Source organism: Juglans regia, chromosome 3, assembly GCF_001411555.2.
Source record: "Juglans regia cultivar Chandler chromosome 3, Walnut 2.0, whole genome shotgun sequence".
Lineage (NCBI taxonomy): Eukaryota > Viridiplantae > Streptophyta > Magnoliopsida > Fagales > Juglandaceae > Juglans > Juglans regia.
This window is the reverse complement of record NC_049903.1, coordinates 23,650,594-23,794,772: the sequence shown is the minus strand read 5'-3', so window position 1 is coordinate 23,794,772 and position 144,179 is coordinate 23,650,594. Positions and strand designations below refer to the sequence as shown.

At 37.5% G+C, this 144,179-nt stretch overlaps 3 protein-coding genes across 3 annotated transcripts in view; all 3 read right to left on the bottom strand.

Annotated features, from left to right (window-relative positions):
• The window catches only part of LOC109000861 (replication factor C subunit 3), a 20,516-nt gene extending 13,002 nt beyond the window's left edge, over positions 1-7,514 (bottom strand). Inside the window, exons 1-5 of the mRNA XM_018977875.2 lie at positions 7,292-7,514; positions 7,078-7,188; positions 6,822-6,854; positions 5,749-5,917; positions 4,655-4,836 (exon numbers count right to left, since the gene is read on the bottom strand). Of these exons, the coding sequence (XP_018833420.1) occupies positions 4,655-4,836; positions 5,749-5,917; positions 6,822-6,854; positions 7,078-7,188; positions 7,292-7,375 (579 nt within the window). The 5' untranslated portion in view covers positions 7,376-7,514. The remainder of the gene's footprint in view (positions 1-4,654; positions 4,837-5,748; positions 5,918-6,821; positions 6,855-7,077; positions 7,189-7,291) is intronic.
• A 53,135-nt stretch (positions 7,515-60,649) lies between these two features.
• LOC109000860 (polyribonucleotide nucleotidyltransferase 1, chloroplastic) lies at positions 60,650-138,634 on the bottom strand. Its single transcript, XM_018977874.2, has 25 exons — positions 138,229-138,634; positions 134,707-134,775; positions 131,578-131,684; positions 131,439-131,481; positions 111,509-111,592; positions 100,711-100,775; positions 100,466-100,622; positions 91,045-91,101; positions 90,502-90,615; positions 80,994-81,257; positions 78,477-78,551; positions 77,933-78,046; positions 75,601-75,693; positions 74,517-74,695; positions 74,111-74,294; positions 73,897-73,944; positions 72,859-72,931; positions 64,098-64,171; positions 63,889-63,996; positions 63,685-63,779; positions 63,316-63,379; positions 62,862-62,915; positions 62,740-62,781; positions 61,662-62,177; positions 60,650-61,106 (listed from the first exon to the last, which is right to left on the bottom strand). Exons 1-24 carry the CDS (start codon positions 138,508-138,510, stop codon positions 61,761-61,763), a joined length of 2,862 nt encoding a protein of 953 aa, XP_018833419.1. The 5' UTR covers positions 138,511-138,634; the 3' UTR covers positions 60,650-61,106; positions 61,662-61,760.
• Positions 87,787-89,916, bottom strand: LOC118347921. Its single transcript, XM_035688243.1, has 2 exons — positions 88,798-89,916; positions 87,787-88,475 (listed from the first exon to the last, which is right to left on the bottom strand). Exons 1-2 carry the CDS (start codon positions 89,852-89,854, stop codon positions 88,441-88,443), a joined length of 1,092 nt encoding a protein of 363 aa, XP_035544136.1. The 5' UTR covers positions 89,855-89,916; the 3' UTR covers positions 87,787-88,440.
• Positions 138,635-144,179: the final 5,545 nt, after the last annotated feature.

The following is a 144,179-nucleotide window of genomic DNA, read 5'->3' as shown; positions in this document are numbered from 1 at the left end:
ATTACATGTGGGACCCACAACCTTTTTCAAGTTCCCATAAAAAGTACTAAACTCATTTTAAAATTCAAACACATTTTAAACTCAATTTAGATGGGCCCCACATAACTCACTCCACTACTCAACTCACTACTATTCATAAAGAGCTGATCTCAGCTCAACATCCAAACGCAGCCTAAATGTTCTAGCCCTAGTTGAAAACCCTTGGATTGACTTAGTCCAAGTCAAGAACCCTAGCACTAGCCAAAAACCCTAGGATGACAAAGACACCAAGCATGTTTCAGATTCCCCCAAGGCAAAACACTAGAAGTCTTATCTCACTTGGACTTGCGTCCCACATACTCTATATATAGACCCTAAACTTGGCGCACGCACACACACACTTCGCCCCTTGCTCTCTCTACAATTCAAGCCACACCCTATTCACTTCACAAACCACACATTCGGCAACCACCATCAAGCCTACCCACGCCGTGCATCACCCCACTCCATAGGTAATAAGTTTCTCTTGTATTTTCTCACACCATCACACACACATGCATGTCACGGGTTAGCAACCCCTACCCGAACACGTACACACATATGTTTAGATTAGTCACCATATACCCGAGCACTCACAAACACAAGTCACGGGTTTAACCACACCATAGCCGAGCACACCACCATCCAAAACTACACCACCCTCACGGCATCATGACCCTCAACCACACATTCATTGTATGTCCCAACCATCAAGGCATGTTAGAGTACCCTAGGCCAACCACAAGCCAAGGAGAATTAGGGTTTTGCAACCCCAAGCCTCTCGGCCTCCCCATCCATGTTAGGTCTCAATTTGCCCTAGGTAAACTCCCACTCCACTAGATGCATTAAAACCCTAAGCATGTTATGATATATTAGTGTAAGTAGAGAAAGAAAGAGAGAGTCACATAGTACACGACCTAGACCAAGCAAGCATGGCTCGGCTAAGTCCCAAACTAAGAATGCTTTAAGCCCCAAATAGAGAATGATACAAGCCCTCAAAACCGAGCATATCATGAGCCCTAGACCCAAGTATGTCACAAGACCTAAGCCAAGCATGTCACAAGTTATAAGCCCTAAGTAAGTATGGTATAAGCATGAAACTGAGCATGCCATAGCATAGCATTGAGTAGACATAGCGATAGGGAAGGAATAGAGACAACTGCGAGATCCATGCATAGATCCATACATGAAGCATAATGCATATAATGATTTAGAAAGTCTACATGATTCCTTAAATTATTATAGGTTCGATTGAAATATTAGGAGAAACAAAAGATTAGCTTAAATTGCATAAGGATTGAGGTAAGTGACTATGATCATGTTCTTCTACAAAAGTATAGTAAACTGTAAGAGTTCTTTTGCAAAAGTGTATATATATATATGTAGTACATGTTTTCAAAAGTATATATGTATTTATAAGCCCTTCTTTAAGAGCCCCTTCTTATGAACCCAATGTATTATGATGATAGATGCTCTATGATTTTAGAACTACATGACTGATGTATGACTGAATACTATATCGCATGACTGTTTAGGAAAGATAAGGTGAAGGTTAAGGTAAAAGTTAATGTAAAGAGAAGAGAAAGAAGGTATGAATGCATGTGTTTGATGAGGTTAACAAATTGGCCATATAAGGTTAGGGATAGTACCATGAGATTGGGACGGATGGCAACGTCAGAATGTATCACTGGCAGTGTGCACCTAGTGATGACCTATTCCCGAGATTCGATTCTTAAGCCGGTCGCTCCAGGAAGAACCATTGATCGTGAGGGTTGCCAACCCTAACACATGGGGGTTAACAATGTAACGGCCATAATGATGAGGTTAAGGTAACGAATGATTAATGATGTTAAGGAAGATTGATTTTTTTTTTTATAAGTAAACTATTATATTAATATTAATATGAATAGGCATAACCCAAGTACACAAGGGGGTATACAAAAGGTAACACCTATTTAGGAAGAAGAAATAGAAGCAAGGAAATCATGAAAAGCGAGGCCATTGAAATCTTCAGCTTTGGCCCAAGAAAACAAAGTTCTAACAAAAAGTAATCTAATCTCCTCCCATGAACGCTCCCTATCTTCGAACATCTTGCATTTCGTTCTTGTCAGATGCACCAAAGAATACATATAGGAATCATCTTACACACAGCTGAGATTTGTGGAATACCATGTAGGTTCGTCCAACATGTTAGAAGTTTGACCACTGTTGTAGGCATAACCCAAGCAAGCTCTACCCATTTGAATACATCGTCCCATAACAGTCTAGCAACCTCACAAGTATTAGGAAAGATTAATACTTATGCTTGAAGATGAGGTAAAAGAAAGTTTCTTGAATGCTTTATGATATTTATGTTTGATTTATGCTTGAAGTTGAGTTTTTCTAAAGAACAATGTTATAAATGAAAACCCCATGAAGGTGAGGAAGAATTAGAGGATGCTGCAGGCGAGGATGTTGTCTAGGGAGTTGACATTGACAATGAGGCTTGAGGCGTTGAGAGAGGATTTAGATTTTACCTTTACCATTAAATGATTTATGCTTGTGCAATGCCTATCACAAATTAGTCTATCATATTTAAATAAGTGTTATTGAATAAGATGTTTATTTTTTAGACATTTCTTTTATTAAAATATTTAGTGAAGACTTTATTTATGGGATCTTTTATACCTGGTGCAAAGAATGAATGTTTTAGTGTTAGTAGCATCAGACTCTAACTCAACGAGACTTAGAGGGATAGGGTGTTACATAATTAGAAAGATCCCTTTGTTAGTTTTTTCATCCATCAACATTAATCAAAAAACATATAACAAATTCACAAATTGCCCCATTTCAACTTTAACTTTTCTAAAAATTTAGTTTTTTTTTTAAATAATAATAAATAAACTTTTAATAGTAAAATCATTTTTTATTTAAATATCAAAATTAGAAGGAAAAGAAAATCAGAATGCCCTCCATGGGAGTGGCCCCAACCACATGGTGGGCAAACTTTACTTCTTTTTTTTTTTTATCAGTAAATAGGAATTTTATTAAAATTAGGTGAAGCCAAGTACACGGGGGACATAAACAAGAACCACACCTATGCATGACTATCTAAAGATACAAGAAAATCATGTACGTTCATGCCATTAAAGTCTATTACAATAGACCAATGGAAAACTTTACTTAAAGATAACGTATTATTTTTTTTTTTTTTGACATTTCAAAAGATAACGTATTATATAATTTTCTTGTGCTTTATTTGGGTTATTATTTCAAGTTCAAGGCATATGCATCACAATGACATTATGTGGAGCTATGGTATGTAAATGATCTTCAATTTCATCTGAGTACTCGAGAATATTTGTTTACATCATTTTCTGGGCCTTAAAATGATGTTTTATATATATATATATATATATACACACACATACACACAAACACATATATTTTTAAATTATAGAAGCACAGTTTTTTTGAGCATAAGCTCACACAAAAAGTCCCAAAACACAGTTTATATTTGTAAATGTGATTCACTTTTTATAAGCGAAGAGCTTTGGCATTGGTGCTCTGCACTTAAGCGTGCTTTTAACAACACTGACACCACCATAATACAGGAGAACAGCATGTCAAGAGAATAAAACAAAAAAGCAAGGATCAGGAATAAATTAGCAATCAGTATCTGCTATAAATAGTATATTATGGTGCCATCCTCACCATCTAAACTATAAAGATAATAAATGCTGAAATCATTAAGATTCCAGTATACTATTTGTATATCGGTTAGGGGGAAAGCTTTTGGTTCCCCTTAAGCACCAGCTTTTGTAATGCTCTATAGATCACAGATAACTTCCCATCTCATGGCTAGCGAGTTCATGTTGGTTCTCAGTCATAACATGTAATTGAATTGCATTCTTCCATAAAATTGAATTGCATGAAATATGACTGCTAAACATTCTCAGCATCAATGGTTGTTTATTGTACTAGAGTAACCACTCCCACCACAAATTTTTTAAAGCACTTGCTTGACGCCTAGGACATCATTGATGCATAATGTTTGGTGTTGTATACGCTTTTCAAATATCATGAATTAGAAATTTTGGTACGTAATGTATACGATTTTCAAACATTATTGATGCATAATGTTCAGTAACAATTTTGTAGTTGACAGAGAAAAAGATTCACAAGTGATTTTCATAAAGCTAATATTGCTCATTATAATAATATAATTTAATGTGGCACAGCATAGCACAAGAACTTCTTTGGGGTAGCTGGTGATTCAAAACTAGATAGCAACTTGCATAAAATTCCCCTACCACAATGCTATCTTGATCTGTAATAACTTTTTCCAAGAAAGTTAAATACTTGGAATGTACAAACTTTAAAACTTTGAAAGAAATGATTTAACCATGCAAAAAATAGTAGCTAACATTTGTTAAAGGTCCTTGTCAAGGTACTAATGAACCATGAAAAAACATAAAGAAATTTCCTAAACCCAATTCCACCCAATCATAAATGGAATGCATTTGTGTCTGTGTTGACAATGTAAAATAACCTAACGTTTTATTTCTATTGAAATGTACAGTCAGTTCCAATGCACATTACTGATCCAGAATAATTATTCATTCAGAAATAATTAGGCAGAAAAAAAATCTTTAACCTCTTCTTCTGTTGGTGCATTTATTTGAACATTCAAGCAGCGGGATCGGATTGCTTCAGTAACCTTTGATGAACTGTTGCAGCATAGTATCAGCCGGCAATAAGAACTATATTTCTCCATAGTTCTTCTGAGTGAATGTTGAGCTTCTCTTGAAAGTTTGTCTACCTCATTCAGCACTAATACTGACAATACACAAGAAGAGATGTCATAAGAAATAAAAGTTACAAAGAGAGTTGTGAGAAGGGAACGCAAGCATCTTTTCACTGCTATCTTAATTTCATTGTTAATCTTAACAAGCTTCATCATTTCAAACCACTCAACCAAAAGGGGAAAAGAAACTGGAAGGACAGGAAAATAGGAGAAAAAAGCTTGCCTGTTAGGCATTATCATAAAAAAAAATTGACTAGTTATATAAATAACCTTGAGGTGAACAATCAATTTTTAAGATTGGGAGTAGAAAAAAAGTTTTCTTTATTTTTTATATTTTGTACGGTGTTTGTTTCCTGTGGACTTGAGGTATGCCACCTTTCTTGCCTTTTTTTCCCCTAATACATCTTATTACTTTTCAAGAAGAAAGGATTGAGAGGATATACCAAATTATTTTCTTATCTTGTGGACATTGACTTGACTTCTTTGACTTGCTTATAGATTGTACCAATTGCAGACAAAAATTAAAAAGGCATCCAATAGCAAGATTTTTTATTAAAGCATGAAATGTATGCGCAATGAGTGCTACTGACAGGTATCATACTTTTGAATTTCTTTCAACTAAAGAATTTCTATCATCTAGAACAATCAGGATATTTATAGAAGAAAAAACAAAGGGCAATGCTTCTGGCAGAAAAATGCTCTGGGTTGGTGTAACTGCTCATTGGTCAAATCAATCATAGTTACGAATTGATCCATTTGATGCATTTGCCATTAAACACTAGGCTACATGTTAATTGCTTTCAACCTTCACAATAGAGAATCAAAATGAAATAATTTTTAATTTCTCAAGATGTCAGAAACGAAATCTGATGTTGAAAGATGTATGTACAAAGTAGCAATCAGCATATGTCAAATAATGAAAAATAAAATTCATCTTGATTCACCTTTGAAGCCTTTCTTTCCTTTTGTGTCAATAGGTCTATTTTTTGCTATTTCTTTGATTATTTCCTGAACTATATATCTGTCTTGAAACCCCGCATCACTGGGATTCAGCTCCACATGGTTGGTGCTTGACAATGTAGTAAGCTCTATATCAAGAGTTCTACTTCCAGCCTGAAACAAGATCATTGAAAGATCTATTAATATTAACCCTTCACCATTTGGCCAAAAATGCAGAGGATTGAATCAACCATCAACTATTTGCACCACAAATGCCGAAACCTCTGTATCAGTAATTGCAAGTTGAGTGAAGGCAATAGCAGAGACTACAATGGACCTTATAAAGAACATAAAGAAATTCAGGACTGATTCCTTTGGGTAAAAGGCATAGAATCTACAAAATACTGAGTTCTTGTCATTTTACTCAAAAAAGAACTAAGAAATTTGTGCTCTAAAATGCAATTAAAAGACTAGAGAAATTTATTCTGATCGATATTCTTTCCAAAAATCTGTCCCTAGAGTGAAAAATATAAACACAATAGGAAATGAAAGAAACTAACTACAAAGAAATAACAAGCTTATCCACTCTATGTAAAAATTGATTTATCTAGAAATGTATGGTGCCATATGCTCCATTAAAATGATGAAAAGCGAAAAAACAAAAAAAAAGAAACAAACAAACAAACCATCGCCACAGAATTTTTTTTTTTTTTTTTTTTTTTTTAAATACAAACCACTCTATCACAATTTTTTTTTTTGATGGGCGATCACAACTTTTTGTTATATACAAACCACACCATCACAATTTTATACAAACCATTCCAGCAGAACTAGAAATAATATTCCATATTCCAAACAAAGCATGAGAGAAAGGGAAAACAAAGCATTCCAGATAGTGCAACTATTCAATAAAGTATGAGTGTCATGTTTCAGCATGTTGTATGACTTTACCGTTTTTAAAAAGGGGTAATTCACAAAAGCATAAATTATAAATAATCTCATTAATTTCACCAAGATGAGTAGTTTTCCGTGCTCCAAATAAGTATCAAGTATATTAACTAGGATAGGAAAAGCTTACATCAACTTTCCATGTCTTATTCTCCACCTTCACCTGCAACCCAAACGAAGATAAATTTTAAAAAATCTAGCACAAGTTACCAAGTCAACAAAAAAGAGCCTCAGAAAAGAGAAAAATTCTGCTTTATAATTTTTTCCCACATTTTCTCGGCAACCAAACGAAGTAAACCCGATTGGAAAATTTTTATAACCCAACCAACGTAAGACCCAAAACAAAAACAACAATTCAAAACGGAATAAGATAGGACAGACGGAACCTTCTCAGCGCCAGGGCCGAACATCTGACGAAGAAGGGCCATGATTAGGGTTTTTTTGCCGGAGCCGGGTGGGCCATAGAAGAGCAAATGCGGGCAGTCCTGCTCCGTGACCTGTTGTGTTCATTGACATGTATTTTACGGAAGAAATTTACAAAATTCACAGCTTAGGGAACAAATTGAAACCATAAAAAAGAAGAGAAATTGATGGGCGTACCAGTTTCTTGAGGTTTTGGGCAATGACTTGGTGGACCATGACCTGGTCTAAGGTCTTGGGTCTGTACTTGTCCACCCACAACATCTTTCTATTCAGAACTGCGGCTTCGAGGAGTAGAGTAGGGGAAGGGAGATACTTGACAGTGTATGGAGATATAATGGGAAGGGTGACTTGGAAAAAAAAATATTGGGAAGTGGCAAAAGTGGCGGGAAAGGTTGGAAGGGTTGAGCTTGAGCTCCATCTTTTTTTTTTTCCTTTTTTTTTTTTTTTTTCAAAAAGCCCCATCCACTTTTAAATGGACTGCCACTAAACCAATTACTAGACTTGTCGTTTATTTAGTCCTCATGACGCGGCACTGTCACGTATTTTATTAAGAAAAATATAAAATAATTATATTTATATTAAGAGAAAAGCTTAGAATCGGTTGGGCATTTACTTATTTTTATACCGACCAATAGGAACTCAACACATATGAGATTTATTTCACTTAAATGAATCTAGCTTATTGAATAAGTTGTATTCCTTTCACTCTCATCTCCCCTGTAGACTTCTAGTCACCATCTATTTCCAATCTGGTTGTTTTGGTTTATTTTTTCATTGGGAATCCAAGACTAAAGGAAGGATAGATAAAAAAAAGTTAAAAAGAAAGAGAGAAATTGTATAAGAAAAAGAAGAATCCACACACAGAACATAACTTTAACAAGTGAAAGATTTGGGATCTCTTGTTTTGGTGATTATTTTTTTGTTACCCCAAGATAAATCTGATATCACGAAGTCTATTTGATTCTCCTGCATGCTTTTATCTCATTGTAAAACTTACTCTTCATCAGTTGGCTTATTCGGTTTCTTTGTTGTAGTCATAATTCTTGAGGTCAGAGACCATTTCCTTCAACTTGCAATTTGATTGTTTTTTTTTTATCATTGGGAGTCTGGGACTAAAGGAATAGAGACGGGGTAGGAGGCCGATAGGAGTGAGGGGACAGTTGTAATGGACCCAACTTGACTAGTTCGAGAAGTCACTCTCCAGAATTAGGTTAAGAAAGGAGAATAGAAGAAGGAGAAGAAGAAGCAAGTCTGTTAATTGCATGAATTGTTTGTTGGGAACTTTCCCCCCAATTCCTTCTATTTATAGTATTTGTTTGAACAAAACGGCAGTGTTTAACAACACTTATTGTAAAAGAAAACGACTACGTTTACAACTATTGAAAAGAAGGGGTATTTAAACGACAACGTTCTATTTAAAGGAATGAAACTAATTATGCATCACACAACACCGTTCTCAGCTTTACGTATGCAACTAACTGTCACCAACCACCTTTCTATTCCTGGCTTATGAACACAACACAAAAGCTTCCATCCTCATCACACCTTGCCCCCTAGTTGCACCCTTAAGCAGACTGCAAGCCTTCCACTCCAGCACTTCCTCAATCCATAACACACTTTTCCCCTTTAAAGCACCTTGCCCACAAGGTGAGGGAATTGCTGCCGAAGCTGCCAATAAGGTTCCCATGTACAAGCTTCCACTCCAGCACCTTCCCATTGAATCAAGACTTCCACGAATGCCCTATTGTCCTTCTTGATAGTTCGTCTTTCCAAAATTTTCTCAGGTTGAGGCCTTAACTCCCCTTGCAAATCAACTGGAGGTAAAGTAGAAGTAGGTGTAAACTGATCTCCAAGCTTTTTCTTCAAGACAGAAACATGAAAAACTGGATGTATGAGTGAATCTGAAGGTAGGCATAAACGATATGCAACCTTGCCAATTCTATGAGTGATCTGAAATGGCCCAAAATATCGAGGTGAAAGTTTAAGGTTCCTTCTGGCTGCTACAGACTGCTGTCTATAGGATTGAAGTTTAAGATAAACCCAATCCCCCACAGAAAACTCCCTATCAGTTCTATGTTTGTCATAATAAAACTGCATTCTGTCTTGAGCCAAGGATAAATTGGATTTGAGTGTAAGAAGAATCTATTCCCAAGTCAGCAAGAGCTGGTCCACTGCCTGATTGGAAGTCAAACTAGGAATATAAGCCTGAAGTTTAATTGGAGGAACCCCATACATAGCTTCAAATGGAGTTAACTTTATGGAAGTGTGAAATGTGGAATTATACCACCATTCAGCCAATGAAAGCCAATCCACCCACAACTTTGGTTTGTCACCAGAAAATGACCTCAGAAAATGTTCAAGACATTTGTTGACAGCTTCTGTTTGACCATCACTTTGAGGGTGATAAGCTGATGAATAAGAAAGATTAACTCCCTGCAATTTGAAAAGTTCTCTCCAAAAAGAACTAGTAAATGTTGAACCACGATCAGAAACAATGGTTTTAGGCAAACCATGTAACTTAAAAACATTACTGAAGAACAGTGAAGCCACTTGAGCAGCTGTAAATGGATGTTTCAAAGGCATGAAATGAGCATATTTTGATAATCTGTCCACTTCTACCATAATGACAGAATACCCTCTGGAAATAGGCAATCCTTCAACAAAATCCATTAAAAGATCAGTCCATATTTGCTCAGGAATAGGTAAGGGCTGTAAAAACCTAGCTGGAAGGACATTTTGGATCTTATTTCTTTGACAGGTATCACATTCTCGAATGAACTGCTTAACATCATGTTTGAGACCAGGCCAATAGAATTCTAATCTTGCTCTATGCAGACACTTATGAAACCTAGAATGGCCAGCAGCAGGACTAGAGTGCAAATAATTCAAAATCTGTTGTTTCAAGGGAAGAGAATCAGGAACATAAATTCTGTCTTTTTTGAACAAAATGCCATGCCTCAATTTGAATGAAGAATTAGAAGTAGGATCAAGTTGTAATGCAGTGATTAATTTTTGTGTACCCTGATCTGCAGCATAAGCTATTTTTAAATCTGAGAGCCATGTTGGTGTAGGATATGATAAAGCTGCCAATTCCCCAATCCCATCAACTTGATCTTTGCGGGACAAGGCATCAGCCACCTTGTTCTCAACACCTTTCTTATACTTAATGGTAAACTCATAGCCAAGGAGTTTAGAAAGCCACCTCTATTGTGCAACAGTGCCAATCTTCTGCTCAAGTAAATATTTAAGGGTATGGTGGTCAGTTCTGACCACAAAAGGACTTCCCAAAAGCTATGGCCTCCATTTCTTAACAGCCAACACCAAGGCCAAAAACTCTTTTTCATAAGTATAAAGAACTAAATTCTTGCCTTTCAAAGCTTGACTCATAAAGGCTAATGGTCTTTGATCTTGCATCAAAACTGCTCCCACACCAGTTGCACAAGCATCACACTCAATGACAAATCTCTTTGTGAAATCAGGTAAATCCAGAATAGGAGGGCTTGTGACAGCAACTTTCAAGGCATCAAAAGATTTAGTAGCAAAATCTGTCCAAGCAAAAGCATATTTTTTTAACAAAGATGTCAAAGGGGCAGCAATTTGACCATAGCCCTTAATAAATTTTCTATAGTAACCTGTCAATCCTAAAAAACCTCTTAATGACTTCAGGTTTTTAGGTATTGGCCAAGTGACCATAGACTCCAACTTCCTAGGATCTGCCTTCACTCCCTCATTTGAAATCAAATGCCCCAAATATTCTACTTCTTGGCATGCAAATCTACACTTCGACTGTTTAGCATAAAGCTGATGATGCTGTAAGGTTTGCAACACAGTAGCTAGATGAGCTAAATGAGAAGGCATATCCTTGCTATAAACCAGTATGTCATAAAAAAAACAATGACAAACTGTCTAAGGAATGGTCGGAAAACTTCATTCATAAGGCCTTGAAAAGTTGAAGGGGCATTAGTAAGACCAAAAGGCATTACAAGAAACTCATAATGCCCTTCATGAGTCCTGAAAGCAGTCTTATGAACATCCTCATCCCTCATGCGTATTTGATGATACCCTGCTCTCAGATCCAATTTCGAGAAAAATGCAGAACCTGAAAGTTCATCCAAGAGCTCATCCACAACAGGAATGGGATATTTGTCTTTAATAGTGACTTCATTTAAAGCCCTATAATCAATACACATTCTCCAAGTGCTGTCAGACTTCCTGACTAGCAAAACAGGAGAGGAGAAGGGTGATTGACTAGGCCTTATAACACCAGAAGTCAAGAGCTCCTTAACAATTTTTTCAATTTCTGTCTTCTGAAAAAATGGATATCGATAGGGCCTCACAGTGATAGCAGAAGTGCCTGCCTTCAACTTAATCTTATGATCATGTGATCTATTGGGTGGCAATCCAGTAGGTTCCTAAAAAACATCCCTATATTGTTGCAAGAGTTGATGCACTTGTTCATATTGCAAAGCTGGAGACTCAATGCAGTTACCAGCAATTAATTGCAGAAAAAATCCTTTGCTGCCACAACCAAAGGTCTTGAAAGACTCATCATCATCAATAAGATCAGACTGAGGTACTGTCAATCCTTTCAAGGAAACTGTCTGACCAGCATACTAAAATTGCATGTTCATATTCACAAAATCCCAGAGAATAGGACTTAATGTAAATAGCCACTGAATGCCAATAACTGCATCACATCCTCCCAAAGGAAGAGTAAAAAAATCCACTACAAATGACATACCCTGGATTAACAAGGAAACAGCAGTACACTTGCCAGTACTGTTAATAAGCTGGCCATTAGCCACCTTAACAGGAATAGTTTCGGTTAATTGCACAAGCAACTTACATCGGGTAGCCACTGCCATATCCACAAAATTATGTGTACTGCCAGTGTCAATTAAAATGACCAATTTTTTCTTGCCAATATAAGCAATAAGCCTCATTGTCTTAGGTCCTCCAACTCCAACAATAGACTGAAATGAGATAGAAGCTATTTCAGCTTCAACTTCCACAGGCTCAACAGCCACTTCCCCACTAGCATTAACATCCAGTTCACAAATGGAATCATCAAATTCCATACCTTCTAACAGAAATAATTTTGGCTTTGCACACTTATGCCCCGGCTGCCACTTGTCATCACAGAAATAACAGAGGCCTTTTTTACACCTCTCCATCATTTGAGATTCAGAGACCTTCTGATAAGGAAGCTTGACTAGGGGTGAAACTCTTGGCGTGCCTAGAATTGAAGGAGATTGTCCAGACTTCAACATACTTGACTTTGGACTAAACTTACTTGAATCAGTAAGTGAACTTCTCCAAGGCTTCCTTGTACATACTACATATTGTTCTTGAATTTTGGCTAAGCCAAACGCATCGTTCAAAGATAAAGGATTCAACATCCTCACAGGTAACCTAATCTCATCATGTAAGCCACTCAAGAAACAACTCAACTTATTCTTTTTTGACAAGCCTTTAATACGATTGGAAAGAATCTCAAATTCAGCTTTGTAATCACTTACTGTACTAACCTGCTTGATTCGAGTAATTGACTCCATTGGATCATCATATGGAGTAGATTCAAATCGAATCTGAACAGCTTTGATGAATTCCTCCCAAGAGTGAAATGTTCCTGCCTCACTAGCATCCTGGAACCAAACCAATGCCTCATCATTCATATGGAATGAAGCAATGAAGATACGTTGACCAGGGGGAACCTGATGATACAAAAAATACTGATTCGTGCAATAAATCCATGGTGATGGATTACCACCACGAAAGCGAGGAAAGTCTAGCTTAATTCCTCTTACAAAACCTCTATCCACAAGCTCTCTGTTACGCATTCCTTCCATGTGTTCCTCCATATCTTCATTTCTGTGTAGCGTTTGTTGCTCTTGATTATCTCGTCGTGAGTTACCAGGATCTTCAGAATCATTACATGAAATCTTCGAGATTTGTTGTAAAATCTCCTGAAACTTCTTATCCTGTGTTTCTCTCTCGGATCTTGCAGCCTCCTGCTGCTGAAACAATAAACCAAGCACATCCTCAATTTGTTTTTGTTGCCGATCTTGTTGTTGCCGTAAGTGATTCATAGAATCCACGATCTGAGTATACGAACGCGTTCCTTCTGCCATGGCTGATACCAACTGTAATGGACCCAACTTGACTAGTTCAAGAAGTCACTCTCCAGAATTAGGATAAGAAAGGAGAATAGAAGAAGGAGAAGAAGAAGCAAGTCTGTTAATTGCATGAATTGTTCGTTGGGAACTTTCCCCCCAATTCCTTCTATTTATAGTATTTGTTTGAACAAAACGGCAGTGTTTAACAACACTTATTGTAAAAGAAAACGACTGCGTTTACAACTATTGAAAAGCAGGGGTATTTAAACGACAACGTTCTATTTAAAGGAATGAAACTAATTATGCATCACACGACACCGTTCTCAGCTTCACGTATGCAACTAACTGTCACCAACCACCTTTCTATTCCTGGCTTACGAACTCAACACAGAAGCTTCCATCCTCATCACACCTTGCCCCCTAGCTGCACCCTTAAGCAAACTGCAAGCCTTCCACTCCAGCACTTCCTCAATCCATAACAACAGTGTTTTGAAGGAACTTTTTTTTCACATATAGAGAGAGAGAGAGAGAGAGAGAGGGAAGAGGCTGACGGGGGTAGGGGAGGAGAAGAGAGAGATCTCGGGCACACAGAGGGGAATACAAAAAGAAAAATGTAATCTGCTGCATGTGGGTCTATTCTCCATGTTGTTGAAATCCAGACGTAGTAGGTGCTCATTCACTGGTGTAAAAATGAGTATGACACCCGACCAGTTCCAAGCATCAAAAATTTGAAACTCTACATTCCCTCTAATCCTTTTGTGCTTTAGTTTTTAATTTTTTTTTAATTCTTTTATTAAACCACTCGGCATAACATAATGGTGCCATGTCAAGATGTCAATTTGAATGGTAAATTTAATATAGTCAAGTAGCATTACTTTTTAAACCTCTTAGGGGAGGTTTGGATAGTGAGTTGAGACTAGATGAGTTGAGATAAAAGTTAAATAAAATATTGTTAGAATATTATTTTTAATATTAGTTTTATTTTGAAATTTAAAAAAGTTGAATTATTTATTATATTTTGTTTGGGAATTTAAGAAATTTATAATAATTAGATGAGATGAGATGAGTTAAGATGATTTGGGTATTCAAACCTCCCCTTACTCTGTGTACATGGATTGGTTTGGAAACTTAGCCCTTGTTTGGGAACACAATTAATCTCATTTTATCTTATTTCAAAATTTTTCATAATTTCCTTCCCAAATATCACTTAAATACAAACATTTTTAATTTCAAAATTTTAACTTTTTATCTAATCATTATAACTTTCCCAAACTTCCAAACAAAACACAAAAAATAATACAACTTTTTCATATTTCAAAACAAAAATTATATTCAAACAATTTTTTAACTTTATAATATTTTTTCAACTTTTAACTTTATAATGTTTTATTCAACCTTTATAATATATGTGAATAGTAGTGAAATGATTTGATTTAAGATATTTTATTAGATTTTAGAAAATGAAAGAAAAAAAGTTGAATAAAAATATTATAAAATTATAAAATTGTTTGAATATTGTTTTTATTTTGAGATTTAAAAAAGTTGTATTATTTTTTGTGTTTTGTTTGTAAAAGTTGCATTGGATTTTGTGTTTGGGTAATGATTAGGTAATACTTAGATAAAAAAAAAAAATGAAGATTTGAAATTGAAAAATTATTTTGTATTTAAGTGATATTTGAGAATGAAATATTTGAGAATGTCTGAGAATATCTTAGAATACCTAAAGATACCTCAGTGTCCAAATTATGAAAACTTCTGACATGAATCCCACATGCCAGTGCTGTTTTCGATCCAGTCCATTTTTGCCTCAATCTTACAATGTTTCTTAGTGAAAGTGCACAATCAACTCCCACAAATGAGTTTAGTAAAATCTCCACTCTAAATGCTTTGGTCAATAGGTCCATCTCTTCCAAGAATCATGTTTTAACTCATAAGGTGTAATGGATCTTCTGAAGCAAGAACACTACAGTCACAATGACCTCCAACACACAGATCCCTCACAGAAGAAACAGATACTCGTACACGAATGTAAGATCAAATGCCAGATTCCATTCGTGAATCTTGACAGGGAATTTTCGAGGAATTCCCAACCTCCAATTTGTATTGAATTCCGATGAACACTCAATGAATGATTACAAGGGGTTTGCTCTGGTTTTATACCCGCAAAGCAAGAAGATGGCCTTAAACGACCATGACTAACTCATAAAACGCGCACTACACCCCTTAAGGCAAAACTCACCGTTTCACTTAAGGCTCAAAACACACAATCATGCCATACAAAACGACACTACACAATTAAACCAAAGCGCACCGTTTCACTTAAGTAACTAACTTTCTACTTTTATTCAAAATGTCGTTATATCAGCAACCCGCTCCAAGCCTTCCTTCTCCCGCATTCTGAGATACTCCTCCTTCAACAGCAACCGACCTTCACTTCCTTCCTCTTCAAGACCTAGCCCCCCAAGCACCCGTGACATAAGGAGACAATGGCCCCCACAAATCATTCATACGACTGGCATTCACTTGTATTTTAATACCAATATATTTTCTCCTTGACTATGGGATTTTGGTTTGCTTACACTTGTATAAATCAATAGTCACGCGTTAGTTGTTAAATTTATTAGAATCAATATACAGTTTCGTCCTTTTCACTTTATGGTATCCAGAGCCAATCTTGACTAACATCACTTGTATATGAGCTAAGAGCCAAACCGTAGACTTTGATGCATAATGATGGAAGGAAGAATGAGATATTAATATTTTTATTAAACCAATGAGTATTTCTACACTTTTCTGGTACTACTAGATTAGTCTCCACTAATCCCTTTTACTTATTCTGTTGTGATTTTTATTACATATGTATACTTGAAATATGGGCACACAAGTCTGATGCGATAGTAAGGATATAGTTGACCGAGTCACATCTCGACCATTACAATTCCTTGACGAAGAATTATCGAGGGACCGAGGACACCATAGCTTGGTATTAGAGCTTTCACAACTCTGGTTAAATCTATAATGTCATTTAGTTGTAGTAACAGTCATAAAAGATGATCTTTAACTTGATAGACTTGAATCTTTAAGTATCATAGGCTTAATTATAGTAAATGAGTTGGGGTCAAATGTGAGAATGACTTGGGTTTGTGTGGTAGGATTACAATATAATATGACCGAAAGCTCCACGTAATGGACAACCTAGGGGCAATCACGTAGAGGATCAACCTTGTACCAATGGAAACCACACCATGGCCCGAGCGATTGATAGTACAACGGACATGTTGTAGTGACAACATGAGCTTTTCTAATAGCAATTAGAAATATAGCAAGTTAACCACACACAAGTCAAACAACGAGGATGTACATACGTACAATTTTTGGTCTATCAGTATCTGGGGTTCTTCGAGAATAAAGGGCCGACAAAAGTGGAAAGGTGGATTATGAATATTGAAAGGACTTTTGAAGTGTGTGGTTTCACAGGGGATCAAAAAATACCATATGCTAGTTATTTATTTCAAAGATAAGCGGCGGTTTGGTGGAATGCTAAAAGGCAGCTGCTTATGATGGAGCTAAGATCTATGGAAGGCATTTATTGGGAAAGGTACAAGAATGAATTAGATGATCGATATTTCCATGCCATAGTGAAGCAATAGACGTTGAAGGATTTTGCCAATTTGGTTGAAGGTGCCATGATGATCAAGCAATATGCCGCTAAGTTTATGGAGTTGAGAAAGTTTGCCCCCAAATCTTTTTACCATAGAAAAAATGCTTACAGAGGGTTTCCAAGACTGGGTTATAGTCATGATTACTAACTCAAGTTTGCTTGTTGATACAAGGCTTCCAAAGGTTAGTAAATGTAGACATAATGGTTGAACGAGAGTATCAGTTTGGCGGTCACGACAATGGGCCAGAAACAGAGGAGGTACATTGAGGAAAAAGCAGTTCTAGTCACCCCAAAAGTTTGTGTCCAGATTTGGAGTGCATCAATAGATTACTTCGGGAATATGCATTGGAGGTAGAGCACCAATGTGCGGCCATTGTAATAGATCCCACGATAGACAATGTCGCCAACTCACACTCTCATGCTACTGATGTAATCACGTTGGACACTGTGCCAAGGAGTGCCCAAAGGCGGTTTAGGGAGGAATAGCTAGCCTTATGGGAGGAAGAGGTGGCCAAAGACAGGTGGCGGTACAGACAAGGATATATGCATTGACACTAGGGAAGGTTGATGAAAACACCTCAGAGATCGAGGAAGCTGACGTTATTATAGGTATGAATCTCCTAGGTCTCGAGTAAACATGTATTGATCATTAGAATGTTATTATAAGAATCGTGAGGTTTGATTTCAACGGGGGTGAGTAAAGGTATTTGGGTACTATGCATGTACCTTATTTGAATCAAGAGCATCCCAATCATTTGTATTTGCCACACTTGCTAGGATATGTAGTTTATGGATAGAATCGATGCAATAGAACTTTGTAGTAGCATTACTGACTAGAGAGATAGTGGTTTGTATCAGGGTAGCGTCGAGTTTTCTGCTTGAGATTGGGGAAAAGGTGTTAGGCGTAGACTTGATAGTGTTTAATCTACTCAAATTTGACATCATGCTAGATTGGTTGTTCCTACACTACGTGAGCATTGATTGTCGGAGGCGAATTGTTAGCTTTCAACCGACAGAGATGAGTGGATGGTGTTCAAAGGTAGTAGACTAAGGATGATGCCTAGGATAATCTCGGCATTACAAGCCAAAAGGGATTTGGCTGGGGGATTAGAAGCTAATTTAGTGCCAGTGACACTTAAACCAAGGGAGCATAAGGAAATGTTAGGAATACCTATAGTGGAGGAATTCCCAGAGGTGTTTGCTAATGATCTTTCAAGACTACCCCTTATTGAGAGTTGAGTTCTCGATTGAATTGGAGCCGGAAGCATCTCCAATGCACAAGGCACCTTATAGGAATTAAAAGTTTAGTTATAAGAGTTGAGGGCTAAGGGATTCATTAGACCCAGTTCGTCACCTTGGGGAGCTCCTGTAATATGTGCGAAAAATAAAGATGGAACTTTTAGGATGTGTATCGACTACTAGGAGTTGAACAAGGTGACAATAAAGAAAAGTATCCCTTGTTCATGATGGATGACTTGTTTGACCAATTACAGGGAGTATTAGTATTTTCAAGAATTGATCTTAGATCTAAGGTATAACTAATTGAGGATTAACAAGAGTGATGTAATAGCTCGCTAGAAATTTAAGGGTGGAATTTCTTTAGGCTTTAGGAACCTAGAGTTTTCATGAATTAACCAATCGTGTAAGTTTTAGTTTGTCCACATAGTCAGTGTTGCTACTCACTATGATGCAAGAAGCACAAATTTATTTATTTAAGATATTTAGAAGTGTCAAGATGCGATATGATCTACGCCACTAGACTCAATTGGTTATTTAGGTTTTTATGCCGCAATAATCTCATTTTCAATTTTCAAACGAAACACTTGTTCGAAAATGCGTTTTGATTATTTAGAGGCACTTCGGGTGAATTTCGATAAACGAGTTTCACAGTTAGTTTAGTATGTATATTTAGGATTTTTCGCGCAAAATTTATTCTACACTTTCTCGGAATGTAGTAATTTCAATAGTAGCACCTAATGCAGTGTTTTAAGAATCATAATGTGGAATGTCCAAATTAGGTTGGAGAAATTTTATTTGAACACTTGGTAAGATCTTAACCACACTCGATAAATAGTATTGGACACTTGTCACCAAGAAGAACCATGCGATGGATTATGAAGGAAATTAAGGTGTGAAATCAAGCCACCTAAGTTAAAACCCTAATTGATCCAATGTTTAGTATTGTGTTTAATCACTTGATTATGTCACTTCCACATGTTATTAATTCCTCAAATTCATGTTATGACATTATTATCCACCCTTTTAAATCTCAGAGATTTGATTGGGTCAAGAAAAATTAGATATGAGCTTGATAGCATCTCAAACCCTAAACAAATACTCTCTAAACCCCAAATGAGGCCCATTAGTTTAAGACCCATTAAGGCACACGAATTTAGGCCACTTGGCAAAGCTTCTTGAGTAAGTTTTCCCTCCCCCATGGTAGACCACCCTCTACCCAAAGCATGCCCCAAAGTCAAGCTTGATGTGAAGCCAAATGCTACCTCACCACCACCCTATTCTTAGATATTTCTTTGGCTGAAAACCATTCACTATTCTTGCCTTTTTGTGACATAGCCACCATACCTAAAGGTGTCATACAAGGCCATACCTTCACTCTTCATAATATGTAAGAGGCGTGCATGCCATTTCCACATTCAATTCACCACTTTCCACTCACATTCTTGCAAAGAAACCCTTAGGATCTCTCTTAGGCAGATTTCTGTGGCTTTTTACATACCATTTTTGGAACCCTTGTAAGTTTTGTCTCACAATAATTCCTTCATAAAAGTTATTTTTCTTTGAGTCTAGTTTCCTTGGATATTTTGTTTGTTTGACTTCATAGTCGTTTGGTTAGTCAAAAGTTATTTTAACCTTGTAAAGGTCAATCAGGGTAACAATCTGGATAGTATGTTGTGTTTTGGAGTTTTGACCAAGCTAATAGACAAGTTTTGATCCAAAATTTTTATGAAGTGTTGTTAAAATGTATATATGAATGTTTTTTTGAGATTAGTTGCATGATTAAAGCTTTTGTTCAAAGATTTTCTCATATTTAGAAACTTAGAAACTAGAAGAGGAACAAAAAAACAGTTTATGTTTTAAGAAAGTTTGAGTCTTTTGTGCTTTAATCTTGTTCCAAAGGCTTTTATATTTTTATTTGATGATCCTAAGCCTTTTATCCACATGTTAGGATGTTAGTTTAAAACTTTTGACGTTGGTTTCAAAGATGTGAATTTTTATTCAAGAGATCATATGGTTGACTTAAACGTTTAATGTTTTTAGTTAGATGCATGTTTTGAGTTATTTTAGTCATATGATTTTATGTTTAATGGTTGGATCTACTTTAGGGATACATGTTTAAACCATGTGATGTTTTGGTTTGAAGATCTCACCATAGAATGCCTTAGATCAAGTGTTTGTTCAAAACTAGTTGGGAAAGAAATTATGTTTTTGGCTAAGTATGGAGCCGAGTGCTTCAAGTGATGTTTGGTAATTTTTGATGGCTTTTATGTGTTGATTCAAAGCATATTAATTCTTAAGAACGTGTTATGAACATGTTAGAAGAAAGTTTTGGATTTTTGGAGTTTTTAGAAATGCTTTGAAATAAGTCAAACCTTGAGATTCAAGAGTTGGTATTTTAGTTAAAAAGTTTGGATCTTTTTACAAAAGAGTTTTGTGATTATGTAAAGTATAATTTTGTAGGATGTTTTAAGCATGTTTTTAAACTTAGGATATGAGGATTTTTGTTGCAATATTTCGGTTTAATCATAAGTTTTGGAGTTGGATAAAATTGCAACAAAAATCAAAGAGAAATGACCTATGATAGTTTCTGCCCTATGGTGTTTCTTATAGTTGTGTTTGGTTTTAAATTTTTCTAAATTTATATTTGAGTTTATGACAAAATTTACATGAGGAATGTAAACTTTGGTATTTTTAGAGTTGGGTTATAAAATCCTTAAATTAGAGGTAAAATTGACATTTTTCCACATATAAAGGGTAAAATAGTAATTTTAATCTAAGTTAGCATTTTTTATGTTTATATTTGTTAGTGATTAAGTTTCTAACATTTAAAACTCCTATTTACGATTTCTTGTATTTCGTGCTTTATCTCGTAAAACGCGACGATTACTATAACTTAACTTTTAACTTACTATCATATTACTGTGTATGTGTGACGGTTAATAGAACTACAGTCTATGTATGTATGTTATCATAAATGCCATACTATGCCATGTAACTTCATGATTATCTGTTACATAATTTATTCTATCATGTATTTCTATTTGTTACAAGTATATCATGTTACGTAATTCTATCTATTACACATATGTCATGTTACAAAATATTGTACGTTACATGTTATGCTATGTTACAAAATATTGTCTATTACATGTTATGTCATGTTACAAAATATTTTCTGTTACATGCTATGAAATGTTTTGTCTAATTGTACGTTATGTATTTCGCCTCACGTTTATGTCATATTATGTTACGTTATGTTAGGGCTTCTGACCGTTCATTTCTTATCACGTTTCGTCTTGAGTACAATTTGTATATCCAGGGAACAATCTTTCAAGTTATGTCAAGTTTGTTTACGTCTATCATGACCCTAAGTGTTAGGATGAGATAATATCATAGTGAAACTCATTTGTTCATGCTGGAGTATCTAAATTAGTGTGAAATTCACTGTACTTTGTTGTGAATGGAGTCTAAGTAACTGGTCACCGAAGCGCACCAGACACTAACGCATCTTAACACTTAGAGTCATGATAGACGTAAACAGACTTGACATAACTTGAAAGGTTGTTCCTTGGATACACAAATTGTACTCAAGACAAAATGTGATAAGAAATGAATGGTCAGAAGCCCTAACGTAACGTAACGTAACATAACATGACATAAACGTGAGGCTTAAGTAACTGGTCACCGAAGCGCACTAGACACTAACGCTGATGGAGGTACATTTCATTTCATATTATGCGTACTCGTGGGGGTGCAGATACCTGATACGGGATACATAAAATACATGTGCTCACAACATTTGTGGCACATACAATATGTGTATTCACAACAATTGTGGCACATATAATATTTGTGTCCACAATAATTGTGGCACATACAATATGTGTGACTACAACAATTGTGGCACATACAATATGTGTGCCCACAACAATTGTGGCATATATGTTAATGCATTCATAGTTGGTGCAAATACTTGTGTTGTGATGCGGTAATCGGCAGGAACACATAACTCAAGGGGAACAGTGTGCACCCACATGGTCACTTTAATCAAGTTATTGAACAAGATTCCAAATTCATGTAGTTCACGTTCATGCTATGATCAAGTTCATGTTCAGTCATCTTTCAAGTTCACGTTCATGATATGTTTCAATTTCATGTTCATGCTATGTTTAAGTTCATGTTTAGTCATGCTTCAAGTTCACGTTCATGTTTAGGTCAACATTCAAGTCATATCAGTTTATGCTATGTTATATGTCAAGTTATTTTATGCTTGCTTATGACTTTGATTATGCATTCATGCCTTTACTACTATGCATGCATCATTAACCTATGTGAAAATTCTCTGTTAACTTGCTGAGATTTGTATTCAAATCTTACCGTGGTAGTCCCAACTACCATTCATCCCGAATGGTAGGAGATATGTCAGGTCAAGGAGAGGGAGCAGAGCCTGGCCAACTAGAGGAGGTTGACTGGATGGCATCGACGTGATGCTGAGCTTGTGGTTTCCGTAGTTAGATTTTTGGATAGTGTTATGGTATCGTTGGCCGAGTTACGCAAGTTACTCAACGAACTAGCCCGGTAGTTATTATTTTGATGATGTAATTATGGAGCTCTGTCTCCCATGTTTTTGAGATTACAATCTTCTGAGACCTGTACTGTAATCATGGATGTTTATCATTTCCGTATGTATGGATCATGTTTTAAGTAATTGAGATATTATTAGTTTGGTGCACAGTGTTGCTCAAAGAAAACAAATTATCCGCTGTGAATATTACATACTATTAAATGTATGTTAGGAATATTACATCTTTATCTATCATGAACTAGGGCAAGTAACATTGTGTTGTATGTCTCAACACTTTAGATGTCTGTCCGATCCCAAGCAGAATTTGGGGGCGTCACAGGGTGGTATCAGATCAATACGTCTCTGGGTTATAAATCCACATGTCCTTAGGAAATGCACAAATATTAGGCTTGAAAGTTTAGTCTTCATTTGGCTTGAATTTCTTGAAGTATAAGAAATAGTACATGGTTGTAATACGTGTACTCGTGTGATTCAGGAAGTGACACATGCTCGTAGTAGGATACCTTGGAACCTTGAAGTAAATATCAATCAGGAGAATCAAAATTCCCCGATGGATGGATGATTAGTCAAAGTTGTACATCTACTGATTGACGTGCTTAAACATCAGCAACAACAGTTAGTGTAAGTAACCAGACCCAAAGTTAGGGGTTGTTCGTATGAGAAGTTCCTCATCTGCCATTACTCAAATTTTTTTGGTAATGAAGGACCGCTGAGAGTGAGAAGTAGATTATTGATCTCGAAAGGACATACAAGATATGTGGATGCACTGAACACCAGAAGGTATTGTATGCTAGGTATCTTTTTCATGGAGAAGAAGGAATATGGTGGGATACCCGAAGGTAGCTTATAGTTGGGGAACTAGGAAGTCTCGCTGTACTGACATGGGAAAGATTTAAGGAAGAGTTTGACAATAGATGCTTCCCAGATTCTGTCAAATAGTTGAAGGAGTTGGAGTTCACGTCTTTGACTTAAGACAGTTCGACCGTGGAACAGTATGATGCCAAGTTTATGGCACTAGGAAGGTTTGCACCACACCTGATCTCTACCCAGAGGATGCAGGTGTAGAAGTTTCAAATAGGACTTCAGCCTAGCATCCGTAGTCAAATAGCTTGCCTCAGAATATAGACTTACCAAGAGTTGGTACATGTGGCCGCGATAGCAGAATCTGAGTAGAGAGGTCTGGTGATCTAGATAAATTCTGAGCGCAAGAGGACCATGTCGTTTGCTGCAAGCAGTAGTGCCGAAAAGAAGAGGTATTTTCCCAGCCCGGCTAAAGGTAAGGGAATAGTGATGGGAGGGCATACGCTGTCTTTTTATCCGTCATGCCCAAAGTGTGGAAAGTGTTATCCTAGAGAATGCCGCCACGGATATGGAGTCTGTTACCGATATGGGAGGCCTGGACATTTGATCAGAGATTGTCCCAACGCCGCACAAGGTAGTGGAGCTTATGATAACAAGCCAAGGCCCCACATCCCAGCCCGCATATATGCTGTAACTCTAGGAGATATCGATGCTGACGCATCAGAGGCTAAGGAAGCTGGTGTCATCACTGGTATTTTTCTTATAGTTTCTGTGCTTTAGTTGATAGCATGAATGTTAAAAATAATATTATTAATAGTATCGCATTATATTATTATTAGGAAACTTCAACCTATTAAGGTTCATGGCTTGTGCGTTATTCGATTTGGGCGCGTTGCAATCCTTTGTGTCTGTAGCGTTTGCATGGATTTGTAATTTGCAAAGTGAGCTATTACCTCAATGGGTTGTAGTGTTAATTCTTTATGGGAATATGGTAGCTTGTACTTGTTTAGTTAAGGATTGTACTGTAGAACTGGAAGAAAGGACATTGAAGGCTGACTTGCTGGTATTCAGTCAAATGGAGTTCAACCTAATCTTGGAGATGGACTGACTATTCAAACACCAAGCTAAGATAGACTGTTGGAAACGAAAAGTTGTGTTTGAACCCTCAAATGAAGACAAGATGAGTTATGCAGGAGCGTCAGTTTAGGCCACCCCTTTAGTGACCGAGAAAAGATATTTGCAACTATGAATTTTGTAACTGCCGCGTAATCGTTTTGAAAAAAGTGAATAAAATATGAGACTCACATGAAAAAAATTAATTTTTTAATAGTAGACCCCACTCTTTTTCAAAGTGATTACGCGGCGTTTATGCACTTCACGATTATATGTAGAATTACTGCTAGTGACTTCGGCTTTACAAGCCAGGAAACGCATCGAGGATGGAGCCTCCACTTTTCTATTGATGACTGTGGAGAAGACAGTCGGGAGTGAAGAAATCCATGGGGTACCCATAGTTGAAGACTTTCCTAAATTTTTCATCGATGAGTTACCTGGTTTAGCATCGGATAGAGAAACAAAGTTCGAGATAGAGTTGGAACCTGCGATAGCTTCGACTCACAAGGCGTCGTATCATATGGGCCTTGCCAAATTGAAGGAGCTCAAGGTGTAGTTGGAGGAACTATTAGAGAAGGGTTTATCCGCCCTAGTTCTTTGCCGTGGGGAGCAGCTGTGCTATTCGGGAAGAAGAAATATGGGTCTATAAGGATAAGCATAGACTATAGAGAGCTGAACAAAGTGGCAATCAAGAACAAGTATCCTTTACCCAGGATCGACGATTTGCTGGATCAACTGCAAGGAGCAGCAGTGTTTTCGAAGATCGACCTACGATCCGTATATCATCAACTGAAGGTTAAGGAACATGATGTGTCGAAAATTGCCTTCAAAGCAAGGTATGACCACTACAAGTTTTTGGTGATGCCTTTTGGGTTAACCAATGCTCCAGCCGCGTTCATGGATATGATGAACATGATATTCAGATCCTATTTGGATAGTTTTGGTGTTATATTCATTGATGACATCCGAATATGCTCGAAGAGCGAGGAGGAACACATAAATCATCTAAGTATGGCTCTGACTATACTTAAGGACCAAAAGTTGTACGCCAAACTCAGTAAGTGAGAGTTTTGGCTTGACAAAGTGAAGTTTTTAGGTCACGTGATCTATAGTGGAGGAGTAGTAGAAGACCCGAGCACGATTTAAGTAGTAATGAACTAGCAGAAATTGACCAGTGTGCATGAGACCCAAAGTTTCTTAGGACTGGCTGGTTATTATAGGAGGTTTGTGGAAGGATTCTCCAATTTGTCTGGACCACTCACCGCCTTGAGTAAGAAGAATGTGAAGTTTGTTTGGAGTGATAAGTGCAAAGCAAGTTTTCTCGAGTTGAAGAAAAGACTTGCGACCACACCAGTACTTACACCGCCATAGCCTCTTAAGCCTTTCGTGGTGTATAGCGATGCATCTTGATATGAACCCGCGGGAATGGAATCCCTTGAACCCACAGTCAATTTGAATACTGCCCAAGAAAGCCAAAATCAAGTCATTGGATGGAGAACCTAGACCCAATGAGAACTCGTTTCAAGAACCTAAATTATATTAAAATCTAGACCTGTTGAAGAACCCGTCTCAAGAACCCAGATTACAAAGGAGGAACGCCACAAAGGTTGTGATTTACCTTTGATAAGTTCAAAAGTTCAATTAAGAACAAGAGGAGTAAAACTCAACTCACAATGAATAAATTCATCAAATTTCATAAATTTCATAAGCTGATTAGAATGAGGCTACATAGAGTATTTAAAGCAAAACCTAATGAAACCCTAGCCAAAATAAACCCCCATCTTCCAAAAGTGCCCCTGGATGAACAGTGCCCCGTCTACAGTACGGCGCTACAGTAATTTGGCTACAGTAACCTCTTGAAACCCTAGTTCCTAAAAAGTAACTTTCCAAATAAGCCATTGGCCAAAATAAAAGGCCTTCCCAAAAACCCTAATTCAAAAAAAATAATAACTTTCCCAACTTGCCCCCTTAAGTCTTTCTCATAATAAATATAATTATTCTAAACAAATAAAATATGTCCTTTAAATGAAGTAAACAAGTTGGGCTCTTGCTCGAGTTGTCCCAAGTGGATTGTATCGCCTCATTGATCCTCTTGGCTCTTGATCTTGTGATTGACCCATATGGAACTTGCAAAGATCTTTAAGACTAGACCCACTTTGGTTCCCATCATTCCCCATCTCCTCAAAAGGATTCGACCTCGAATCTTCATCTGGATCAAAGGGAAAAGTGTTAGTAACATTGAAAATAACTGAAACATGATACATACATGGAAGATCCATTTTATATGCATTTTCATTAATTTTCTCAAGAATTTGAAAATGTTGATTCAAGCTACGCCTATCATTAACAAGCAAAAGCATCAAAATTAAAGAAGTAAGTGGATTAAAACCATAAACAATTTCAAACGGAGAATAAGAAATAGTAGTATAGATGATTTTATATGCACACTCAAATAAGGGCAAATGATACTCCCGGAAACATCCATGTAACGATTCAATGAATGGCAAATGATATTCCCACAAAGGTAAATGAAACAAATCTAAATCTTTCCTCACACCAAAATTACGACTCCAATTATATCCAAACTCAATGAATGGCAAGTAATACTTCCACAAATGTTCATGCAATACGTTAATAAATGACAAATGATGCTTCCACAAACGTTCATGCGATACGTCAATGAATGGCAAGCAATAGTCCCACAAACGTTCATGCAACATGTTCATGAATGACAAATGATACTTCCACAAACGTTCATGTAACACTTCAATGAAAGGCAAATGATACTCCCACAAACGTTCATGCAACACATTAATGAATGAAAAATGATACTTCCACAAACGTCCATACAACACGTCATTGAATGGCAAATGATATTCCAAAAAACATTTGTGCAACATAACAAAAGTTTTCCTTACACCAAGGTTACCCAACAAATCACCATGTCCATCACACACAAGCAACTTACGCATAAAACTAGTAGGCACACAAAATCTATTCTTTCTAAACAAGTACCAATCTAGTTTATAGAACTTACCAAATAATGCTTTCTCACATATTCCATACACACTAGCAAAGTCATCATCATTAGCATGCAATTCCTTATCATATTCAAGTCTTAACAATTTTGCATCTAAAATGAAGACAAGGACATACCTTCTTGCTGAATCATCAACCACAAAATTTTCTATACCTTGTGTGTACTTAAATACATGAGGAAAACTCTCAATGCAATCCTCTCGCTTAGCACGCATTCTAGTCAACAACTTACCTTGTCCCTTTAAGTGTGTCAAGGACTCATGTTCTTCAAAGAAAGGTCGGGTAGGGAATGTCGCACCTGACACAAAATCAATGCAGTGCTCTATCTCCCTAATAGGTGGCAATCTACTAAACACACTGCTAGGAATCACGTCCTCATATCCCTGCAACAAAGAAACAACACTAGGCAAAGAGTCGTTAAATTAGTTATTATAAAAGCTTGCCTTAGCATAAAAACTCACTTTTGTCTTTCTATTTCTCTCTGCAATCTCTCTTTCTTTTTCCTCTTGTGGCTCAACTCTTTTTTCTTGACTCTCAACTACCTCTCTATTTTCTTTTTCATTTTATCTTTCTTTTGATATTTTGGCCTCATTCTCTTTTTTCCTCTCCTTCTCTTTGCTCTTTTCACTCTCTCTTTTTCTTTCACTCTTCTCCTCTTGTTTTGAACTCTCGGTCTCACAATTGTTTTTCAACTCATTCTCTTTTTTTCTTGAGGTTTCAGCATCACCCAAATCTTTTCTCTTAGGTGGTCCGGTCTTCCCCATTGTAACAACTTGATCATTTTTGTCCCACTTTGGTTTCCAAGGAGTACTAGAAACCGAAGTATACCTTGATGTACCCTTTCCTTTTAGCCGCCTCTCCACCTTCATAGCCATGTGCACCATATCCTCTACCTCCTTATAATGTTGCAACCCAACTACATTGGCTATCTCTCTATTCAACCGACTCAAAAATCTTGTCATCGTGGCCTCCCGATCCTCCACTACATTAGCCCGAATCATAGCCACCTCCATCTCCTTATGGTAATCATCTACACTCCTAGACCCCTGTGTAAGATTTTGTAGTTTTTGGTAGAGGTCTCTATAGTAGTGGCTAGGTACAAATCTCCGCCTCATGACAGCTTTCAACTCTCTCCATGTTTCTACAAGCCTCTCAAGATTCCTCCTTCTATTGGTCACTAATTGATCCCACCAAATAATCGCATAATCAGTGAACTCAATTACAACCAACTTCACCTTCTTCTTGTCAGAGTAATTATGACAATCAAACACCAACTCTATTCTTTTCTCCCACTCTAAATAAACTTTAGTGTCAGTTCTACCTTGGAATGATGGTATTTTCATTCTGATGCTCCCAAGGTTCTTATCTACTCTATCTCGACCCCCTGGGTTTGCCCTAAGGCCTCTTCCATGCCTAACTCTTTTATGTCCACCCAATCCAACATCAGATATTAAGCCTTCCTCATCCTCACCAAACTCTCCATTCTTATACCCATTCTCAATTCTAGGCTCACATCGCCTCCTATCTCTCTCACCTTGCAGATTTCTAATCACTGCTTCTTGATTATCCATATTATCCCTCACTTCACCCAACACCAAGTTTAACCGCTCAAACTGTTGTTGCATGGCTTGCAACACAAAGGATGAGTTATCTGCCACACCCTTTGGTGATAAGTCACTTCTATGAGACATCAGAATATGCTGCACAAAAACAATGTTAGTGGAAAACCTCACACACTCCCTTACGTGTTTACACTCGAATAATGGCACTCCACTCGTGTTTCACTCTTAATGGCTTTTTTCCCGATAATAGTCTCACACCCTCTTGCCTTTTACCTCAATAGTTTTCCCGCTCAAGTTCTTTAAGAACTAGTTGAACTAAATCAAGACAATACAACCTTGTATTATTCCAACCAGTAATATAGATCAAAGAAACAATGAATGAATAAAATGACACGAGACTCAATGAATTTATACGAGGGAAAGAGTAATTATAAATCAAGATACCAACTAGAAACATGTAATCAGCTCCTATGATTATAAAAGCTCAATCAATAAATACTTTCTTTCTCTTTGTTGTAACTATCTAGTAACTTTGAATATGCCACCTTCTCTTTTCTTCTTCTTTTTTTTTTTTTTTTTCGAATTTTCTTTTCTTTTCTTTTCCTTTCCTTTCTTTTCTTTTCCTTTCTTTTCTTTCCTTTTTTTTTCGCTAATTCAATCATAAATAGCAATATTCAATTGTGAAAATCAAGCAATTGAATTCAAGCACGACAATAAAGTAGAAGAGAATCAATGGAATGACACTCCAAGCAACGGATAAACTTAGAGATGCAGGAAACCCTAGAATTTTGAAACCCTAGGTAATGCAAATTTCAGCCATACCCAAAATCCTAAGAATTTCGGCAGCCTACTTTTTGTTTCGATTTTTTTTTTTGGCAACCCTAGAACAGTGAAGCCCTAGAATTAAATTAAAGGATGCTATAATTAAAAGATAGAATCAGACCTAATTGGAAACCTTGCTCTGATACCAAATGATATGAACCCGCGGGAATGGAATCCCTTAAACCCATAGTCAATTTGAAAACTGCCCAAGAAAGCCAAAATCAAGTCATTGGATGGAGAACCTAGACCCGATGAGAACTCGTTTCAAGAACCTACATTATATTAAAATCTAGACCCGTTTCAAGAACCCAGATTACAAAGGAGGAACGCCACAAAGGTTGTGATTTACCTTTGATAAGTTTAAAAGTTCAATTAAGAACAAGAGGAGTAAAACTCAACTCACAATGAATAAATTCATCAAATTTCATAAACTTCATAAGCTGATTAGAATGAGGCTACATAGAGTATTTAAAACAAAACCTAATGAAATCCTAACCAAAATAAACCCCCATCTTCCAAAAGTGCCCCTAGATGAACAGTGCCGTATCTACAGTACGGCGCTACAATAATCTCTTGAAACCCTAGTTCCTAAAAAGTAACTTTCCAAATAAGCCCTTGGCCAAAATACAAGGCCTTCCCAAAAATCCTAGTTCAAAAGAAATAATAACTTTCCCAACTTGCCCCCTTAAGTCTTTCTCATAATAAATATAATTATTCTAAACAAATAAAATATGTCCTTTAAATGAAGTAAACAAGTTGGGCTCTTGCTCGAGTCATCCCAAGTGGATTGTATCACCTCATTGATCCTCTTGGCTCTTGATCTTGTGATTGACCCATATAGAACTTGCAAAAGATCTTTAAGACTAGACCCACTTTGGTTCCCATCACATCTAAAGTAGGACTCGAATGTGTGCTGATGCAAGAAGGGCAAGTAGTTGCTTATGCTTCATATCAACTGAAGGATCATGAGCAGAATTATCCTACTCATGATTTAGAGTTAGTTGCAGTGGTTTTTGCTCTGAAAATTTGGAGACACTACTTGTATGGCGAAAAGTGTGAAGTCTTCATAGATCATAAAAGGCTCAAGTATCTATTTGAGTAGAAGAACCTTAATATGAGGCAGAAAATATGGTTGGAATTGATTAGTGACTATCAGTGCGACATCAATTACCACCTCGGAAAGGCCAACATGGTTGCTGATGCTATGAGTCGCAAGAGCAGATCAGAACATACGACTGTTCCATCGTCAAAAGTAAGTTCCCTTTTATGTAGTATGAGGAAATTGTTGATCAGGAACCGTAGTCAAGAAGTCATTCTAACTGCAGTTCAAGAGTTCATTCCATTGGATTGGGAAGAACTGAAAGATCATCAGAAGAAAGACAGTAAGCTTGTGGAAGTCATTAAGAAAATCAAGTAGTCGAAAGGGTCAAAGGACTTCAGTATCAGAGAAGATGGGACTCTGTACTATAAGAATCGAAGCGTCATCCCAGTAGATCAAGAGTTAAAAAGGAAAATGTGTTGAATGGAGCTCATAACGCACCTTAAGCTACTCATCCCAGTAGTACGAAGATGTACTAGGATCTAAAGCAACATTTCTGGTGGGAAGGAATGAAGAAAGACGTAGTAGAATTCGTGAACAAGTGTTCTGTTTACAGATTAATTAAAGCAGAACACTAAAAGCTTGCAGGTGAATTGCAGTCACTGCTAATCCCGGAATGGAAGTGGGAGCATATCTCGATGGATTTTGTAGTGGGTTTTCGAATGACCTCAGCTGGAAATAATACTATTTGGGTGATAGTTGATCGTCTGATGAAAAGTGCTCACTTCATACCCATCAAGAATACAGATTCTCTGGAGAGATTGACAAGAATTTATATAGCAAAGATTGTCAGATTGTATGGAGTGCCTAAGACGATTGTGTCAGATAGAGACCCTCGTTTTACGTCACGATTTTGGCAAAGTTTGCATAATTTGATGGGCACTAGTTTGAAGTTCAGTAATGCATACCATCCACAAACAGATGGACAAGCGATTCAAACTTTGGAAGATATGCTAAGAGCTTGTGTATTGGAACATGAAGGGAATTGGGAGAAGCAACTACCTCTGGTAGAATTTTCTTACAACAATAGTCTCCAAACCTCCGTTCAAATGGCACCATACGAAGTCTTGTATGGTAGGAAGTGTAGATCCTCATTGTATTGGAACGTCGTAGGAGGCGACTTGTCGAGTTGAATTGGGAGTTATTGGCAGAAGATGGAGTGCCAAGAGCACCATCACACACATATTAGATATCGATAGTAACGGCATGGGATACGAGAGGAGAGTGTTACCTCACGAAAAGCATTACCCACATTTACACCCGACTACGTGGTTAGACCGGGACAGTTTAAGGCTCGGATGGAATAGGACCAAGCTGAGTCTAGCGAAGCCACAAAGGAGCACACTGTGGTCGCCAATGCTGAGCCCATAACATCAAGCTCATTTATGTCGTCAACTCACCGTGGACATTTGCTGGTAGAAGGTCAAGTGTTAGATAGTGATGACGATGAATAGGTCGAGTAACACCTCGGCCCAGCGCATAACATGGCGTATGATCCAGACGACATCGTATTATACTACTTACCCCAGCATGCCATAAGACGCACCACCACCTACATCGACCAGTGATGATGTGTCCAGTGATGGACAGTAGGTTTGGGTGAGCATCATCTTCTCCTTAGTATTTTTTTTATTGTTAGTACTTACGTCAGTTTTGAGGATGAAATCTTTTTTTAGGAAGGCAGGATGTAACAGTCCGCTAGAAATTCAATGGTAGAATTTCTTTAGGTCTTAGGAACTTCGTGAAAACTCCCTAAGTTTTCATGAATTAACCAATCAAGTAGGTTTTATCTGTCCGCATAGTCAGTGTTGCCACTCACTATGGTGCCATAAGCGTGATTTTATTTATTTGAGATAGTTAGAATGTCAGAATGTGATATGGTTTGCGCCATTAGATTCAGTTGGTTATTTAGGATTTTATAGCACAATAATCACATTTTCAATTTTCAGACGAAATGCTTGTTCGAAAACGTGTTTTGATTATTTTGAGGGACTTTGGAGTGAATTTCAATAAATGAATTTCATGATTAGTTTAGTATGTATATTTAGGATTTTACAGTGCAAGATTTATTCTACAGTTTCACAGAGTGAATAGTAATCTCAATAGTAGCACCAAGCGTAGTGTTTTCAGAATCACAGTGTGGAATGTCCAAATTAGGTTAGAGAAGTTTTATTTGGATAGTTGGCAAGATCTTAATCACTTGGTGAATAGTATTAGACACTTGTCACCAAGAGGAACCATGAGATGGATTATGAAGAAAATCAATGTGTGAGATCAAGCCACCTAACCTAAGCCAAAACCCTAATTGATCCGATTTCTAGCATTGTGTTTAATCACTTGATTAAATCACTTTTACATATTATTAATTCCTCAAATTTATGTTATAAAATCATTATCCACCATTTTAAACCTCAGAAATTTGATTGAACCAAGAAAAATTGGATATGAGCTTGATAACATTTCAAATCCCAACCAAACCCTCTCTAAATTCTAAATGGGGCCTATTAGTTTAAGGCCCATGAATTTTGGCCACTTGGCAAAGCTTATTGAGTAAGTTTTTCCTCTGCCATGGCAAACCACTCTCTGCCCAAAGTATGCTCCAAAGTCAAGCTTGATGTGAAGCTAAAGGCCACCTCACCACCACCCTTCTCTTAGATATTTCTTTGGCTAAAACCACTCACTATTCTTGTCTTTTTGTGACATAGCCACCCTACCTAAAGGTGTCATACAAGGCCATACCTTCACTCTTCATAATGTGTAAGAGGCGTGTAGGCCATTTCCACATTCACTTCACTAACTTCCACTCACATTCTTGCAAAGAAACCCTTAGGACCTCTCTCGGGTAGATTTTTGTGCGCCATTTTCAGAAATCTTGTATGTTTCTCACAATGATTCCTTCATGAAAGTTGTTCATATTTAAGTTTAGTTTCTGTTGGTATTTTGTTTAGTTGATTTCATAGTCATTTGATGGGTCAAAAGTTGTTTTAACCATGTAAATGTCAATCTGGGTGACAATCTAGATAGTGTGTTGTGTTTTGGAGTTTTTGACCCAGCTAATGGACAAGTCTTGGTTTGAAAGTTTTATGGAGTGGTGTTAACAGGTATATATGAATTTTTTTTGGAGATTCGTTGCATGATTAAAGTTTTTGATGAAACATTTTCTCAAATCTAGAAACTTAGAACCTGGAAGAGGAAAAAAACCAGTTTCTGTTTTAAGAAAGTCTGAGTCTTTTGTGGTTTAATTCTTACCCCAAAGGCTTTGATATTTTTATTTAATGGTCCTTCCTTTTATCTATATGTTTGGATGTTAGTTTGAAGATTTTTGACACTAGTTTCAAATATGTGAATTTTTATACTAGAGATCATACGAGTGGGTCAAAAGTTTGATGTCTTTAGTTAGATCCATGCTTTGAGTTATTTTAGTCATGTGATTTTAAGTTTAATACTTGGATCTACTTTAGGATACATTTTTAAACTATGTGATGTTTTGGTTTGAAGATCTCACCATAGAATGTCTTAGACCAAGTGTTTGTTCAAATTAGTTGGGAAAAAAATTCTGTTTTTGGCAAGTATGGAGCCAAGTGCTTCAAGTGATGTTTTGTAATTTTTGATGACTTTTATGTGTTGATTCAAAGTATGTTAGTTCTTAGGAATGTGTTATGAACATGTTAGAATTTTTTTTTTTTAATTTTTGGAGTTTTTGGAAATGCTTTGGAATAAGTCAAATATTAAGATTCAAGAGTTGTATTTTAGTTAAAAAGTTTTGATCTTTTCACTAAAGAGTTTTGTGATTATGTGAAGTATAGTTTTGTTAGATGTTTTAAGCATGTTTTTAAACTTAGGATACGAGGATCTTTGTTGCAATATTTCAATTTGATCATGAGTTTTGGAGTTGGATAAAATTGCAACAAAAATCAAAGAGAAATTACCGATGATAGTTTCCGCCCTATGGTGTTTCTCATAGTGTTTGGTTTTAAATTTTTCTAACTTTATATTTCAATTTAGGAAAAAATTTACATTTGTAAAATCCTTAAGTTAGGAGTAAAATGGTAATTTTTTCACTTATAGAGAGGGTAAAATGATCATTTTACTCTAAGTAAGCATTTCTTCATGTTTCTATTTGTTAGTGATAAAATTTCTAACATTTAGAACTCCTACTTATAGTTTCTAGTATTTTGTATTTTACCTTGTAAATCACGATAATCACTGTAAATTAGCTCTTAACTTACTATCAGATTATTGCTACATGTGACGGGTAATGGAACTACAGTCTATGTATGCATGTTATCATATATGCCATACTATGCCATGTCACTTCATGATTATCTGTTATACAATTTATTCTGTTATGTTTTTCTATCTGTTACATGTATATTATGTTATGTAATGCTATATGTTACATGTATGTCATGTTATGAAATGTTGTATGTTATATATTATGCCATGTTACAAAATATTGTACGTTACATGTTATGCCATGTTACAAAATGTTGTTTTTTACATGTTATGTCTTGTTACAAAATGTTGTTTTTTACATGTTATGTCATATTACAAAATGTTGTCTGTTACATGTTATGAACTTTTTTCTGCCTCATTGCATGTCATGTATTTTGCCTCACGTTTATGTCATGTTATGTTACTTTAGGGCTTCTATCCTTTTGTTTCATGTCACGTTTTATCTCGAGTACAATTTGTGTATCTTGGCAACAACCTTTCAAATTATGTCAAGTCTGTTTACGTTTATCATGACTCTAAGTGCTAGGATGAAGTAATATTCTAGTAAAACTCCTTTATTTTTACTGGAGTGTCTAAATTAGTGTGAAATTCTATGGTTTGACAAAGTACAGTCAACCGGTTGTGAATAGAGCCTAAGTAATTGGTCACTAGAGCGCACCAGGCACTAACGCCAATGGAACCATAATGTGGACTTGGGTGTGTTCTGATGCAAGAAGGAAGTGAAGTGGCCTTTGCCTCACGACAATCAAAGGATCATGAGAAAAACTACCATACCCATGCTTTGGAATTAGCGACAGTGGTCTTAGCAAGATATGGTGACATTATCTTTACGGCGAGGCTTGTGAGATGTACATGGGCCGCAAAGTTTGAGACACTTCTTCACCAAGAAGAAACTCAATATGACGCAAAGAAGATGCTGGAGATCATAAGCAACTATCGCTGCAAGATTAAGTACCATCCAGGGAAAACCGATTTGGTCGCCAATGATCTATGTCAGAAGTTGGATTCTCTTCTCAATGGAATGAGGAAGCTCTTGTTGGAAAGTTCAATAATAGGAAAAAGTCCTTGAATCAATGCAGGAGATAAGGGTGATGGGCTAAGATGGATTAAAGGAGCAGGAAAGAGAAAATAAAAAATTACTATGAATTCGACGAATGGTCATAAAGGCAAAGGAACCTATGCATTTTAGTCTTCGTAGGGATGACACCCTACCATATAAGAACTGAAGGGTGATCCCGACGAATTCAAAGATTAAATAAAGAGTACTTATAGAGGCTCATTCATCATTAGAGGTGTAATTAGTTTGGTTGGTCCAATTTTGGACATATTTTATAACCAAACGGGTCTAACTCAGTTTTAAAATTTTGAAAATTGATAGACCAATTCATCCAGGAAATTGAAACTCCTAATTTTTTTGGTTTTGGTCCAATTCGATTCAGTTTTATAGGTGTGATTTATTTTTGGATTTTTTTTGTTGGGCTTGTTGATTTTTCTAACCCAAATGAAAAAATTATAAAAAAATTGTGTAAAAATGTACATATAAAAATGTAATTTTCTTACACACACACACACACACACACACATACCAAAAGTGTACTCTTATGCTTAGAGCATTAGTATTGGTCTATGCATATGCATGTGCAAAATCACCTCTTTTACACAATCACTTTGTCATTAAAGCAAAATTTTCACATTAATTTATGCATATTTGAGACAAAATAATAATAAAATATTATTTTATTATTATTAATTTTTTGCAAAAATCAATTTTTTCAATTAGAATCCATTACATATATTTGACATTAATAATACAAATGCAATAATAAAAAATATAGTTTTTTTATATATTATATTAAAAATATAATAAAATGAAAAAAATATATAATATATTATAATAAAATGAATGTACATGTGAAGGTTTGTTGTGTTGTTGAAAGAGGAAGAAAAGGAAAGAATTGTGTGTGAGAGAGAAATAATGATTAAAATATGTTTTGTGGAGTGAATAGTAGTTATCCAAATTTAAATAAGTACTGTTCATAGCTAGCTAAATATTTAGATATGCATAAGTCAATGTAAAGGATTTTAGGGTCATATTATGCAAATATGACTTTACATATACATATGGATAAACCAATATAGATGCTCTTATAAGATATTATATATGTAAGTATGTAACTTGATAAATAAAGATAAATAATGACATATTATTAACTTAATATTAATATTCATGTTTAAGAGTAAGTTAATATTAAGGAAGCATAAATATTAAGATTGATATTTCATATTATATTGATTTTATAATTTGTATAATATATATAATATAAAAATGAAAATATATATATATTAGTTTTGTTCAGTCTAAATCAGTGTTAAAAACATGAAAACAATGGCTGAATTGATTTTCAATCGGTTTTTGTTTTGAGGAACCGAAACTGACCGAACCAGTTGTGAATTGGATCAAACCATTCAGTTCAGTTTGGTCGGTTTTTCAATTTTTTCTTACACTCCTATTCATTGCCTTATTTAGTACACCCGGATAGTACTAAGATGTACTAGGATTTGAAGAGATATTTTTGGTGGGAAGGAATGAAGCAGGTCATTGCCCACTTTGTTGAAATATGTTCCATGTGCAGACAAGTAAAGACAGAACATCAAAGACGTATCAGGAATTTGCAGCTCTTACCTATCCCATAGTGGAAATAGGATGACATCGCCATAGACTTCATAGTCAAGTTGCCAAGGACTCTAAGCGAAAGGAATATAATATGGGTGATTGTGGACAATTTGACCAAAAGTGCTCATTTCTTCCAATAACTAACACAAATTCCTTAAGGAAGCTGAATAGATTGTAGATTAAAAAAATAGTCAGGCTACATGTCGTGCCTAAGACCATAGTGTTGGACCAAAATCCAAGATTTACTTCCCATTTTGGAAGAGCTTACAAGCGGCAAATGGTACCAAGCTAAGGTTTAGTATCACGTATCACCCCCCGGAGATGGATGGTCAATTGGAGAGTACAATCCAAACACTAGAAGATATGCTAAGAGCTTGTGTACTAGACTTCAAAGGCACTTGGAAGAACCATATCCTACTCATTAAGTTCACCTATAACAATAGTTACCAGGTGTCTATCCAAATGGCCCCTTACAAAACTCTATACAGGAGGAAATGTAGGTCGCCTTTATGCTGTGATGAAGTTGGAGAAGGTAAGCTCATTCGGCCATAAAGAATCCAAGAAATGAAGAACCAAGTCAAGATTATACAGAACAAAGCCGGCAAAAAAGTTACGATGATACAATGAGAAGGGACTTACTTAACCTTCAAGGAAGGCGATCAGGTGTATATTAAATAATCACCCATGAAAGGCATGAAAATGTTCAGAAAGAAAGGAAAATTGAGCTCGAGATATGTTGGGCCTTATCAAGTGATGGAGAAGGTGCATTACCAGCAGAATACCAAGAGATACATGATGTATTCCACATATCCTCCTTGAGAAAGAGTCTTGGGAACCAAGAACCCTGAATAACTAGCTCAAGTGAGATTCAATTACAACGAATCTTACTTATGATGAAATGTTGGCATGAATCGTGGATAAAAAGGAAAAGAAGCTATAGTCCAAAATTGTACATTTAGTGAAAGTACAATGGGGAAGCTCAGGAAACGAGGAGCTCACGTGGGAAAGTGAAAGGGTCACAAAAGGACAATTTTCCTATTTTTACGAGCCATAGTAATTGAGCTATCACACACTTGATAAGGGCATTGATGCCATTTAAGAGGTAGGAAGGTGGCTATAAATAACTCTGAACCCATACACCATAGTCACTTCTGCCCTAAAAGTTTTAAGAAGTGTCACTATGATGAGAGAGAAGAAGACTGCGAGAAAGGCAACTCTATCACCATAGGTGATCAAGCAAATCATGGAGGAGAGAAATGAAACAAAAAGGCAGTGGGAAGAATAGTGACGAGAAGAGGAAGTGCATTGGAGGGTAAGGGCTTTGATCAACGAAATATTAGACCATGACGATGGCATTGTGAGATCATGCAAAGCAAGACATTTGGTTCAAGAATGTGAGTTCCAAGAAGAGGACAAAGGAGTGGTCTCATTTGGATCAAATATAAAAAAATCTAGTACATGAGAGAGCAGTAGAGGCAGATGCCGCAAAAGCAACCGAAGTAAAATATAAGGGGGATGACACCCTTGATCCAGTGACAGGAGACGGGGATTTAGAGATGGACAAAAGATTGAGTGTGCCCCCACTGCCAATCGAAAAACAGTCCGTGTTGGCAAAAAGGACTACTAATGCAAGGATGTGAGGACCATGTCAAATCAAAGGAAGGAATCCCTTCACATGGGCGAAATAATGGCGATAAAGATCCAACCAGGTGGGCAACTTGTAGCTAGGGTAGAAGTAAGTTTAGCAGGCGAGCAACGATCAAGTCTGGTGCGAAGGAGGGAACACCCCGAGATAACTCGAAGGAGCTCAAAGGGTAGCAGGTATCATACCCATGGCCCATGCTCCATCAGAGACATCACAACAGGACAATGCCTGTGGAAAAGGAACACAAACCTGTAGGATATATCGTTTGACATTAGAAGTAAGGCCTAACGCCATGTGGAAGACTCTCATAAGGAGAAGGACTATGGGCTTGGTCCCAAGGCGCGCTGTCTCTGCAGTTTGCCTTGGGACAAGCAAGTTGTAGAGACAGTGCGCCTTGTCCCATTAGTCACTCGATCTCTACCATTCTTCAAATTTAGAGGGCATATGGACGATAATGATAAAGGTCTCTTATTCAAGAAAGACAGCTTTGCTGTATAAAAGATATTGGACAAAAGATCTCAATTTTTGAGATGTAAAGTATTTTTCTCTTATGCTATTTGAAGACTTTGTGAAGGCCTAGAGTTCAGAGTTTTCATCCACCAAGAGGCTGACGATTCCATAATAACCATTATCATTTAGTTGTTGTTCAGGTAGGTTCATTCCCACAATAATACTAGAAATGTGGGGTAAATGTATGAGTATGTTGGGTTTTGCATATTTTACTTCTCATCTCTTTCTCTCATGAAAGTGCATATTTCCCACTATATTTATTGATTACTTTGATTATGTGATTTCAAGACAATGTGATTTAGAAGTGATGTGCTTTCAATGTGCTATGTACTTATGGGATCTGGTTGAGGATTCTCCATACCATTCTGGGCAACAAATTACCAGAAATTTCATACAGGTACAAGGATTCTCCGTGATTATCGGGGTGGGGCATTACTGTTTGGTTTTACATGATAATTTGGGTAGAGAGAGTTCCCATGTTGATCAGATGGAGCGTTTTCGATGTAATTTGATGAATATATTTCATGTGTTGACTGGATAGAGGGATTTCCCATTCCGAACAGGTGTAGTGATTCCCTGTTGTGTTTTGGTCAATGTATTTTATGTATTAACCGTGTAGAGAGATTCCTTGTACTTGGTATTCTTGTGATAATTCTTGGATATGTGTTTTGCTCCTATGCGATTCTTCACCATGCTTATTAATATATGTGTTTTATTCAAAAGGTGATTCCTTGCCATGCTTACGATTACATGTATTTAACTCAGAAGGTGATTCCTCGCCATTCCTAAAATATGTGTGTCCTTAGTCTTATTTATACGAACTTATGCATGCATATTTATCATCATTCTCTTTCATTATTAGTATTGTTATAGGTTTTAACTTACTAAGATTTGATTAAAATCACACTATGATAGTCTCACTACGGTTTTGCTTATTGGAATCGTAGACTTTGATGTAGATTTAGCCCAGGAGAGCTACCCTGAGGAGAAAAGACCTACCTAGCCTGAGGATTAGCCACGGGAGTCTGTCTCTGTTTAGTTTATACCTTTGTAAATTGGTAAGATATTTATTGTAATTAGATGTCAAACAATTTATGGTTCTTCATATTTTGATGTGGGTGATAATCTAACGATGGTTTTTAATTACATATGGGATGAAGGAACAATGACATATGGATACTTTTATTAAACGAATGTGTGTTTGTACACTTCTTTAATACTATTAAATTAGTCTCAAACTAATCCCCTTTACTTATTCCGCTGTGATTTTTATTACACAAGTGTGTTTGACATACAGACACACAAGTTGCACAATATAGTACCATAACTTGGATGAAGGAATAGTGACATATGGATATTTTTATTAAATGAATGTGTTTGTACACTTCTCTGGTACTATTAAATTAGTCTCCAACTAATCCCTTTTACTTATTCTGCTATGACTTTTATTACATATGTGTGTTCACACAAGTTTCATGGTATAGTAAAGGATATAGCCAATTGGCTCACATCCCAGGCACCACAGTTCTTAGATAGAGAACTACCTGGGGACTGAGTGCACCACATCAACTCATTTTTAGACAACATAACATTAATGGTGGAAACTTAGATGTTAAGCTCAGTTTGTATGTAATAGCTATATGTCTTTGTATCTAGCTAATTGTCTAAATCGTTGCCTAATTTTTGGTATGTAATAGCTCCTTTTTAGACAACATAGGATTAATGGTGCAAACTTGAATGTTAAGCTTAGTTTGTATGTAATCTCTACAAGTGTTGTTAGATGTAATAACTACCCAATTCACTACAACAAATCTGATCTTTTGGGATGAAATTAATTTCCTCCCAAAAGGTGATTTTTATGGATGAAATTCTTCATTCATACCAGAAAGTCCCAACAGTCTGATAATTATTCGAATAAGAGATATGACGTTCGAACGGAAGAATTTGGGATGAAAATATATTGTCCTCAAATAGATTTACTGTTCGAACTGATGTACACCATTCGAACTAACATAAATTTCTCGTATAATTGTAGTTCGAATTGACATTTTGGTGGGATAATTGTATATAGTTTGGACGCAAAGTTTTGGATGATGTTGGAATTGAAATTTTCTCGTTTGAACGTATACAATGTTGTTCAAACTCAGTTTCCATTCGAACTTACAGTGTTTTAGTTTCATTAAATATAAAAATAGATCATGTGTAAAAATTTTAATATGATGCCCATTGTGTAAAACCATTAACTAGATAAAAACTATATTTAAATATATAACATGTCACAAAACAAAAGCTAATGTATAGTAATTAATTTAGTCAATGCTCAGAGTCCTAACAATCAGCTCGATCTCTTTCAAATGAGCATCCACCTTGTTTATATGTTGATCAATGAGAGGTGTCATCCTCCTCTCAATATCAGTGACAAGGCTCGTATGCAGCTTAGGAATTGCCGCACAAATCTCTATGGGCAGAATATCAACAATGGCAGCACGTACCTTTGTGCACACAATATTAGTAAATGCCGCACGGAGCTCGGTGTGCACAATATCAACGATCTCATCTGTACGTGTAGTTGCTGTAGTGGTGGTAATACGTCTCCCTAAGGGTGGAACACTCGTGGCCTTAGCAAGGTCTGATTGCTGCCTAGTACGGAGGTGGCCCACATTTTTGCCCAAGGTGATTATATTTATCAGGCCAAATTGTGATCGCCGATGCTCAGAGGAAGTGACCTCCACTCCTGCAGACAGAAGTAGTCTAGAGATCGTTAGCACAAATGACATACTACTCTCGGACAAGTACTTAGACTCATCTATGATCTGGGATATGTAATATAAGGGCAGATCAATCGGATAGCCTTTCACTAATCGCAATATGAATTTAGCTTGATTGATGTTGAAATTCGTCGTATGCTTCATCAGGTCAATATTATATGAGAGGATCGATGCCAACCTTCAAAAGAATGCATTGCAGTCAACCTGCCTAATGGCCTTGTCGGCATGATAAGGAGGAGCTATATCCTCAACCATCAACCGAGTACCTCCTTGTCAGAAAGCTCGTCCTCTAGGACAAGTTTCCCTATGAGCTCCTCGGTTCCATCATTTTGCTGAACCACTTCCAATACAGGATATGCATTAAGCTCAAGAGGGATGTGAAGAATCTCAGCTATTTTGTCAGTTGAGATTCTAATACTCAACCCCCGTACAGTGAAGGTGAATGCCTCATATGTGGCATCCATCTCACTAACTCCTTGATAAAACTCGTACACCAGGTTAGGATAGGCAACCCCTGACTGGTCACAGATGGGACCTCATCCCCTATCAGTGAATCTAGACTCCAGGGTTCTGCCCTCCCAGATGATGTTGTTGAAGTCACTGAGCTTAACGGCCTCTTGATAAGTGTCGGCCTGGAAGGCTGGTTCACTACAGTCAATGATGTTCCCTCTGGTGATCTGGCATGCTTCGATCCAGAAGTAGACATCATGTATAAAATTTGCGGATTATAAAAAAAGAACATTAATGTCAATAAGTAGTCGAAGTATTCTAATACACTGGCATTTTAAGTACATTTTTGTATTTTGGTTTGTGTTCGAATGGAAAAGAATGTAGTTTGAACAAGAAACATAATTCTATCGGACCTAGAATCCAAACTCAGGTTTGTGTTGGAACTAATAAAAAAGTTGTTTGAACAACAAGTTGTCTGTGAACAAGACGTAACTTGAACTACGTATTTTGGTTGTTGTTGAATGAATGTGAACTTCGTTCAAAAAACAAGCAGTGTGATAAAGTGGGAAAAGAATGTAGTATTCTGAAAAGAATGTAGTTAGATGAAGCAAGACTGCTTAATCACACACTGCTTGTTGATCTCGGAGAAGAGGCAGGAGGTTTTACACACTGCCCCAAACCCCTTAGGTATCCAGAACAGGGCCCCAAAACTTGGAAAAACATCTCAACGTTGCTCGCTAATGATTCTAAAGAAGCAAATTTGTTGTGGAGCACGATCATCTTATCCTACACAAGAAAAATAATATTAACCAATAGATATGAGATAACTATGTAATTAATACTATTGTTTCGCTTTGCTTTGTGTGCCAACACTTACATAGTTTTCTTCTCCTTTAGGACTAGTATGTTCCCCATCACGCCTAGATCTCGAGCCAGCATGATGATGGATCTTAAGGTTTGACCTATTTATTTTATTTACATGACTCATTTCCTACAAAATATAGCAAAAGTCGATATTATAACACCCCGCTCCTCCCTTCTGACATAAGCAAGTTTCGAGGACGGAAATTATGTAACACTCTGTCCTTCTCTCTAGCGATTGTGAGTCTCGTTATGCGTGCCAAATATCGATGGCGTGTTTTTAAAGATATTATGTAATTTCTAAAGTACACCCAATATTTTAAATGCACTGGAAATATTTATATGGGGTATTTCCAGTGTTATTGAACAAAATTTGATTTTAAATAAGACAATTATAATATTTTTGAAGAGCTCCAAAAATATTATAATTGTCAAAAATCATTTTAATATCAATTATTAAAATGATTTCAGTTATTTAAAATATTATGGGATTTGAATTATGTTGAAAACTCTAATTAATTAAATGGTTTTATTCTTTTAAAAATATTAAATAAGATTTCATCATTTTATTAATGATGAAGAAATATTATTTTATAAACTAAATTTTAGTTTAAATAATATTCTACCTTAATTTCTCCCAGTACTTTTAATTAAGTTAATGTTTACGCATTTTAAATTAGTGTTTTAATTCTCCACCGTTAGATCGTTTTGAGGATCCCAAGATGAAGGGCTTGGATTAAATACTCAAACCCTCTCTCTGTCTCCCTCACTTTTCCTTTTCCTTTCCCTCTCTCTCTCTCTCTCCTCCCTCTCCCCCAGCGTACGCCGCACGCCCTTCTCCCTCTCACCCGATTCTTCCCCTGCCCAGCCCGACGCCACCGCTGTGCGCCACCTGGTCTCACCTCCACCACCAAAGGCCTCCTCTCATGTCAATGAGGCCCCACCACTGAATCCAGCCTTCACCTTGCAACCATCTTCCCTGTCGCACGCCCGTAGCAACTCACGCACAGTTTCATCGTGCGCAGCCCTTTCCACCGCTGTACGCGGCCACTGAGCACCACCATGAGCTTCCCCTGACCACCCCCTTCCTCCTCCTCTTGACCCAGCCGCCTTAGCTCCTCCCTAGACCGCACGCAAGCAGCCTCAATGCATGGGTTGACCATACCCACGGTCAAGCTCCACCTACCATGGCCACCGCACCACCATCAGAGGCCTCCTCCCTCACTGGCGACCTCCCCTAGCCACCCCCATGCCTAGCCAAGCCTCCCTCCTCCCGCACGCTCTCTCACTCTCTCATGGGTGTTCCTCCACCTCATGGCTAGATCCACCGCCTCCAGCCACCGTGCCGCCACTCCATTGCCACCATGTCCCTCCACGGCACCTCTTAAGCCCTTTCTTGGTTAGCCGTAGTTCTCAGCCGCCCCTAGCTTCACACGAACCCTCACCCTCTAGAGAGCACTGTACATGGACAAATCTGCCATGCTCCGCCACCCCAGCCACCATGAGGACCACCCTCAGCCTCCCTTGGCCTCCCCTAGCCTAGCCTTAAGCCCAAATCGCCAATTTACGTGGTGGACAGCCACTGTGCGTGGCTAACCACCATGTACGACCTTTCCGATGTCATCAACAGTGACGGTTAGCGAATAACGCATGGGTCAATCCCGACGATGGTATAACCTTCTATCCCTCGTTATTTATGTTAGTTGGTTGGTTAGGTTATAGACTGCGCTGTTAGTATTGTGGAGTTCGCTGTGTAGTGTGGAAATTGTGATGTGCCTTGTAGTGAAGTGTTAGGCGTATCTGTGTTGTATGATGTATAGTGTTGTGGATTTTGCTGTGAAGTATGTGCTATAATGATGATGTGGTGTCGTGTGGATTGGGAAGAGAGTACACGTAAATTGTACTCTTGTGGCGTAGTGTGAGATAAGGAGAATATATGTAAAATATACCCTCTTAGAGTAAGGTAGAATGGGAAGAGTACACGTGAAGTGTTCTCTGTGAGGCGTAGCGTGTGTGAAGGGAGTACACATGGAGTGTACTCCATGTGGTGGAGTGATACACCATATTACCCGCCGTAGTGGTGATGGGTCGTAACGTGTATGGAGGGAGTACACGTGGAGCATACTCCATGAGGCGCAGCGATACACCATGTGGCTTGTCGCAAATATATGTATGGTTTCGTGGTTGATGGGCGTAGAGTGTGGTGAGTAGTGTCGGGAACTGTGGAACAGTGTCTCGAAGTAGCTGTGATGTGGCTTGTAGTCTGAGGTGACAAGTGTCACCGTCATTGACTTATGGCTGGGAGTATGTGTGAAGTGACAGAACAAGTGTAAGAGTGCGCAACGGAAGCATGACTGGAGAATGTCACGAAGTGACATGGTTACTGGCAGTCGTGCTTATGATGGGTGAGAAGTTAGTGTAGGAATGGTGTAGCAAGAACGTAACGAGATGGCATGATGTGACAGGAGTATGTGAGGGACCGTACTCGTGATGAGTTAGGAGTTAGTGTAGAAATGACTTAGCAGGATGTCAGGTGATGTGACAAGGTCACGATGTAGATTGGGAGTAGTCTCAAGCTATATGAAGTGACGTAAGACATAATTGTAAATGGAGTCTTGTCGTGTAAAGTGTTGGGATGAACTGTCAAAAGGGACGGATAACATGAAGAGTCATGCCAGTCGGGTTAAGAGAAGGTTGGTATTGAAGTATGGCGTTGTCCCTATGAACATGTGATCAATGTGTTATGTGTTGTCTTAGGTGATGAAGGGATAAGGTACATATGTAATCTGGTGAGACACATGTGCTGGACGGATTCACCATATGTAATGGGTAATCTGTCCTAAGCATAGGCACACTGTGCTTAAGCCTCAGAGTTGGTTTAGAGCTGTGTGGCATGTATGGATGGGAATAAGGATTTAGTGTGAGCTCAAATGCATGAAGGTAGTGATGGGTGTATTGTCTAAGATTGGGATGCGCGACTCCGTCGGTCGGAATCATGCGTCAGAATGTGGTCAATAGGAAGAGTAAGATGAAGGTCTTAGTGTCTTAATCATAAGATGAATAATGAGTTCACTTTAGTGAATGAGCACTCGAGGTAAGACCTTGAATTTGAAAGAGGAAGTGACCGTAAGTAGATCTCGAAGGTTTTAGCATAGTAATGGGCACGTAAGAGATGGGATAGAATGAGAGTGTTCCAAGTGAAGTGTAGTTCTATTCCAGTTTAAGTTGCTTATGCATTAGATAGAGAATGATGTCAAGGTTATGTGTATGCATGTAGGTTGTCATCTGACACGCACATGAACGGACTGCATGATATGAAAGTAGCATGGAGTCTAGGTAAGTATTATGTTCATACTCTTCTAGAGTTTTCTAAAATACACGAAATGAAAATGAAATACTTTTCCTTTACAATGATTTACGAAACAACACAAAAGATGTTTTATGGAAACATGCTAAGTATAAGTGTTCAAAGGTAAACATATGTACGACCCTCATTGGCAGCCCCTTTTTACGCACCCAAAGTATTAATTGTACGCATGTCAATGAATGACTATAAGCAATATCTATTGTATATATTTTCTATGAAAAGAAATGTTAAGGCTTGTGCCTCGAGCTTTAACCGATACTCTGACTGACGTGAAGAAAGTGTTTTAACCGTCCCTATGAACTGATGTTTTAAGGATGCCATGAACTAATGTTTTAAATGATGCCATGTAAGATGATGTTTAAGCCCATGCTCTTAAATGATTTTTTTCCATGAATGAACTGCTAAATGAAAAGGACTGAAAAGGAAAGGACAAAACTGAATGAAATGACTAAAAGAACTGAACTGAAAGAAAAAGACTGAATGTTTAATGCATGAAAATACGTAACGACCATATGAATGAATGAAAAGGGTATCGAATGAATGGGCAGATTGCAATGCCGGGTAAGTAGTATTGGTAGTGCACCCAGTGCTGCCCCCCATGAAAGGGATTTCCAACCCGTGGCCACGGGAGGAGTCTAGGTCCAAAGGAAGACTGCTAACCCCAACACACGGGGTGTAACACCCGGACTCAGAATTTGTATGGTTGGACCATGGTTTATTTATTTATTTATTTTTGGTTTCTAGGTTATGGATCGAGTAGTGATTTATTTATTTTTTATTTAGCGTTTGGCCCATCAGTTGCGGATTAAGGCCGCACCTGTTTGACTAAATCTTAGAAAACCTATCGGTTTTTGAGGTAGCTATTTCCCCTCACCGGCACGACTCTCTTCCCAGCCGAATGCACGTCCCTCATGCACATCCCTCGTCCGTTTGGTTTTCATCTAGGGTTTTCGCAGTATAATTATAGTCGCTTGTTTTTCCAGGCTAGTAAAACTTTTGCCCAAAACACAAACTGCTGCACCACTTTGAATCGCAAGCTAGCCCTCCATCGTCCATACTGCTGCCACCAGCAACCTCTGCGCCCTCCGTGCCTCCAATCCGCCGTCCACAGTGGCCTGAGTGCATGGGGTCCCCACGGTCTCATTGTCCCCTGTTTTAGCTACCCAAAAACAGAGTAAGAAAATCACCTCGCTTCCCTAGTTTTTCAGCCTCGATATACGATGGAGAACCACCCAGCCAACCTCAAATCGCCATCTAAATACAATTCGTCAACCCTGATCAGTAGTACGTTCATCATCAGCACGGTAGGCCATGTTGAAACTACCCCCTGCCTCTCACGTATATTTTTTCTCTCTGTGTTTTTGTCTCTCTCATTAGTGGACCTCTCTCTCATCGCTCTATCCCTCTGTATTCAGCCACCCAGCTGCCAACGTATCCACCGAAGCGGCTTAGCTCCGACCGAATCCCTGGTGTAGCCTCCTTCCTCGGTGAGCCTTGTCGTTGCCTCCTTCTTTTTCAAACTTGAAAACAAGTTTCAGTTTTTGTGGATCTCGTTTGTGCTGTTAGCGTTTAGTTGGTTTAAATTTCCAGTTTTAGTGAACTTCCAGCGCATGCAAGTGTGGTTCCACTAACTTGTTGCCCTGCACTTAGAGGTATTTTGCTCTTTACGTAAGGTTAGGGAAGCTTAGATCTAGGGTATTATGTTTTTACCCTTGAGTTACAAGCCAAAGCATTAGGTGGTTTGAGTTTATATTTTTTTTTCGGTTGGGTTGGGTTGTCTTTTGCGAAGGGTTTTATGATGGCAGATAAGTCTTTTTCTTATGTTAGTCAAGAATGTTCCTTAAATGCTTTAAATTTGTTATTTCTTTCAAAGGAATAATCGGAAATGTTGTGTTTTTACTATGACTTAGTTTATTATTTGGTTGCTGTATAATTTAAAATATTTTTGGTATAATTATATTATCTAGTATTAGATTTTATAATTACGCTTCAATAGTAAACAAGTTAGATTTTTTAAATGTTTTTAGTCGAAGTTATTAAATGGACATTGCCAATTTTAGAAAGGGATGATATATTTTGGGCTTTTGAGGGTTTTAGGTTTTGAAGAATTAAAATAGGTTATTTTATAAGCCTACGCTTAAATACCGAAATACGTGATTGATTGGAAATTTACGAGAATTACTTGATTATTTGATAGGTGACGATTGTTAATTGTTCGACATTTTGAGGAAAATTCTGAAAAGCTAAGAAGTTCAGGTAAGCGGGGTTCCTATGCTAGACTTTGCATTAAATAAAATGATCTGAGGTCCTTTTTAAAAAAATGTGCATGTTTTGCTATGAAAAGAATTCTGAAAACAACCTCAGATATTTGTTCTGCATTACTCATGAGATTCTGTTTAAGAAGAAAGTATTTTTTGTCATGACTGGTATAGACATGAGCTTATTTTTTACATTCTGTTTCTAAAATTTGAAAATGAGAGCGAATATGAAATTTGTGCATAAATTATGTTGTGATATGATTTTGTTGTGTTCGGATGATTTTTGTTCAGTACTCTATTTGGATAAGACGTGATTTCTAAAAACCTTTGGCATGACTCTCTGATTTTGAATTTGATTATGTTTCCATTCTGTTCAATTACGGCTCTGCCACGGGTGATAATAGTGGCATACGGCCCAACCACGGGTTACAATAGTGGATACGGCTCAACCACAGGTTATAATAGTGGATACGACCCAACCATGGGTAATAATAGTGGATACGGCCCTGCCACGGGTTAGAGTAGTGGTCTCTGTTTTGAGTGCACACCTTGGTGACAGAGTGTTTCATGTTCTGCTTGGCTATCCGCAGATGCACAACCCTACCACGGGGGTTATACATGGCCTCTGTTCTGATATGATGTTCTGATGATGATGATGATCATTTATGCTATGCCAAAGAATATTTTGAATGAAATTATTTCTAAATCTTCGCTCTGATATTTTGATAACATGTTCTGCTTCCGCACTCTGAAAATGAAAATATTTTGTTCTGCATTCTGATTTTTGTATATGCTCATGTTTATACACTGGTTAAAATACAATACTTTAATCCATTGGAGTCTGATATCCCATCCTCACTAGGTGAGTCCAACAACGAGTCAGGAATAGGTGTTCAAGAAAAATGCATTAACATTAACAAGCAAATGCTATAGAATAGAAACATCTATTATATATTAATCAGAAAAGACTTACCTCAAAATGTATATTTTATATCAATAGTCAAAGCAGCAATTAGAACCTATAAAAATGAGATAGATTTCATTTATGTATCATCTACAACTAATAAAATGTCATAAAGGAGAATATAATTCATCGAAAGTTTTCACGGTTTGGGGTTTGAACATCCATTTGAGCAAATATGAGATTGTTTGAACAAAGTTTTAGTCAGATCGCTTCACGTTCAAATGCTTACCGATGCGAGCCTTCACTAGATACAACGATCTTTCTCTCTCTAGCTGAGAAACTAGCCGAAAGTCCCACACTCTCTCTCTTCGACAACAAACACTCTCGTCCTAAACCTTCCTCAACTTAACACTATCTTCTACTTAATTCTCATACTCTCTCTCTCTCTATATATATATATGTCATGCAGCTTTCGTGAGAAAGACATAAGTATGTTTCTGTCTTTCTCACTCTCTTGATAATTGTTCGAACATTTTGTTAAATGTTCGAACCCTTAAATGAAATCAAGAATTTCATATCTAGTTAAACGAAACTGTTCGAACCTTCCTTTATGACCGTTCGAACAAAAACATAAGAATATTTGGGTGAATATTAGTGAGATGCAATGCATTAAGGCAGGAAATCTTCCTGCCCTAACCAATTGAGACGCATTTCCATGTGGTTTGCATTTGATCGGAAATAAATGTTGTTCGAATTTGTGTTTGAATGGGTCCAACTAGGTCTAAAAGGTTGACAGTCGTTCGAATAACCGTTTGAACGAGAATTTCATAAATTCAAACATACTTACTTTCAATAAATTATTTAAGATTTAATATGGCATTTAAATCTTGTATAATATAGAATATACTATACAATCTACATTAATTATATAATACTATACTATACACGTCGTATATATAATATATATAGTATAAATATATACGATATATCTATATAGTATCTAATGTATATATATTACCTAGTATATATAATATGTATTATATATATACTATGTATATTGTGTAGTCTATATATACTATGTTTATAGTGTATATATATATATGAATTTGACCAGTTGAATGACATTTATATACATATTATTTATTTAGTATATATACTATGTAGTATACATATCGTATATATACTATGTATACTATTTAGTGTGTGTGTGTGTGCATATATATATGTATATATGAATTTGATTAGTTGAATGAGATTTATAGACATACTATAAATTTAGTATATATACTATAAATTAAATATAGCAGTTATATAGTATGTAGTATATATTATGGAGTATAAATATCGTATGTGTGCTAAGTATAATATAATATATATATATATATAATATAGGTAGTGTATATAGTATATGTAGTATACTATGTAGTATATACATATTATATTTACTATGTAGTGGTCCTTAATATACATATTATGTGCTGTACATTTTATAACAAATCACATTTACATTAATCATGTGGTGGTATGTTCGAGCAGAGATATAGTAGTACGAACATCAATTCGAAAGGTACTTTTGTCCATTCGAATGATTTTTCAAAGGAATATACATTTTAACATTGTTCGAACGTAAGAAGGTATTGATGCTATTTTATTTGAACGCTTGTCACCTCCATTCGAGCATATGTGCCTTGAGCTAAAGTGTGCACATAAAAGTAGGATAAAGGAAAATTTTGGTGTTCAAACAATTCAGCAGATGTTTGTACTATGAAGAATTTGTGTTTGAATGGATATAATAATCTTATATACTTGTTCGAATGTAACAACTTGTTGTACCATTCGTTGAAACCATATGTTCATTCGTTCAAATCTGTAACATATGGTTCAAATGAAAATTGCCTTGACATCAAACCCGGGCAAAGTTGCTAGCTAAAGCAAATTTTTGCGTTCAAACAGACAAGTCAGAGTTTGAAGGCTTAAATCATATATATGGATCTCCCATCCTTGTTGCCTCCTCCATTTTGAGTCATTAATTTCACAGAGAGAGAGAGAGAGTCCAACATTTCTCTTCCTTGCAAATAGAGAGGGAGAGAGAGAAACACCAAGAGAGAGGGAGAGAGAGCTACTATATTTCTTAGATAGAGAGACGGTGCGAGATAGAGAGAGATTCAGGGGAGGTAGTGTTTATTGGGCATTCTCCAAAGAACTGTCGTGTGACATATTGAGAGAGGTCAAAGCTTCTCTCTCACTTATTGTGTTTATTGTTGGTTTAATATGTAAATTCAGGTAATAGATGTTTGTATCAATTTGTTGGGTTTAGTTTATTTGGTTTTTTTAGAGTGAGAGTGAGATTTGTTTAGGAATGAGATGAATATGCAGTGAAAGAGAGAGTTCGGTGACCTGCTAGAGAGAATAAAGAGTGAGAGAGAGTTTACTGACCTATTAGAGAGTGTAAGCCGTGCGTGCCATAGAGGAATTCCATGCACGGCTTGTTGTTTGAATGGCCAGTGAGAGTTCGAACCATTGGTATGTTATGTTCTAGAAACCTTAACTGTTAGTGTTTGAATGACTAGTGAGTGTTCGAATGGCTAGTGTGTTCGAATGTTTGTTCGAGGTAGTGTTCAAACATGTGTTCGAACACTTGGCAGTAAGCATGTCTAAAGTTTTAATGACAATTTAGAATATGAATATATAGTTTTAATAGTTCTGTTTAGACAGTTGTAATCACATTTGATTAAGCCATCCTCAATATTGACATCTTTCTCGATATACATTTTGAGGTAATACTTAAGGAACATTCAACTCTTAATATAAATGTAATACATAGTTATTTATGTATATTGTTTAATGGACGTTGAGATGTAACTCCTGTTGTAGATTGATAACTTGGGCTTATCCGAGGTTGAGATTTAATGCATATTGTGAATTGACTACTTAGGATTTTAATGTATATTATTGTGAATTAATGGATGTTGTGGATATATACTATAAGTTGTGGATTTATTACTTTGTATTTAATATTGCATGTTGGGATTTACTGCATGTTGAGATTAATTAATGGATGTTGAAACTAGAAAGCATGTTGGGCTTTATGGTATATAATGATTTTGTATATATGTCACTTGAAATTTATTATATTATTTGTTAGCATAATTAAGTGTGTAAAGAACAAAAATTGTAGTATTTATGTTTCCACACAACATTAAAGTTAAAAAGAGAACATTAACTATAATTAGTCAAGTATTTAAAATATTAGTTATATCTCTCACAATTAGAATAATTTTTTGTTAAAAAAAATACAACTGTGGATGCCATGATAAAAAAAATAAATAAAAATTATGATTATAATTAGAATACTATTTAAAATTAATAAGATAAAAAATACTAGTTATAATTAGTCAAGGAAATATAAATGTTATAAAAATTATAAAAGGCTTTCAATTGTCAACATCGTATGTGTTACTACATCATTAAAAAAAACACCATATCCCTAATTTTACCATAATGTAGAATACTAGCTAGTTATAATTAGTTTGTCAAAGAAAAATTAGTTATACTTAATCAAGGAAGTAACAACTAGTAATAAAAATCATAATTAGAATAAAATCAAAAGGATGCAATTGTTAGTCCATGATAAAAAATAAATACTATAAAATACTATTTTGATCATTATAATTAAATTTCTAGTTCTAATTAGTTAAAAAAATCAACACACTGGTTTTAATTACTCAAGCAAATAGAATAGCAGTGATTAAAATTATAATTGGAATAAACTAAAAATAATAAAAATACTAGTCGATAATAAAAAACCATAAAATACAAGTGTTATGTAATATGGGTTTGTACATACACCTAATTTAACTATTCTGAGTGATGGAGTTTTTGTTTTTTTAGCACACATAAATTGTCTCTAATTAACAATAGCAATGTCTAGGGAACAGTCAGATTCATCGTTCTGCACACATAATGATGTTAGATGACGAAAGGAGGAACATACTTCGGAATACTTGGAGTAGAGGGAAATGATGTCAAGCGGATCGGAAGAAGCCTGAAGAATCAAACAAAGAATTCATGAATGCAATGAAGCAAGCCAAGATCAATGGAGGGGCATCCAGTCAAGTACCCACATTCCGATTACCAATCATGGATGAGCCTCCTCTACGGATGCAAAGAACTCCTGCACCTTATTTCATGAATGGGCAATCCGAGAGGCCTCGAAAGCGATTCGCTTCCGTACGATTTCATTTAATTCGTTTAGTTCTGCACACATTCATTTTGTTTATAACTCTTAAACGAAGATTCTCTTCCCTCTTGATTCACTTAAAGAATTAAATTAAGCACTTATATGTCAAAATTCCCCATCATGTCCAAAGGTAGGAGAGACTGTGTAGGTAAGAATGAAAGTCCCTATTTCTTCAAAATAATTCTCCATTCATTTTCTGCAAGGCTTGAATGTTGTATAGACTTATTATCATCTGTCTTACAAGCTTACAAGATGGCTGATAATAAGTCTATACAGGCTTCTGGTCTTACAGAAAGTGAAGGGAGAATTATTTGAAGAAGTGAGGGGCTTTCATTGTTATTGCACTGCATAGTCTCTCCCACCTCAACAAGTGAAGTAGAAATGAAAGCCGGACATTTTTCAAGATCATTCTCCTTTTGAACTCTGCAAGACTGGAAGTCTGTACAAACTTATTATTATTCATCTTACAAGGTTACAAGACGGCTAATATTAAGTCTATACCGACTTCCTATCTTGCACAGGTTGTATCAGAGGACAATCTTGAAGAAATGTCTGACTTTCATTGTTACTTCACTACTCAGTCTCTCAGAACTCGACAAGTGAAGTAACAATGAAAACCACACATTTCTTTAGATAATTCTTCGTTCATTCTCTGCAAGACTGGAATCTTGTTTAAACTTATTATTATCCGTGTTACAACTTTACAAGACCACTAATATAAGTCTATATCGTTTTGCAGATGTTTGAATCAAGAATTATCTTGAAGAAATGTGACTTTCATTGTTACTTCACTACACAAATTCTCAGACTTCAACAAGTGAAGTAACAATGAAAGCCACACATTTCTTCAAGATAGATCTCCATACATTCTTGTCAAGACTGAAATCTTGTATAACTTATTATTATCCATTTTACAGCTTTACAAGACGGCTAATAATAAGTTTATATCGACTTCCTGTCTTGCAGAAGTTCAAACAAAGAGTTATTCAAAAGAAATGTGTGGCTTTAATTGTTACTTCAGTAAAGAGTCACTCAGATCTCGACAAATGTAGTAACAATGAGTGGATAGTATCTAAAGTTTGAGTAGTGATGGCCTCACGATTTTGGCACATGAATGCTTAGATTGATATTTTAAATTACTCCGGTGGAAATAGAACCATCATTTAAGAGTAAGCAAAATCCTATCGTATAGAGCACAACTTTCTTCGCAATACTTTGGAGCCGGTATACCAGGTAATGCATTATTTCATTATATTAATTCAATGCATTTTTCTTATATGTTATACCGTCAATCTAATTTTGCTTCTTATTGTAGGAGTCTTGGCAACAAAATAAATAGATAAAGTTTAAAGATCCACCATGGAGATGTGATTACAAATTCAACAATAAGAGAAGCTGTAGAGGGAGTTAGCCATTCATTGCAAAGAAATGCTTCAAGAAATGCAAATGATGATGTTCCAACATTTTATGCCTCTAGTTCCATTTCACACATTTTGTAATTTTTTTAATATTTTGTATCATGACCCTAACTTAGACTTTAATTGTAGTCTAACATTTTCATGAACAATTGTTGGATTATATATTATGTTTTAATTTCACGTTTACTACCTACTGCTTGAATGTAACTTCATTTATTCTAATGCGTACACTATTTTATGTTCGAAATGGGCTAATCGCTGAACAGTTATTATAATAGTTTGAACTACAAGTTGTCATCCCATTTGAACACATACTTTTTTTATTCAAATGAACTCACTTCTATTCGAATGTAAATTATGATACCCCATATGATGTGTTAGGATAGGAGGTGTATGAGATTTCACATTGTTTGAGAAAGAGAAGTTCTTGCTCGTTATAATGTTCCAATAGAGCTTCAATTGTTTCATTGACTAGTTCGTATAGACCATGTGGTTTGGACCTTTCATTAGGGTATTACAAATGGTATCAGATCCTATCCTAACTAGAAATGTTGCACTTGAGCCATGCCACCTGCGATAGACTGGCTCGACAAGGACGTAAAATTTAAGGGGGTAGTTTGTGATACCCCATAAGATGTGTAAGTATAGGTGGTGTATGAGATCACATATAACTTGGGAAAGAGAAGTTCGTGCTCTATATAATATTCCAATAGAGCTTTAATTGTATCATTGACTAATCTTTTTAGAGTATAGGTCATGTGGTTTAGGCTTTCCATTGGGGCGTTACATAAATATTTTGACCAAAATAAAGTTCGAACCTTAACATAAAATGTTCGAACCATATACAATTCAATATTCGAACAGATTGCATCCATCTTCAAACGCTCATTCAAACAGGCATAATAAAGCATTCGAATGCTAACAACTCCTATTCGAACAACAATAACTTGACCCAATTATGTTCGAACGAAAATGCAATACATCTGAATGATTTACAATCACATCATTTGAACGATTATAACCCTAATTCGAACATAATTAGGAACTTTCTTATTCGAACAATTCGAGTTACCGTTCGAATGACCTCCCATCCCTTCAAATGTAAAGGCTGTGTTTGGAAGATGAAATCACCTCAACCCATTTAAAACCAATCATTGATGGGATCCACTATTTTTCCAACTTTCCATAAAAAGTTAAAACCCATCTCAACCTACTTTATACATTCAAACGCATATCTCATCCTATTTACATTCAAATACATCTTAATGAGATTCATAAAATACTACTATTTACAGATAAACTCAGATCATTTGAAATTACCTTAGCATCGAAACGCAGCCTTAGTGTTCAAATAGCCATATATCGTAACCATTTGAACAATATTCTATGTTCGAATGAAAGTTGGCCATTTGAATGCTTTTTAGGGACGAAATGCTTTCATCTAAAATTCTTTTTCCATTTGAACGAACTTCGAACAGGTTGGGAAAATTTCATCCTAAAAGATATTTTCTAGGATGAAATTTCTTTCTCGTCCTAGATTGTCTTTTGCGAAAGACTTTTTGGGACAAATTAGGGACGAAATGTTTTGGTCCCTAATTGTCTTTTGGGACGAAAAATCTTGTCCCAAAAGAGGGTTTCTTATGTAGTGATTGTTAGATGCAAACATTTTGTATGTGATAGCTACGAGTCTTTTGGATGCATCCATCAAAATCTACATACCTGTGATTGGAGTGTTCAAAAAACAATCAAAATCTCAAAATCAATGTGGGCACTCAGTGGCGCAATGGGTAGCGACCAATCTCCTTTGGTTGTATACCCCTAGATAGTCCACCTAAATGTATTTTGTATATTGACAATAAAAAGGATCCACCTTGAAACACTATGTACTCGTTATATTTTCTATTAATATTACACATACTTGATTAGAAAGAAAAAATATATAAACAAGACATTGACCATTGACCTTATTACTAAGTGCAACGTACAGGATATAAGTTGATAAGTTTTTTGATAGAATTAGTGTATTTTGCAGAAATGAAATAGCCGATTCTTTTGAGTATGGGTGATAAACGGTCTGGTCGGACCGAACGGACCGACTGTTTCGGTCCGGACCAGACTGGACTGAGACTTAGACCGGTCCGGTCCGGTCCACATTTTAGAGAACCGAAACTTTTCGGTCTGGTCCACAGTCTAAGGTTTTTCCTGACTGGATCGGACCGAATGAAAAATAAAAAAAAATATATTTTATATATAATAATTATATAATTAACAATATAAATTTTTAAATATATTATTAATACTTGTTAATATTATATAAATTAACAATATTTTATATATATCTTCATCTAACCTATCACTATTAACAATATAAGATTTTAAATATGTTATTAACACTTGTTAATATTCTATGAATTAATTAATATATAATATCAATTAGTTAATTATATAGTAATTATATAAATTAATAATATAATTTTTATCTAATTTATTATCATTGACCAATAAAATATTTTTATATTGAGTTTGTTGCATAATTTACATTAATAAGTCACTTAATTTAATTTAGTATTTTAAATAATTTTTTTTATTAATTATTTTTAAAAAAAAAGGCCGGACTGACTGGTCCGGTCCGAAAAAATGATAGACTAAAAATATTCGATCCATCGCCGGACCAGACTGGACCGGACCATTTGCAGCCCTACTTTTGAGTATCTCTTAAACTTATATGCTTAGGTAATGTCATCTAAATGGATTTGAGACAACATAGTACCATCCATTCATATTCAATAGTTGAATACATCATGTTGGATAAGTTAATAAATATGCCCGTTAGATTTTAAAAATATGACCATCATATGAGTAAGATAAAAAATTACAAAAAAAAATTATTTTAATGATTAAACCAAACCTATAGATAATCTAATCTAATATCATATGCATACAAACTAGATCATGTAAAATAGAGAAGTTTTCCTTTCTAGTTAACTTTTAACGAGAAAAAGCATAAGCTTCGTGAAATAGCATGAAGCAAAACATTACTAGTTCATGTGCAATGAAGGCCGAGGTTAGGGGTGCTACTTGCATGGTGTAAGGTAGGGTAGGGTAGGGTAGGGTTGGGAAGGGGGGAGGGGGGTGTTCCTTCCCTACACCCCACCCCGCCCCATGAGGGGAAGAGGCTTTTTCCCCCCACCCCAGACATTATTTTTGGTCTAAAAATATTTTTTTAAATCCAAATTATAATATAATTTAAATTTATAAATATAAAAAGAACTTAAACTCATTAGAATTATATTTTAGATTGTCTTAATATGCTTTGAGGCCACAATGTATAGTTTATTTGCCAGGAATATTATCTTAGGACAATTGCTAACCTTGCTATAAAGCTGCTCAGAATTTATAATCATATCTCAGTAATATATTTTTTTTTCCCAAAAATGACTATTGTTGTAATGGAATTTAAATAACTAACCGTCAATGAGGAAGTATAGAAACAAACAATATCCATTTAACACATCAGATTTGTGTTTATAACTAATTTAAAGAACGTGATAAAAAAGATGGATCTTATTTCTATGCCCCATGATATGGACATGTTTATGAGTCCATTGACATGTTAGATGTTCTCTATTGGAGATTGAAAAATATCTATAATGCTTGTTTCTAGTTTAGAATAATGATTTATAGGAAGTCCATTTATTTAACTTAGGCTCCATTTGGATTTCGATATCAACTCATCTTATTTCATCATTATAATTTTTTCAAATTTCCACACAAAATATAATAAACAATTTAACTTTTTCAAATCTCAAAAAAATAAGAATATTAAAAAATAGCATTCTAACAATATTTTATTTAACTTTCAATTTTTATCTTATCTCAACTCTCAATCCAAACGGGGCCTAAAAATTTCCTTAAATCATTACAATTACCACTATTAGTGCATTGTCAGAATTGAATGCAGATCTTTGCAAGCATATGTTTGCTCCAACATGACCCACACAAATGGAAGACGAGGAGGAAGTTGAATGCTAGTTCTTGCCAATGTATGGTTGAAGACGTTGGTGAACTAACAGTGGCCACCAACGGAAAAAGCCAGTTCTTGCCAATGTATGGTTGCATCCAGTAAACAAGGACAATCTAGCAAGTTGTAACCAGAGGCTGCTGATATAAGTTGAATGCTACAATGTCTTGGAAGTGATCAGAAAGTACATGATTGAATGAGAGAAACCAACACGCGATAATTTACAATTGTGTTGTTTTGCCGTCGCAGTCATAACAATAGCCAACAGAGAACTATAGCATCAAACATTAACAGCTGTACCTAGCAACATGAAATAAAAACGAAACACGAAAATTGAATAGAAAGGAGTCTTATGACATCCTTCTACGAATGCTTCAAAAGCAGTTAGTGATAAAGCACCATAGCTTTCAAAGCATTCTAACGAGTCTTTACCCAACATAAAAAAAAAAAAAAAGAGGGGGGGTGTTCTGGATTACTCAATTGCTTCAATAAATCTCCCTTTTGACTTTGGCCTTCCTTCAGAAAAGAGGCACAGCTGATAAGGTTCCTTCTGCAACGATATAATCTATGCTTCCTGAGGCAAAATATGGCAACGAACTCTTCCTGTCAAAGACAATCGGTCATCAGTCAGACATCATATAAAAATTACCAAATGCCCATGGGAAACATGAAGATCTTCTCATTGTCGACAATCGAACTTAAAGAGTTGAGACACAGCAACCAAGGACATGATCACGTATTATAAAAATAATTTTATAATAAGGAAACAAGAAATAAAAGGAAAATAGAAGAAATAAAGAACCGCTAACAAGTTAGCACAAGTTGTAAAAGTCAAAACACATCAGATGTCACGAGGAGACAAACGTGCACGGATGATATGCACTCCTATCAGGTATATTAGCTGTGTGATGCTCCCTCGTTACTTGAATCATATCATGCTTACGACTGAAGATGGACATATGAATGGATAGAATTTCATTTGCAATATTTGTAACAATACGTGTGGTTTTAAACAACTTGTTATATGAGGGAACCGCTTTCATGAATTAAAACAGTAACTCTTTAATGCCAATAAACATCTACTAGATATTTCAGCAAATCAATTTTTTATATTAGTCGTGTGTGAAAGAAGTAGGCAGTTCATGCCCAAGTTCATACCATGATTTAATGCAAGCAAGGACCGTCTTGCTCCATCACTCTCACCATGCAAATGGGGATAACAAATCCCTAGCAACACTAGGAAAGCGATATAAATTGCTACCCAATGTTAGCCTCTCCATTCACTAAACTAGTTTCATCCTTGCTGGAGACAGTACTGATTGCTTTACTGCTGCTCTTCTTTGACGTGTCTTTGTTAACGTTGTGCTCATCCCTGGTTGAGCCAACCAATCTTCTGATGAACTTCTTTTGAGGGAGTAGAGTGTCCTCTGCAGGAGTACTTTTATGGGAGCTTCCAAGTTTAGGAGCGCCAACTTTAGAATCAGGCTGACCCTCAGCTAAACCATCCTTTGGAACATTCAGAACTTTCTTAGCCGAGCTTCTTTCAGCTGTTTTTTGCGAAGCCACAATATCTTTTGTGGTGCTACCCGTATCCTGCTTTTCACTGGGACTCCCTGGATCTGTATCAGGAAGTAGTGCTCGGCGGCTAAGGCGAAGTTGTCCCTTATTGTTTACCTGTAATAAATACTCATAATTACCACGACAAATTCTATTATGCAGTTGAAATCCAGAAAAATTGAACTTCGTCAAGGAAAAAATAAGACAGCAGGAAAAACAGAATTCACAAGTATAGAATTCAGTTTATAATGTATAGAATTCACAAGTTAATAACAGAAGAGAGTGAAAATTTTCAAAAACCTTTCAGAAAGGATTTCGTGATCAACAGAACAGCTACATGTGGTCCGCTGTGAGACCACCTAGTAATTTTTAACATAGGTAATGTACTAGCTAGAATATGTAGTGGAACTCATGGATGGATATCTTCTGTAAATAATAATGGTATAAAGGATCTCTCCTGACAAAAGAAGAAAGAATCTTCTCTTGACATGCTCTTGCTGATATGGAAAAAAGGAATCAATCTGTTTGTCATGGTTTTTGTATTTATCAGCATGTTATACATTGGATACAAGGGCACTGCTTCTCGCAAAGGCATATAAGCAAAGTAATGTCAAAAGCCGTCGGCCAACAGATCAAGTTTCAGAAGGGGTGGGGGTATCTGAAAAATCATACTCCATACCTCAATTAGTTTAACATCAATGCGATCCCCAACGTTAACAGCCTGTCACAAGAAAAAGCATATCATTGTTACCATGGTATCAGTATAATCTTTGAAAATATAAACAAAATTTGCATGCTTACATCTTCTGCCTTTGCAAGCCAGTTTGAACTCAATTCGCTAATATGGCAAAGTCCCTGAAGAAAAATTGAAAATTAGCTATTTTCTTTTGTGGATAAATCTTTCTGACCCCCATCCCGTCTATGAAATAAATCCCAAATCAGAAAAGAAGAATGATTAATCCCATAAAGATAGATAGATAGATCATTCATATGGTTGCTTCATTTAAATATTTAACCATCATAAGATAAAATGAGAAGAACATCATCCACAAAAACATTTTTGAAACTCAAAAAACATAAATGGTTAGCCAGATAACTAGAAGTAGAGCAAAATACCATTTTATTTACTATTTCAATACACACACACAGAGACACACACATATATATATTGTGTTTGTGTGTCAGCACAACGATATATACAGATATCAGTTATGGGAGGGTTGGTGCTTTAGACAGCTAGGGATGAAACACATACCTCTCTTCCAGGTGCAATCTCGACAAAAACTCCATAAGGAGCTATTGATTTGATCTCACAGTCCCTAAAAAGTACGAGGAAAGAAGTCAAATACCTCTTCACTTCGTAAACTAAAGTCCAGCAAATTAAGCACAAAAAATTGATGGGGCCCCTGGATCCCATTCAACATTGGACTAAGAACATTAGAGAATTATTTTGTGTGCCTTTGTTATGCATACCTTTATCTTAAGGACCATGGATTGTCCAATCACAAATAACAATAAAGAAAAAACCATGAAGGACTATGGATTGTCCAATCACAAATAACAATAAAGAAAAAAACCATAGCATCTATATATTCTTTCATTTCCCAATTAACCAAAAGAGTACCTATAGACATCACCAACCGATGGAACCATTGTCAGATTACTAATAATAGCTCTTGTCTTCTCCAAACTAGACAAGTCCTTTGCAGTAATTTTCACCTGCAAAAGCCACAAATATATCTAAAACTGCAGCAATAGTTGAATTATAATACCAACATAACCAAAAAAAAAAAAAAAACCTATAGATGAGATCATAATCTGATCTTACTATTCCGTCATCTTGGGTATCAATTGACTCTACCCCAGTTTCTTCAATAATACTCTTCACCTTCTTTCCGCCAGAACCAATAATAGCATTTACCTTTTCAGGTTTGACCTGTAAAACAACAACATTGTAAGGGAGGAGTACATCAGATGTTGCAGGAATTAGTTTTAGTTGGCCAAGCAACGTATAAGTTCTACAAGTAGCAAACAAACCTTCATGATGAGAATTAATGGCGCATACTTAGAAAGCCTTTTCAAGGGCGGAGGCGAACATTTCAACATTTCATCTGAATTATCAAACATGAAATAGCATTAATTTCACTTCAAATAGATAGGACAAACTAACACTCAAATGTTATTTTCGAGTTATAAAAAGACTTGTAAACCTCAACTCAAGCCACCAATTATTTGGTTCTATATATATCCCAGGAGAAAGTGTAGCAGAAAGTACCCAAAAATTATAGAGTTATTTTTCAAGTAGACATGGCTGAGTTGATCATGATTAATTCCATGACAGCTGCTGAAACAGGTTCATTATGAATCAAATCTAATCCTATATTTTGATAAATATAAGGGTATGAAAATGTGTAACATTGGCAGTGAAGAGTAGGAGTTCCAGATAAAGTGATGTCACACGTGCCATTCTCAAACAATTATCTCAGATGTCCATCATAGTCTTCTTCCATTCTCCCTTTGTGTCTATTTTGGATGAGTGAAAGTGGCCAGACAGCTTAGATTTCCTATTACCTTAAAACCGGTCCAAACCCTTCTCTCAGTTTGACACGAGTCACAGACCACTCTTAAAAGAAAATTTATCATTCATTTTTTTATAGGTAAAAAGAAACTTCTAAGTTTTAATCATTCATTTAAAACTTTGACTTTCTCAGTATTCTAGTTCTTTTTAGATATTGGATGTAATGTTACCAAGTGGTTCTTTAGATTATCAAAAAACAGTCTTATTCTTTGTTTGTAACACTACTTTCCAAACACTTCAATAAAATATGTTCACAAGCATATTTGCATTCACCAGAGTACTATGCTACTCCCCATGGTAGTATGTGTTTCTCCATGACAAGTATACGGAATTAAAGATGCCAAAAGGAGTCGGAACCCAAGTAATTCTTCTTTTTTTAATGAGTTTTGACTTTTAAAAACTACAAATCAAGGGAGTAGAGGATGCTGAATGCTATAGTTTTTAACTCGGTTTCACCATCCTCTCAGGGTTTTTCACTCTTGCCAAAAGCAGCATATTAAGCACTAAGTAACCTTCTTTCAAGCTTCTGAGGAATGGCCCACTCAATCCCATAAAATCTTTAGCAAAATGACAATGTAGAAAGAGGTGGTCAATCCCATTTTGCTTGCACATAGAACACATTGCTATTATCACAATATGCCTCTTTCTCAAATTATCCATTCTTAAGATCTTCCCCAAAACAGTCACCCGAACAAAAGCTACCCTTGCCTTGTTTTCCAAATACATTCCCAAAGAACTCTTGAACTGACTGGAGGGATCAGCGGATTGAAAGATCTAACATCGAAGATCCGTATTTTGAATTGGAACCAACAAATTTGATCATCCCCACCTCTACTTTACCTAAAGGAATACAACTTATCAAAGAGCCAAGAGAAAAACTCCATCCCCCAAACCATGGGCAGATCTAATAAAAGTAACATTCCATTAAGGCATATCATCAGAGATTGGCAAGTGTTCTACAACCAAAGCCTCCTTCATTTGAGATAGATGAAATAATTCCATGGAGACAGTCCTCAAAGGCTGGTCCTGCACCACACAGTACAAAAATTTGTTTTTCAACCCATCCCCCACCTAATATCTAGCAATACATGAAAAATCAACTCACCCGCTCCTAATGTTCTTTCACACCTCAGTCCCATAAGACCCTCTGGCCCATTTGAACAGCATTTACCCCACATGCCACCATATTTTACTTCCACCGCAAACAGCATTATTTATCATCCCCATCAAGAAACCTGATAAGAGTCCCTTGCTCACAGCAGGTGGTAGATTCTACTCTGCCTCCATTACCAGTACACACAGTTCTGGGGATAATGGATCCCTCTGTCATAATTACCGAGAGCTGTTAAAGAAACCTGAGGTGGTACCGTCAATAAAACTGAGAAACACATCATAAAAATGAAGTGTGTTATCCACTCGCACCATCTCCCTCCGAAGCCAAATCTCCTAAGTAAACACAACAAGAAGCCGAATTCATGTGGTCATACACCTTCTCCAAGTCTAGTTTACATTGCACACCTGGAAACCCCTTATGATTATGCTATTGAGGCATTCATTAGCTATACGTGTTGAGCAAAGATTAGTAGTCTCGTGATGAAAGCGTTCTGTTAGGTGAAAATAATTTTCACTAGCATGATGTTCAGCTGGTTAGCATGGACTTTGGATATGATTTTATAATTAAGCTCATCGGACAAAGTCCTTAGTCTCCACTGCCTCTACTACCTATGGAAAATTGCGATGAAAGTAGCATTCAGCCTCTTCTCAAACTTCCCATGAGCATAAAATTTATGGAATACATTCATCAAATATACTTTGATAATCTCCCAATACTTCTGCAAAAAGACTAATGAGAATCCATCAAGACCAGGAGCTTTATCACCATTCAATGCCTTCACCACCTCAAAAACTGGAAATGAAAACTCTCTAGGATGACAAAACTCCCTTTGAATTCAGAAGGGGTTTTGTTTGCCAAACACCCTCTTAATCTCCTAAAAGGCTCTTTCTAGAATAACCACATATTGTTCATCAATGGTATTAAAGTTAAGACAATCCAACTGAAGCCTCCAGGAAAATTGTTCAGAATGTGTTGAACTGCAATATATTCTCACCACCTTTCCCCATCAACAACTAGAGAGTCAGTCATGTGGTTTCTGCAGTTTGTGTTAGAGGACATGGTTGTAATTAGTATAGTTTATGAGTATACAATAGGGCTGGGCTCCGACTCCGACGGAGTCGGAGTGCTCGTTTCCGACCTCCGACTTCGACAAGAGTCGGAGCCAAATTGGAGCTCCGACTCCGACTCCGAACTGGAGTCGGAGTCCGATTCCGATCGGAGGTCGGAGCTCCGACCTCCTATAGGAGCTCCGACATAAGATCGGAGCTCGACGTGCGCTCGAGGTTCGCTCGAGCGAACCTCTCTGGAAGAGGTTCGCTCGACTTTCGCTCGACCTGTCGCTCGAGCAGAATTCTTCCAGAGAGGTTCGCTCGACTTCCGCTTGACATGTCGCTCGAGCCAATGTTCAATACAACGTGTGCTCGACTTGCGCTCGACACCTCGCTCGAGCAAAAGTGTACAGTAAAAAAAATTTCGGAGTCGGAATCGGAGCTTCTTGGAGCTCCGACTCCGACTCCGACTCCGACTCCGAATAGATATTCGGAGCTACTCCGAATTCCGATGACTCCGATGAAGTCGGAGTCGAAGTCGGAGCGGAAGTCGGACAAAGTCGGAATTTTCGGAATTTTGCACACCCCTAGTATACAATGGTCATTTGTATGTAGTATGTATAGGATGTTGAATGTTAATGAAAATATGAATTCATTCTCTGTCTATGTTCGACTACATGGTATCAGAGCAAAAGTGTAGTCAGTTAGCGGTGGTTGTGCGACAGAGCTAGTGGTGGTTGTGGTTGTGCGACGAAGTTAGTGGTGGTTGTGTGACAGCGCTGTGGTATCACCGTTGTTGTCTGTGGTGGTTAGTGGCCATTGTCCTCTTCGTCGTTGGTGGCCGGTATCTGTTTCAAGGTGTTTCCGGTGACCTCAGGTGTCGAATCCGGTACTGGACACCAGAATCGAGATCGCTGGCATTTTCTGTGCACATCGGTGTGTCTCTCGTAGTCATCGGCTGCCGGAAGCCCTGTTTATCGCCGGCGTCGGTGACGTCAACATCTCGGAGTGTTTGGTGGCAGGTCTCTACTATCCTGTCTTCAACTACGTCTGCCCCCAATCCGGTGTAAGGTCTTGTTTCTATCCAGGATAACGTATGTTTGGTAACACGTATACGGTAAACTTATTCCTGTTTAGGATAAGTTAGTTTAGGGTTAGTTTTTGAAGCCGGTAACTGTGATACCTGATACATACCGGTTCAGAACTGAAACAGAGCGGTTCAAACCAGATACAGGCCGATTCAGACCCGATACAGGCCGGTTCAGAACCTATACTTGCTTGTTTCGGCCTGTACAGGCTTGTTTTGACTAATACAGATCCGAAATTTGGGTTTTTAATATGGGTTTCTACTTTTCCAGATTGTGTCTCCCAGTTTTTCATCCATATTTCATATTTTGTGTGTATTCTTGACTCCAAGTTGAATTGTTGTGATACTTTTCTCCATTACAACTAAATTTAAGTCAATGTCTCTTGCACCAAACATTAGTATGCCTATGACTTCAGTAAAGTTGAATGGAAAAAACTATCTGTTGTGGTCAAAATTTGTTGAAATGTTTTTGAAAGGCAAGGACCTTTGTCGTACTCACTTGATTGATCCAATGCCTGACTCAGCTAGTTCTACATTTGCTCAATGGGAGAAGAAGATGCTCAAATATTGTCTCTAATGTTGACCAGTATTGAGCCTAATATTTGCACCAGCTTAATACATTTTGACACCACTCAAGAGGTGTGGAAGCATCTCAAACAGATGTATTTAGGTGCTGGGAACATAACCCGTATTTTTGAGTTGTGTCAACAATTCTTTGGGTTGGAACATGATGCTTTGGGCTTGGAAGAATATTATTCTCAAGTGATAAGCATATGTGAAGAGCTTAGAATGTATCAACCTATCACTTTTGATGTTTCAAGTATCCTAAAACAACGGGAAGATTTTAATATTGTTCGGTTTCTTGTTGGCTTAAAACCTGAGTATGAGTCAGTGCGTTCTCAAATTCTAGCAAGTCCACAACTTCTCTCATTTCCTGATGTGTTCTCTCGACTTTAGCAAGCCACATTATCTGGACAAGGATCTCAGTTTTCTTCAGATCAAAGTAATGAGAGATCCGCTTTAGCTGCCTCCTATGTTGCTCTCAGTGGGCGTGGAGGCCGGAGTGGTAGAGGTGCACGTGGGGGGCGTGATGCCAGAGGTAATCACACTCGAGGTCGTGAATCTCGTAAGTGCACTCATTGTGGTCGCACTAACCACTCAGTGGACTATTGTTGGGATCTCCATGGTAGACCATCTGGATTTGCTAATCAAGCTATTTGCCAAAATGCTACATCACCGTCAACGAATTCCGACCCAACTCCAGAGATGATTAGCATATCAAAGGATGAGTATGATCAGTTTTTGGCTCGCACACGAGCAACTTCATCTTCCATAGCTACTCATGCCCATTCAGGTACAACGTCCGCCTGTCTTGTCTCATCTACTCAAGATCCATGGATCATCGATTCAGGAGCTAATGAACATTTGATCGGTTTGTCTTATTCCTTATCTAAGTTAGATACTTTGACATCTCCAAAGAGTGTTACTCTTGCTAATGATTCTCTTGCTAAAGTTACAGGCATTGGATCCACTAAGCTCACCGATTCTATATCCTTGTCATCTATTCTATATGCTCATAGTTTTCCCTTTAGTTTGTTGTCCATTAGTCAAATTATTCAAAACTCTTCAATGTTCTGTGACCTTTTATCCCTCTATATGTATCTTTTAGAATCTCAAGACGGGGAACAAGATTGGTTCGGGGCATGAAGCTGGTGGTCTGTATTACCTTGATGTCAGACAGTCACCCACTCGAGTCCTCACATCCTCATCATCTGCTTTTGAATGACATTGTCGCCTTGGACACCAATCTCTCTCTTTTGAAACGTCAAGTTAGAAATCTTGAAAATGCATCTTCCTTTTCTTGTGAAGCATGTCAGCTTAGCAAACACCATCATGTGTCTTTTGTACCTCGAGTTGATAATCGAGCATCTAGTTCTTTTGAATTGGTTCACTCTGATATATGTGGACCAATCAACATTGTATCAAACAAGTTTCAATATTTTGTTACATTTGTTGATGACTATTCTCGTATGACATGGTTGTTTCTAATGAAGTCACGATCTGAACTTCTTTCCATATTCAAAGTCTTTTGGAAAGAAATTAAAACTCAATTTAGACAAAAAGTTCAAATTTTGCGTTTTGACAATGCTAGAGAATACAAATCTAGTGCCTTTGCTACTTACTTAAGTAATAAAGAAATTGTTCATCAAACTTCATGCTCTTATACACCCCAATAGAATGGGGTGGCTGAACGCAAAAATCGCCATTTGTTAGATGTAACCAGAACACTTTTATTGCACATGCATGTTCCTAATTGTTTTTGGAGTGATGGTGTTCTTACTGCGTGTCACCTTATTAACCGTATGCCTTCATCAGTCCTCGATGGTTTCTCTCCATTCTCCATCTTGTTCCCTTCGTCTCCACCTTTTTCTCTCCTTCCAAAAATCTTTGAGTGTGTTTGCTATGTTCATAATCTTGGCCCAGGTTTTGATAAGCTTGATCCATGTGCTACCAAGTGTTTCTTTGTTGGTTATTCCCGGACTCAAAAAGGATATCGTTGCTATAGTCCTGCTCTTAGACGTTACTTCACTAGTGGTGATGTCACATTCTTTGAGTCCATACCCTATTTCTCGACAACTTCTTCAGTTGTTGAGTGTGATCCTCTACCATTACCTACTCTTACCCTTTCTCCTGCACACTCACCCATTTTTATCCAATCCTCCTCAATTCCTTCCCTTGTTCCTTTACAGGTGTACTCGCGTCGTGTGTGGCCCTTGGCTCCCATGCCTCCACCAATCTTGCCTCTATCTTCAGATCCTGAGTTACCTAGTGCTTCAGACTCTCCACCTATTGCTCTCCGAAAATGTACTTGTTCTTGCGTTACTCAACATCCAATTGCCCAATATGTCTCCTGTCATGCCTTATCTCCATCTTTTTCATGCTGTACTTCTCAACTTTCAAAACTTTCTGTTTCTAAGACAGTTCATGATGCTTTATCTGATTTGAAATGGAGGACAACTATTAAAAATGAAATGGATGCTCTTCACCATAATGGGACATGGGATCTTGTTCCTCTACCACCTGGTAAACACCTTGTTAGTTGTAGATGGGTATATACAATCAAATTTCATCCTGATAGGTCTGTTGAACGTCTGAAAGCCCGCTTGGTTGTTAAGGGTTACACTCAAACTTATGGCATTGATTATGATGAGATTTTTTTCCCAGTTGCCAAAATTTCTTCTATTTGAGTATTGATATCTCTTGCTGCTAACTTGGATTGGCCTTTATTTCAGTTGGATGTTAAAAATGCATTCCTACATGGCAACTTAAATGAGGAAATGTATATGGAGCAACCACCTGTTGTTGCTCAGGGAGAGTATCGAGGTACTGTGTGCAAGTTAAAAAATGCATTATATGGTTTGAAACAATCTCCTCGAGTATGGTTGGGGAGGTTTTCTGATGTTGTATTATCATTTGGTCTTCATAGATGCCAAACAGACCACTCGGTATTTCACCTACACAGTGATGCAGGTCATATCTTGTTGGTTGTATATGTTGAAAACATTGTAATTACTGGGAGTGACTCAGCTAGAATTGCTAGGCTGTTTTTACATGATCAGTTTCAGACAAAAGATTTGGGCAAACTTAGGTACTTTCTTGGAATTGAAGTCGGTAGATCTAAAAAAGCCATTAACCTATCTCAGAGAAAATATGTACATGATCTTCTGGAAGAAATTGGCATGTTAGGTGCACGACCTATTGACACTCCTATGGACCCAAATCGTAAACTCTTGAAAGATGAGATCTAGGTCAGTATCAAAGACTTGTTGGAAAATTGAATTATCTTACTATCACTAAACCTGATATCTCTTATGCAGTGAGTGTAGTGAGCCAATTTCTACAAACGCCCAGGGTCTCACATTGTGATGCTGTAATCCATATTCTTCGTTAACTTAAGCGAGCTCCTGGCCTTGGACTATTGTATAGACCAAATGGACACCTTAGAAATTGAAGCTTTTTCGGATGCTGATTGAGCTGGATCTCCTTCAGATAGAAGATCGACTACTGGATATTGTACCTTTGTGAGAGGTAACTTGGTTACATGGAAGAGTAAGAAGCAAACAGTAGTAGCTCAGTCTAGTGCAGAAGCCGAATACAGAGCAACGGCTCACACTACTAGTGAGCTGACATGATTGCAACACTTTCTTCAAGAGATTGGGTTTCCAGCTCCTGTCCCTCTTCAGTTACTTTGTGATAACCAAGCTGCAGTACATATTGTGTCTAATCCTGTATTCCATGATAGGACTAAACACATTGAGATTGATTGTCACTTCATTCGGGATAAGATATTAAGTGGTGACATTTCTACACCCTTTGTGAAGTCTGCTGATCAACTTGCAGATATGTTTCCCAAACCATTGTATTGTAGTCGGTTAAAACTTATTTGTTTCAAGCTAGGTTTATATGATATATATGCCCCAGCTTGAGGGGGAGTGTTAGAGGACATGGTTGTAATTAGTATAGTTTATGAGTATACTATGGTCATTTGTATGTAGTATGTATAGGATGTTGAATGTTAATGAAAATACGAATTCATTCTCTTTGTCTATGTTCGACTACAGAACTGGATGTCCAAAATTTTTTTCTACTCCCGTCTCTTTTGAGTCAAAGAGCTCTTGGCTTCTATCTCCTACAGTTTACAGAAGCATTACTCCTGCCATCAGGATATAATTTAGCAGCCCTATGCATATGATATTGTGCATATGATATGTTAATTTGAAAAGTATTCTAGATGATTTACATCCTTGCTAAAAACAGTAACACCTCCAGACAATAGAAGAGAAATATTTCTACAATTTCTAGTCCTATGTACTATATAGTTTTGTCACAATGTGCTTTTAATAAAACTACGTTACTTGCAAAAAAAATTTATTTCCAGGAGTTCTAGTAATCTTCATTAGTGAGCATACCGAGAATAAGCTTTCGGCCATCTCTTGCTTGTAGGAGCGCCTTTCTCATAATGGGTACAGTAATCCCTCCCACCTATCATAAAAGAATGGTCAATTCCAACAAATGCCCAGTAGAATACAGCTAAATTGGATTCCCTTTTTTTTGAGTCAAATACTAAAGTAGTTCCTGTGGTTTGGCCTTTAGATGGATTACTCCGACTTTTAAAAATGAACTTTTTCATCTTTATAACTTTCAACAGTGCTCGTTTTGATCCTTCCATTACATATCCGTTAGATACACTTTGGAACCCCACCACCTAGCTCGCAACTTACATCACCACCAATAAAAATGTGCCACATGTCAAAACAAATAAATATTTAATATTTAATAAAAAAATATTTAAAAAAATCTAAAAAAAAAATTAATAAATTAAAAAAAAAATAGGAGGGGGAGGGCCACTCCCATTTTATCTTAGTTTTTTAAGTTTATTTTATTTTTTAACTTTTAAATATTTTAATTTTTTTGTTTTAATTTTTTATTTGTTATGGCACTTGATGCGGCTTAGGAGTCATGTGGAGGGATTCAATTAATTTCTAACTGATTTGTAACGGAAAGATCAAAATGACTGAAATTGAGAATATAAGGATAAAAAGTTCATTTTAAAAGTCAGAAGTAATCTGTCTAATGGCTATTTTTTTTTTTTGATAAGTTGTCAAATGGTCAAATTATAGGAACTATTTTAGTATTCAACCTTTTTTATAATAAAAGTTATTATTATTATTATTATTTTTATGTCAGGGAACCTCTCCAAGGCAGGGCCCTTCGGACCCACCCCTGCAGAGTAAACCCCGATCCCGTGCACCGACCCTCGGAAGTTTTCCTACACGGAACTAATAAAAATTATTGTTATATATATATATATATCATACTAGGAAGGAAGAGAAATTTAGAAGAACACAGAATGATGTATTCATGGACAAATGGAAGTTACTACTAACCAAGCAATGGAAGAAACGGAGACAATGTGATGAACATATAAAAAATAGATGCTATCTCACCTTTATGTCCATCTGAAAAGCAGTTATTCCTTCTTCATTTCCAGCAACCTACAATCATTAAGTTATTTAACTACACGTGTTATTCTTTTCATCTACGTTGTGTGGCATGGAATCATTTCTGAAATTCACATCGAGTTCAAGTATTTTCAGACCTTATAGAGAGCATGAAACCAAAAGAACACACAAAAATGCAATTAATTCTGTGTAAAACAACCTTAAAATCCATATCTCCAGAGGCATCTTCAGATCCAGTTATGTCTGATAAAATAAGTGGAGTCCCATCTCCCCCACATTCCTCAGTGTCCAGAACCATACCCATTGCTATCCCAGCAATAGAACACTTAATTGGGACCCCAGCATCTTGCAATGCTAAGGAACCTCCACAAATGGATGCCATGCTGTCACATAGCAGACCTTGAAGTTAAGTAAACCTTCATATCTAAATTACATAGTGAAGGGCACAATATTCATTTGTTATAAGAAAATGAGCAGCATACCCTGTACAAATATTAAAGACATATTTGCAAATGCCATTAAAATTTGAGACAACAATTAAAATAACATAAATTGAGAAAATCAAATTTTTAAAACTTTGCTGATCAACTCAAAAACTGATCTACCTTGAGGAGCCATTGCTTTCCATGATGGTACTCTCGACACGTATGGTGTAAGGAAAATCATCATCAGAAGGCAGGATTGGTTCAAGAGCTCTCTCTGCAAGCATTCCATGACCAATTTCTCTTCTACTAGGTGCCCCAATCCGCCCAACTTCCCCAACACATGAAGGAGGAAATGAATACTGAAAAGTTAACAAGTTCTTAACATTCAGCTAGGTTCTGAATGTTTCCAGGAATATTATATTGAAGTTATAAATAAGATATAAAGTTATAATTAGCTGATTCATCAGCATGTCAAGAAGTTCTGTAAGATAAAGAGAAAAAAACTGAAAAAAGAAAAGAAAATGAAAGAACATCTACTAAATTATCATAAGAGGTGCCTCTTATTACTTATCATGACTGGTCATTCAAGCAGTGAAACATTCAAGCAGGAGCAGAATACAAGGAAGAGCACCAAATAATTACAAAGATTATTCAAACTCCACTTATTAGCGTTGCATGTAACTAACTAGAGAGCCATAGAGCTAGGAATATCGAAAGAGTTGTAGGAAGAGGAACAGAATAAAAAGTTTACATAAACTGTATCCACAAAAAAGTTGGAAATAAACTGTAACCTATCATCAGTGTATTGGTTCTTCCATCATGACATTCTATTTCATATTTAATTGTAATGGAAAAAAAGCCTGAGTATGATCTCATGATTTTCAACCAGGAAACTTCACTTTTTGAAACTACAGCATGTGGTCAACAGTAGCAAGTGAGAACTCAAGAAATAGTTCTAAAATGAAAACAGAACGAAAATCCAGAGGTGACCTAGGATTGCTCAAACAGAGGTTTTGTCAATCAACAGACCTTTCAGGACATTAATGTTTATAGGGAAATGATGAAGTGACGGTTTAAGTGGATGAAACACCAATTTAATTCCATAATAAGGGGCCATGAAGGGATCAATTTAAAAAAACTGCTGGTGAAAATAGACTCACAAAGCATCATTATAGCTGCAATTGACAGTGAGTGAGACTATATTTTGCCCACAAGAAAGGTTCTCCGGATATTATTCAACAGGACCAGAGTTAGATTTAGAGACCTGAAGATAGAAACTCTTCAATTCATCTGCACCCTCAAGGTTGTCTATTCTTTGTGCCATCTGTCTATCACCAAGTGTAACCACTGCCAACGACTGTTTCACCAAAAATAAGAAGTAAATGAATGATAAAGTTATAGAGACATTAAATAAGAAACATTAACAATAGGGGCATAAAAATGCATTCATGTTTACTGCAGTGCATCTTATTATGAAAAAAGGACATCCAACATAGTCAACACCCAGAATAGGACTCACCGGTCTTACTTCTAATGCTGATTAAATGATGAAGACAGTCAACAAAAAAAACAATCACATTATTAAAATCCAGTTATTTGCAGTGAGCCATGGATGCACAGGACAAAGGTATAAGGCTCACTCACACAAAATGTAAAAGATCCTGGAACAGTAGAAGTAGAATGACAGAAGATATTGCAATGAATTTGTGTTATACATCTGATGGGTACAAATTCTAACAAATATATGGATTATTAGGTAGCCAACAAGTTCTGTTTAAATCAATTTCTGATATTACAATCATGGTCATTACCATAATAAATGAATGACACATACATGCATCCATCAAATGCTAAAAGACATTCAAAGAACAAGCCAGGGTACTGCACCCAATTGAAGATGTATTCTAAAATTGGGCACACTATCGTGAAGTTTTGAAAACATAATCACAGAGTACAATTGACAGCATTCAACACTGATGCCATAAAATTTGGGCCCCTAGTTGAAACATCTATCAGAACAGTCGCACTGTATTGTAAAAATAAAAAAACGTAATGTCTGGCATGTGAAATTTCCATAAAATGATCAGTTCTAAGGCATCAACGAGCACAATCAAAACGAATCATTTGCATAGGATGGATAACTAATATTTATGATTATTGATTGATAAAACTAGAAAATAAAATAAACAAGGATCAACATAGAAGTGTCAAATGCGACTGGGCAATTGATATTGTAACTGAGAGTCACAGAATATGCTACGTAACAATTGAACTTTAGCGCACATTATCAAACAGCACTAGGGGAGGTAATTAGATTTGAGGATAGCTGATAGATAGGCAGGCTGGTTTAGAATAAACACGCTACAGAATGCACAGAGACATACAAAAACTCCACCCCTTTAAAAGTTCTATAGAAAGTTTCACTGCTGCCCTGACACCTATACCTCCCATGGGCTGAATGTGGAATCTCTCCCAAACAATGCATGGACCATATAGACCTCAAAGCAATCATAAACCTCATCAATCTCTTATGAAGGACAAGAGTTACCACTTAGCAAATGTATATTTTTTTTTTTTCTGTTTATTTGTGTAACAGAATTGGAATACTTATTACATTAATGATAGTTTGTATTCATAATTTTCAAATAGCCCTTTATCCCAAATGCTTAAATTGATAAAAAAAAGGTAAATCTAATCATTTAGTTATATTCTAACACTCTAGTTCCACGTATGGGTCATACTTCCCCTCACTATATGTCCATGAAAATCATTATGGTTTATTCCACATGGTTTGTTTTCAAAGTAAATAAATCCTCCATACATAATAATTGTGAAATTCTTCACATTATAAATATTAAAAAATAACCATGAAGATTTAGAAGTGAAAGAGATGGGAGGGGAACTGATGATGAGGACAGAGGAGGAGGCGGCATTGCAACCCATGAGTAGTTGAAGAAGATACCAGGAATTCAGTGCGGTAACTGGGTAAAAAGGCGCATGTCGAAGTGAGAGGGTTAGGTCCAATCAGAGAGAGAAAGAGGAGGCAATGGGTGGGATCAAGGTTTTTTCTTTTGGGGGGAGGGGGCTGGTGGGGATGGGTGGGGGAATCAGGTTTGGAATATGATAAAAAAGAAAAAAGAGAGAGCAGAAGGGAGGCACCAACCCACACTGTTTGTTGCTTTAAGGCTGCCATGGTCAGTTTGATACCACTATTCCTCTATGCCTGCCATGATTAGAGGTTACTGCACATATAGCACTTTTTGACTATCTTTTTTTAAGAACTTATTACACAGGCCACAAAAAAGCTATTTCCACCCTTTTGAGAAGTAATAGTTATTCCTAAAAGAGAAGTTGGGTATAACTACACTTGTAATCAAGTGCAACCAAAATAGAATGACCAAACCTATGGTTAGCTATTCCATTACAACACTCCAATTGCATACCAAACCTGTATGAACTTAATCATTTGGACATGCTTCTGCAACAAACTTGTAACCTAGATAAAAACAGCAGTTGCATGTACAGATGCAGAAAACCAATCATCGCTGTGTAGTCATCACGTCATGCACTCAAAATCAAAATTACATGCATCATACCTGAGTTTCCCCTCGGGTGAAAAGAGCACTTCCATGTGCCCTCGGAAGCAACCCACATCTCGAGTTAATTGGACGTATTTCATCTGGGGTTCGTCCATCACTTCTTCTTCCACCCTGCAACAAGTGCAGCAAAAAAGAAGTGTCAAAGATGACTTGGTTGTCATCAATCATGTTCAGTTGACAAAGTGATTTGCTTGTCTGGCATAGCCCCAATCCCAAGCAAAAGGGATCCCAGGTTTCCAATGTTCATCCATCTTCTAATCAATCAATTTGTTTCAATTAAATACTCTACACAATGCTCCTTCCACTCTCCTAAATAAGCCTAAAAACAGTTTTTTTCATTGTTGTTGCAATGCTGGTGAATCTTCTCCAGTCTTACTTATTTCCATCTATACAAGCTTACATTCAAGAATAGATCACTACAATTTAATCAAACAAAGTACACATTTAAAAACATTCAGAATAGCAGAACCTTTGAAGTAAGGGCTGGAAAATCGTTACAGGTTTATATGTTTGGAACTGCTAAGAAAGATAGCATTCTTACCTCCACAATGCGCTTTCGCAAAAACTTCGATGTAACTTCCTTAAAAACCAGCTTCACATCGACCTCAGAGAAAAACTGGAAAAAGGACAATGATTGTAATTTATTGGAGTCTTGCACCACAACATGCAATTGGTAAAATTAACATAGAAGATAAATGGTGGTAAGGCATTTATCAAATTAAAAGTTCCAAAAACCTTAAAAGAATAAGAGATGGATCTGATTCGCCAAATGAACTGTACATATTATTTTTCCCTGTAGTTTTGAACCCATAAAGTCAAAATAGGACTGCAAAAATACATTAATTTATGGATACTTAAATATTTGTAACAAAATCAAGATTAATGCAGGTGCTATATAAACTCAAAGGGTATTAACCAAACTATATATGCAGCAGGCAACCTAGCTGTACAGATCATAGCTGCAGGTTAAATGTCAGCTGCAGTCTGCGTTCCCTAGTCATAATGGTTAACTTTATCTCTTGCTAAGAAAAGTAATTAATTAAAAAGCAGAAAGAAACTAGATATGCACCCAAAAATAAAAGGAAGACAGTCTCAAGCTATCACCAAACTGCTCCAAGAAGTCAAGAAAAGTTGAGAAAGTAACAAGTCCCAATCAATCAACCATACAGTAGATCAACACCAAAAAGAGGGAACACAAGCGACAGTTCTCTAGCTTTGAAACAAAGAAGGGTTAATGGTTCACTGATTCCCCACTACTCTCAAACATAATACCAATTCAGGAAATTTATTGGTAGTTTAGCAACACTTGTTGAAATATTATGTCATGTGTCAGGACCCTAGCAAAGCACCTTTTATTCTAGTCTTCAAGACTGGACTATACCATAGGCAGCACAACTCAGGAACTATCTCACATAAATGAAATCCTTCATGTGCTTAGGGTTATCAATGTATTGACTCAAACTTTGAAACTTGATGAACCATAAGTAAATAATGGATGATAATCTCTCCAAAATGGAAGGACTCTTTTATTTGTATTTTGTTTTTGTCAATTTTTCCCTAAACGTGATATTCTGCACATATTACCCTTCTCCTACTCCTTGTTGAATAGAATTGATTGTTCATCTTAGTGGATATTAACCTGCTTCGATAAGGAAATATGGGAAACTGTTTGTCAGTTTAGTTCTCACAGTTTAATGGCTCATGCCCTACATGGTTTAGGAGAATTCCCACAAAAATAGCCAAACACAAAAAATAAAAATAAAAAAAATTGAAACCATTCTCAAAACTATTTTTACGAAAAGGAAAATCCACACCTTTCACATAAAAAATAAAAATTCACCAAACTGAGAGTCAGTGCCAGAAGTAATTGGACATGTTCCTCTACCTCCATCCACCACTGTGTAACAGAGAGAAATCATCACTCACAACATAGCAGCAAGGTAAAATCCTCCTTCCACAGTGCAAGCATAGTGGCGGATTTTCCCCAATTTGCCCTTGCTTCACACATGGAGAGGGGGGGATGGGAAAGATCCCTCGACCGTCCGGGGTGGGCAAATATCCCCCTTCACCCTCCAGTTCTTTTTCAAGATTTACCAAATTAGAAAGATATTTCACTAAAATAAAAAATGCAACCATGACACTTTTTAGGGTGCTACAGTACTAAAACAAGAAAACATTTCTTGAAAATAGTTATCAAATGTAGTCTTATTGTTTCCAACGAAAGCACATAGAAGTTCAAAAAACTTGTACAAAGAGCAGCAAGCCAGTATGATAATATATTCGCCAACCTGCATAAAAAAACCCCTATTATGATCTAATTTCTGATTGCCGCACATATCAACACATTGTATGCAGCCACGTGTCAATTATTTCCCCCTATAAATAGACCTCCCATGCCCATGACACTCTAATCCCAACTTCTCCCCTCTTCTCATCTCTGTGTCCTCCCCATATATATGTGTGTGTGTGAAAAATCAAGTTAGAACTTGAAAGAGAGCATACTAAGGGAATGCTCTCTCCAAAGGAATACTTGAGAAATTAAACTTCAAAGTATATTAGACGGAAGATGAAGCCTTTACTTGGTGGGAATTATTGAAAGTGACGCAAGTGAAAGACATGGAAAAAAACTAGATAAGAAAAAGAAAAACGGAAGCAAAGTAGTGCTGGAGAAATTAACTCTAGCAGAGGCTTTTTAAGATTTATTCATTAATAACCACATATATAAATGGAAGTACAAATATATTAATTTATTATCATCTTGTGAAGGCTGAAGTGTCTAATAATGTGCCAAATTGTCATTCATAATGTTTCTACAGAAACAAGATGATAAATTCTCCCAATGATTAGAAGAAACCCTTGGAAATGAGAGTGCGTTTAAGTTTGTACTTGGGTTTGGAAAAGTCTAGATTTGAAAAGGCATAACATTCCAGATCCTTCCAAAGCCATTTTCCAAAACTGGAGAACTTTCCATCAAACCAGATCAAGAAAAAGGTATATATATAAATAGCATCATCTACCTAAACATAGGAGCAACTACAGTAGAAGAATTTCAATTTACCAAGGGGGTGGCTTTTCGTGAGGTTGGCTTTATATGAACATCACCTTCATCCACTTCACCATCCAGAACCACTTCCTCATCCTCATCCTCATCCTCCAATAAATCTGGTACTGTTTCAGTAGGTCCTGAAGCTACATCTGGTTTGACATACCCCTCTTCTGTGAGTATAGTCAGAACATTTTCTTCTAACGAGGAGAGAGCCTTTCTTCTAGGTATTTTGTTCCTGATTTGCAAGACCTTCACCAACTCATCTCCAGCAATCTCCTGCACAGGGTTAACCAACCATTACAATTCGCATTCGAATCACAATTATTATACAAAGTAGCACGTACGAACAATGGAGAACGGAGAAATATCAAGGATGCAGTGCATATGAAATCCCAGATCATAAGATGGCAAGTGTGGATAATTCAGTTGATCTAACACCCTAGACTCTTCTTTAATCAAAATTCAGTTGAATGATTAGCATGTGTATAATATAAAAGTGGTTTTAGGTGATGTACAAGAGGGAATATATGTTAAAAAGTTTAAATGAAAATAGGGATGAGAGAATTCCAAAAATCGTTAAGATTTTTTTTTTTAAAAAAATAATCTTGGTGGATCCAATAAGGATGAGGAAATTATAAAAGATGCTGCTAATAGAAAAAAAATTGGATTAGTATGTGCAATAAGCATAAGATTGCATGTGAATGATTTTGTGTGAGGTTTACAGCTTGTGAGGTTACTGGATATGGCTTTGATGGATTATACACCATCAAAATTAGCAGCAAGAGAGAAGGTGCCAAAAGGAACAAGTGGAAGGTCATTCAATAGATTCAGTCACTAAAGAAAACTAACAATTCAATTATTTGACACATGCCTCTGCCAAGTACTCTAAAACAAGAGGTGTTGTTCTTGTATATGTCCCATGTACTTGGCTTTGTCTATATTTAATAAAATTCCTATTTACTGATAAAAAAAAAGTACTCTAAAACATATCATATAAATCTTTACCATAAATAAAGGCAAGAACTCCATGAGTGAATTTTGAGAGATCAAAAGCCCTTAAAGAGGTAGAAGTTTTAAGACTTTTAATGAGGGATGATTGCTATGTAAATGAGAGATGGACCAATTAAAAGAGAGAAGAAACTTTTTTTTAACCATTATTATAACTATGTACCAGGAAAAACATATTTACTTTGTAATAGTTATCTATACAGAGAAATATACAAAGAGTTGTAGTTCTTTAAAGAAAAAAATAGGAATCATAAAACGATGGGGTCTACAAACTACTTGATTTATATGTATACAAAAATCAAGATAATATATGTTCTACAACAAATAATTATTTGATTAACTTCTAATATTTTTTTTTTAATGGGTAAAAGTAAATTTTATTGATAAAAGAGGTATTGCCCGAGTACACTAGTAGTATACAATGAACATGCCTAATTACATCTAAGCACTAATAAGAGTTACAAACAAATCATGAAGGCTGTCCATATTACAAATAATGGCCAAAGTCCAAGAAAGAAGTGTATTGAAAAAGGCGTATGATCATGTGATTTGGGAGTTCCTTTTCTACTTGCTTGGGAGATGTGGTTCCAGGGAGAGGTGGTGCATGTGGATTAGACATTCTCTACTGCCCAGTTTTCAATGTTGGTTCATGGTAATCCACGTGGTTTTTTGCATAGTTATCGTGGTTTGAGACAGGGAGACCCTTCATCCCCTTTCCTTTTTGTTATTATCATGGAGGTGTTTGGTTGGATGGTGGAGGCTGCTCTTAAGGGGGGGTTTCCTCCAAGGTTTTTCAGTGGGAAATGCCAACAATGGATCTATCACACTTTCTCATCTTCTTTTTGCAAATGACTCTTATCTTTTATGATGTGGATTGTGGTCAGATTCAAGCATTAAGGGCTGTGTTATTATGTTTTGAAGCTATCTCGGGCCTTAAGGTGAATCTTGGTAAGTCGGAGAAGGTTCCGGTAGGGGAGGTGCACAATATTAGAGCACTCTCATTGGATTAGCTAAAGGTAAAGTACATTTTTTATAAATGTAAGATGAATTTAACTTTTAGCTATTTTATTCACACAAGTCTTCACATTGGAATAACCATTTTTTCATTATATGACAATAAAATACTATAAGATGAATTTGACTTTGGCTATTCACATCAAATCTCCACATTGGATTATCCATTTATTCATTATATAGTAATGAGTAATTAATAATTTCAAAAAGATTTTAATTTTTTTAATTATGAATTTATTTTATTTTATCATATTTTACTATTCATAATATTATATATTAATTAGTAATCATATTCTAATTATATTTTTTCAATTGTCATTTAAAAGGGAGAGAGAAATAATTGATATAAAAGGGAGAGAGAAATAATTAATATAAAATGTATTTGATGAATGAATAGTTCATTTCAAATTTGGAAATAATTTTAGAAGTGACTGTAGCTAAATTTCAATTATTTGGAATTTAGCCATTCCAATGTGATCACATTTTATGATTTAATAGCTAAATTTTCAATGGATTTAGCTTTTAGCTAATCCAATGAGAGTGCTCTTAATTGTTTGGCAAGCTTTTTGGGCTGTAAAGTTGCTGCTCTACCAATGAAATATTTCAGCCTTCTGTTGGGGGCATTCTTTAAGGCTAATGCTATTTGGGATGTGGTGGTTGAGATAATTGAGAAGGTTGGCTGGCTGGAAGCGGCGGTATCTATCAAAAGGGGGCAGAATCACTTTAACAAGATTACTTTCCAACCTTCCAACTTACTTGCTATCTTTATTTCCATTGTCTGCAGAGGTGGCTAACCAGATTGAGAAGTTATTTCTTGCATTTTTGTGTGGTGGAATGGGAGAGGAAACTAAATTCCACCTTGTAAGTTGGAATAAAGTTTGTTCTCCTATTTCGAATGGAGGTTTGGGGGTTCGTATATGAGAATTTTCAATAATGCTTTGTTGGGAAAATGTTTATGGAGATATCAATCGGAAGGGGAGTTGATATGCAGGGAGGTTATTGATTGGAAATGATTTTTTTTTTTTTTTTTTTGGAGGGTTTGGAGCTCGACGGAGGTTACGGGACCTATGGTTTGAGTCTTTGGAAGTTCAATGGAAAGGGGTAGGAGAGTTTTGCTAAACATGTTAGCTATGATGTTGGAGAAGGGATCCATTTTTGGTTTGATATTGGTGTGGTGATTGGGCCCTTAATAGGGTGTTTCCAGCTATCTTCCGTCTGGTATCTGTTTCTGATTTGTTAGTCTGTTCTAACAGCTCCTTGCAGTGGGATGTTTGTTTTACTAGAGCTATACAGGATTGGGAAATTGATGATGCTTCAGCTTTTTATATTCCTTGAAACTTTGGGGTAACGATGGGGATAGGATGTTGTGGAAGTCCAAGGGAAGTAAAAGATTTACAGTTCGTTCATATTATAAGTTGTTGACTGTTCCGCATAGTCCACCTTTTCCTTGGAAGCGTATTTCCAGGTCTCATGCGCCTTCCAAAGTTGCTTTTTTTTTATATGGACTGCCTCGCTTGGAAATATTCTGACGATGGATAATTTGAGGAAGTGCGGCCTCATTGTTATGGATTGGTTTTTCATATGTAAGAAGCGTGGGGAATCTATGAATCATTTACTTTTAGATTGTGAGGTGGCGAGGGCTTTGTGGGATGGAGTTTTTAGTAGAACTGGGTTGGCTTGAGTTATGCCTTTGAGAGTGGTTGATCTTCTTGCATGTTGGAATGGGCTATATGGTTGCTCTCAAGTGGCTGCGGCATGGAAGATGGTTCCTTGTGTTTTATGTGGTGTATTTGGTTGGAAAGGAACAAGCGGAATTTTAGTGATAAGTAGCGTACCCTGGAGGAAATTCAGAATTTTGTTGTGTGCTCTTTATTGCATTGGTTCTCTGCTTTAGTGATTAATGGAGCTTCAGCTCATGACCTTTTGTTGTCGTTTTCAGCTTCTTATAATGTATTATTTTGTATACGTCTTGTATACATGGGCTTCACCATTTCATTCGTTTTAATAAACTTGTCTTTCTTACTTAATAAAAAAACTTTTAATTTTATCTTGTTTGTGGAAGGAAAGAGTAAGATTCCACTATATTTAAAATAAGGTTACAGGCCCCTCTTTATATAGATGATAATGCTCATCTATTTTAGGGATATTTACAGCTAATCTAGAAAGGAAATCAGAACTACCTAAAACTGAAAGCTATAAAACAGGAAACTTATATCTACAGATTTGGTAACAGACTACCAAATCTCCTAAAATCATGGGATAAGAAAAACTGATCTGTTAGCTGTAGATCTCCTAGATATTAGCCCCTAATATTGCTAACAGATCCTTAAACATAAATCTCTCTATAATTCTACACTCCCCCTCAAGCTGGGCGGTAAATATTAATTAACCCCAGCTTGGAACTCAGATCATCAAACACCTTTCTCGATAGAGCCTTGGTAAGGATGTCTGCTGTCTGAAGACATGTAGGCACGTACAACATCTTGATTATTCCTTCCTCTATCTTCTCCTTCATAAATGTCGATCAATTTCCACATGTTTTGTTCTATCATGATAAACTGGATTTTTGGCAATGCTAATTGCTGATTGATTATCACAGAACATTTTCACAGGTTCTTCATCTGAAATTTTTAATTCCTTTAGCACCCTTTTTAACCAAATTCCCTCACAAATACCGTGTGCCATTGCCCGGAATTCAGCTTCTGCACTGCTTCTTGACACCACTGACTGCTTCTTACTTCTCCAAGTGACCAAATTTCCCCACACAAAGGTGCAATATCCTGAAGTTGATCTTTGGTCTTGTACTGATCCTGCCCAATCTGCATCGCTGAACACTTCAATATCTCTTCTTTGGTTCTTCTCAAAAAATAATCCTCTACCTGGTGTTAGTTTCAGGTATCTCAGGATTCTATACACAGCTTCCATGTGTTCTTCATTTGGATTGTTCATGAACTGACTTACCATGCTAACAGCAAATCCAATGTCTGGTCGTGTGTGAGATAGGTATATTAGTTTACCTACTAATCTTTGGTATCTTCCTTTGTCCACGGGTGCACAATTTTCCTTAGCTCCTAGTTTGATAGTTGGATCCATAGGAGTATCTACCGGCTTACACCCGAGCATTCTAGTCTCTTTTAAGAGATCTAGGACATATTTTCTCTGTGAGACAGAGATTCCCTTTCTTGACCTTGCAATCTCCATACCTAGGAAATATTTAAGATTCCCAAGGTCCTTGATCTCAAATTCTGCAGCTAGTAAACTTTTGATGGTGCAGATTTCCTCTTCATAGTCTCCTATTAGGATTATGTCATCCACATACACTATGAGGACAGCAAGTTTTCCTGCAGAAGAGTGTTTAACAAATAGTGTATGGTCCGTCTGACATTGAGAGTAGCCATGCTTTTTCACTACCTTTGTGAATCTTTCAAACCAAGCTCTTGGAGATTGCTTGAGCCCATATAGAGATCTCCTAAGTTTACAAACCTTGTTGCATGTAGTTTGTGTCTCAAATCCGGGGGGAATTTCCACGTACACTTCTTCAGTTAGGTCCCCATTTAGAAAGGCATTCTTGACATCTAGTTGGTGGAGAGGCCAGTCAAGGTTTGCAGCCAAAGATAATAAAACCCGAACTGTGTTTAACTTGGCTACAGGAGCAAATGTCTCCTCATAATCGATTCCATATGATTGGGTGAATCCCTTTGCAACCAGCCGTGCCTTGAACCGATTAACACTCCCATCTTCATTATATTTTACTGTGAAGATCCATTTGCAGCCTACTGGGCGTTTCCCAGTTGGTAAGTCAGAGATTTCCCAAGTTCCATTTTTCTCTAGTGCATGAATTTCTTCATACACTGCTGATTTCCATTCTGGTGAGCCGAGAGCTTCTTGTATATTATTAGGAACTTGGATGTTGTTGAGGTTGGCAACAAAAGCTTTGAACTTCGGTGACAATCCTTCATATGACACAAATGTGTATATCGGATGTTTTGTGCATGATCTTACCCCTTTTCTCACAGCAATAGGAAGGCCACTGTCATCATTAGTTTCAAGATTAGTGTTACCTGGTAGATCTTCACTTGGTCTAGGACTTGAGTCAGACTCTTGGGTTTGCTCAATAGATGCTTGTTGTTCCATCTCCTTTTGGTTCTTTCTCCTCCTTGAGTAGGTAATCAATTCATCACTCTTTGTTGATTGAATAGTGTCCAGATTTTGAGGCGTGTCCAGATTTTGAGGTGGATTGTTGGCTTGATCTTGAGTAGGAGGTTCTAGGAAGTAAGAAGACTCAAGGGAGAGATTTTGAAGAGAAAGTGATTCATGATTTAGTGATGGGCAAGTTTGGTCAGAATTATGAGAGACATGAGGTGATTCTTCAATATCCCAAAACTGATATTCTAGGATAAAATTAGTCTCCCCCTGAATATCAGATTTGGGGAAATAAGGTTGTTGCTCAAAGAAGGTGACATCCATGGAGTGATAGAATTGTTTAGTGACCGGTGAGTAGCATTTATATCCTTTTTGAGTTGGAGAGTACCCAAGGAAAATACATTTATGAGCTCTAGGATCAAGTTTGTCCCGGTGTTGTTGATGGACATGGACAAAAGCTGAACACCCGAAAACTTTGAATGGGATGGTGGAGATGAGACGAGTAGTGGGAAAGGACTGAAGGAGAATTTGACAGGGAGTCTGGAAGTTAAGAATCTGAGATGGCATCCTATTTATGAGGTATGCAGCAGTAAGGATGGCTTCACCCCAAAAATATTTTGGTACATGGGTAGAGAACATAAGAGACCGAGCCGCATCAAGAAGATGCCGGTTTTTTCTTTCGGCAATACCATTTTGCTGAGGAGTGTTAACACAGGAACTTTGGTGAACAATACCATGACTCATGAGATAATCATTAAGGCTGGAATTGAAATACTCTTTGGCATTGTCAGTTTTCAGAATTTGAATTTTTGCTTGGAATTGAGTTTGGATCATGGTATTGAAGGTTTTGAAGATCTGGTTTGCCTCAGATTTTTCTTTCATGAGGAATACCCATGTGAGTCTAGTGTGATCATCAATAAATGAAATGAACCAACGAGAACCAGTAACATTTTTTATCCTAGAAGGGCCCCATATATCACTATGAATCATGGAAAAAGGTTGAGATGCTTTGTAGGATCTGTTAGGATAAGAATTGCGAATATGTTTAGAGAATTGACAGATCTCACATTGAAATTCATTTGGATTTTTACTATGGAATAATGAAGGAAACAACTTCTCAAGATACAAGAAATTTGGATGACCTAACCTATAGTGCCATAACATAATTGCACTATCATTATTAGACTGACTCACAGACAAAGAAACAGGACTACTGGACACTGAACAATCTGATTGATGAATTGCTCCTTGAGGAGGATCATTAACCTCTAGAAGATAGAGCCCCGAACACATCTTAGCACTGCCAATCGTCTTCCCCGAGTCCAAGACCTGAAATACACACAGATTTGAGCCAAATTTAGTAACACAGTTGAGATCCCGAGTGAGTTTACTAATGGACAGTAAATTGCAATTTAATTTTGGTACAAGTAGAACGGAATCAAGAGTGATGTTCTCTGAAATTTGAACCGAGCCTGTACCAGCCACCTTTGAGAGTGAACCATCAGCTATTCGCACAGTTAAATTTTTATAGCATGGGGTGTAAGTTGAAAACAGCTTCTCATCTCCAGTCATATATGATCAGAAGCTCCTGAGTCTATAATCCATGGACTGAGCCTCTCCTTGTTAGCATTTAGAGCACTTAAAAAATTACCTTTTTGTGCTAGGGATCCGGTACCAACTACAGTGGGAGCTGGTGCAGGCAAGGATTGGCTGAACATTTTCTGCAAGATCTCTATCTGTTCCTTGCTGAAGGGAGTTGGTTCGGGTGGAGGTTGTTCATCCATGGAAGCAAGGTTGCCTCGTCCTTCTTTGTCATTGGCAAACCGGGAAGGCCTCCAATCTGCTGGTTTGCCATGAATCTTCCAGCAGTTGTCCTTGGTGTGACCAGGACGTCGACAATGATCACACCATGGTCGCCCTTTCTTTGGTCTGTGATCGTTGTTGTTGTTGGATGGATTCCCTCTCACCACAAGTGCTGAACTCTCAGGATTTGTCACAAAATCTTGAGATCCCATCATGATCTTCTTTCGACTTTCCTCTCTCCGAACTTCTGAAAAAGCTTCTCGGATATTTGGTAGTGGTTTGGATCCTAAAATTCTTCCTCGTACTTCATCAAGGTTCTCATTTAATCCAATCAAAAATTTGTATATTCTTTTCCGTTCAATTATTTGTCTATACCTGATTCCATCATTCGGACAGCTCCAATTGTGCTCCTCGAATAAGTCTAGCTGCTGCCAATACCGATTGAGAGTGTTGAAGTATTGAGTCACTGTTAATTCTCCTTGGCGGAAGTCATGAAGAACACTTTCCACCTCGAATAATTCCGATGTATTCTCATTGTTAGAATATATTTCCTTGGCAGCATCCCAAATCTCCTTTGCTGTTCCATAGAGAAGAAAGTTTTCTCCAATGTCATTTGTCATGGAATTAATGAGCCATGACATGACCATATTATTCTCGGCATTCCAGACTTTGAATTTTTCATCCGTCTTGTTTGGTTTGGCAGCATCTCCGGTGAGATAATCATCTTTGCCCTTTCCGCATATGAACATCATTACGGAATGGGACCATTGGAGATAGTTGTTCCCATTCAGTTTGTGTCCTGTAATGGTCATGAGGTTACTATCATTGTTGGAAGCCATGGCTTCCTGATTGGAGGTGATTTGGGAAACGGTAGCTCTTGAATCACGTTTCCCGTATTTGGTCATATGAGGGAATTAGGGTTCAGAGATTGCTCTGATACCATCTTGTTTGTGGAAGGAAAGAGTAAGATTCCACTATATTTAAAATAAGGTTACAGGCCCCTCTTTATATAGATGATAATGCTCATCTATTTTAGGGATATTTACAGCTAATCTAGAAAGGAAATCAGAACTACCTAAAACTGAAAGCTATAAAACAGGAAACTTATATCTACAGATTTGGTAACAGACTACCAAATCTCCTAAAATCATGGGATAAGAAAAACTGATCTGTTAGCTGTAGATCTCCTAGATATTAGCCCCTAATATTGCTAACAGATCCTTAAACATAAATCTCTCTATAATTCTACAGAAAACAAATAGTGAAAAAAAACCTTGGTAAGGTTCCATGTGTGAAGCATGTGCTATAATACTAGTGATATAAAAACCATAAAGCTCCAGTGATTTATAAAATTAGTGAGCAGGAAAAAAGAAAAAACGTGCTGTATAGAAGCCAACATAGAAGTCTATATATGTGAAAAGCTCGATCCTTTCGGTTTACAGTTCCTAACACTTTGAACTTGTGTTAACAATTGATCCATGTGGCTGATTACAAGGCAAATGAATATAGACACACACACAGACACCACACCAGGGAAGGTATAAAAACATACTTCAACATGCTTATATAGCTCAGGAGGAGGTAATTTGATTGCGTCGATCATTTTAGGTTTCCCACACTTCTTAACCAAAGCCTCCACCTCATTGCAAATTACTCGTACTGCATCCTGAAATTAGCAAATAGGCAAAGGTTTATCCATCTATTCATTTTCTGGTTGGGATACATCTCACAAACACCCAAACGAAGAATTGCCAATCAAAACTCTTGCTGAAGAACACTTACAGAAATCCCAGAAATGACAAGTTTTTTATCAAAAGGTTTTTCAGTTTAACAAATACAGCAGCTGAAAAGTACCTCAGCTATTTATGTGACTCAAAGCCCAATCATCCAAAGGACCTCTCATAAACCACTCCCTCTTTAATTACACAATAGAAAGATTTCAAAACATATGAGGCAGGGAACATGTACAGGAGAAAGACAAGCACCTTTAAACACAAAGCAAAAATAATACCAAATAGCCATGTAGCATTTACTTCTTTAAATTAGAAAAAAGAACTAAAAAGAAACGCTATATATTTTAAATGAATAACACAACCTGCCCAACTTCCACAGCTCGCAGCAACTTTTCCTCTTGGAGAAAATTACAGTAACCCTGCAATGAACAAGTTCACACACACTGAGATTGAGAGTTGGCATGAAAGTGAGCAAGCACAGTAATCTCATAAGATCATACAGAACCCAGAGCTAGGAGAAGACAAGCAATACATTCTTCCAAGAAATTTCTCTATATCGCTAATATGGTAAGGTGTGATGTATTGTTTTTAAAGTTGATAAAACAAATAACAAGCATCTCAGCATCACAGCATAGTTATTTCCTTTTCAGAATGCCATTTACTATATTATTTAATATAATTTACAGTTGTAGATATTTCCAATAAGATCTGATCCAATAGAGAGAATCATATGCTCAAAACCACTGATTTAACTTATCAATATCAACGAAAAAACTCAGGTTTTTGGTGTAGACACAAAACCCTACAGAAAATGAGAAGAGGGAAAAAAAATACCTAAAATCATGAAGGGATTAGAACTTGAGATGGTCTCACAGACGACAGGGGTGAAGGAGAAAGGGGCTTTTAAATCATGTGGTGGTAGGAGGGAGAACATGGTGGTTAGTTAGGTTCCGTTGTTTACGTTGACGGTGGTTGGGATGGGATTTGCAAGGGAGCTTGTGATTGAATCAAAGCTCTTCACAGTGGTGAGAGAAGGTGGACTGATTCGTATCTTTGAGAGAGTTAGGAGGTTCAAACAAGAGCTGTTACTGGGGCTGGGCACTGCAAAATGGCTCGGAAGAGCTCTGGAGGATTGCGCGATAAGCGAAAGGAGGGACTTTTATACGTCTATAAGAGAGGGCCATCGGAGTGTCATAGCTCAGAGATGCTCGAACAACTGTGGAAGATTCATGGAAGTGGCAGCGTATGGTGAAGGGAATCGCAGAAGTGGTATTATTATTCCTGAAGGTGAGGGGGCAAGGGGTTGGAGAAGAATGAAGGAGGTATTATTGGAGGCTACCATGGAGGATAGAGATAACGTAGGGTTTGAGGGTGGTTTGCAGAGGAAGCCATGGAATGAAACTGAGGGGGTTTCGAAGTCTTACAAAGATGCTTTATTTGCGGCAGGAAGTCATGGCGGCCTTAGAACTGGGGCTGGCGGGGGAGGAATTGATTGGGAAGGTACTGGTGGGGGGCACTTTGAGGGTGACGCTCATCGAGCCCATCACGTTTTCTCTCGGGAGCGTGATTATGGCAGAGACGTGTACTGCATGGTGAGGGAGGTGCAAGAGCAGTTGAGGCACCTGCAGAGGGAGTTGGATAAAGTGGTGAGGAGTGTTGGGGTGTTTAAGGAAAACGATGAAACGGTGCGTGCAGGGGGGGAAAACGGTGAGTTTCTGGGGTCTGTTATGCATAAAGGAAAGGGCTTTCATGCCCGTAACTCTGATGGTTTTGGGCTGGGCCACCAGGCCTGTAACACTTCTGGTTTTAAGAATAGCCATATGGGCCGTACCGAGAAGCATGGGTTTAAGCCCAATAAGCTCACCAAGTGGAGGGCTCGGGCAAGAGAAGTGTCGAGGCCCTCACTGCCGCAGACGTTGCCGCAACGCCGCCAGAGGGTGGTGGACGTGCCGGAAACTTTGTCGGGTCGGCATCTTCTGATGCCGACGAAGGTGGTGGCCTCGTCGGAGATTGGGCTGGTACTCCAGGTGAAGCCGACAGAGTTGGTGGAGTCTCCTCCAACACAACCAAGATGTGGGGGTGGAGAGGAAGGGTCGGGGAATGGACAGAAAATGCCGATGATGCATGGGGGTGAAGCCGAGGGTCTGGCGAGGCCTTCCGAGATGGGGAATGGACAGATTCAGTCGACGGGGGGTGAGGGTGGAGATATAGTTCAAGTGAGGCCTCTCGTGTTGCCGTGTGACTCCACTGTTGGGCAGAATATTCTTCCTCTGGGGAATGGGTCGTCGGGGTGTGAAAAAATGGGAGTAGTGGACTCAGCCAGTGAAGATCTCTTTCTCTCAGATGAGGAGAACCTGGGAGGAGAAGTGGGTTTCGTACTCGGGGATGAGGTTTTGGAGGAACAATTTGAGTTTAGAACTCAAAGTCCTATCCCTTTGAATTGTTTGTTTCCAGACCAGTCTAGTGTCTCATATTGGGTTTTTAACACAGTAAAGGATATACAGGATTTGGTGGGTTTGAAATGTGAGGGATATGAGGAGCAATTCATGGCGCTGCTTACTGCCATTGAAGTTAGGCATCAACAACAAAAAAAAAGCTGGCTCTAAGAGATAACGTGAACTTAGAAGGCTAACCTGGTCCACGAACTCTGAAGGTAGTTCTAGTAGGGATAGGTCTAAGGGAAAGGGTCTGGCCCATCCCAAATGAAACCAAAAATTGTCTCGTGGAATGTCTGTGATCTAAATGAAGCCAGTAAGTGTCTTCAAATAAGAAACTTACTGAGAGGATGGAAAGCGGACACTGTTTGTTTACAAGAGACAAAGCTGAAAGTCATTAATACGAAAATGGTAAGAAGTATATGGAGCTGTGTTCATGTGGATTGGGTATATCTAGCAGTTGATGGGGTCTCAGGAGGTGTGTTGGTGATGTGGAATCGAAGGGTGGTGGAGAAAAGGGAGGAATTCATAGGGTTATTCACAGTAGCATGCTCTTTTAGGAGTGTGTCAGATGGTTTTTTGTGGGCCTTTGCAGGTGTGTATGGTCCTAATACAGCTATTGATCGTAGATTATTGTGGGATGAACTAGTTGGAGTTCATAGCGCGTGGGATCTTCCATGGTGCATTGGAGGAGATTTCAACGTAATCAGATTTCCCAGTGAGAGCTATGGTAATAGAAGGATGCATCTAGCAATGTTAGATTTCTCGGAATGTATTTTTGAGTTGAAGTTAGTGGATCTACCAAATGGCGGGGTACATGCACGTGGGTGAATAATCAGACGTGGTCTCAATTAGATCGATTCCTAATTTGCCCAGAATGGGAAATCCATTATCCGAAGGCTTGGCAAAAGAGATTGCCTCGTGTGTGTTCAGACCATTGGCCTATTATGTTGGATTGTGGGGGGGTTCAAAGAAGACGTCGGTATTTCAAGTTCAAAAACATGTGACTGAAATCAGAAGGTTTTGTGGATAGGGTCAAATTGTGATGATCATCTTATCAGATACGGGGTACTCCTAGCTTCATGTTTGCAGGTAAATTGAAAGCTTTAAAACAAGATTTGAAACTTTGGAATTTACAGTCTTTTGGCAACATTGGGGAGCACAAGGAAAGTAAGATAAAGGAAATCCATGAGTTAGAAAGGTTACAAGAGTCTAGGACCTTAACTCAGGAGGAATTAGCCCAAAAACTAGTGTTGGCTGCAGATCTTGAGAGGATCATTCTACTAGAAGAGATTTCATGGCGGCAAAAGTGTAGAGCATTATGGTTGAAGGAAGGAGACCAAAGCACTAAGTTTTTTCACAAGGTCGCCAACTCTCACAAGAGATCCAATAATATTAAGATGCTGAAAATTGATGGGGTTATCAGTAAGGATGAGCAGGTGATTAATAATCATGTGGTTGGTTTTTATGAACAGCTACTGACTGAGCAGGAGGTTTGGCGACCTAAGCCTGATGGTTTGATCTTTGACTCTATTGGACCCATGGATGGTAGCCGTTTGGAAAGGCCTTTCGAGGAAGTAGAGGTGTTTGATGTGGTAAGGAAAATGGCTAAAGACAAGGCGCCGGGTACTGATGGGTTTTCTATGGGTTTCTTTCAAACATGTTGGGATGTTTTGAAGGAAGATCTTATGAAGGTGTTCCAGGAATTCCATTCAGTTGATAAATTCGAGAAGAGTCTTAATGTCACTTTTCTTGCTTTGATACCAAAGAAGGTTGGGGCTGCGGAGATTAGGGAGTTCCGACCCATTAGTTTGGTAAATGGGGTATACAAGATTCTTTCTAAGGTACTGGCAAATCACCTTAGTGAGGTGGTGGGACAGATAATCTCAAAACCCCAAAATGCTTTTGTAAAAGATAGACAGATCTTAGATGCGGTTCTCATTGCAAATGAATGTCTGGATAGTAGACTGAAAGATGGTAAGGCAGGGATCATTTGCAAGTTGGACATGGAGAAAGCATATGATCATGTTAACTGGGATTTCCTTCTTGACCTTCTTGGGAGGTGTGGTTTTGAGGAGAAATGGCGATCTTGGATCCGTTGGTGTATATCTACAGTGAAATTTTCAGTCTTGATTAATGGTAGTCCAACAGGTTATTTCAATAGTTCACGAGGCCTAAGACAAGGAGATCCGCTGTCCCCTTTACTCTTTGTTATTGCGATGGAGGCTCTGAGTAGGATGACCACAGCCTTGGTCACCAATGGGCATGTGACTAGTTACTCGATCGAATCCTCGGGAGGGGGAGTTATTAATATTTCTCATTTATTGTTTGTAGATGATACTCTTATATTTTGTGAGGCAGACAATAATCAGGTGCGAGTATTGAAGGCTCTCTTACTGTGTTTTGAAGCAACTTCAGGGTTGAAAGTGAACTTAGACAAGTCAGAGATGGTGCCTATTGGGGTCCAGCATATCAGACAGCTAGCTAACACTCTGGGGTGTAAGATTACCTTACTCCCTATGACATACCTTGGCCTTCCGTTGGGGGCTGCCTCAAGAGCGGCTTCTGTATGGGATACAGTCATTGAGAAAGTAGAGTGTCGTCTAGCAGGCTGGAAGAGAATGTACCTATCAAAAGGTGGTAGAATTATCTTGATAAAGAGTACACTATGTAATCTACCGATCTATTTCTTGTCCTTATTCCCCATTCCAGCAAGTGTGGCGCTTCGAATTGAGAAATTACAGAGGGATTTCTTGTGGGGCGGAATTGGTGAGGAATTTAAATTCCACCTAGTCAGGTGGGAGAAGGTTTGTTGTCCTCTCCCTAATGGTAGTTTAGGCATTCGAAATCTGAGGATTTTTAATCGGGCGTTGCTTGGTAAATGGTTATGGAGATACCATAAAGAATTAGAAACTCTATGGAGATTGGTGATTGAGAGCAAATATGGTGGTTTATGGGGGGGATGGTGTACCAATGAAGTGAGGGGGGCATATGGAGTGGGGTTGTGGAAACACATAAGAAAAGGATGGGGGGTCTTCTCTTGTCACTCACGATTATGCTTAGGAGACGGGGCCAGGATCAAATTCTGGTATGATGCTTGGTGTGATAACGGTGTCCTAAAGGATCTATTTCCTGATCTCTTCAGGTTTGCTAATAATACAGAGGTTTCAGTGGCGGATGTCATGGTGTTAGTAGGGGAACAAATCCAGTGGAACATCAATTTTAGCCGGGCAGCAAATGATTGGGAAGTGGACAGCTTTGCAGCCTTTTTCAGATTTTTGTATTCTCTTAAACCGAATAACCAACATGCCAACTCATTGTTGTGGATATCTTTGGGTGGTGCGTTCTCGGTTTGCTCGTTCTATAAATCCCTTTCACATGAGCTCCCTATTCAATTTCCTTGGAAAATAATTTGGAGAAACAAGGCGCAGCTTTTTTTGTATGGACAACTTCCTTGGGTAAGATCCTCACAACGGATAATTTGAGGAATCGAGGGGTGATCATCGCAGATTGGTGTTGCATGTGTAGGAATGGGGGTGAATCCGTGGACCATCTTCTACTACACTGTGAAGTAGCTCGAGGGTTATGGAACGAGGTTTTTAGAAGACTAGACTTGGGTTGGGTAATGCCCGAGTCAGTAATGGCGGTTTTGGCTAGTTGGACAGATCTAAGAGGAAATCGGTAGATCAAGGCTGTCTGGAAGTTGATTCCTATTTGCATCATGTGGAGTTTATGGCAGGAGCGTAATGAACGGACGTTCGAGGACAAAGAGAGATTGATGGAGGAACTCATTGCTTTCTTTTTTAGAACCCTCTGTACTTGGGCCTCTTCCATTAATTTTAATGGACAAGATTTCCATGATTTCCTTGTATCTAATGTCCCTACATAGTTAGGGCTCTTTATACTACACATGGCTTTGTCTATTTTTTTATTAATACAATTTGATTACTTATAAAAAAAAAATATCAAAAAAAAAAAAGAGGAGGGAGAACATAAGGGATGATGGTGGTGAGAAGGGATCTTGATGGACTTCTTTGAGATGAAGTCACTCCCAAGTCCTGTTTGAAATCCAATTATATCTTTAAAATTGTCCACACTAACAACCCATCCCTCTCCGCCAAAGGGAGATTTTAGTAAATAATCAAATATACCACTAGGGCTAAGGGTCAAGTTGGTAATTTTCTTACATCTCTCCTTCCTGAAGCCCAAGTATCTTATATACCTCCAAAACAAACAGCCCTGAATACTAAAACAAAATCACCCATAATTAACAAAACTAAGTGATTACCTACAACAACAGCAACATATCTTCATCAAAGTGTCCAAAATTTTTTATCAGGCCATCCACAATTTTCAAACAATTTTGAGCATTTGGAAACTATTCAAGCCCTTTTAATCCTTGGATTTATCAAGCATATATAACATATATATGTAACTATGTTTGATAATATTCATAGAAATTCTAATAATCCTAGATAGGTGTTACCTCTTGTATACCATCTTGTGTACTTGGGCTATGCCTATTCTTATTAATAGAATAGTTTACTTATATATAAAATAAATAAATTCTAATAATATTACATAAATATTATTTTCTTCAAGATCCAGACAAAAAAATATTGTACACATACAAACACATTTGTATCACCAACTCCAAGTTAAGCTGAAATAGAATTCGAGTAGATTAAATTGTCTTCAAGATCCAGATGGTGTGTGGGTGTGTGTGTGTGTGGAATTGGAAAATATTTTTTTTGTCAAGCATGATACCATAGAACTTAAACGATTTGAAAGTAAATAGTGCATTCAAAGACTGAAAACTAAACTATGGATTCTATGAAATCTGAGAAGAGTTTTTGGTTCAAAAGTGCTCAAAATAGTTATTTGGGCCATTAGAAATTTATTCTGTTCTATATTTGGCTCTTCTTTAGCCTAATGAGCCAATAAAAAACTTTATTTAATACATGGGTTGTTGCCGAGGTCCCTGCCAGGTACATTATCGGCATGCAAGTCTTATTGAATCAACAAGCCCTTTTTTTTTTTGTCTAGCCTTTAATTTACTATTAATATCTGGAGTATTAGCCAGGGAGCGAGGGAAAAACTGAGGCCCCATATCTTCTCCTCTTTCTACATTTATATATCCTCATGATATTGTTCATGTTGCAAGAGGAGCCCCATAGCCTTTCCTTTTCTCGACTCTTATTTGACTCCATAACAAAATCCTTATCTTCCACCCATTGAAACCCTGATATATAAGTTTTCTCCAACCATTAATCCATTAAATAGCACATTGAAACAAGCCATACAATGCCATCTGTGAGGCTCCCAGGAAAAAACCTCCAACCTTTTCTTCAAGAACATCCCTTCTCTCCCAAAAAACAGGAACATCCCTTCTTCACAACTCTATATCGTATCATTTCCAAACCATCTGAAAATTCAATCCCTAAATTACAATCTTCCTTCACCTTATTCCACCCACCAAGCACAAATAATTTTTTTTTTTTTTTTTTTATTGGCACTGGGTGTCCAGTAACAACATCCTAACTAATCCCGGGGGTGCATAGGCCCACTAAGCACAAATAAATAGGTTTTCAAATCAATCCAAGTCGAAGCCGTATGCAGCCCCACTAAGCACAAATAAATATGTTGCCAAATCAATCTGAAGCCAAACTTTAACTGCTCCTATAGAGTATCTTAATCATACTTTTACCTAAGCGATGGCTAAGAGGGATGGAGAATAATAAGAACTAGAACTTATCATGAAGAACTACGGCTACAAGAATAGACACATCCAACGCAAGTTATCAGGCAAAATTAAAAGAATTTTGATTAAGAAAAAACTTGCATACTTCTTATGTACTTGGGTTGCACCTTTCGCTATTACTTACAGAAATAAATAAATAGACATGTCCTGCTAAGCCTAACTACTATATTTATCTTCTATATATCAAATCCTTGAAAAATTGAACAAAACTTATAGAAACCTCAGGAACTTCTAGAAGATAGACCAATGAAAAGTTCCGATGAAAGCCGAGCCACATCTAGGAATTTACTCAAAGAAAACTAGTCAAGGTTTATCCCACAGGAAAAAAAAAATATATAGCTTCAGAAATAACCAGATGAGATGCCAAAACATCCTAGAACCGTGGTCTAGTTTCCATATGGGCTATAAGTCTCACCATTTGGGCTAATTTAGTTACTATTGATTCTTAGTTTTAAGTTTTTTTATGTGAGAGAGCTGCTGGATCAGTATATTTGGTAGTTTGTTGTGGTTTGATTAAACAAGCTAGAGGCAATCTAGTAGTTTCATGAGTTGCTGGAATAGGCTGTACGGCCTGAGTCCTATTTTAAATTTCACATTCTTTTTCTATTTTCATCCAATAGTTTCTACTTGGTTTAGTACTTTTAAAATATATATATATATATATATATATATCTAGAAATTCTAGTCTTTGTCAGTATAGAAGATGCAATATATAGCTTGTATGAAAGCCTTTATGTAATCCATTAAAATTTGTTGAAGATTATTATTTTTTTTATAAGTAAATGATTGTATTAATGATGATAGGCATAGCCCAAGTACACAAGATGGTATACAAGAGATAAGAATATTATTTTTTTAAATAAGGATGCAATAAAATTCCATCAACTTTTGAAGCTTTTAATGTGTAATTGACTTCACCTTGGTGAAATTACTTAGGAAATTTTGATTTCCTCAGTTTTATTTTTCTTCTTTTGTACTCTGCATTCTGTACATCAAACAGCAGTCATATTCCATCGAGATTCAACGTAACCATCCCCTATATCCTCAAACATCGAGTTTCTTCCAAGAAGTCCATCAACATCCTAGAAAGGAGACTAATCTTGTGCTGAATTTCTAAAGGTTTTCTGCATGTGAGTTGGTATCAGAGGTTAATTCTCCTCCTGCCCTGCAACCATTGGTATCAAACTCACTACTACTACCCAGCATCATTTAACCGACATTTTGGATTCAGTGCAGAGGCTGCATCAGAGCCATGGTTCTTTTCTTTCTTCTCATATGGAACGCAGGAGGGGGATGTAAAGCATGCTTTAGTTGTGATAATTAGAGATACTGCTTGAGGAAATGAAACCTCGTGAAGAGGCTTATGAACTTAAACTATGGTGTTAAAGCTGCTATAGGTTTTGGATTTAATTCTCACAAAGGGAATGCACTTGTAAAGAATAAAGATTAGTTATCATTTGTTCAAAAAGAGAGAGAAGAAACTAAAACGGACATATATGCACATTCATCCACGAATGCTCAGTAAGAATAGAGAATAAAAGTGAAAAACAGAGAACAGAAAACAGAGAGAAAGGTGTAAGAGTTTACCTCAATCATCAATATTGCATTGTCTGTACCAGCTAGCAACAAGTCCAACTCAGATTCTTCCATCTCCTTCATTGTTGGATTCACAATATATTTATCGCCAACAAGACCGATTCGAACTCCTGCAACCGTTTCTGAATTGGGAACTTCTGAAAGAGCTCTGTGGTTTGTAAATGTGTCTTAAATACAATCACATATATCCTAAATCCTCATAGAATAGGGACAATATAAAATTTGATCAGGCTTACACTGCTATTCCAGCTGCTGTGACTGCCAAAGAATCGGGGGAGTGCAAACCATCATAACTCAAAACCTGTAAGCGTGATTTGGGAGTTGAGCTTCTAGGCAAGATGAAATAGAATGCTAGCAAGATATTAGCTCTCATGTTTGATACAGACTGCTTGCACTGTGTTTTTGAGTTGATAATTATGCTCTTTCTAAAGTTAATTATGCTCTTTCTAAAGTACTTGCATTTTGTAAACAACCAAAAAATTAATAAAAAAAGGATACTGTTCATGTTAGCTTCCAAGATCAGAGTAAAAAGACCTTTCATTGATATAACTTAGGGACTAAAATGGGACTAGTTTTCTTTAATTGGTAAGATCTGAGAATGTTCTGATTAATTTTTGTGCTGTTCAGAAAACACATCAGTAAAAAAAAATCTTAATGCACCAGAATGAGCGACGGTTGGAAAATAAATTAATAAGTTCAGAAATTCAATTTCAAAGTGAACAACAGCTAATCAATCAATTGTTTCCAAAGGTCAGAGCACACAGGCATCTGATTTCTAAACGAAGCAAAGTTGACTATTTGGGAGCTTTCTTTGAAATTTTAACCCAAATAGCATGAGTGCTCATACTTTCATGAGCGTACCATGAGGAAAAAAAAAGAAGAAAAGATCAGTTTTTGCAAAGATATTATCAGGACAAATGGTAAAAATGAAATTTTTTATAGCAGAGCATCTTGGTGAAGAACTGGTTATGGAGTAATTGGTTGCCTTTAAAAGTTGCATTACCATCATGGCTTGTAAATTCAAGGCACTGAAAAAGGATTTAGAGGTTTGGAACAAACAGGCATTTGGCAACGTGGAATGTCAGAAGAACTCTCTTACATAGGAGTTATAAAGCCTAGAGGGTATAGAGGAGGTGAGAACTCTTTCTGATGATGAGAGATTACACAAAGCCCAAGTGATATCTGATCTTGTGTGGGTCATCTTCATGGAGGAGATTTCAAGGAGACAAAAATCGAGGGCTTTATGGTTGAGGGAAGGGGAAAAATGCACCAAGTTCTTCTATTGTGTGGTAACTCACAGAAGAGGAACAATACAATTGAGATGAGGGTGGATGGTGCTGTTTCATCAAATCCTATGGAGAGATAGAGGAACACATTGTGCAATACTATAAGTCCTGGTTGAGCAATTTGCATGGCGACCAAAGCTTGATAAGCTTGCATTTGGGACTTTAGACCAACAAGGAGCAGAGTGGCTAGAGTGGCCATTGAAGAAACAGTTACTTTCGCTGGTTAGGCTAATCATATAAAAGCTACGATGGATAGATACGGTATTCTAGAATCCTAGTGAACATGGTATACAGTACTACTTGATGGTGGTACTTGTATACGGCTCGCACATCAAATAGGTATCATGTGTCGTATAAAAAGAGTTCAGGAAGGTATCTCTGCAGTGCACTATGGTACTGAGGGTTTGCTTTGTCAATGATATCTATATATGGCAGGAAATATATATGGCTGTAAATAGCAGTAGTTGTATATATGTGTATAGGCGCCAACTTAAGTTTTATTTCCTTTCTTGTATTGCTTTATTCTTTCCTATTTTACAGATGATTAGTAGGTTGTAATTAGGGCTTGGCAGTTTATATAATATATGGAAACTCTCATTTGAGGGGTATTCAAGCAAACTTGACATGCTTGTCTTACACACTCACTAGTGGTGATTAGAAAAGTGCTAAAAGGAATTACTAGTGATAAAGCACCAGGACCCAACAGTTTTACCATGGCTTTATTTCAAACTTGTTGGGATGCAGTTAATGACGATATTATTGGAGTATTTCAGGAGTTTCACTCAAGTCGGCAGTTTGAAAAATCCCCAATTTTTTTGCACTTATTCCTAAAACACCAGATCAAGTGGATGTCAATGGTTGCCGGCCTATTAACCTTATGAATGGGTATATAAAATCATATCCAAACTCTTGGCCAACAAAATGAGCATAGTAATGTAGAAGATTATTTCGAAGTCCCAAATGCATTTGTAAGAGGGAGGTAAATCTTGGATTCGGTGCTTATAGCCATTGAGTGCTTGGATGGTAAGCTCGAGCAAGGAGAACCAGGGATACCGTGCAATCTGGACATGGAGAAAGCCTACAATCATGTAAATTGGAAAACCTTGTTGTACTAGGGAGATGTGGCTTTGGGGAGAAATGATGTTCTTGAATAGAGCATTTGTATTTCCATAGGCGCTTCTCTGTATTGGTGAATGTCACATTGAGAGGTTTCTTGGATACAAGGCAATCTTATATCTCCATTGTTCTTTTGTCATTGTTATGGAAGCTTTCAGCTTTGGAGGGAGACTTCTTTATGAGATTTTCAGTGGGAGGCTTAACTAGCCACTCCGACCTTTTTTGTTTTTGATAAGAAGAAAATTTTATTAATAAGAACGAAATAGGCGAAGTTGTACACAGGACGTATACAAAAGAAAACACCTAAATACATTCTAGGAAGCAGAAAATGATAACAAAAAGTCGCGAACGGAAGCTCCATTAATCGCTAAAGCAGAAAACAATTGCAATAAAGACTAACAAAAAATTCCGAATTTCCTCCAAAGTGCGCTCCTTATCAATAAAAAACCATTCCTTCATTTCCAACCAAATACACCACATAAGACACAAAGGAACCATCTTCCACACAGCAGCCACTCGAGAGCAACCATATATCACGTTCCAACACGCAAGAAGATCCACCACTCTCAAAAGCATCACCCAAGCCAACCCAACTCTACTAAAAACTCCATATCCCACAAAGCCTTTGCGACCTCAGAACGCAAAAGTAAATGATCCATGGATTCCCCTTGCTTCTTGCACATGAAGCACCACTCCATAACAATAAGGCCACGCCTCCTCAAATTATCCATTGTCAAAATGTTCCCAACCGAGGCTGTCCATATAAAGAAAGCGACTTTGGAAGGCACATGAGACTTCCAAATATGCTTCCAAGGAAAAGGGGGGCTATGTTGAACAGTCAACACCTTATAATATGAACAAACCGTGAACTTTTTTCTTCCCATAGGCTTCCACAACATCCTATCTCTCTCATTACTACCTATTCTCAGGGAACATGAGAAGCTGAAAAAATAAGAAACATCATCAAGTTCCCAATCTTGTGCATCTCTAATAAAACAAACATGCCACTGCAAAGAATCATTAGAATGAACTAACAAATCAGAAACAGAAGCTTGCCGATCAGAAACCATACAGAAAATAGCCGGAAACACTGTATTAAGGGCCCGATCTCAAACATCAAACCAAAAACGGATCCTAGAATCCTCTCCAACATCATAGCTAACATGTTTAACAAACTCTCCCACCCCTTTCTAATGAACTTCCAAAGACTCACACCATAAGCCACCTAGCCTCCTTAGAGCACCAACCCCCCCAATCACACCCATATTTCCAATCAATCACCTCCCTCCATAACTCGTCTTCTGATTGATATCTCCACAACCATTTCCTCAACAAAGCCTAATTGAACATTCTCAAATTACGAAACCCCAGCCCTCCATTCGAAATAGGAGCACAAACTTTATTCCAACTAACAAGACGGAATTTAATTTGCACGCCCATGCCACCCCATAGAAATGCACGAAATAACTTCTCAATCTAGTTTGCCATCCCTACAGGCAATGGAATTAAAGAGAGAAAGTAAGTTGGAAGATTGGAAAGTGTACTTTTGATTAAGGTAATTCTACCCCTTTTGATAAATACAACCGCTTCCAACCAACCAACCTTTTCTCGATCTTCTCAACCACCTCATCCCAAATAGCCTTAGCCTTGAAATTTGTCCCCACTGGAATGCCTAAGTATTCATAGGTAGAGAAGCAACTTTACAGCCCAAAAAGTTCACCCAATAATTTATATCCCCCCCCCCCCCCCCACCAGACCAAGGCCCAAAACAGCTTCAAAACATAACAATAGTCCTTACAGTTTGAACTTGATCACAATCCGCATTACAAAAAATAAGAGTATCATCTACAAGAACAAGGCAAGAAAGTGTGATAGTCCCATTATTGACATTTCCCACTGAAAAACCGGAAAGAAACCCCCCCCCCCCCCCCCCCCACAGTAGCCTCCATCATTCTACTCAACGCCTCCATGGTAATAACATATAGGAAAAGAGATAAAGGGTACCCTTGTCTCCATCCACGAGAACTATAAAAGAAACCACACGGATTGCCGTTACCTAGCACTGAAAACCAAGAAGTAGAAACACAATGTCTAACCCACGCGCACCACCTCTCCCCAAAACCACATCTCCCAAGCATATAGAAAAGAAAATTTCAATTCACATGATCAAACGGCTTTCCCAAATCAAGCTTACAAAGAACACTAGGAACACCCTCCCTCAATCAACTGTCTAAACATTCTTTAGCAACAAGGACACAATCAAGTATTTTGCCTACCCTGAACAAAAGCATTTTGAGGCTTAGAGATAATTTGCTCCATTATTGTACTCATATGATCAGTAAGCACCTTCGAAATTATCTTGTAAACCCCACTTTTAAGGCTAATAGGGCGAAAATCCTTCAACTCTGAAGCCCCATATTTCTTTAAAACAAGAGCAATGAAGGTGACATTAAGAGATTTTTCAAACTTATGGAAGGAAAAGAATTCCTAGAAGACTCACAACACATCTTCTTTCATGACATCCGAACAAACTTGAAAAAAGGCCATGGAAAAGCCATCCAGACCCGGGGCTTTATCTTTGGCCATCCCACTATCCACATTAAAAACCTCATTTTCATCAAACGGTCTCTCCAACCAGCTCACACAATGAGGATCTAGAGAGCCAAAGACTAGACCATCAAGTTTAGGCCTCCAAGAAGCTGGTTCAGTTAAAAGCAATTCATAAAACTGCACTATATGATCTTGGATCTCAGGTGGAGATGAAAACACATTGTTATTAGAATGGAGTAACTCTATGACATTACTATGCCTATGAGAGTTAGCCATTCTATGAAAAAATTTAGTACATTTATCCCCCTCTTTTTTTTTTTTTTTCTTATAAGTAAAAATATATTAATATCAATAGGTGTAACCAAGTACACTGAGTGTATACAAGATAGAACACCTAGCCCATAATAGAGAGCCCTAAATGAATATCGCCCAAAGAGGGAGAAATTAGAAACCTATCCAATATACACTAAGCCCTATTGGGACAAAACACGCCTTCCCAAAACAAAGCAAGTCACTATAACTACCCCAACCCTTTGTCTCCCACACAATGAATACTTCACCCGGATTATCTTACGAGGACTGAGGAAGGCTTTATGCCTTCCCTCTAGTCCTCCCTCGACTTGTACTACCTCTCTTTGTGTTGTAGTTGATTGTCCAAGTAAGACGCTTTAACTCTTTGCTCTTCTTAAATCTTGATTTTGTTTCAAGCGAGTGACCTGCCTCAATTGCAGTGAGTAGTGCTGTGAATTGGTCGTCAAATCCTTCACAAGTAATCCCCACACACTACTGTATCTCATTAATCTTTTGCAAAACCCAATCCGATGATGATCCAGCTATATTGTTTAATGGAGGAAGAGATAACAAGGGGACAACATCTTCCCCAGACACAGTTCCCAACTGAACACCAGGTCCTAAACATTTATCCTCACAAGGCACCAACGACAAACCCATATTTAAATCCCGTAACTCCTCAACAACTCCATTGGTTCTCTCCAATGGTAAAGTCATGGTCACCATTGGCGATTCTGCGTTGGTAGCAAGTCCCTTCATCTGTGGCGACCCTTTATGTGCAACTTCAACAGACCCTACATCTCCTTCAGACCTTGGCATTACACCATTTTCCTTCAACTTCGACGTGGGAGCCATAGTTTTTTCAGGGAGAGCACTGACCAAGGGTGTAACACCGACTATCGGTCTTTCCTGTGGCGAAGGGCATTCCATTACGAATGTCTCTACACCGATACCTAGAATCCACTTCAAATAACCTGGTTTTCCTTTTGACCCGCCATACTCTCCTAGATCTGGTTATAAGGACAGGACCTAATCCGATTTTCCGTTCTCCTTTATTAGAGTTTAAAGGATTCGGGCCTATCTTACGCTTGTTTCTTACGACCCTATTGCCTTCAACTGAAAGCAAGTCTATTTTTCGTAGACAAGAAAGCGATCGTTGCCTTCAACTCGACAAGCTGGGTTTCCATCTCCTTTAATGTATTGTGCATCACGACAAGCTAGTTCTGAACTTGTGTGATCTACAGGCCACTTTCACAGTTCCTCTCACTCTGAGTCACCGAAGCATGACCCGTCTTCAGAGCTGCCGCATATGATTGCCTCGCCACCGTGGTTGTGCCTGGGTCTTTTTGTTTCAACTCCAGGTTAATGTTCTCATGATCAAATGTCCTCTTCTGGCTTTCCTTGACCCATCAACATGAAAAGAAAAAAACATATCCGAGGCTCTGCGTAATTCAACAACAAACTTCTCCCAACCCAAACCTTCATACCTTTCAGGAATGACTACAACACTCCGCCGGCCTCCTCCACCATATTCGGTGACAGTTAGATACCTCCCATGCACATTGGAGCTTTGTTGAGCAACGAATGCTCTGTTTCCTTCGTGCAAATGTTTTGTAAAATCCAAATTTCTCCCCACCTGTAATACTGCTTCCACTCTAGCCACTAGTCATCCTATACCACTCCAACCCATAGCTACAGACCTCCAAACCCTTCTACTCCTCTCCTCAATTTTTAATGAGGACCTCCATGCTTCTGGTAAAAACTTAAAAGCCTTTGATTCCACCCAAAAGCGCACCGATTGACCCATATTAAGTTCAAACCTTCGATTTCAGATGTAGGGGCTTCCCAAGCTAAAGAGCTTTCCAAGCTTCACTCCTTTTTGCACGCTTATGCAAAGATACGAGCACAAGCTGCGAGAGGGACATGACTGAAGAGCTACGGAACCCAGCTGCGGATAGGGCTTACGGGACCAGATCTTGACAACGGAGTACTCTCAGCAAACTCGCTGGAAGCCAGCAACTCTTTCTGTGTCGACAGCACAGCCAACAGAGTCGTCGGTAGTAAGCGCCACTACACACGGGCTCACTCTGAAAGATGACAAAGAGAGAAACTTGCAAAAGTCCAGGTCGCCGGAGGGAGGACTGACGCCGGACAGCCCTCAATGAAGTCGTCGGGGCCTGTTGATCTTGTCTGTGACAGTGGTAAGGTGTCACATGCCAGCTAGGGTGGCCTTAGGGTGGCGGCGAGTTTGGGTGCCCTAGGGTTTTCTCTCTTCGTGCTCTATTAGGGCCTTTCCGCATTAATCTCCCTCTTTCAACCAAAGGGCTCTGTACTTCTTTTTTCCTTAACAATGCCTCCTTGGAGATAACCTCATTTTCCTCCACAACCTCCAAAACATGCAACTCCTACAAAAGAGAATTTTTCTAGTTGGCAATATTGCCAAAAACTTTAACGTTCCACTTCTTCAAATTAGACTTCAAAACTTTAAGTTTACCAACAAAAATAAAACTAGGAGGGCCTGAAAACTGATAAGAAGACCACCAACTCCTAACCCTATCAATAAAACCATCAGCTTCTAGCCACATGTTTTCGAACTTAAAATACCTTTCACCCCCATGAATACCTTCACAATCCAGCAAAATGGGGAAATGATCTAAAAAAACACGAGTAGGTGAATACGGTACGGTCCGATTGGTCCAAAGGGAGTTTTTGGGACCGAACCAAACCCCTTTGGTCCAGGATTTTCCCACCCTGGACCGGATTGAACACCCATAGGGACCGGACCGGACCAAGTGCATACACCCCTTACAAGGGATAGATCCAAGAGCTCCAAATCGAAAATAAACTTCGAAAAATCCTCCATCGCCGAAGACATGCTAGGTTGTCTAGAACGCTCACTAGGGAACCGAATAATGTTGAAGTCCCCACTCATACACCACGGCATATCCCAAGGATAAAACTGCCAATTCCTCCAACAAGAGACTCCTTTCCCTATCCGAATTTGGCACATACACTCCCGTATAAGCCCACTTGAGGATTTGTAAAAGAACACGCCACAGAAAAATTCCCTACACTCATCCACCAACTCCACCACTCTATTGTCCCACATCAAGAGAACACCTCCAGAAGTGCCCGAAAATGCCACATAAGCCCAACCCACAAATAAACACCCCCACAAAATACGATTTATACTTCTATCAATAAAACATAACTTGGTTTCCTATAGACAAACGATATCAACCTTCCAACTACAAAGTAATGACCTAATACGAAGACGCTTGTTGGAGTCATTGATCCCCCTCACATTCCAAGAGATAATTTTAGGTTTCATGTGAAAAATAAGGTGTCCTCCCTTTCAATCTGTCCCTCCCAACAATTCCCTCTTTAATGTTATAATTAATGGAACATTTTAATCTTCTTAATTCCCTTTCCTTCTTAGAAGCCGACTTCAAAGCCAAGCCGGCAACAAGAAGAGCCTTAAATTGCTCTTCAAACCCATCACAAGATATCCCCACACAAGCATGTAATTCCTCAACCTTCTTTAGTACCCAATCAGAAGCAATACTGGATAGAGATTGAGGTGGGAAAGTGTACAAAGGGATCGGACCACCCACCTCCTCATCAAAGTTGTCCCTCCCACAAGGACCATCTGTAAATTGGACTCATCCACCTCCCCTCCAGACGAGACATCCTACTGCACTGCTTCAAAATTAGACAAATCTAAAATAGAAACCCTATTGTCCATCTTTGGTTGCCGAAAGACCTCAACAAGAAAAATAGGTGTGACAAACAGAGGAATAGACTCCAAAGGACTCAAACCCTTAGCCAAAGGAACTAGAGACAGTATCGGGCTTAAATCCCCTCTATTGGGAAAATCATTTTGATATCAACAAGTGAGGGAGGCTTTGTGGATGGTGATAATAGACTTGAAGTTTGGTGTGGCTTGGGGCAAATGGTGCTCAAAGGAGGTGTAAGGGCCACATGGGGTGGGGTTGTCGAAGCATATTCATAGATGTTGGCGGTATATTCTCCCGTTACACTCATCTTGAGGTGGGCGATAGGTCAAGAATCAGATTTTGGCTTGATCTATGGTGTGGAGATAGACTCCTTAAGGAAGCTTTTCATGGTGTGCACGAGATGGCAAGGGAGCAGGAAGCTTCCAAAGCTGATCTTTTCAAGCTTTCCAACGGAGTTGTGCATTGGAATGCCAGGCTTTTTAGAGCAGCACACGACTGGGAAGTAGATGCTTTCATAAAGTTCTATAATCTGCTAAACTCTAATGCTTTTCCATGGAGGAGTATCTGGAAACTCATTTAAAAGTAGCTTTCTTTGCATGGCTTTGATCCGCCGCTGCCCTTCCCACCTTCTCTATTGCTTATAGACATGGTCACTTTCCATGAGGTAGTCTCGGGTTAGAGGTAATAAACAGAATAGGTTATCGCCTCAAGAGATGGTATGCTCTAGACTGAATATAACATAGAAATCTTCGTGATAAGGGGCTTTGCGTGTTATGGATTGCTTCATGGAGATAGGATGTTTATTTTGGGTATGGTTCAGATAAGATTTTTCTGACTATTGGCTGCTATAAGATGATTTATTATGAGATTGATCCTTAGACTATTAAGTATGTATTATGGGAAGTTACCTGTTATACTTTTGATCATGGGCTATGTTAATTTTTAATATTAATAGGTGTTACCGGCTAATAAGGAAAGTGAACGACAAGTTAAGACATTATGCACAATTCATGTACATGTTTAATTACGTATGCACATTTTTCAAGAGAACCCTACATTTATAACATGTTTACTATATAATGTGTTGCTTATTGAGTATTCGACTCATTTTTGTGTGTTTTTATGTTTTAACCACCCAGATGAGGGTCAATATGAGGATGGAGCTACATGACAGGACTTGGATCAAGTAGACGATGCAAAGGCCTAGACAATCGTTAAATCTTTAGTTTTAAGTTATTTTGTTAAGCACACGAGGCTTGGATGATTTTAAGAAGTGCTTCTGCAGACTCTTTCTTAATTATAGTTTTTTAATAAAGGAGGATTTTGTTTTATTTTATGAAATATTTTATACCAAGCTTCTACAGTATAGTGTTTTAAAAAGGTTAGTAGTATTCTGGGTCTCCAATATTTCTAAAAATGACATTAATCTTAAGCCAAGGGGGATGAGGTGGTACAAATTAGAGACTTTTGCAAACATGGTTGCAAGTCAATCTTCAAATTTCACAAATGGTAAAGATCCAAGCAAAAATCTTGTCTTGGACAAACTGACAATCAACCTGAATATGTTTGGTCATGGAAAATGGGTTGGAGGCAATATGCAAGGCGTGTTGACGACCACAATATAATGGAATAAGAGTTGAATCCAGGAAACCAATTTCCTAAAGCAAACGCTGTAACCCAGTTAGCTACCTAAAAGGGTGCATCATTGCCCTCTATCCAGCTTCTGCGATGGATTGTTCTACCACTGGTTGTTTCCTACTCCTCTATGTGACCAACTTATCGCCTAGAAAAATAAAAGACCCAGCAGTAGTTTTTCACACTAGTGTGACATAAATGTGGAAATATATAATCCAGCCGAATTAAATTCCGGTCAAACACAAGTATGATATTGTGAATACTGCATTATGTTAAGGAAGTCCTCCTATAGCAATTAGAATGCAAATCAGCAGAAAGGCTTAAAATAAGACGCATTTGAAGCATAGTAGAACAATTTAAAGGCAACATATAAAAAGGGAATATTGCAATTCTTTAGGAGAAATAATCAAGGAGCGTACCCAAGATAGTATCTGAGTTTCATGGTAGAAGCCCTTAAGCATAGTTGGACGCAAAGGCCTATCAATTAATCTACAAATAAGAACCTGCAGACAGTAGAAAGTGCAAAAATTTAATAATGAAGCAGTTTAAAGACAAAAAGGCTTGAGTTATAGCATACAGATGCCACTGGTTTTTGCAAAGAAAGAACCGCTATTCCTTTTCGTTTATCTTTCGCATTTTCACTACATATACCTAACTAGAGCTGTAAATGAACAAGACTACTCAACAGGCACGTTGAAGTCAGCTTGATTAAACTCGAATTAGACTCAATTATTAAATTATACAAACTCGTCTAAAACTCACCCAGCTTGATTAATGTTCGTGAATAAACTCATAAAGCTCGACCGACTCGGTACCTCGCTCATATATTAACACGCAGATGCATATTTGCTCACTCATATATTAACACATATATATTAATATATAAAACTACATTATAATATGTGTATACAGTACACTATAAATATGGTATGTGTACTAGTTATGAAAAATACAGGTGTAATATATCTAGGATAAATATTGTTATATAAACAGCTCACTATTTTATGAGTATAAATATATAAATGTTATTTTTTTTTATAAGTGGATCTATAAATGTTATAAATATGCTAATATCTTATACAAGTATAATTGATTAGAGTTGGATATGAGCCAAGTAAACATTTAAATGTATTGGTAAATAATTATGTATAATTGTGATTGTGGGAACAAATTTGTGTCTAATTGTATCATGTGAGTAAGTCTATTCTGTTTTTTTTTTTTTTTAAATTATTGTTTTTTTTTAAAAAATTGATACCGATTAGAGTCGAGCTTTTAACCACTTGGCCTGATTTGTAGTTTGAGTCTCGAGTCAAATCTGAACTTGAGAATGTCTTTCTCGAGTCGTGTTCGAACATCCAAAACAGCTTGAGCCCAATCTTTTAATAATCAAGCTGAGTTTTTCACACTGAGTTTTAATAATCAAGCTGAAATGGTTCTTGAATTATTATTACAACCCTAGATTAGAAAAATAAAAGAGGTAAAATGCCCTTTGCTTTGTCACCCTTTCAGCGATATGGTGCCGACCACTTTCGGCATATTGTACCTCAAAACTACCACTTATTATCATATGCAAGGCACCTACTTCAGAAACTGTCCACCCCGCAAAGGGGGTGGAGAGCAGTGAAACCAATTCCATGCAGGTGTTTTTCCCCTTCCCATTCATTTGAACCAATCAATTTCAAAACATTTCTTTAGCAGAGAGATATTGCAGAGACAGAGGGACCAAAGGAGTAAAAGGAAGAGAAAAATAGAGGAACCATAAAACAAAATCAAAAAACCAAAGCCCTTATTAGAGCCCAAGAAACAGAACAAGAAAGAGAGAAAGCTACACTAACTCATGTACCCTAACATCTTGCAACGAAATGCAATCAACTTCATTTTGGTTTGAGAAGGAGAAGTTGCGACGGAAATCAAGGGAGAGTGAGAGATGGAGACCAATTTCACGTCATTATGGTAACTAGAGGAGTGGAACTATTGTCCAGCATAATGACTCTTTTATGGTAGTGGGTTGAACATAATGAATCTTAATTCTGGCACTCTCCTTTAACAATCTTTGCAGACTTGGGCACTACATTCCCACCATATATTTTCTTTTTTTATCGGTAGACAAATTTTTATTGATCAAAAGAGTAGGCAAATAACTTAAGTATATGGGCAATATACAAGAGCAACGCCTAAGCATGCTAGTTTAGTGAACACAATCCCACCATATACACTGCGTCAAACAAAAAGGGGCCATCTTCCAAATTTAATCCAAACCTCTTAGTTGTCATGACTTCTCAATAGGTTGTGCCAGAAAGCCATAAAATCCACCGCCCATACGGGCATGACACACTTAATACAAGAAGTCCTAAATTTGATTCCCAAAATCCCAAGCCACCTTGTAGTGAAACTAAAGATGCTTGATGCTTTCTTCACCATTAAGATCTGTCCAAAGTTGCCAATCACACAGAATGGTATACTTAGCGATGCCTTAAATGAGGGTCTTCTAGGCAATCAGTGTGTGGTCAAAGGATGACCCCCAAGGTCCATATTTGAATGAATTCCAACAGATTGTATCAGCTCCACCTCTTCTAAGATCATGTTTAGGAACAAAAAGTTTTTGAAATTTTCTTACTCTAAATCAGAACATCTTTAAACCAAAACAATCTAAGGCCCCGTTTGGATTCAGAGAGTGTTTAATCTCATCTCATCATTACAACTTTCTCAAATTTCCACACAAAATATAATAAACGATTCAACTTTTTCAAATCCCAATTCAACTTTTTTAAATCCCAAAAATAATAATAATATTAAAAAATAATATTCTAACAATATTTTTTTCAACTTTCATCTTTCATTTAAAACATCTCATCTCTGAATCCAAACCAGCAATCATCAAAACATTTTATCTTGATTTTGGCAACAAACAAAAACCAAAATAATTTTCACAAAACCAAGGAAAAAAACTACGTACTAAAATTTTATCCCAAACATATTTTCTAAAACACCCTGTCCCCTATGGTTAATAATAATGCCATTTTTAGAAAAACAAGGGACCCAGGATGCTACTAACACTTAAAATATTTATTAGAACCCGGTATTTCCATAAGGTAAATTAACAAAAATCATGCTTTATCAGTATTAACACTTAATTATGTGGGTACATATGATCCAAACCTTAATGTATATGTCGGACTTCTAGGAGATAAATTAGGAAGTTCTATTTTAAATAAAATCTGAAATAACTATTTCAGATTTTAGATATTTCTGTTTCCTGTTTTCTAGCCTAGAAATTTGCTGATTTTGTGGCCTTCCTGATTTGGTGGCATTCCTCTTCTATTTATATTGTAATCGTTTCTCTTGGAAACTAAAAAGAATGATTATTCTTCTTCTCAAAAACTACATGGTATCAAAGCTTCGTGCTCTTTTTCTATTTCCTTCTTTCTTCTGATGATGTCGTATAAGTCGGCGATGACCAGCGCCCAAAAAACTTCTACCGACTCTTCAGACTCTTCTGGTATTTCTGAAACCATTCCACCCAATCCCACTATTCCTCCCATGTCTGTATCTGTTGATTCCTATTCCCAGAATTCAGCACTTTATCTCACGGCTACAAAACACAATGGGCACAACTATCTTGAGTGGACTCAGTCCGTAAAATTGGCAATCGATGGCAGAGGCAAATTTGGGCACTTAACTGGCAAAATATCAAAACCTGCTGCTAGTGATCCTAATCTGAAAAAATGGCAGTCAGAAAATTCTCTTGCTATTGCTTGGCTCATCAATTCCATGGAACCTGCCATTGGAAAACCTCACCTATTTCTTCCCACTTTTCAAGATGTCTGGGAGGCAGTTTGAGATCTTTATTCGGACCTAGAGAATTCTTCTCAAATTTTTGAGTTGAAAACTAAACTCTGGAAATCCAAACAAAATGATCGCAGTGTTACTACTTATTATAACGAATTGGTAACGTTATGGCAGGAACTTGATCAGTGTTATGAGGATGTTTGGGAAAATTCGAACGACTATGCTCATCAGAAAAAGAGAGGAAAACAACAGGGTTTACATGTTCTTAGCCGGCCTTAATCAAATTTTGGACAAGGTCCGAGGCCGCATTCTCGGCCGGCAACCATTGCCCTCTATTCAGGAAGTTTTTTCTGAAGTTAGACGTGAGGAGTACAAGAGAAAGATCATGCTGCGCAATACCAAAACTGGTTTAAACCTGGAACCTGAAAATTCTACTTAGTGTCAAGAAGTGTTGATTCTAACAATGATGGGCGTAATAAACCGTGGCATAGGAAGGAAACGTGTTGGAAGCTTCATGGTAAACCTGCAAATTGGAAGCCAAAATCCAAATGTGATGGTCGCGCCTACCAAGCCACTGCTGAAGAGACTCAGGAGCCTTCTACCAACTCGGATGCAGTACCTTTTACCAAGGAGCAATTAGAGCACCTGTACAAATTATTTCAATCTCCAAAACTGTCCTTAACTTCGTCTTGTTCTTTGGTACAGAAGGGTAACCCTCTTGCTCATGCGTTTTTAGATGTTATTCCTAACTCTGTTCATTCTTGGACAATTGATTCCGGCGCAACTGATCATATGCCTGGTTGCTCCAATTTGTTCTCATCCTATAGGCCATGTGCAGGCAATAAAAGGGTCAAAATCGTAGATGGAACACTCTCGGTAATTGCCGGGATAGGAACTATCAAACTCACTCTGTTGTTAATGATGTGCTCCATGTTCACAATTTGTCTTGCAATTTGTTGTCCGTCAGTAAACTTACCTCTAATCATCAGGTGTCAAGCTAATTTCTATTCTCCTTAGTGTGAATTTCAGGTCTTGACTACGGGAGGATGATTGGCGGTGCTAAGGAAAAAGATGGACTCTATTATTTTGAAGATGGACCTAACTCGAGTAGACGATGTCAAATTACTTGCTTAAATTCTGTTTCTGTTTCCAAGGATAATGATATTCTGTTATGGCATTATAGGTTAGGCCATACTAGTTTTCAGTATTTAAAATACTTGTTTCCCAATTTATTTCAGAATAAAAGTCCAACTTCTTTTCAATGTGATGTCAGTTTGCCAAACATCATCGTGCATCTTTTTCCACCCAACCCTACAAACCAATTACTCCATTTACTGTGATAAATAGTGACATCTGGGGCCCATGTAAAACATCTACACATTTTGGAAAAAAATGGTTTGTGACCTATATTGATGATCACATGAGATTAAGTTGGGTTTATTTGATGATGGAAAAATCTGAAGTGGAAACAATTTTCAAAAATTTTTAGACCATGCTACAAACACAATTTCAAAAAAATATTCAAATATTGCGGAGTGATAATGGTCGAAAATATTTCAAAAACATTTTGGGCCAAGTTTTCCTTGAAAAATGAATTGTTCATCAAAGCTCTTGTGTCGACACTCCGCAACAAAATGGTTTGGCTGAAAGAAAAAACAAACACTTATTGGAAGTTGCTCGAGCATTGCTTTTTACCAGTTAGGTACCTAGATATCTTTGGGGAGAAGCTGTTCTTACTGTTACATATCTCATTAATAGAACACCTAATAAGGTTTTAAGCTTTGCAACACCTTTTGATATTTTTCATAAGTGTTATCCAACAAATCGACTTTCTTCCTCTTTACCACTAAAGATGTTTGGTTGTACCACTTTTGTTCATATTCATAGTCATAATCGAGGAAAACTCAAACCCCGAGCAACAAAATGTGTGTTTGTTGGTTATGCTCCCACTCAAAAGGGGTATAAATGTTTTGAACCTATTTAAAAAAAAATGTTTGTTACCATGGATGTTACATTTTTTGAATTACATCCATATTTTACGCCTCATCTTCAGGGGGGAACCAAAACAAAGATTCGGCTGGTTTTCATGATTTTTTCCAAATTGAAGACTTGCAAAATGATCCTTCTCCAGCTTTGATTATTCAACCTAAAAACCCAAGCTTTATTATACCAGGGGAAAGTGAGCCAAGTTGTTTAAATACTAAAAAGGCAGGTCTCCATGCAGTGCCATCTCATGATGTTCACAAAGGAGAAACAGAAACGGAAAACACAACGTTGGTACCATTTGATATTGTCTACTTGCGACAGAAGACAACTCGAAAGAAAGGGTCTCCCAATCCTTCGCACTGCCCAGAATCCATAAACCCTCCAGCTAATGTCCTCACCGAGCCCTTACCTCATGTTCAGCCTATTTCATCTTCTAGTTCCGAACACGAGTTTGGGCCTAATTCTGAGTTCAATAATTCTGAACTTCCCATTGCTGTCCAGAAGGGTGTGAGATCTTCTTGCACCCAACATCCATTATCCAATTATGCGTCATATGAAAATCTCTCACCTGTTTTTCATGGTTTTACCTCACAATTGTCTTGTATAGAGATTCCTAATACTGTGCAGGATGCTTTAAAAGTTCCTGAGTGGAAGGAGGCTATCTTCGAGGAGATGAAAGATCTTTAAAAAAATGGCATGTGGGAGTTAATTGATCTAACAAGAGGAAAAAAAAATGTAGGGAGCAAATGGGTATTTACAGTCAAGTATAAATTTGATGGCTCTCTAGAATGGTATAAAGCTCGATTAGTTGCCAAGGAATTTACTCAGACCTATAGCATTGATTACTTAGAGACATTCGCCCTAGCCGCAAAGCTAAACACTGTAAGAGTTCTTTTGTCACTTGCGGCTAATCGTGGCTGGCCTCTGCAATAGTTGGACGTAAAAAATGCATTTCTCAATTGAGATCTGGAGGAAAAAGTGTACATGGATGCACCTTCAGGATTTGGTGAAAAGTTTGGCACAAAGGTGTGTAAACTAAAGAAATCCTTATATGGGTTAAAACAGTCACCAAGAGCCTGGTTTGAGAAATTCACTCAATTTGTTAAAAGTTAGGGGTATACTCAAGGGCAAGGTAATCATACGATGTTTACAAGACATTCACAGGATGGGAAAATAGCAATACTGATTCTCACTGGAGATTAGAGCTGTAATCGAGCCGAGCCGGTCTTTGGCTTGCCGAGCTCAGCTCAACTTAAAATACTCAAGTTCGAGCTCGAGATTTTTTTTTTTATTCTTTGTTCAAGCTCGACTTGATAAGCTAAATTCTGAACTCGAACTCGAGCTCGAGCTCGTCCCACAAACGGGTTCAAGTTGAGCCGAGCTCGAACTCGAATTGTTATTTTTTTATTTTTTGAATAATATTTAATAATTAATAAATTAAATAAATAAATAAATAAAAGATCTAATATTGAATTTATACAACTAACAAATAGAACCTCTATTGAATTATAAAATTTTAAAAAAATTATAAATAATTAATATCTAACTAGTTTATATTTATCCAAAATACCAATATATTATATGCCTACATATATTATTAATACATACACTCAATATGATAGCATATATCTATTTTATATATGGTTCTCACATACTAATATATGAAATTATTAAATTTTATTGACTAATTATTATACAAATTATAAAATATACCTATGAAGTATATTCACTATATAGACATAAGTAATTAGATTACATATTATATATTTAATTATAAAAGTGGTATGCATATATTTATCAATATATGAATAAGTTTTAATCGAGTCAAACTAATGAGTCAACTCAAGCATAAACGAGCAGGCCTTAACGAGCCTTGCCAAGTCAAATCGAGTTTTGTCGGGTATATGTCATTTACAAATCGAGCGAGTATCTGCTTTCACGAACGAGCTTTTTCTTTCACGAGTCGAGTTCGATTCGAATTTAACTGAGCAAGTACCGAGCGGCCTATCAAACAGATTGGTTCATTTACAGCCCTACTGGAGATGATGTACTTGAGATGAACCAATTGAAGACTTCCCTCTCATCAACATTTAAGATCAAGGACTTAGGATCTCTGAGGTATTTCCTTGGAATGGAGGTTGCTAGGTCGAAGAAAGGGATTGCTGTCTCCCAACAAAAGTATGTCCTTGACCTCCTTAAGGAAACTGGAATGAGCGATTGTAGGCCAACAAACACTCCAATTGATCCAAATCAGAAACTTGGAGATGACAAGGTGATCTAGTGAATACAACTCGGTACCAGAAGTTGGTGGGAAAGTTAATTTACTCATCACATACACGGCCCGATATTGCTTTTGCTATGAGTTTGGTAAGTCAGTTATGCACTCACCCTACGAGAAACATCTTGAAGCAGTTATCGGATTCTCTAATACTTGAAAAGTACACCAGGCAAGGGTTTACTTTTCCAAAAAACCACATAGCAAAACATAAAGGCATACATTGATGCAAATTGGGCAGGCTCAGTTATTGACAGGAGATCCACATGAGGGTACTATACTTATGTCTAGGGAAATATGGTCACAAGGCGAAGCAAGAAACAGAATGTGGTTGCAAGGAGCAGTGCCGAGGCAGAATATAGGGCTATGGCTAACGGAGTTTGTGAGATGCTATGGCTGAAGAGAATTCTTGGAAGAGCTACGGATGCCAATGAACATGCCAATGAAGTTGTATTCTGACAACAAAGCTGCCATAAGTATTGCTCAAAATCCAGTACAACATGATCGCACTAAGCATGTAGAGATTGACAGACACTTCATAAGGGAGAAGATTGATAGTAGCGCTGTTTGCATGCCTTTTGTTCCTACTAAACAAATAGCCGATATCTTCACCAAAGGACTTTTCAGACCTAGTTTTGAGCTCTTTGTAAACAAGTTGTCCATGATAGATATCTACGCTCCAACTTTTTTTTTTTTTTTTGTCGGATTTCTAGGAGATAAATTAGGAAGTTCTATTTTAAATAAAATCTGAAATAACTTAGTTATTTCAGATTTTAGATATTTCCGTAACCTGTTTTCTAACCTAGAAATTTGCTTATTTGATTTGCTGATTTTGTGGCCTTCTTGATTTGGTGGCCTTCCTTTGGGTTGGAGTACAAGGCTAGACTAAGTGATTTGGGTCTTAATCTTGTTGCTTAGGGTGTGAGCATCGTAGCAAGGGATATGAGGATTAGGGATTTTGGTTTTGACAAAATATGGGGGGAATTTCGTGGTCTTGGAGGAGGGCATACTTGGGGCTCATGTGATGATAGGTAGGTTCTCATATAGGTCTATAAATAGAGTTTGAAGGGTGTAGAGTCCAAGGGATGTGGTAGTAAGACTGTTCATCTGGGTCCGGACCTGGGTTTCAAATCCAATCTGGGTACCGGCCCAAATTAACCCGGGTTAGGGCCCAGGCCGATACCCGGAATAATCTGGGATTTTGAAACCTGGAATCCGAGTACCCAGGCTGTACTCAGATTTTGGTAAACCAAAACAACAATAAGTTAAATCATGGAACAAATAAAAAAGAACTTCCACTTTTGTCCATTGAAATTGTAGAAAGAAGAAAAACAAGCCCCATTATCAATCATTCTAAGCATGAGTACGGGAAGAAAAGGAACGATACAAAAGGGAGGCGCAAGATGCCAAGATCTGCCCTAGTCTCGCAATAATTAAAGCCGTAAGGAAAGGGACTAAAAGTAAAAGGGGTGTTCATTTATAACATACCTTTAAATGAAAGCATTGTTCCTAGTGGTAACTGGTAAGGGAGGGACATATGGGAGTTGAGCTCTAAAGCGGGGACGGAGTAAGGGAGATGATTATCCAGTGTCTCGTCTGAGCTTGACGAAGACGCTTCCATGCCAAAAGTACCAATTCTTGTTTAGCTGTTGAGTGAACAATTCTGAAAAGACCTCTCTAAAGAAGCAATGATGGTCGCCATGTTAGGAACTATCATTACTTTTTTTCTGTGGAACAAGAAATTCCAGGATATTAGATATTATAGACAAAAGATAAGAGAGAGATCTAGAGAAAGAGTAAACTGCTTAAGCAGAAGGACGGGGTGTTTCCTGTGAGGAATTTTGTAGGGCCAGTTGAGTGATGCGATTTTCGGCCGCCGGAAAAGAATCCAGCCTAGATGAACAGTCTTATGTGGCAGTCCTAGTATTGTGGGTTTAGTGGAATGTTTAAATGTGATTTGGAGTCCTAGTTACCATAGGAATTAGGGGTTGCCTTAGGAGTTGTGGTTGGAGTAGGAATAGGTGACTTGTAGTAGGGGTTGATTTAGACTTGTGGCTACCTTGGGGCGTTGTAGTTGGAGTAGGACTAGACTTGTGCATGCAACTAGAAGTACAAGGCAAGTACGTTTATGGTATGACATATGTGGGCTGAATTTCATGGGTTATCTATGGGCTTGGCAAGGGTGATACTTGGGCCTAGTGAGTTTGGGCCTAGTGGGCTTGGGCCTAATGAGCTTGGTGGGATTTTTTCATAAAACTAATCCTCCATAATCCGAGGGTCTAATTCTAAGTCCCCAATAATTATCCTCAAGGAATGAACACGGGCTCAAGGGCCTAATTTTAAATCTAAACCTAATTCACTCTCTAAATATAAAAACCCTAACTATAGTGTAAACCCTAACTTTCCTAGATTAGGAACCTCAAAAGCTCAGGGTGTTACATTTTCAATGGGCCCCACTATTTTTTCAAATCCTAATAAAAACTTTCTTTATCTAATTATATTTTCAATGGGTTCAACCATTTTCAAAAAAATCTCTAAACCTCATCTTTAAAAGTTTTCTAAAAAGTACTGAAATTTTCAAGAAAAATCTAGCATCCAATCATTCCTCTTGGCATAAAGGAGTATAGACACTTAAAGAACGAAGAAGTCATCCTCATCTTGAAACTATGTGCAACAATAATAAAAGTGACATTCCAATGAGATCAATTCTCAGAAATTTGCAAGAGTTCTACTACAGAATTCAAAATAATGTTAGGAAAATTTTCTTCAAAGGCTTATCCACGCATCATAAATCATACTACAATCTGATCATAGACCCATGCCTAATCACATATTCAATACAAAAAGAGAAGACCCCCCACCCTCTAAAAAGAATTCAAAAACCAAATAATACAAAAAAATCACCCTTTCGCAGCACCCACTAGGAGGGAGATCCTCTCCCTTTGATACCCACGAAAAGGGAGGAGGGGAAACCCTCCCCAACCCTCAAAACACCCTTCCACATATAAGCCTTTGAATGCCTACTGGAAGAGGAAGAGCAACATTAACAAGTGGGCAAATTCAACAACCTGCTCTTAATCAAAGTGATCCTTCCCTCCTCGGACAAATAAATATCTACCATCTTGCCAAGCATCACTCCATCTACTCAATAATGTATCCACAAATCTTGGCCAAAAAAAAGCTCCCAAAGGGAGACCTAAGTACATCATAAGCAATGAAGTGACCCCACACCCAAGGATGGTAGCTGAGCCATAAACATTATCTATGGAACCAACGGGAACCAACTCAGATTTAGCCAAGCTGATCTTCAAACCAGACATCAATTCAAAACATAGAAACGACGACCTCAAATTGCATCATAAAAATTTAGTGCAAAAACCTCTTAGAGAAACTTAAACATTAAACTCAAGCCTCGTTTGTTTTTACAACCATTTTCATCTCATCTCATCTCATTTAATCATTACAACTTTTTCAAATTTTCACACAAAATAAATAAATAAATCAACTTTTTCAAATCCCAAAACAAAAATAATATTAAAAAAATATATTCTAACAATATTTTATTCAACTTTCAACTTTTATCTCAACTCATCTCATCTCATATGCGAAAACAAACAAGGCCTTAGTCCTCGATACGAAAATGGCATATTAAATATGAAGTTTCTACTTTTTTAAAACCTTTAGAATGTTGAATTATGATGGTGCATTCCTGTATGACATGAAGTTGACACATGTATTTTGCAAGTAGCAGTGTATGCTAGAACTTAATAAGTGTCATCATGTGAGGTGACCCTTTAGTTTATTAGCCATTAATAAACCAAATCGGGATTCAACGTTGAGTTCTGGTGGGATTTAGCGGTGAGATCACGGTTGAGCAGTGAGTTGTAGGGGACATAGAGAAGGATGGGGTTCATAAAAAAAATTAGTTATAGAATCGAAAGCATTTGTTTTGATAAAGGATGGAAGTTCCTTGCTCATAACAGAGAGAAGTTGGAAGATAGAGAAGGAATTGAGACTTGGAATGGTATTGGTGCAATGGTTTGCAAAAGCATTAGAGGAGTGTTTGAAAGGGGGGAACGAAGGATTTTTATACTACATCAAGAGAGGGTGCTAGAAGTTTATTGCACAAAGGTGCTCAAATCCTAATGGCCGATTCATGGCGTTAGTAGAGTATGGTGGGGTGGAAAGACGAAATTTTACATTGAGGAAGCGGGGGGGGGTGGTGGTGTGATGTTTCGTAACACTAGTGGAGTATCACAAACATCGTTGGGGGTGGGGACCTAAACACAAAGTAGGTCGTAAGGTCGTACAGGGAGGCCCTAGTGCAGACGGCAGTGTCGGTGCAATCCCGAGAGCAATATATGCATGGAGTGGCCGGCGGTGGTACAACCCAACAGCAACCCACCATGCGACACATTCACGGTCAGGGGACTGAAATAGCCCTTCAAATCACTGGTACAGTACGTGCACACTGAAAGGGTTGTGGTGGCAAGCCCGTTCTCACTCTGGCAGGTGATGATGCGCACAGTACCTTGAAGGACATGAAATCCCAACTGATAGCTTTGCAAGAAAAATTGGATGCTCTAATACGCTACATTGAGGAGGATAAGGCTATGCAGTTAGAAGTTGTATTGAGCCTAATAAGAATATGGATGTGGGCCGTCACTCTGGGTTTCAACCCGTGGGACTTAATAAGGACTCAATGGACCTGGACAATCCTCTAGTCCTCGGTCTGTAGGGTTGTTGAAAGAGAGTGGAATGGAAGGTTATATTGCAGGCCAATCATTTGGGCTTCAGCCTGTGGGGCCTAACAGAGGGCAGGCTAAGGTTGGTATTCAGCCCATGTGGAGCATTAGAGGAGGGGACATGGCTAGGCCTTCCACCAACGAGACTCAGTTGTCCTCGTCGGAATAGGTCCCGACAGACATGACCCTGGTCGCGGAACCTTCAATGGTGGCCCAAACAACGGAGTTGATATATGGGGAGTTGATGGGAATAGTACCAGAATTGGATCTCGTTGATGCCAGGATCCCAAGCCCAACAAGGACAAACAAGGCCGACAGGGAGAGTCCTCACTTGAGATCCAGGTGGTTTCCTCTCCAGCGAAGGTTGCGCAGCATCTTGACGTGGCCCGTGTTTTGTTTGCAAAGGCTGGGAGTACATATGAAGTCACAGTGGAGCCATCTTAGATGCTTAGTGCCTATAATCGACCCCACTGAGTTGGATGGTAGGTTCAACTGTGCTGAGGAAGAGATGGGGGTGTCATTGAAGTCACAGTGGACACTAAAGGATGAGATAGACATGGTTAGGGAGCCCGTACCCCTCAACTGTCTTCTACCAGGTTAGTAAGTGTCTCCAATTGGATTTTACACGAGGTGAAGGAAATCTAATACTATGTGGGAATAGAATGCGAGGGTTTTGAGGAACAATTCATGGCTTTGCTTACAACCATTGAAGTTGGACATGTTCAGCAAAAGAAATCAGGTTCTAAAAAACAAAGGGAGCTCAAGAGATTAACTTTGTCTCTGAACTATGAGGGTGGCTCAAGCAAAGAAAGATTCAAAGGGAAGGGGATGGCATCATCTTTATGAAGCCCAAAATTATTTCTTAGAATGTCTGAGGGCTTAACTTGCTTCGTGAGTGGAAGACAAACATTATGTGTGGAAGGCAAACATCATGTGTTTGGATAAAAAACTTGCTTCGTGAGTGGAAGGCGAGCATTGTGTGTTTGCAAGAAACTAAGCTGAAATATATTACAAAAAGAATCGTTTGAAATTTATGGAGCTGTACATATGTGGATTGGGCTTATTTAGCATCTAATGGGGCTTCAGGAGGTATATTAGTTATATGGGATAGAAGGGTGGTAGAGAAAATAGAGGAATTCATTGGGCAGTACACAGTTGCATGTTCTTTTAAGAATGTGGAAGACAATTTTTTGTGGGCGTTTGGTAGTATTAATGGGCTGAACTTAGATAGCAATAAAATAATTCTATAGGAAGAAATAGCAGGAGTTCATAGTTTCTGGGAACCCACCCGTTGGTAGCTCAAGTGGTAAGGGCAAACTTGTGTGAACGTGCCCCATGTCACAAGTTTGATTCACCCTAGGATCAAACTGCAATCTAAGCGGGAGACCATGGCGGTGGGTTGTTGTGCTAGTCTCCCCAAGAGTTTTAGGTTCCATGGGTGAGTCCTAAGGACTCTGCCGTGCGGTGGTTCCCCCATCATAAAAATAAAAAAAATAAAAAAAAAAGTTGGTGGTGTTACAAGGTTCCCTTGTGAACGGTCAGGAGAGAGTAGGCTGCGACCGGCAATGATGGAATTTTAGTCTCGTCGGAGAGGTTGCCTCACCTTTGTTCGGATTACTTTCCTATCTTGCTAGATTGTGGTGGTATTCAAGGAGAGCGCCAGTATTTTAAATTCGAAAATATGTGGCTGAAAACTGAAGGCTTTGTGAATAGGGTTAGGCAATGGTGGTCCTCATATCAGATTCATGGCACTACGAGTTTCATTTTTGTAGGTAAGCTGAAAGTTTTGAAACAAGATCTAAAACTTTGGAATGTTCAATCCTTTAGTGATAAAGGGGATCGTAAGAAGTCTACATTGGAGGAGATATAGGAGCTAGAAAGGATACAGGAGGGTCGGGTCCTTTCCTTGGAAGAGTTATCTCAGAAGGCAGGGTTAGTGTCAGAATTAGAGAGGATTATCTTATTGGAGGAGATCTCTTGGCATAAAAAATCAAGAGCATTGTGGTTAAAAAAAGGAAATCAAAGTACGAAGTTCTTTCATAGAATGGCCAACTCTCAAAGAAAATGCCATTGACGTGCTGAATATAGATGGTGTGGCTTGTACGAAGGCCCCTGTGATTCAAGAGCATGTTGCTGATTTTTTCAAACACTTACTAAACAGGTGGGATGGCGGCCAAAGCTCAATGGACTAACCTTTGAGTCCACACAGTTGCAGAATGTTTATTGGTTGGAGAGACCCTTTGAGGAGATGGAGATTCATGGCGTGGTGAGGAAAATGGTTAAAGATAAAGCACCTAGTCCTGATGGATTCTCTATGAGATTTTTCCAAACATGTTGGGACATGGTGAAGGAGGATTTAATGAAGGTGTTTCAGAAATTTTTTTCGGTTGGATAATTTGAGAAAAGCCTAAATGTCACTTTTATTGCACTTATTCCTAAGAAGATTGGGGCAATGGAAATGAAAGATTATCGACCCATTAGTCTAGTGAATAAGGTGTATAAGATCATATACAAGGTGCTTGCAAATTGCCTAGGGGAGGTGTTGGGAAAGATCATTTCGAATCCCAAAATGCATTTGTAAGGGGTAGGCAAATTCTAGACTCAGTTCTCATCGCCAGTGAATGCCTAAACAGAAGATTAAAATTTGGCATTAAGGGAATCTTATGTAATAAGTTGGATATGTAAAGGGCTTATGATCATGTGAATTGGAAATTTTTAATTCACTTGCTTGGGAGGTGTAGATTTGGGGAGAGATGGTGCTCGTGGATCAGATGGTGCATCTCAACAGTGAAGTTTTCATCTTTAACAACTCGCTAGGCCTAAGACAAGGAGATCCTTTGTCCACACTCCTGTTTGTCATTATTCTAGAGACGCTTAGCAGAATGATCTCAGCCTTGGTTAACAGTGGTTGTGGCTGCATTCTCGGTGGGTGACCCAATAGGGGTATTCTTAACAATTCTCACTAATTGTTTGCAGATGCTACATTGATTTTTTTTGAGGCAGAACAAAACCAGATGCGGGCATTGAGGGCTCTCTTACTCTATTTTGAAGCAACATTAGGTCTAAAAGTGAACTTTTACAAATCAAAGTTGGTGCTAGTGCAGTTGGCTAACATTCTTGGATGTGAGGTTTTCTCTCTTCCCATGAATTACCTTGCTCTTCCGTTGGGGGCAGCATCAATGGTTAAATCGATTTGGGATACAATGATTGAGAAGAATGAACATAGATTGACTAGTTGGAAGAGAATGTACTTGTTGAAAGCAGGTAGGATCACCTTAATTTTCGAGATTCACCATAGCTTGATTTTGTCATCTCTCCCCCCGGGTGTGGGTGGGAGACACGACCTTGAAGGATGTTTATCCCACGATTTTTCAATATTGCAAGGGAGAAGGAAGCTATGATGGTTGATTTGCGGGTAATCAATCAAGGTTCACAGGAGTGGAATATTAGCCTTACTCGAGATGCACATGATTGGGAAATGACTGTTTTGGTGGAGTTTCTGAACTTGCTGTACAGCACTCCTATTGCGGCCACAACTGAAGATTCGCTGGAATGGATACCCTCAAGGAAAGGGAAGTTCTTGATACGCTCCTTCTATGACTCTATTACTATGCAACAAAGGCACAATTTCCCTTGGAAGAACATATGGAGTAAAGCACCAACCAAGGCCGCATTCTTTGTTTGGACAGCAGCTCTAGGGAAGATTATGATCATAGATAATCTCATACGACGTGGCCTTATAATCATGGATTGGTGTTGTCTGTGCAGAAATAGTGGTGAAATGGCAGACCATCTACTTTTACATTGTGATTTTATTTGAGATATTTGGAATTACTTCTTCAGCAGAATGGGAATAGCTTGGGTAATGTCGGGTAGGGTGGTGAAACTGTTAGCAAGCTAGAAAGGGATCATTGGGACACCATAGATCGCGGATGTGTGGAAGATGGCTCACATATGTATTTTTCGGTGTATTTGGTGTGAAAGAAATGAGAGGCTTTTTGAGGATCATGAGCGCTCCTTGGAAGAGTTTAGGAGTTTTTTCTAGGAGACTTTGTTTTTGTGGGTCATTGCTCTAGATTTGAATGGCCTTAGCTTCCATGATTTCCTAGTAACTATTTCTAGTTCTTAAATAGGTGTGTATTCACATATATACTTCCAGTGTACCTAGGCTATGCCTATCTTCTTATCAATGAAATAATTTATTACTTATAAAAAAAAAATGAATTCTTATACATTATGTCATGAGTAACTGTCATACATATGCCATGAAGGACATTATGTCATGAATACGTGTCACGAGGCATGGGACTCCTCCTTGCATGGGGGATTATGCCATGAAGTACATACTCAATGGATCGGGGATTATCTAGTGGAACTCCTTTGTCCACTTTTGAGTGATTAAAAATGAAGTGGAATCCCATGGGTTTATGAAGAACAGTCAACAACTTCAAATGGGATCATGAGGCCCCGAAGCGAAGATAAGAACACTTCAGCTGGTGGGTGAGCAAGAATGCTCATGGTGAAGGACATTTATGTGAAGCCTGAGTATCTCTCAAGACGTAACCCCAAACAGGCAAAACCTATTGTGGTGCGGAAACTAGTAGGTACACATGCTCTTAATGGGGGAACCACAAGGTACCACAAGTATGATGACACATGGTGTCTTATGAAAGAAGTATGGTATAAAGTTTTATGAAAAGAAAAGTTTGTTATGATGTTTTTTCTATAAGATGATGAGGAATCTGGATGGGAGAAAAATATAGTTTTTGCATATCAAGTTCACGTTCATACATACATGCTCATGTTTATGATTAGTCATGTTTATTTTATTTATGTGTAGGTTTGTTGTATAACTTACTGAGATTTTAATGAATATCACTTTGATAGTCCCAACTACCATTCCACAGGAATGGTAGAAATTTTAGCAAGGCCGAAAGTAGCTAGTCAGGATGATGAACAAAGCCAACTAAAAGAAGTTGATTGAGGATGAGCTTGATCCAGAAAAGAGAATGGGGCTAGCCATGATTTTCTTGGAGATTATTCTGCTTCTGATAGCAGAAATTAGAGAAATGAATTGATGATTTCTTTTTATGTTATTGGTATTTGAAGAAAATATATGATATGCTGGTGTGTATTAAGGAGTTTGATACTCCATTACCATGCTTCATGATTCGGTTTATGCCTACTTGATGGATGTTGAACAAGGTTTGCTTTTAGGTTATTTATTATGGGATGGTAATGGGGAGGAAAGAAAATTTAATTTCGTGAGTTGGAACAAGGTTTGTCAACCGGTTTCATGTGGAGGTTTGGGTGTGAGAAATTTAAAACTTTTCAATAAAGCTCTACTTGGGAAATGGCTTTGGAGGTACCATTTTGAGAGTAATGCATTACGGAGACAAATTGTGGATATTAAATATGGGAGGATGTGAGGGAGCTGGTGCACAAATGAAGTTAAAGGGGTGTATGGGGTGGGCTTGTGGAAGTCCATCCGGTTAGTATGGGGGATTTTGTTAAAAACATAAAATTTAAAGTGGGGGGATGGGGCAAATATTTATTTTTGGCATTATACTTGGTGCAGGGATTCAGCTCTTAAGTACATTTATCCTAATTTATTTAGGATTGCTAGAGATAAAGGGGCTGCAGTGGCTGAGTCTTATAAGATTTCTAATAACATGCTTTAGTGGAATGTGGATTTCAACAGAGATGTGCAGGACTGGGAAGTGGGTGAGGTATCTGATTTTTTGGGAAGATTATGGCCTAATTTGGGTATTAAGAATACCTCAGGTATTTTACTACTATTTATTATTTTATTATTACTTTTTACATACTTTTCACTACTATTTAATATTCTATCATTACTCTTTCACTACTATTCACAAAATACCTGAGAATACCTCACTGCCCGGACACAACCTATATGATATGAAAATTAAACAGAATAGAGAGGACAGCCTGCTGTGGTTGCAAACAAACAACTCCAGATTTACTGTAAGGGTAGGCATTGCATGGGTGATGCCAATGCATGTGGTGGATTTTTTTGGCTTGCTAGCAAGATTCAATGGGATGTAGAGGCAGTGCAGCAGTGTAGAGGATGATTCCCTTATGTTTGTTTTAGTGCTTATGGCTAGAAAGAAATGGGAGGTGTTTTGAAGATTGTGAATGTTCTATGGGGGAGTTTAGGGGTTTTTTCTTTATCACTTTAAGTTTTTGGGTGAAGAATCTTGTAAGAGATGGGAATATTTGCAATGTTTTATTTTAGTACTTTTTTTTTTAGCTTGTATTTAGTGGTACTCATTTGTATACATCCTGTGTACTTGGGCTATGCCTATTTACTTGGAATAAAATTTCTTATTAACTATCAAAAAGTTATTTATAAAATTGGTATATTAGTTTATTATGTGGTACAATATTTTATGGAATCACTTATTCCGCTGCCATTATTGCATATTACTAGAAGCATGCTACATGCATTGCATATTATCTGTCATGTACGGAAAGTAACCCAGCGTTGCATGTTCCGATACTTCGATCTCCACCAAATCCCAAGCAAGGGGTTGGGGGCGTCAGGATGAAGCTGAGGAGTAGGAAGTTTTCTTTACGGTCATTGTATAAGGTTTTTTCAATCCAAAATCATACTTCGTTCCCTTAGAAGCCTATTTGGAAAAGTAAGGCGCCACCTAACAATACCTTCTCTGGCTGGACAACATCTCTTTGGAAAAAAGTTTTGACGTTGGATAATTTGAGAAAGAGGTGTCTCATCGTAATTGATTGGTGTTATATGTGTAAGAACAGTGGGAATCAATGGATCATCTTTTACTTCACTGTGAGGTGACAAGACTGTTATGGGTGGAGATCTTTTATAGAGCGGGCATTGCTTGGGTAATGCCCAAGCGGGTTTGATTTGTTTGCATGTTAGCAAAGATGTAGGGCCAATTCACATATTAAGGATGTATGTAAGATGATTCCTCTATGTATCATGTGGTGTTTATGGATTGAAAAGAATGGTCGAAACTTTGAAGATAAGGAGTGTTCTCCATATGAGCTAAGAAGCTTTTTCTTCCATACTTTATTTCTGTGGGCATCCTATTGTGTACTTAATGGAGCTTCCTTTAATGACTTTCTTGTATCTCTTTCTACCTCCTTTTTATGTAACTAGGTGTATGTTGTTTGTATACCTCTTGTGTACTTGAGCTATGCCTATTTACTTCTCTCAATAAAATGTTATTTTACTTATAAAACAACAAATAGTCAACTGATCAGCCCAATTTTGCAAATATAACACCGGCTAATAAATCTTGGGCTCTTCTTATATATTAATAAGGGTGTGTGAGTGCAAGATCATTTGTCACCGATAAGGGTGTACAGCATCGGCGATCAAAACCACAGACAAACATTTAAGACTAAGTGCACCATGAAAAGCTCGAAACAACCAATATTCAAATAATAGTCACACCCTATTGAAATCTCCGGTGGAATATCCATATTTTATAAAGACAGCTTTAGCTGCCAGCTGGGATAAATGATTCTTCTTACTCAAAAGTCAAGGGCTAGTACCTCGTGATCTTTTGCCCTCCCTTCTCGTTTGAAAAACCCACCACTGAGAAAAAAGGAGACGCAAGATATAAAAAGACTCTTACTTCATGAAACAAGTAAAATAATAATTGAAATGTGGAATAAAAGGTTCAAGACACACCTAGTCCGACCTGCGGCTGAAAAACGCTCTTGATAATTAACATATAGAGGAAAAAAGTCTGAGGGCTCACTTGGAACATCGGCCAAACAAACAGATGTGTGCACAATCTGCATGAAAAAATATGAATCTGTTAGTTCTTCACAGGACATATCGTCACTGTTCCATTCTTATTAAGAATTATCTTCTGTTTACCCCAACGACCAAGCACTCCCGCCCCCAAAAGTGGAGACCAAACAACCACTGGGTTGTCGAGGATACATCTGAAGAGGAATGCAGGCTCCATTTATAAAAAAAAACCAATTGGTAATATATCTATGATTACTACCTTTATCATATTCTATTTTTAATTTATAAACAGGAGTGATCTTAAACTGTTTAATCAATCAAGAAATATAATGAATACATCATATATTTGGCAGAAGACAGGACATAACTAAATTGAAAAATAAAAAAGCCATATAAAAAAGACTTGGTATTGGGACATTTGTCCTATATGTCCAGTAGAACATAATAACTAAAATTGACTACAAAGGTAATTTTACTATACACGCTTTTCATGGTTAACCATATTATGCTATCATGTTAATAGCGATACTCAAATAGGCCTATCTTCAATGGATGTTTAGGATCCTTAAAAGCACTCTTAAAGCTTATGTTACTCTCATAGATGCTTGCAGCAATTATCTGTTCATTCAGCCTCTTGGCCAAATAATACTACATGCCAAATGCAGGATTTCTAGCATGTGTATGCCATTATGCTGTGGCTTTAGCACTCCATTGTGGATGGAACTGTTACAGCTAGCTCAAAGGTCTTTTAGACACTCTAACGCACCCTAGTCAAGTCTGGTCTAGGTCCCAAAAGCAAGCTTTTAGGGCCTCAAACTTACTAAGTGTTTACGGGTGCATGTGGGTTGTGTAATTACCCTTGTTTTTGTGCAGTTTTGCTTGCTGTGACTCCATGATATGCCTTGACACTTACAAAACTTTGAGTCATTGGGGGTAAACATACAACCTTATAAGCTTAAAATATTTGTTTGGGGAGGTCTAAACAAAAGCCCTTTAAGGCTGTCATAGTGATGCACTAAGCTGTAGTCTTATTACTCTTCACAAATCAATTCCAGTCTCGAAGCTGAGGCACAATTTATGCATAATCATGTTGGATAATATGGTCATCTTATAAATTATATTGTTGAAACAAAGTCATAGAGAAATCAATTTCTTTTTCACTTCCAAAGCAAGCATGATATTTATTAAATGTTAAGCCTTGCTTCCAATGATCAATCTTTCATATGTCTATCATAGGATAATACTTTTTTTTTATAAGTAAACAATTGTATTAATAGAATAGGCATAGCCCAAGCACACATCATAGGATAATACTTACAAATCATAACAAAGCCTGAACAAGTTCTTACCTAGACTTAAATACCTGTCTACTACGGAGAAAGTCAAGTGGCAGAATCCCACTTTGGTTTCTCTGATAAAAGTTCAGTTCCTTGCCCTTTATAGTCTTAAAATTCAGTGTATTGTCATATAGAAACAATGAGGGAAAATTTGGATTCACTATAGATAGAAAATTCGAAATATAGGGAGAGTACTCAATGAAACTTAGTTTGAATTCAGTTTGAAGGCTGCAAAAAGGTGAACAGCATCTAGGAACCATTTAAGACTTGAAATATGTGTTGTTTGAGTGTAAAAGGAGTAGAAGACATAGGGTTAAATTTCTGTTCTGGCTGCTGGATCAAAACAATGGCTGTTTCACTCAAAATAGAAGAAACCTACTTTTCCATACCAAGTAGTGGTGGCAGCAAGAGGAAAAAGAAGTTGCAGCCTAGGATTTCGAATCTAGGAGACTTAGAGGCATCACAGGGAAAATCTCCGACTTCTTTTCCTCTTCTTTGGATTTTTTATGGGGAAAAGATTGAACTCAAAAGTTTTTGCTCACCTATGGCTGTGGCAGAACTGGAGGAGACTTCCAGTGTCTTCTCCTTGAATTCTTGATGAAAAGGTTGAGAGGAAGTATGACTAAGAGGCGCAGCAGGCATTGGGGAGAATAGGGTTCATTTTTTAAAAGCAAAACTACTGTTTATATAGAGGAAAACCTTCTGAACCTAGATTTTAGGAGTGGGCCAGTGGCAGAAGATTCAAGCTTCATAGAAACTTCCGTATTCTGATTTCGGGTAAGGCACAAGTTCCTACATATAGTGGGAGGTCATGACAGTCCTGATTTGGGGCTTCTAAAGTCCTGAAACTCCTAGCATAAAATATGCCCCATTACTAAGGTGAAAGATCCAAAAATGGAAACCAAGTACTCAGGTACGACATTCTCAGCCACACACCACCATGTCATCACCAATGCACCACCACGCTGTCACCCATGAACCATCAGGTCTCCCTAACTCTTTGAAACCTTTTCCTTTCTTCACCACAGCTGACACACCACAATGCCATAGTCCATTTCCCTTTATAATAGTATCTTGATTTCTTGGTAGCCAAACAAGGTAAGTAGGCATGAATTTTTCCTCTATTAGGTTTTGCTTTAGTTTTTTTGTTTTTTTTTTCCAAATTCAATGTAGCTCAAGGTTTCATGGACAGGATCCAGCAAAATGCCTGTCCACTAGGGATATGACCGGTGTTGGCCCCCATTGGATGCCAACCTCTGCTTAGGGGTGGATATGTGCTGATGGCTAATGTCGATATCTGCCCATAGGGCGTGATGATCAGCCCTAGTAATGCATGTTCCCTCTATCTGATATCATATATTAATAGCTAAATCCTTACGTAGTACAACTTGGTCAAGTAATTTTCGTTTTGAGCTTGCAACACAGTGAACCACTGCTTATACGCGAAGGAGATAAGGCTCTGCCACTATATTGTCATTGATTCATTTTGTCTTTTATCTTAGCAATTTTGATTCAGCCTTCTTCATTCCAGATCCACATTAGAATAATTTTCCTCAGCTTCTTAAGTACAGCCAAAGTAAAGCAGTTCCAACTGCCTTACAATCCAAAACTAAACTTCATTGTAACCAGAAAAACAACAAAGAATTTATTTTAGCAGTAAAATTTAATCTAAAATGTGAAAATCTTAATAAAACTCCAATTAAATTATTATCAAAGGAGAACATACAGTTTCTCCATCTGTTACTGTAACAGCACCACTAGCTTGTCTTCCCATATGGCCTGTCTCAACCAAAATCTGCAAAATGCAATAGGAAATTAGAAATATATCCAGACTACGTAATTTAGCATACCTTTCTTCATACACAGATATCTATAACAGAGTTCTAAGTAAAATGAAAGGTCTACATTGTGAATAAGGTTACATTTGTTTTGACCAGAAATTTCCACTGAAAAAATACTTCAACGTGAATTTAAATTCTTAAGGGTTGAGGAATACAAGTTCAGTACGTTGCACCCTCTCAAAGATCCAAGTGCTAGGCTAAAACTACAAGCAGCCCTATTTAAATATTTAAAAAAATGATCTCTGAGCTTCCTTCCTAGAGACCAAAATTTGTTAATTTTATGCAGCATCTATCTACATTTCTAGGGTAGGTCTTAGACATTTTAGGAAATTATAAGATTATTCCTACAAGACAAAGTAGACCATTTCTAAAATCCCAAAGACACCCACCAAAGAAGTAATTGGTCGGGATATTGTTCTTGGACACCCGGCGCCAATCAAAAAAAAAAAAAAAACCAAAACCAAAATCCTTCAAAAGAGTGAGTCCTGACTGCACAGTGCAACCACATGGATAAACTTTTTTCTTTTTGTGAAATCACTACTTGTCAAAAGCTTAAACTGATGGTAATAAATAAATTTTATTATTTACATCATATTCTTCGCACTCCCCCTCATTGTGGGCCAATCTCTCCCTCAATGAGTAAGCCCAACGCATGTGGAATATTTAATTAAATTGGATGAAGTGTAGAGTTAGAGTTCAAACTCAAGACTTCTGCTCTGATACCATGTGAAATCACCACTTGTCCCAAAAGCTTAAGCTAATGGAAGAGGTAGATTTTATTATTTATATCATATTCTTAACACTTTTGATAGGTAAAATAATATTATATTTGATAGAAAAGTAGGCATAGCCCACGTACACAGGAGGCATACAAAAAGAAAACTTATCTACAGGCTAAGAACTAATAATGGATACAAGGATTTTTTGTTTTTTTTTTTATAGGTATAATGGATACAAGGAAATTATGAAAACTAGCCCCATTAAAATCAATTACAATAACCCATGAAAACAGAGTGGTAAAGAAAAGTCTCTTAAGCTCGTCCAAGGAATACTCTCAATCATCAAACCACCAATCATTTCTCTCCATCCAAATACACCACATAAGACAGAGAGAAATCATTCTCCACACAATGGCAATATGGGGGCTACCCAGAAGACCTCCCCAAAACCCAAAAAACCCACCACCCTTCTAGACTACCCATGCCACTCCAGTTTGGTTGAAGATGTCATCCCACAGAAACCTAGCTACTTCATAATGTAATAATAAATGATCCACTGATTCCTCATTTTTCATTCACATATAATACTAGTTCATAACAATAGGGCCTCGTTTGTTTTCGCAGATAAGATGAGATGAGATGAGTTGAGATTAAAGTTAAAAGTTGAATAAAATATTGTTAGAATATATTTTTTTTAATATTATTTTTGTTTTGAGATTTAAAAATGTTAAATTGTTTATTTTATTTTGTGTGAAAATTTGAAAAAGTTGTAATAATTAGATGAGATAAGCTAAGAGGAGTTGTGAAAACAAATGAGGCCTAAGACTACGTTTCATCAGATTATCAGTGGTAAAGATTTACCCAAGGGGAAGCAATCCACCCAAAGAAAGCTATACCTTACTTCTATATAGGAATAAAGATTAAGTTTTGTCTTAATATTCATACCACATATGTTAATCAAGAAAAGAGCAACTGGAGAAAACTAAAAAAGTTGAATTTAAATTGATACTATAAAATCCAGACCCATATTTTTAGGCTTTATAAGTATGGACTGCAGGCCCATTTTTTTAGGCTTTATTATTTGAGGATCTAGTATTGAGGAGTTAGGAATGGATATGAAATTATGGACCTAGATTCAAAATGGAGTAGGTTCGACCCATTAGGCCCATATATGGATGGTTAAACCCAAGTATACTAGCCAAAGCCCATTTTATTTTTGGCTGTTAGTTTCGTGATAATTGGAAATCAGCCCCATTTAAAAAAATAAAAGAATCAGCACTGCAGCTTCTTGATCTCTTGCAATCTAAAGAGGGAAAGAAAAACATTCTTAAGAGTCGTATCCCCACACCAAATATCAGGCCAAAAATTAATCCTTGTTCCACCACCCACCTTGAATTTAATATGATTAGCAAATTGCCCCCAACCAATCCGAATAGACTTCCACAAACCCACACCATACCCTCCTCTAACTTCATGAGAACACCAACTCCCCCACATCCTCCAATTGAACATCAATAATATTCCTCCATAACGCACCCCTCTCAAGATGATACTGCCATAACCATTTTCCAAGAAGATCTTTGTTGAAAAGCATCAAATTTTGAACCCCCAATCCTGTACAAAAAACCGGTGAACAAACCTTGTTCCTACTCACCAAGTGAAACTTTCTTCCCTCCCCATTACCACCCCACAAAAATTCCTCTCAATTCTATTAGCCACCCCTGCAAGCAAAAGAAAAAAAGAAAGGAAATATGTTGGAAGATTAGACAACATACTCCTAATCAAAGTAATTCTTTCCCCCTTTAGACAAATATATCATTTTCCTACCAAGCAGCCTCCTCTCAATTTTCTCAATCACACCATCCCATATCATCAAAGATTTGTGAGGAGCTCCAAAGGAAAATCAAGATATCTCATAGGTAACGATGAGACCTTACAACCCAAGATATTAGCCAAATCCAAAATATTCAGTACAGAACCCACAGGAACTATTTATGACTTAAATGGTTAACTCTTAAGGCTAGAAACAGCTTCAAAACAAAACAAGAGGGCTCTCAAAGAATGAAGATGATCCTGATTAATCTCATTGAAAAGTATAGTATCATCATCGAAAAGAAGATGTGAGACTTTTATGCTACCCCGAGACATATATTTGTCGACCGAACACAATTACAAAAGTAGGTAACACTCCTAACCAATGGGAAGGGGGTGTTAGTGAAGGTTTTTGGCCTTCGGCTCAATTGATTTACTAATGAGTAGAACAAACCTAGAAGCTCAAGGAATAAAGAAAGATTTAGCAAACAAAGTATTCTATTTAAGTTGGAGGTGGCACAAGAACAATGGCAAGGCCAGGATAAAAGACATGATGATCTCCAAAGAAAATTTATGTGGCCGTTTCAAGTGTAGTTCTTTGGCACTACACCTGTTTGTGATTAATTTGATAAGAGGCCAAGTGACCTACACCTGTTTGGCACTAGAAAAATGGATAATCACTACCGGGTACAAGCTGAGGTCCTTTAAATAAAAAGAAAAATAAAAACTCTTCATGATAAAAGCTATTACCAGTGGGGACTTCGATAACTATATAAAGAATGAATGAAAATACGGCCAAAAATCTTTAACGAACGAGAGAGAAAGAGAGAGAGAGAAGAAAGTGGCACAATGTGAATGCAAATTCCTCCAACTTACATGCCTATCACCAACCGGGATTTTGACCGAGTACGACTGGGGGAAAAACAGCGCATCATCGCTGGCGACGGACTCCGAAACACGGGATTCTTCAAGGGCTCTGATGCCAAAGAATCCTTTGCTCTGCTTTCTCCATAGAATGCAAGAAAAGGAACGGTGCTCGGGTTTCCTTGGGAAGCGATGGCAAGAGGGAGAGGAACCAAGTTTGGAATGTGGAAATGGAGAAAGGAGAGCGGAATTGGGAGTGTTGCAGAGGATGCTAGTGCAAGGGTTTACTAACATTTTTCGCACTACTCTTCCCTGCTGCTGCTGTTGCTGCTAGTGCTTCCGTAGTGAACGCTGGACGGTGAGCGGGAGAGCAGGGAGGCCGAGAGCGTTCGAGTCTGCCAGACTTATCCGCTTTTGGTTTACGGCGCGCCAGGTTTTTATTTTTTAGTTATTATTATTATTATATCAAAAAACAAAATGTGGGCAATCCCGGCCCCCGGGCCCCAAAATGAAACAGTAGTATTTTAGAAGTGATTTAGATTTAAAAATGAAATAATTTTAAATAAAAATAATAAAAAAATATTATTTAAAAATTTAAAAAAATTAAATTATTTTAAAATTTTAAAAAAATTATAATTATGAAATAAAATAAGAAACTTTCTAAATATAAACGACCCTTAAGATTAGAGCATTGACATTGGATTAGCTATTTTACTTTTCAAATTTTGACTAATATGTAGCTTTTTCACTCTTAACTAATCATTGAAAACTTAAAGTCTACATTGGATAAGTCATCACACTCTCTATAATAATAAAATATTATTATTTTATATTTTTATATTTTTATAATTAATTTTTATTTTTTAATTAATTCTATTTTCATAACCTCTTATAATCACTTATAATTTCCAACAATCATATTCATTTTTATTTTCACAATCCAATAAACAAAATTTCATCACACGATATCAGTATTATCAAAACAATTCCATCGAACTTCAATGCAACCAAACACCCACATTTATGATCCAAAATAACATAAAGTCACAAAATAATCATGGACTACAACTCCAAAACAAATACAATCATGAGTCTACTGCATGCATGCATGCATGGTAAAAAGTGATCATCCATATATCTAAACTGAAAGAAAAAGGTTAATCTTAAAGAAGAAGCTTAGCATATCTACATATTCTCTTAATAAATCTGGTCTTGCATCTTCATTGCAATATACACTCCAAAGAATTTACTGGATGTCATTTGTAAAAATGATAAAAGGAGAGAGAGAAGTTATGAATGTCTGTTTCATATGTTGTAGACCAGGTGTACAAAATGCCATCCAGATTGCTGCTTTACTGGCCAAGGATCAAATTATGGGATCTTCTTTGTTGGCCCCTTCTATCTCTAGATGTCTAATTATGGAATGCAATTCTCCATGAGTTGTCAATTTTTAACTTTTAGCTACATTGGTTTGATAATAGTTCAATATCAGATTATTTTATCAAAAGAAAAAGAGTTTAATACTGATAGAAATCAATTATGTTATGCTAACATGAGGAGTGAGGGCACCTTATGATTTCGTTCTTCAAACTTACTCCAGCAAAAAAATCTTTGGATAGGTTACTCCATAAAAAAAAATATATAAAAAAAATGCTTGTTGTGCAGCTTCTTGGTTGGGGCTATGGCCTTCATTGGACCCACACCGTATATATCTAAAATACATAACTGGAAATTCTATTGATGAGATGCTGTCAAGAAGTTACAGGGAAGGAAACAATAATATGAGGTTTACGTTTGAAAGTGATTCAGAGAAAGTAATCTTAAAAAGTGTCAGAGTCCATCTAATATATGAGATGATGGTGAGCATGACTTGGAACCCACAACAGAAGAGGTGGGGATCTTCAACCATTTAATGACAAAGGAATTGGATACTCCATAAGTTTGTTCAGTTCAGTTCTGGTTTCTTTGACCCAAATCAATTCAGTTCAGTGCTGCATCAATATATTATAGTCCACTGATAATATATTTAAATTTGCCCCAACATATCTTCCTACATCAAGTTCAGTTCTGGTTTCTTTGACCCAAATCAAAAAAATCAAAATAGAAAGATCTGATGGGTTCTATTTAAAATGCAAAATGCCCCTTAATTCAAGCTCACCTTCCATTACAGTGAGACGAAAGTGACAAGGAATTTCAGCATGAAAGTGAATAAAACACACACGTGAAAGTGACAAGGAGCCGTCTAAGTTGAACATTATTATTCGATAAAACACACACAAAAACCAGGCATGAAAACAGAGGAAGTGCAGCACGGCCAAATCGCACCATCATGAAAGACAAGCAAGACCGAAGAAACTACCCGAGACGTACAAAATCAAACCCAAATATCAACAAAATAAAACCCAAACAATAAAATCAAGAGTAAAATCACAGCTAGAGCTTCGAATCAAACCCAAACAACATCAACAAAATCAACAAAATCAAACCCAAACAATAAAAATCAATAGTAAAATCAAGGTTAGGGTTTAGAATCTTATCGTGTGCTTGTCGTGGTGGAGAAACGCTATTGCGGTGTCGTGCTAGAGAGTGCCGTCGCGGGAGAGAATGGTTGTGGGAGAAGAGAAATGGGGAAGAAGAGAAAGAGGGAAGAAGAGAAAAAAAAAACTAGAAGAAAAGAAAGAAGGAAGAGACGCGGGAGAGGGAAGAAGAGAAGAAGAGAAAAAAAAAATAGAAGAAGAAAACGGGAAAGAGACGCGAGAGAGAAATCCAGGAAGAAGAGAAGGAAGAAACGCGCGAGAGGGAAGAAGAGAAGAAGAAAGAGAAAAGGAACGCGGGAGAGGGCCGAAATTAATAAATTATACATTTGGAGGTGGAACAGTACTTTTCATCTTTGAAGAAAAGTATGAATTTACTGTAGATAATATTTAAGATGAAAAGTTATTTGAAGAAGCCAATATGAATGCTCTTAGGGCTCTTCCATCAGGCATATAGAAATGCCATCTATTTCACCCTCAAGCTTCACCCTAATTTTAAATCTTAAATAACTAATCAAAACTCATTATATCCATTATAGCTAACATTTTTCAATGTAATAGATATCAGTTTATTGAGATTATATAATCTCATATATTAATTTGATTGTAGTTCTCGTAAATTGAAATATAAAAAAATAACCCAAATTAAAAACAAAGTTGATAACGAAAAAAATGCCCATCCAATTTTTTGTAAGCTTTTTACCCTTTTCATGTTCTACTAAGTTTTTTTCTTGAATATTATCTCTTTATCATAAGAAAAAATTTCTAATATTATTATGACTTTCTAATCACTTCGCACTAACATGGGCTTGACTATCCCATTAGTTAAAATTTGTCTAATATCATATCTTTTGTCTTTTATCTATTCCATTCAAAATCTAATTTCACACTGAGTTATCTATCTAAATTATATATAATAAAATAAAATAAAATAAAATAAAAATTATTTTTTATTTTTTATTATTTTATTTGTTTTTCGGTCTATTTTTTTAATGCATTTATTAAATCTATCAAACTAACTTCATTTTCATTTTCATTATTTAAAAAAAAAAAAAACAACCTTTACACTAATGTAACACCCCACTTAAAATTAGCTTAGCACTTGGACTTAGCACCTAAGATCCTAGCTAGTCTAAGTAGTGATTTTTTTTTTTAAAAAAAATGAAATTTTAAAGCTTAATTGGCATAAGAATTTATACCATTTGTTTAGTTGGAATTATTAGAGGATTTTAGTGTTTTAATAATTTTATGGATAAATGCCAAGAGGCCAATAGTTGTATGACACATGGCATATTGATGGACTAAGTGTTGGATGGATTTAGAGAAGCCCAAGAGTAATTTATTTAGGGTCTAATTCGTTAAGGATGCGATGGACTAAGGATAGATGTTGCATATGTCACTCGACTGAACCACCATCACTTTTGCTTCCTTTCACTTTCTGCCCATATATGATCACTTGGCAGCCAATCAACCCTCCCATCCTCACCGGAAAAGCTACCAAATGAAGTCATTATACCTGCAAAACAAAGGCACAAGGCTGAGACAAACAAATGAACAAAAACTGATCAACATGGAAGAATCAAACTCGTCTGCCTCTAGCATGATTTCCTCTTGGAAATCATTTTTGTTTTGTTTTAAATTTTGAACCAAGCCAACCCCTGCACCGATAGACTCATTACATCACTTGGCCAAGAAGGAATCGTGAAGTTATTTGGCACTATTCAGTTGACCAAGCATGACAAAATCTGAAATTTCGCACTCATTACTCCACTACTCACAAGCTTCACCCTTTAGCCAAACCAATGCCTCTCACCCTCCATGGAGTCCTATAAATACCCCATTCACCTCTCACTCCCTCACACCACTCTTCAAATCATTCATTTAGTGTTCTTGAGAGTCATTCACTCTTAGTGTAAGAAAAGTGAGAAAACAAGTGAGTTGAGAGTTGTTCTTGAAGTAAGTTGAGTTTTGGAGCTCAAGGGCCATCTTCTGTAAATAATCTTGCCTTATATTTTGTTAAGAATGACATGTTAGGTTTTGAGTTATGGCATGAGAATGGGAATTTAATTGAGTTTAGATGAGGTTTAACTTGAATAATGCAAATCAGGTCAAATTCGAAGTATTGGTTGAATAATTTGTTTTGGGGTGAAATTTTAGCTATGACATGTCTTTATATTATTTTGTGTCAATCATTTTACTGCTAGATGAAAGAGATAGACTCACATGACATGGTTTGCACGTCCTTATTGCCTGCCTCCATGTCTTCAGTCTCTCCTCAACTAAGGGTCTCTCACATGGTGTTGGACCATGCCTTTGGGTTAGATAATATGATCTGTTGAGTCATAATCTTTTTTGCAAACCCACTCTGGATGTGATTCTTTAGATAGAGTGTGGGCTTCTATGTACGACAATGACACCTTTTGAGCATTTTCATGTTGTTCCAGAAGCTCCCATATCTGATTCAATCGTTCCTTGACCATTGCTCGCCTTGAGCGGGTAACTTTCTTTCTCGCCCGAGCTACCAGCCTCTTCTGCTCCTCGTTCTTACCTTCGAATATTAAGTGGCTTTTCTAGCCTTTCTACCATAAGGTGAAAAGTCATTTTTCACCTTGCGCTAGGATGCGATTGTCCGACTTTCTACAAAGTGTTTGCTCACCCATATGCTGGACTAGGTCACTAGCTGCATCCGTAACTATTTTTTTCACCAAATCAATAAAGTGTTTCTCATCTTTCCATTCCACTCACACTCGATTGGTGATCTCTCCTTTTGCACTGGCGCGGTCCTCATATTTTCCCTCCTTATAAGGAATTTTGTTCTTGAAATTTAGTGAGAGTTCTCCCTTGATCTGGCTTTCCAAGGGAGGGGATCTAGACAGGAATCCATCGATGCCTCCGATTGTCTTTGAATGAAGAGTAGACTTGCCCTCATTTGGGTCAGCAGGCTGACCTTCACCGTCTAAGACCAAGACTTGGGATGACTCCTCACGTCTCCTCCATCTACTCTCCATTGGCATTGGTTGCTAGTTGTGCTCTCTCGTATCCTATCTCCTTCGCTAGATTCGACTTTATAGGATATTGATGACTCCTTACCCTTGTCCTCATCTTGCTAGTCACGTTCTGGCATCGCTCGCTTCTCACCTCGTTGGGACACAACCGTTCTGTCGTAGTTAAGCATTTCCAGTATTAGGGCTCTAGCCCTCCGAGTACTTTCTTCCTCTTGGCGGCATTGTTTCCCCATTCTTCTTCTTTTGGCTTCAAATCTAGCAATCTCCCATGCCAGATGAGAAGCCAAGATGAGCAACCAATATATCATGTATCTAAGAGTGCATACATGCACAACTATTAAAATGCTTTTCTTACATCTGTCATGGTTGCATTTGTTTTTGTTATTTCGAAGGGCAAAGAAAAAAGAGTCACTACAACAAATTA

Bases quoted from the DNA above. Each gene is read 5' to 3' on its own strand.
- LOC109000860 (XM_018977874.2), bottom strand. From the start codon at position 138,510: ATGTTAGTAAACCCTTGCACTAGCATCCTCTGCAACACTCCCAATTCC. The intron at 74,295-74,516 runs GTAGATCAGTTT...GCTATGTGACAG, and splicing joins GAAAGCAATGGCTCCTCAAG to CATGGCATCCATTTGTGGAG. The intron at 62,782-62,861 runs GTAAGCATGCAA...TTCTTGTGACAG, and splicing joins GGCTTGCAAAGGCAGAAGAT to GCTGTTAACGTTGGGGATCG.
- LOC118347921 (XM_035688243.1), bottom strand. From the start codon at position 89,854: ATGACCAAATACGGGAAACGTGATTCAAGAGCTACCGTTTCCCAAATC. The intron at 88,476-88,797 runs GTAATTTTTTAA...TGTGTATTTCAG, and splicing joins CGGATCCCTAGCACAAAAAG to GTCTTGGACTCGGGGAAGAC.